At 42.1% G+C, this 144,179-nt stretch overlaps 1 long non-coding RNA gene and 1 pseudogene across 3 annotated transcripts; both read left to right on the forward strand.

Annotated features, from left to right (window-relative positions):
• The first annotated feature begins 6,526 nt into the window (after nt 1–6,526).
• On the forward strand, nt 6,527–85,936 carry LOC119806189. 3 transcript variants are annotated; one of them, XR_006020751.1, is made up of 5 exons: nt 6,527–6,706; nt 23,271–23,478; nt 77,922–79,372; nt 81,245–81,377; nt 83,117–85,936. It is a non-coding gene; the product is annotated as an uncharacterized LOC119806189 (long non-coding RNA). The 3 variants fall into 3 exon arrangements; XR_006020750.1 differs by having other exon boundaries at nt 6,572–6,706; nt 77,922–78,231; nt 81,022–81,377; XR_005284176.1 differs by lacking the exons at nt 77,922–79,372; nt 81,245–81,377; nt 83,117–85,936 and adding an exon at nt 25,758–26,558 and having other exon boundaries at nt 6,572–6,706.
• Nucleotides 85,937–130,272: 44,336 nt separating this feature from the next.
• LOC119807463 lies at nt 130,273–131,302 on the forward strand (annotated as a pseudogene).
• Nucleotides 131,303–144,179: the final 12,877 nt, after the last annotated feature.

The raw sequence follows: 144,179 nt of genomic DNA on the forward strand, positions 1-144,179 counted from the left end.
GATGATCTTGAACTCCTGATGGCCCTGTCTGATCCTCCTGAGCGCTGGGATTACAGATGTCCAGCCCTTTGCTGAAGTGTTTGCAGTGCTAAGGACTGAACCAGGGCCTCTTGCATGCTAGGCACATACTCTATCACAGGTTATATCTCTAGCCCCGAGAAGCCACTTCTGAATTGTGGTGAGATGGGTCACTTTCAAGGAGTGAATGGGAGAAGGTGATGCTGTCATAGGGGAAACTCAGTTCAGGCAATTGTAGAACACTGAGAAGGCAAGGGCAGGGTTCAGCCAACCTTAAAGAGAACAGCATTGGCCTGGGACCAGGTTGAAAGTGGACTAGACACACAGGCAGGAAGGAATTCCTTAACTTTTTTTTTGCAGCATGGGAGTTATGCCAAGACATGCAGCTTGGTCTAGAGGCTGCAATTAAGGGCAAACTTTAAAGGGGGAAATGAAATAGCAGAGAGTTTGATCCTCTTTTGAAGTTCTAATGATATAATTTGCATGTTCAGCTCTTAAGCTTCCACCATGCCACAGGAAAATTATGTCCTTTCCGACGTGAAGAAAGTGGATGGAGCTCTGCAAGAGAAAAGCAGAAGACAGGCTCCCTGGGCCACAGGGTAGACAGGGACACAAAGGCCACCTCACGGCCCGAACAGTTCAGTGAAGGAGCCTCCCTTCCTGATTTGTTTGTGGGCTTTTCTCTCCATAGACCCCGAACTGGAAGGGGGCATGCTAATGCCAAGATGTCTGAGAACTCCCTGAGATTCAGTGGCTTTTGGTAGCCCACCACTAGAAGACTACACTCGGGCCTGGAGAGGGAGCTTAGTGATTCCGGGTCCTTATTGCTCTAGGAGAGGAATCTGAGTTCAATTCATAGCATCCATAATAGTGGATCAAACTGCCTGGAACTCCAGCTTCAGGTGATCTTAGCTCTTTTCTGGACCCACGGGCCCCTGCTCTCAAATGTGCACATTCTCACACGCAGATACTCACATATGCACATAACTTAAAAACATATTAGAAAAGAATAGTCTGATTTATTTCCACCATAAGTATGTTTTTTGAAAGTGAGAGGTTTTTTTGATTATCAATTGACTGAGGGTACAGCTGACATTTCCTGAGCAAGTGTCAGGATAACAACAGTATACACATTTGGGCTTAAACTTTGGAAAGAAAAGTTGGTCTGCACCAGAAGTGACTCTCACATGCCCGACTAGGAAATTACGAATTTGGAGAAAACTCTATCTAATTATCCAAACCCCAAATCTCACCACGTTTTACATGTACCTTTGTTTACTGCATAGTTTAATGTACCCTAGCTTTCCTAGGGGTAAGGCTTTGCGGTTTAGTTTTGTTCAGAACCCTTGTTGTTTTGAGACATAGTCTTTCTTTGCAGCTTAGGCTGGATTCAAACCCACAATTCTCTGAGTTTTAAAATTGCAGGCATGTGCCGCCATGCCCATCCAGAACTTTTAAAAAGTTGTTCATTGCCTGAGTGGTGGTGGCACATGCCTTTAATCCTAGCACTTGGGAGGCAGAGGCAGGCCAATCTCTGTGCGTTCAAGGCCAGCCTGGTCTACAAGAACTAGTTCCAGGATAGGCTCCAAAGCTACAGAGAAACCCTGTCTCAAAAAAAAGTCGTTCATTGGAAGCCCCTTGAGAGGTGGGTGCCACTGCGATGAACAGGTATGTGGAGAGGTAGGGAAGATAGAACAGTGGAGCAGAATATGTCTGTTGAGAGAGGCGGAGCTGGACACAAGACGGTAGTGACAGGTAGCTGATGTGGACATAGAACATGCCATTGCCCCACAGTGGGGCAGTGTGCAGCAGCCTGGAGCTTAAGCAGACAGATTCAGTCCCCGGACATGCTGCCCCAGCTACGTGCAACAGTGCAGACCTGACATGAGGAACTGCTCACTTCCTGAACTGGACCTCCTTGAAGGACCACCACACTCAGTGATGCTACCAGAGGCCAAGTTGGTGTATATGGTTCCTGCTGATGCCCCAGGCCACGATGAAGCCCAAGATCCATGGATGTTCACAGCCTGTGCCGCCGACAGAAGCCATGATGGTGTCGTCTGTGGTCTGGGCTGCCGCCCAGCGCCTTGTCTGGAGCTGTGGTCCTACTGCAGCAGGGGCTGTGCTGACGGTCTGTGTTGTCCCCAGAAACCACGTGGAAGCTGCTGCTGGCTATAGAGAGCCAGGAAACCACTTTTGCAGTGATTCCAATGACTGTAGACACACTGTTGGGAAGGAGGTACATGGACAATCCCTACTCCCACCTCAACACCCCACCACCACAGTAACAGCTGAAACAAGAAGACGGCATGAAGAAATCTTCCAAAGTGCAATAGGGATGCTGAAGTTAGCTCTCCACAACTGATGGTGGGTACAGGAGGGGAGGGACTCAGTTCTGTGTAAGGGGCAGGCCACGGAGAGTTTGACCATGCCCCATGGAATGTATAGATGAAACAAATATGGCTTGTTTTTTTTCTTTATTTTTCTATGATTTTTATTATTTTTATTTTTGGAGGGGTGTCACAAGGCTGGGGGGAATGGACACAGAAGAACTGAGAAGTGAATGTGATTGGAGTGTGTGATGCGAAATTCCCAAAGAATCAATATTATTTTTAAAATTTTTTTATGTTTTATATATTTTTATTGTTTTATCCCAGTGGGAGTGTAAGAGAAGGATAATTACAGATAAAGAATAAAATATAGCTATGTAAGAAATTTCTTTTCTATGTTATTTTTAAAAATATTGCTCATTATTTTGGAAGGTATACTGTGCCAACACTGCTCAGAAGCCTTTCCTGTCTACGTGGCATAGTCATCTTGGTTTGTGTTCCAGTGCAAATGCGTGCTTAAATACAGAGCTGGGAAATGCATGCTTTAAAAAGGCCTGGGAAATGCGTGCTTAAATACAGGCCTGGCTGTTTCCCTCCATCTTCTAATGTTCTGATTCCCAAGTGTTTAGCGATTGGAATACATATTGTTTTGTACCAACCATTCCATTTGCATTTCTAGTTTATAGCATTCTCGAGGTATGTGCATGTTGTGTACATACATATTTGTGTATACATAGGTATAAATGTGTGTGTGTAGGCTAGCATCTCATATTAGGTATACATACATGTTTGTGTATACGTAGATATGAATGCGTGTGTGGAGGCTAGTATCTGATATTAGGTGTACATACATGTTTTATGTATACGCAGGTGTGAATGTGTGTGTGGAGTCTAGTGTCTGATATTAGGTGCTCCCCTCTGTCACTCTCCATTTTATTTTTGAGACACGGTCTCTCACAAAGCCTGAGTCTCACTGATTCATCAAGACTAGTTGTCCAGGAAGTCTGGGAAGCAATCCTCTCTTTTCCACCTGCCCAGTGCAGGAATGATGGGTGTGTGGTACCATGGTTGGCTTTTGACATGGAGCCTGGGAAGCCAAACCAGTATGTCAGGCTTGTTCAGCAAGAACTTTACTCAGTTTCTCTTCAGACCCTCTAGTTCATATTACTTAAAAAAATTGATTAAAATTAAAATACCTTTGTTATACCACCATCATCGTTTTGTTTGTGGAATATGTGTGTGTGTATGCACATTTGACAGTGCACGCACATGCCACAGAATACTTGTGCCTTCAGGAGGTCAGAGGACAATTTGTGGGGGGTCAGATCACTCTACCATGCATGTTCTGGGGATCTAATTCAGGTCATCAGGCTTCGGCATCAGTGCCTTTAATCCTCTGAACTATTTTGTGAGTTCTAATTTATATTTCTCTTAAGAAATTATCTCAGTCGGGCAGTGATGGCACATGCCTTTAATTCCAGCACTTGGGAGGCAGAAGCAGGCAGATGGAGGCCAGCCTGGTCTACAAAGAGAGTTCTAGGATAGCAAGGACTGTTACGCAGAGAATCCATGTCTTTAAAAAAATAAAAGAAAAATTATTTTGTCTTAAGAAAGTTAATGGAGTATGTATATTTATTCTATCGACTCTAAATAACAGTTTAGGATTTGATGAAATGTTACTGGAACAGGGTCTGGGACCCGAGGGTTAGTGAAGCTCTGCTCAAAGGTCCCAGAGAAGGCAGGGGTCGGAAGTGTGGGAGGTAGTAGATACCCATCGCCGCATGTTGTTGTTCTCCCTGATTTGAGTGAAGGAAAACTAGAACCAATATTCAGGCCAAGGAGGGTTTAAGAAGGGTGTGGGATCTTCTGGTGCTGACCACAAAGCCTTGATCTAAGAGGTTTTGTCTTCAGTTTTTGAAACAGAAGCTTTGAATTCATAATACCAGATCATCTGAAAGAAAATTCCAAACAAAAATACAGAACCTCTTGGGCCTCTCAGGCAACAGGGAAGGACTCTCATGAGCAGAGGAGGAGTATCAGGGGAGATCAGAGACGGTGCTCTTCTTTCCTCTGCAGCCTTAAACAGTAGACACAAAGCTGCACACATGAAGGTCACGGGCCCACACTTGTGTCTCTGCATGCAAAGGCTTGATTCGTCATGAAATTGTCCTGCTTACAACAACCTAAATGGACTTGAAAAACCATACACTTTGTGAACTAGACCAGATACAAAGGGTAAATGCTGAGTGAGTGAAAAGGGCAGAGTTCTGGGGAAAGGAAATGGAAGATAGGCTGCCAGGGCCTGGCCAAGGAAGAGGTGCAGCTTACTGTTTTTATTAGATTAATGGAAAGTTTAGGGTGTGTAACGGTGACGGCTGCACCGGATGGTGAGCATGCTCAGTGCTGCCGCACTTGGCACTTCAGATTCTGCTCGATGCTCTAGTGTGTACATCTCATCAGAACACGTTAAATCAATCTTAATCTTCCCACAAAAAAAGGAATTTAACTTCTTAATATGTTGTGAGTCATGTGACTTCTTCAGGGGACAAGGCCTGAATACCACGAACAAGTTTTCCTTTTTAAAATTAATAATAGCTCAACTGAAATCTTTAACATATTAAAGGAGATTCTAGCCCTGAATCCCGAAGAGTTCTGAGATGTTCGCAGACTTTAAATCTTTCTTCCGCGTCCTCCCCAGACTCAGCTCTTGCTGACTCTGAGGACTTTGCCATGGACACCTTTTTTCTCTTTCTTTCTTTCTTTCTTTCTTTCTTTCTTTCTTTCTTTCTTTCTTTCTTTCTTTTTTGATTTTTTTGAGACAGGGTTTCTCTGTAACTTTGGAGCCTGTCCTGGAACTAGCTCTTGTAGACCAGGCTGGCCTGAAACTCACAGAGCTCCACCTGCCTTTGCCTCCCGAGTGCTGGAATTAAAGGCGTGCGCTGCCACCAGCTAAGAAACATTTTCATGGAGAGACACTCAGATCTTCAAATGTTCTTTTCAAAATGAAGCAAAAAGACTAATTCCACATACGTGGAAGTTTATTAGTCTCTAAACACATTTAAGTGACGAGAACAGCTTTAATCTCTTTTCCTGCCTCTGCTACTTTTCAGAAGCAGGTTGATTTCCTTGTATAGTCAGAGGCTGTGGCAATGCTCACGGACCCAGGTATGCACAAGGCTTCTTTCTTGACTTCTAGATTTATTTTTTAAAAGGAGCAATTTTCAAAAATCTTGTCACTTTCTGGACCCATTTTGCTTGCCAACTCTTCTTCCAGGCAGATGTGCACCAGGTACAAATGGATCAAGAAGGTATAAATTGGTGCTGAGTAGATGGCTCAGTGGTTAGGAGCACTTGCTGTTGTTACAGATGACCCGAGTTTTGGTTCTAGGCACCAACATGGTGGCTCACAGCTGTCTATAACTTCAGTTCCAGGGGATCTGGCTGCTCTTCTGACCTCTGAGGGCTCTTGCACACTCATGATGCACCTACACATACTAAATCACACCAGCATATACGGTTCATTTTCCCTATAATCTCTTTACCAAGCCTGACTCTACCTGAGGCTCTAGCTCATCAGCCCTACCTGCAACTTAAAGGCAGGGCTGTTGAGAGCTCTTGCAATATTCTTTTCCTTTTTTTCTTTTCCATATATAAGCCTTTTTTGCCTGCTTGCTTGTTTGTGTACTGTACGTGTGCAGTGCCTGCAGAGGCCAAAGAGGGAGTCAGATCCCCTAGAACTGGAGTTACAGATGGTTGTGAACTGCCATGTGGGTGCTGACGATGGAACCCCAGTACTCTAGAAGCCCGGCCGGTGCTCTTAACTGCTGGCCCATTTCTCCAACCCCCCGTGCAATGTTCTTAAGTCTCTTATGTTTTTGGTTGAGAGACTGTTTGAAATGAAATTTTCTTTCTTTGAAGTTTAGTCACTGTGTGAATGAAAGATGGAGCCCTCAGTATACTTGGGCAAGAAAATGGATTTGTACCTGCCAGGTATGACAAGAACTTCTACTAAGACATTCCCATGCCAGGTCAGGGACCAGCAGCAGCTACCGCCATCTCTTGAGCGCCCCGGTAAAGCTACAGAAACTTAAAAAAAACACCTTCCCTCTCAGGGGTATCAAAGTTGTACTTTTTTCTTTCTTAATTTTAGGGATAAGGCAAATAATAGTCTTTGTGCTTTATCAGAAAAGTTAATGAGGTTTACCTCTTCGGAAGTTGGAGAGAATAGTAAACAGTCATGCTGTCACTGGTGCTGGAGTCTGTGGAGAACTGTCACACTAAGCAAACATTTCTTCTCTCAGGAACAGGATGCTTGACGGCTTGGGCAGACAGAAGCAGCCAGGGGAAAGAATAACATGGTGAGTTTGGAACCACGTGTGATTGGAAGGATGAGCAGAATCAAGTTTTTTAAGGGTTGCAGTTTTAAGAACTGTAGGAAAACCAATGTGTGGCCACCCAGGTGCCAGTGGGGACGTCGTTCTGAAGTATTTGTGGGGTGGATTAGCCCTCACAGTCTTTCTGGAGTCGAGGTAGAGATAGGCATTTGCGAAGGCCCAGATTCAGCACCGCCCTGGGAGACGTGTGAAGATCTGAGTTGACTCTGAGTGGGGCGGATTGGACCGAGAAGTCTTACCAAAGTCAGGGCAGAAAGAAACGGAGCCGCAGAAACACTTTGTTTTCTTCCAACCAGTTGGCGCTGCTACACATGTCTGTGCACAGAACCTAGCGCCCAGTGTCATTGATCATGACCAGCTGCCAAGATGGGGAAGAAGTGTAGACCGACCTGGCTGAAGGTCAAACCCAGGGTTTGGAAGTTGTCGCTAAGATGGCGACAGGCTCTTGGAAGTAAACAAATCAGCTCATTTGGAGAGAGGAGTCTTTGCTCCAACATGACAGGTAGAAAACCCTGAGCCAAGGAACTCCATAACTCTGAGAACAAGCAGGACAGTTAGTTACCCACCAGCCCAACTGCTGTCTCTCTGTTGTGGTCACTGGTATGGGAGGGTTGTGCAACTTTCACTTTGCCCTTAGTAAAGCTGTCCTGGACTCAGGCTGGCATCTTGTTGGACAGACACCTCTGACTCCATCTGAAGAAGCATGTGAGCCATAGTTAGCAGAACTGGGCTGTCTTGTGGTCAAGGAGGATTCAAAAGAGCAGCAGGGGTGGCCACGTCAAGTCCTGGCTTGTGCAGGGGACCTTCCCTCACCAGGGACCGTGGGAGGCCTGACCCCGGTACAAGGCCACATGGAAAAAGCTGGCAAAATACCCTGCCATTGGCAGAGTACAGGAAGCGGTTTACACGGTGACCACAATGCCCATGTGTTACACAATACGATACGATGAGGGAGAAGTGGCTTTCTTCCTCTTCCAAATTAAAATAGCCTTTCCTTAACAAATTAATTTTTAAAAAATCAATTTTTTTCCAAGTATGAAGAATGATCTAGAGAAATTTGCCTGTTGGCTGATGAAGTAAACGACTTGTGAAGGTTGGGAGAAGAAAGGCTGGTTGGCATTTCTTTCCCTCAGTGCTGAGGGAACACAGAGACAGACAGCTTGTTTCAAACTGGTCAAAAGCATGTGGCTTACTGGTCAGGGGACAGGCCAGGGAGTCAGAAAGTCTGAGCTGAATTCGCAGCTTTGGCACTGACTCACTGGGTAGCCTTGACCAGTGGCTGCACCCTCAGCGCCTGTATCCAGAAAACAGGGCTTTAATGACAACCCCCAGAAAGAAATGTTTGAGCAGTTTCTAGGTGTATGAGGCTCAATACTTTGAGGTCTCAGGCAAGCAAAGATGATAAGAATTCCAAGATGAATTTTCTTGCACAGGGAAGCATGGTCGAGAGCTTTTAGAAATGATTACGGCAGAGAGCATGATAAATTCTCAGGACTGTGAGAGCCAATTTTTGATATATGGTTTAAAAACTCCCACGTCTCTGAAGCCACCTTGTCACCTTTCAAATTTTTATACTGTTGGATCCTTTGAGTTTACTTGAAAACAATTTAAAATTAAATTCCATGGCAGTGAGTCATCTCCTGCCAGCCACTAAATATTAAGGTGAAAACCTCTTGTGACATTTAACACAATGGCTTCGCTGAGGGCTTGCATTAGGTATTTTAAAGACTTATAATTTGATATGTTGTCTCTTGTGAAAACCTGAAGAAGCCAAAATGAAGATATTTTTCAACTGGAAAAGGAATGGTTTGGATTTGAGACGAGAGCATTTGTTGTGTACCAGGTCTAACCTTTTATTTGCCCTACAGGCATTGTGTGTGTGTGTGTGCATGTGTGTATGTGTGTGTATATGTGTGTGTCTGTGTGTGTATGTGTGTGTTGATGTGTGTGTATGTGTGTGTGTGTCTCTGTGTATGTGTGTGTATGTGTGTGTGTGTGTGTGTGTGTATGTGTGTGTATGTGTGTGTGTGTGTGTGTGTGTGTATGTATGTGTGTATGTGTGTGTGTATATGTGTGTATGTGTGTTGATGTGTATGTGTGTGTATGTGTGTTGATGTGTGTGTATGTATGTGTGTATGTGTGTATATGTGTGTATGTGTGTGTGTATGTGTGTATATGTGTGTATGTGTGTTGATGTGTGTGTGTATGTGTGTGTCTGTGTGTATGTGTGTGTATGTGTGTGTCTGTGTGTGTTTGTGTGTTGATGTGTGTGTATGTATGTGTGTATGTGTGTATGTGTGTGTGTGTATATGTGTGTGTCTGTGTGTATGTGTGTGTTGATGTGTGTGTGTGTCTGTGTGTATGTGTGTGTTGATGTGTGTGTATGTATGTGTGTATGTGTGTGTATATGTGTGTATGTGTGTGTATGTGTGTGTGTCTCTGTGTGTGTGTCTGTGTGTGTGTGTGTCTCTCTGTGTGTATGTATGTGTGTATGTGTGTGTATGTGTGTGTATGTGTGTGTCTCTCTCTCTGTGTGTGTGTGTGTGTGTGTGTGTGTGTGAAGATATGGATGAAGCCATAAAAACGATAAGTAGGCTGGTGAGATGGCTCAGCAGGCTACTGGCACCAAGCCTGACAATCTGAATTCAATTACCAGGACTCATATGGTGGAAGGAGAGAACTGGCTTCCTCGAAACTGTCCTTTGACCTCCCCATGATGCACACCATGGCTTGTCCGCATCCCATATGCATTACTCCTGCACACCCACCCACTCTCACACACACACCATAAATGAAATGCAATAATAAGAAAATTAAAAACCACAGCTGATGGAACAAAGTCAGGAATGGAATTCTGATGCTGGCACGTCCACTTTAGTAAGAACTTTTGGCTGTGCCAATCAGCTTTTGTATCTGAAGGTGGTATCTAACTTTCTTTCCTGTCACCTATATATCTAGCTATCATCTGGCTATATCATCTATCTACAAATCTAGTATTTTCACGGGTGAGAGTCTGTGGGTGAGCGGGGAGGCAGGACTGGGATGTATTTCCAGCCAAGCCGTGTGGGCGAGTGTCACTGTGCTGGGTTGAGGGATGTCTATTTTAAGTTTTGATCCAGTCATTAAGAAAAAAGAAGGCTTTCAAAGTTTGTGTGAGTTTTCTTTGATGTGCCCTTGCTCTGTCCCTAAACACACTCTAGACACCCAGTCAACTAACTCAAACACTCCGTTCCTTAGTCTTTCTTCCTACTTAAACTTTACTATATGTTATCATAGATTTTTTTTCTTCATATAAGTAGGTTCATTTGAAGAAAACAAAACCTGCTAAAAATAGTTTCTATAGTTCAGAGTTACTTTTTCCTGAGTATAAATAGCTTTTAAAACTCTGGGGGAAAAATGCATTCTTACTAAAAAACATAACATAACATTCAAAGGATAAGGAATGCTTCATCGGTGATTCTAGCTATGATATGATAGTAGACATATATTTATAATTATCTTTAACATTTTGATGTGTTTCTATGGAAGTTCCTTTTATCTGTACATTTTCTTAAACATATCAAACATTGTTTTTTGAAAGGGGGCACATTCATTTAAAAATGGGTTCCTAGTGTCTGTATGAAATATATGTATCGTGAACACACACACACACACAACACATACACACACACCTTACTATTTACATAGATTTTTGCAATTTTCAGTTGTTACACTTTATTTCACAGTCATGAAAGCAATGCTTTTTTTTAATTGATGGACATTAAATTTTCTGGGTCCTCACTTTTATAAATAGCAACATTTCAAATATCTCTGTATATGAAAATAATCCATAAAGTTGAACACCTTAGTCTAGTTGTATATATATACTAACATTTTTAAATATTGGTATAATCTGTATTAGGCAAAACAAAGCTATTGAGTGTTGTGGGATTCCCCTCTGTATGCTGTGAATATCCTTGGTTAATAAAGGAACTGCTTTGGACATATAGCAGAGCTATAGGGGAACAGAGCTAGCCAGGGAAAACTAAATAGAATGCTGGGAGAAAGGAGGTGGAATCAGAGAGAAGTCATGTAGCCCTGCCCAAGCCAGATGGAAGTTTAGACAGTAAGCCACAGCCACGTGGCAATACACAGATTAATAGAAATGGGTTAAATTAATATGAAAGAGTTAGTCAATAAGAAGCTAGAGCTAATGGGCTAAGCAGTGATTTAATTTAATACAGTTTCTGTGTTGATTATTTCTGGGCTAAGCGGCCAGGAACCAACAAGAGGCTCCCTCCTTACGACAACTGAGAGGTTTTGGTTTCTTCCAGAAAACAAAGTAGTGTACGTCTTGTGTTTGTTCATGGGCTTCAGACTGCATGGTCTTTGTTAATGAGGCTCCAGACTGAGTAATCTGAAAGGAATACTAACCAACCAAAGAAAAATGGATACCTAAATGGAGTGGTGGCTAAGGTCCATGACTATTTTATTAATTAGCTAATTTTATTTATTTATTTTTTCAACTTTTATTTATTTATTTTTTGGAGACGGGATCATGCTATGTATCCCAGACTGGCTTGAAATTCACTATATAGCCAGGCTGGCATTGAAATCTCAATCCACCTGCATCAGCTTTTTGGAAAAATATAAACCTGTTACTCAACTTCACTGAGAACTATTCTTTTCCTCCTTCCATTTTAAGTTTTCAGAACATCCACGTAACACTTGTTTTTAAATAATGATGAGACACAGACAAAAGTAGAACAAATTGTTATAGTAGTAAATGGCTAACCCGAGAAGCAATTAGATAGAGCCTAGCCTAATTTTAAAAGACTTGTCCCTGAAGAGTGAAATTAAGTTGTTCAAGACCAGCGCTTTGATTTTACTCAATCAGTTAGGGAAGAAGTCCTATTGTTTTTGCAGAATGAATTGATCTCTCGCACTACACAGTGCTGGCCTGTCACTCATGGTGACGGCACAGAGAAGGGCCCTTTGATCTCCAGAAGGCTGCAGCGGCAGACAGGAATCACTATGAGAGCATTCCTATCCCAGGCTCTGGCGCAGACAATGTAGCCCATAAGAATGGAGAGACAAGAACAAGGGTTTCTCATTCTGAAAAACCTGCAGTCATTTCCTCACGATTCCACATCCCTCCAGAAACTGGAAACACAAACAAGAGAATATAATTCAGCTTGATTGTGTGATTCTTTTTAATAAAGGGGGTCTGTACAGGTATATAATAGCCCACCTACAAAGAATCAAATCATTCTCTATGAAAGAAAGAGAGGAGACAAGAGATCGAGCCCACGAAGCTGCCTCGTGACTGCTATGTGTTGTATCACTGTGACCTATGTCATGGGCCAGCCTCGACAAAAATACCCTTTCCACAGTGGAGGCATGGAAATTTAGAAATATAGTAAAGAATACACAGACACAAATGAAAATAAATAAAATGCAGAAACATGTAGGATAGTATCGGGAGGGAATTTCAGTGAGTACTGAAAATTCGTACATGCTTAATTTCCATCAGCTTAATATACCCCTGATTTCAAAAGGTAGGAGTAGAACAAAAGGACTGTATTAACATACAAATTGAAAGACACGGGGTACATTCATTGCTCATGCCCTGACTCATGCCCTAGACCAAACACTCTGTAGGCAAACCACTCCCTGGGTGGAATCCCAAGTTATTTCCATAAAGGAAACTGGAACTTAGTTGGATCCTTAGATTTTTGTTTTAGGTAGGAACCAACTACTTCCCTATTTCAGGATGTCTGTCAACTAGCCACACCTGTTGACAATAGCCTTGAGCGAGCAGAATTCTGGTTTACAACGAGGTGGGACCTTTGAGTTAGAAGCACAATAACCTTGAAAGAACTCAAAACAAGTCCAAAACTTCCTGACCTTTGGCCTCTTTGGGCCTCTGCAGACCTATTACATGCTTAGGGAAAAGCTGAACAGACCAGGGCTCACTATTCTAAGGACTATCTTGATAATGGTTGCTTCCCGTCTCTACTCCATCTCCTTCTACCCTCTCCCCATACTAGGACACAGGTTTCCATAGAGCTTAAATTACCCTCGAAGTCTATGTTGCTGGGGAAAGACAACACTACCCCATTGAGCTACTTTCTTGGCTCTTGGTAGTTTTTTCCAGATTAATATATTTCAACTACCAAGATATGGCTAAGAAAGAATGTATAAACTCAGTTTACCTAGAATGAAGAAGAATTTGAGGCATGGTCTTATAGTCAAGTTTAGTCTTGAACTTGTGAGTTTCCAGCTACATTTCTCAAGTACTGAGATTGGAGATGTGTACCACCATGCCCAGCCTGTAAGGCAGATTTTTCTTGCATTTTAAATTTGTTTACTTTAAAATTAATATACGAAGTATTAGATACTCATTACAACATTTTCCAACAAAGTGTGGTTTGGTATATTGTCTCCCCACGCTGCTGCCCCAGTGACCCATCTCTCTTTGTTTCTTGTTCCTCAAGTCTTTGACAATCATTTGAGGTTGGTTTGACATGAAGAGAATGAAAGGCTCTTAAACATTTGCAAACTTTGAATCTGAGGTTGTAGTTGGGCATGGCTTCATTTGAGTGTCAGGACACACTGAGGTGAATTCTGTCATGCTTTACATAATCTGTTAATGGTGAGTACACATGAACCAGATTTTTATTTCCCCCAATTTCCCTAATCTGTATAGAGAGGTATCTTATCTTTCTAAAATTATTTTCTCTTCCTCATGGTATGTGTGGTATACTCAATTTTAAAGACCAGATTGTACATACAGATTATACATTTTATACATTCATCAACAATGGAAAGTTTTGGGCGTGTGTTTATGTGTGTACATGACATGTATGTGTATGTTTATAACATGCGTGCATGTACATGTGTGAGTACGAATACCTGTGGAAATCAGAACAGAGGACAATATTTAGCATTGATTACCACCTTCCACCAGTCTTGAGGCAGGGTCTCTCTTTGGTTGTTGTCTGCTGCTGCCCATGCAGGACCAGTTGACGTGTGAACTTCTGGGGATTCTGCTGTCTCTGCCTCCCATCTCTGCTGAGGAGCACCAAAACTATGGTTGTGCAGTGCCACGCACCACCTTCCACGGATCTGGGCTTTCACACTCACGTCGTCATGCTTTTGTGCAAGCACTGTACCCGCTAAGTCATCTTCCCACCCCGGGAAGGGAAATTTTGAAATTGTATATTAATATAAAATAATCATGTCTAGTGAAATTCAAGCTTTCTTTGTTCTCTGGCCAGATGGTCAGACCCTACCATTTACATGGATAGAAAATACAGCTGCTGACTCTGTTGGCTGGTTGAGGGCCACACATTCTTTTTTTTTTAAATTGATTTTTATTGAGCTCTACATTTTTCTCTTGCTCCCTCCCTGCCTCTCCCCTCCCCCCTTCAACCCTTCCTCAAGGTCCCCATGCTCCCAATTTACTCAGGAGGTCCTGTCTTTTTCTACTTCCCATGTAGATTAGATATCCTCCAATTATCCATTTGGAAATCACTAAAACTTTTGGTATTAGAATCATACTTTGCTTTTTGTTGTTGTTATTTGTTTTAACACAGAGTTCGGCATATCCCCCCTAAACTGGCCAGTAACCCCCAATCTTCTGGCTTCATTCAGTCTTCTAAGGGTTGGGATTACAGGTATACACAACTATTTTTTGCCAGTTCTAAGGATTCTAGGATTTGAGTTTACATGGGAGAAGAAACCCAGTTTGAAGTTAAAATACAGCCTGGTTCTTTTACACCGAGAGCCTCACATCCTATTTACTTCTCAGCAGAGAATGGAGACTAAGAAACAAAAGGAAGCTGATAAAATCTAGGAAACAGGTGCCAGCCTACACCCAGTTATAGAAGCCCCACCAATGACTTGTGGGTGTAGGTTCTCACAGTGCTGGGTGACAAAAAAAGGAACGGATGTATGGTGGCAAGGTGTGAAGTGAAGGGTTCAGTAACGCTGTTCCTAACCATGGAAGTCAGCTCACAGATTGGAGTGGCTTGGGTGTATGGGGAGTAAACTTTAAAACGTTTTAAAGAGAGCAATCCCTCAAAGTCCTCTTCCTGCTCATTGGGCACTGTCAGCCATATTTTTCTCACTGCCATTACTTGGAATGCAGCCAATGAATTCAGTATTTGTCCAGCAGACGGCGCTGTTGCCAGGCTGGTTAGGCCATCCTTCCTCACAGTGGTTCATCCTAGGTTTTCATAAGGACTACAGACATTTGGGAAATACTTTTTTCTTCAATTAGATGCAAAAATATCTATCGGGCCCACCTCTCTTTTCAAAGCAGCATAGTAAAATGAAAACAAAAAGCAGCATTAACATTTTCCCTGTTCTAGAATCAAAACAACCTCAGGATAGGATTCTGACAGCTTTGGCTAAATGAAGCATCCAGTATATGTGTGTGTGTGTGTGTGTGTGTGTGTGTGTGTGTGTGTGTGTGTGTGTATGTGTGTGTAAAATGATGGTCAAGTATCTCTGACATCTAACCACTATCCTGTTTTGGTCACAAACTTGGTGGGAGGCCTGGGCCGAACAGGGAGGAACAGTAGACCTTTGTGGAGCAAGCCATAGGGGCTGCTGCTGGATGGCTGAGGCATAGCTGTCCCCAGATGCCCACTACCAAAGACTCTACAGGGCAGCACGGGCTTTGACCTCAAAGGGTCTGAGGCAGATGCCACCCTGGCCTGGGGTCAGGGAAAAGAATGTAGACTTTGGCCGACTGAAGAGAGGAAGTCTGGGCACCTAGGGAAGGCCACTGCCAGGCAGCAGTGTAGGAAGTGCCAGGCTGACAGCTGCCTGGGAGGTCTTAGAACATTTATAAAAGTAAAGAGCATCCAGAAACTACAGCAATGCAGAAGGTGAGGGCCCCACCTGGTGAGAATGCTTATCTTCAGTTGAGAGTGGTGGCGATCAAGTTGGATTAGGGATGGGAACACATCAGCGTGAGCCTAGATCTTTCCATATCCCAGTTATGATAGACTTTAGAACGTCACACTATTTAACTGAGTCTTTTCATTACATGAGAAACAGGACATTTTCCCCTGCCTGCCTCTCTCACTAGGTTGATGTGACAGCCACACACAGAAAGTTTGTCAGTTCTGAAATTCCAGAAAGGTGCGGAAGTTTGCACTAGTTAAGACACAGTGTCCCCTTTCTTTCTCATCAAAAGGTTCCCACACTGTAGCACAGAATTCAGAAATTTTACATGTAGTTAAATACTAAAATCAAACCAAAACAAACAAACGTTCCAGACAATCAACAACAAAAACCAATGACAAATGCAAGTCATCACTGAACAAACATCTCAGCAGAATGGCTGTGTTGCAGTGAACGGCGACACACGTGCATTTGCTGCCTTCTCTTCCTATAGACAGGATAGACCTCTCCCTTGATAGAATAAAGATCTTCACTCAAAATTCTCCAACTCTTAGTGCTCATTGCTGTTGCTTTCTACTCGATTAATACAGTCAGATGCAATGTAGAAAAAGTCTGGTTTGTGGACCTCAGGGAGCTTGGGGAAGCAAGCCTCACCAGGTTATAATTAGACAAGAGATAGAACAAGATAAAATTGAAGTGTTTGTAATAAGCCGAGAGTACTGAGATGAATGGGGTGCATGTCAACTGATTTCTACATAAACAAGAGAGAAAGGAGTTAAAAAAAGTAGCTGCAATAAGAAATAGGACTTTGAGGAAATAAAAGGGAACTCCCCGACCAACTGAAATCTCCTAAGAATAGAACAATTAAACAGCAAGCAAGTGGTTGGCCAGACACTGAAATCCTTCAGAACTCACATAAGTGAGCCACCTTTAACCTTTTCTATAACCCAACATACCCAAAACAGACACTGAGTAACGTAGGAATCTCTGTTTGCAGATATTTTTAGACTGTGCCCTCTAACAACAGGAATGCAGAATTCGAAAAGTAGTTGATGAAACGAATCCAAAAGACAGCGTCGGATAGTCTGAGTCCATGAACTGAGGCTGTGTGTTAGAAAGCCTCTGTGAGGCTCGGCTCTGGCCTCCCCTCCCCCGCAGGGCCAGCTGCAGCTCTTCTCTCCAGTGGCTCTGTTTTGCTGATCTGTTTTATGCTTCATACAAAAGGAACAGCCACTAAGGTTGGGGTATGGGGAATTCGGAAGTGAAAACTATCGGTGTCATTAAACCAATAAAGAGATAAACCTCCTTACCAAATTTAACTCGCGTTCCAAATGTCTAGGGCCAGGGCAGGAGTTAGTTACATAAGGACTCAATAGCATGATAAAATATTTTGCAGTCATTTAAATGGACAGAAAATGTTTACCACACCACGAGAGAGAGTAGAGTTCAAAGGCGATTGGACATTGTCTGAAGCCAGTGTGGGAACAAATGCAGAAGGATGTGGGGCCGTGGTTGCGTCTTCTTGACGGGCATTACTCTCAATACTGCTGTAAACTGGATTTTAAATAGTTACATTCGTTTTTAAAATATTTTGCTTTTTGAGACAGGGCTTCTCTGTGTAGCCCTGCTATTCTGGAACTCTCTCTGTAAATCAGGCTCAAACGCAGAGATCTTCCTGCCTTTGAGTGTGGGGATTAAAGGTGTATGCTACCACTGCCTGGCTCATGTTGCTTTTTCCCCCTGGTTAAAAATATCAATGTTCAGTCAGGTAGTGGTAGGGCATGTCTTTAATCTCAGCACTTGGGAAGCAGAGGAATGAGGATCCCTGTGAGTTTGAGGCTCATCTGGTCTATAGAGTAAGTTTCAGGATAGCCAGGCCTATGCAGAGAAACTCTGTCTCGGAAAGCCAAAATAAATAAGTAAATAAAATAAAAATAAATTAAAAAAATATTTGTTCAGGCTGCCATTTTGAGTTCAGATAAAAGGAAAATGTATAAGTAAGTAAATACCCCCAAACCTCTTTAATATTTGATTTCAGTTCAAGTTGGTTTTGTTTATTTTATGTTTCTTACTCCCCCCTCTTTTATCTTCTAGAAGCTGTTGAAATTCTCACCTCATGCTGTTCAGTGCTTTTCTCTGGAGGAAGTCCCAGGTTCTGCTACTGCTCCTCCTAAGTGCACCATTGCTCATACTGAACACATATTTAATGTACTTCCCTTAACTGAATGCTGTAATAAGATTTTAAAAGGCGCAGATATAATCAGTAAGACAAAATAGCCTATGATATCCCTTCCGTTACGTCTGGCTCATAAACTGGTTTGGCTGCAGAACGTATTGCAGTCAGTGCCGACCTGTATAAGAAAGGAAGACTGGGGAGAAGTGGACGGAGTGATGAGAGTCCTCAGGTGACTGGTGACACACAGACCTCAGCCAGGACTCTTCAGCTCCCTCTGTGCTATAGTGTTGTTAGCACTACAAATATACACCGAGACTCCCAGAAGCTTAGCCGTGGGCAACATCACTGCCAGAGCAGATGAGAGCTTGGTTTGAACCCTAATCTTCTTGGTTCATATCTAGGGCTTTTAAAATTCTAACTTGTCTCAGTAAATTTAATTTAATTGGTTTATCTTGCAAAAAATAAATAATAGTTTATTTTTTGACATGATCTTATTATGCAATTCAGGCTTGCTTTGAACTTGTGATTCTCCTGCCTCAGCCTCTTGAGGGCTGTGATTCTAGGCATGTGCCAGTGTGACTGGAGTCTTTTTTTTTTTTTTTAACAAAAGACTGTCTGTGTGTTCTTTCAGATTTAACAATATAGTATAAAATGTTCATGTCTTATAACAAATAGATATGAGATAAAAGGAATAGAAGCAAAAAGAAAGCAGAAAATCAAAAGTAGAAAGTCAGAGTGGAAAAGGTGATGCCATCCTGTTGGGGTCCAGCCTCAATGGGGTTCACATGTTCCAGGGTAGGGACATGTGGATTAAAAACGCCAGGCAGACAGAACAGAGATACAAAGGAAATGGACAGAGACACAGAATAGAACCAAACTGGGAGGGTAATCCATTGAATACTGAATTTGCCCCCTGTTTATTTTCCATATGCTTATATACCCCAATCCAAAAATGGGGGAGAAGGCAAAGATTGCTTTAACATGATACAAGGAATAAACAGGGCAATTACCTCTTCAATACCTGAAGCATCAAGCAACTATACCCCAAGTTAAGTTTTATTTGTTCAGGCAGGAATCACAGTGACCACAGCTTCCACCAAGCATCCTGTAGGCAGCTACTCTCTGGGTCAAACCTTTTGTCATGTCCTTGAAGGAGCAGGAATAGGCCTGAAATCTCTAACGTTTGGTCAAGGTGGGATGGACCTACTTCTGTGGCTCCCACACCATCCCTCTGTAGGAGATGGGGACCAACACAGAGACCAAAGAGTGGCCAACTGCACAGACTGAGAGACCTTGGAGCACTCAGTCCTAAAAGGGCATCCCCATCAAACCCCTCCCCTGAGGACTCTGATAACCCTGCAGAACAGACAGGAAGATTGGCAGAGCCAGAACTGATGGAGGCCACCGAGGAAACAGGGTCTTCCAGACACAGGAGGACCGACACACTTGAAGTCCCAGGTGTGGCAGTGGCACAGGGCCTGCACAGCTCCAAATCAGGTGGGGTCCCAGTGCTGAGAGGGAACTAGGAGAAGAGGACATGACTCCCATCCCTAGCCCAGAAGCTATACCCAACAGTCAACTGCTCACAAAGGAAAAAGTAGCTTTCTCCAACAGAGTCTCACTGGTGTACAAACCACCCTGAGGGGCAGGCCCCATGCTCAGCAGTTGATGAGCAACACAAAAAGAACTCTTGTATTTTTGGAGATTTTTTTGCTTTTTGTCTCATATTGTGTTGCTTGGACATTCTTTTTTTTTTTTTTTAACCTTTCTATCTCATTGGCTTCATTTTTCCTTTTTCTCTTTTTTAATTGAAAATAAATTTTTCCTATAATATATTCTGATGTTTCCTCTCTCATCTCCTCCAAGATTACCCCCATCCATCTGACTCCACGACTTCTTTTGCTCTCATTTTAGAAAGCAAACAGGTGAGAAATAGAAAAACAACCAAACCAGAATAAAACAAAACAAACAGAAAAAGAAAAAGCATGAGAAACACACACACACACACACACCATAAAAACACAAACATGAAAATCTCCAGGGATTCCAGTGAACGGTTTGGCATGTGATGATCAGTTTACACGCTGGCAAACACAATGACCTCACCTACAAGCAGCACACCAGTCCCAGCCGGACTGCTGTAACTCTAGGTGTGATCTCTTAGTTCCACCAGGTATCAAAGGATTCCGGGCTGACAGATTTATGGGCTTTCCTGAGTAGAAGAGCTGTGCTTGCAAGGGAGCCAGACGTGTTCCTTCTCTTTTGATGATGGCCTCGTGGAGCCATAGTGATTGACACATCACTCAGAGAGGTCCCGTGCTCCGGACGGGTCTGAAAGCAGGAGAGATGGCAAATAAAAGTAATTTAGTAAAAGCTAGGAACTAAAGCATCAGCTTCTTTTCAGTCTAGGTAGTTTATTCGGGGTAATGAAGGTCAAATGAATGCTATCTCAGAGGTCTGGGAGGGATACATGGGTCCTTTACTGAGGAGCCGGGTAAGTCTGGGCAGGCAACACTGCACTGCTAGTATTAACCTAATTTATAGATAAAAATGAGGAAACAGAATTTTATAGTCTGATGCTCGCTCTGATTCTCATCTCTCTTGTGAAGGTGTTTTAACTGGAAAGTTGATCCGGAGACTCGGGACATCTGGTAACTTGAGCAGGTCAAGGCTGGAAATATCTTCTTCCCCAAGTAACAACTCACTTTTCCTCATCTGTGACAATCCTCGCCAGGGATAGTGTTGAAAGAACTGAAGACTTATTAACTTTTCAGAATGGCAGGCTCAAGAAATACTTAAGGGAATGTTAGAACTCTGGAGAAATAATGAAAGGGTACAGGTGAGATAAGACCTTGGAGAGAAGGGCAGGCAGGGATTCTCTCGGGAGACAGATGGTTCCTTCCTTCCTTCCTTCCTTCCTTCCTTCCTTCCTTCCTTCCTTCCTCCCTCCCTCCCTCCCCCCTCCCTCCCTCCCTCCCTCCCTCCCTCCCTCCCTCCCTTCCTTCCTTCCTTCCTTCCTTCCTTCCTTCCTTCCTTCCTTCCTTCCTTTCTTCTGATGTGGGAGAGTCTTCTGTTTGAGTTGATTTCATTCGTTAATAAAGAAACTGTCTGGCCCATTTAATGGGCCAGACCTTAGGTGGGTGGAGTAGACAGAACAGGAAGAAGGAAGTGAGGTAGATGGCTCAGTCAAATGCCACGCCTCTCCTAAGTTAGTCAGACCATTGTACCTTTCCTCAGGGAGACAGACATGATGAAGCTCCAGCTCAAGATGGACATACGCTAGAATCTTCCCAGTAAGGCACCACTTCGTGGTGTTACACAGATTATTAGATATGGGTTAATCAAGATGTGATTAAGAGGCTGAAACTAATGGGCCAGGCAGTGTTTAAATGAATGCAGTTTATATGGTATTATTTCGGGTTTTAAGCTAGCCGTGAGGGAGCCAGGTGGCCAGGAGTGCGGCATGCCACAGCTCATCACTACATTCTTCCTTTTTGGTTTTTTGAGACAGGGTTTCTCTGTGCAACAATCCCGACTACCTTGAAACTCACTCTAGATCAGGCTGGCCTTGAACTCAGAAATCCACCTGCCTCTGCCTCCCAAGTGCTAGAATTAAATGTGTGCGCCACCGCTGCTGGTCTGAAGATTTCTCACTTAATATACCATCCAAACGGTTACTTAGTTCAGGACTTAAGTTTAGATGTATCATTCGGTTACAGCTTTTTGTCGTCAAAGGCCTCTTAAGTTCATAGGTGATATAAAAATACATATGTACGAGAATACAATGTAGGAAATGGATACTTTACTAGAAACTGAGGGAGAAGTTAAAGAATCCCTTTGACCACAAAGGTAAAGTACAACAACTATTTCTAAGGACCAGAATGTCAGGACATAGGCCTAGGAGTTGGCTCAGTGGGTAGGTGCTGAGTGCTTGCTTTGCAGGCTCATACTGAGTTTGATCCTCAGACCCCATAGAGAAGCACTAGGTTGGTGGTATGCTCTTGCAATGCCACAACTGAGGAGACAGAAACTGGGGAGTCCCTGGGATTCCAGAACGATGAGAGGTCATCTCAAAGGAGGTGGGTGACTGGGGCCTGGGGATGAAAACTGAGGTTTTTCTCTGACCTTCACATGTGTGACCTCACACCACAAACATGCACACACATGTTTAAAAATATGTCAGGAAGGAGCATGTGAATCGAAAGTGGCACCAAAGTTTTAGAAACAGGCAAGCTGAAGGCAGTGGCGGCCTCCTCTGTGAACTGATGGAGGTGCTAATGCTGACTATGCGCCCAGCCCAGGATGCATAGTTTAAGGACCCTGTGATCTCTGAGACCTCTTAGCGCTATGTGGCATCCTTCAGTCCTGACTTGTTCTGTGGGCAAAAGTAGAGTTTTTGTTTTTTGTTTCTGGAGGTCATCTGATTGTTTTGTCATGTGATCAAACGGTGTATGGCAGATTGTCAAATCATGGTTTTAATGATATAATGAAGTGATGAGAAGTTTAGAGTCAGATTTTAACTGACCTCAGAAATACATCTGAAGAAAAGGTATTTTTCCCAAGGTGGAGTCCACAGACAGGAGAAGGTCACAGCGAGAGTCAGGATTTGTGGTCTGGCCCACACTGAGCTTCTGAGCTCATTCCCATGAAGATCTGACGTATCTCTCACCATTCTGAGCATCAGCTTCCTTAGCTCTAGGATGCCATCTACTTTCTCTAAGCTCTAAGCTTGCTCTGCTTTCCCAGATTCTTACAAGGACCAGATGAAGTAATGGCTTATTAAGTTAGTGCTTTGCTCTTCTCTAACAGCAGAGATGTCTTGTGCATCTTTAGTCCTTCAACCTCTAGCCTCTAACACTGTTTATAGTAGGCAGTTGATAAACTATGTTATACTACACAGTGCTTGCCCATGATGCACAAGGCCTGAGTTGGATCCCATCTCCGTGTAAATCTGTATAGTGGCACATGCCTGTAATGCCGACACGTTTGTGATGGAGGCAGGAGGATCAGAAGGTCAAGATCATCTTTGGTTATATAGCAAATTTCAGGCCAGACTGAACGATATGAAACATTGTTTCCAGTAAGAAAAAAATGTGAAATTGTGTTGCTCTTTAAGCAAGCCATTCTCTGTGCTGCTTGAGCATCTTTAATGGAAGCTCGACTGTCCCAGAGGGCGCTTATTCCTTTGGCCCATCATAGCCTATCAAGCTGCATTTCGCTGATGAAGTACAGTGTTGTCTTCCTCAGCTGCAACCATTGATGGTTCCTTCATATCACGTGGCTTTCCTTTGGCCCCATTCATTAATATCTACACAGTGTCATCTGTCGTATGGAGGGATTTGCCACCTCAGATCATACATATGGTCTGTTCTGTGTTAGTTAACAACTACCCACAGTGGGCAGCTTAGCACACTACTCGGCAGGAAATAACATTGGAAATGATTTGTTTTATTTTAGTCTTGTCATCCTGGGCAGCTCTGCGTTGCTTTATCTGAGCTTGTGAAACCGTTCTGAACGTGAGTGGTCAGAATCAAGTCATGTTCTCGCCCGTCATCACACTTGGCACGTTTGCCTTCCGGACAAACCCAGTGGACATTGTGCAGACATTCTCCAGGTAATCTCAGGAAGACTGAAGTCTTTAGAAGGCCACTCTTCACATTTAGGGGTAAGTGGCAAGAGCAGGAAATGCTTACTTCTGTTTGGGTTGTGTTTTCTTAGCTTGGAGAAGAATTATAACTTAATGGGATTGATTAATGACCCCCACAGGAGACATAGCCCTGTGGCTGGGACCGAATGGGCTGAGTGCATAGTTTGCTTTTCAATCTCCCAAGATCTTTAGCAGTTGTAAAGCATTTACTTTCCCAGTTTACTTTGGGGAATACATTCTGTAATTAAAAAATGTGCTCTGACTGGAAGACCCAGTGCTCTCTGTGGAGGCTTCTGGAGACTGTCACATCCAAAAGAAAACGATCATGTCTCTCATGTTGTAGAGAACATTTACGTTGATCTGAAGTCGCCTTCAGAAATGTTATCATTTGATTTGCTGATGCAGAAATATTCATTTGGAATAGGGATCACGTCCGACTGGCTTGGTGAAGATGCCAACGCCTTAGTCAGAAGATGAAAGTCAAATTAGGAGTACCCAGAGCTTAACCCCTCTCAGTCCTTGGCATACTGGGTCATGCTGGGTTGGGTGGGCTTCTGTGAGTCTTTCCAAAGCTCCTGGCCAGATAAAGTGCAAGCCCCTGGTGAGTAGAAACTAGAACTTATCCCTAGTTGATCTCTTCTTGAGAGTGATTCAATATATTCGATGTGGTTGTCCATGAGTATTTTACTCATTAACAGATACATTAATGCAACAAGCCATTGACTGTGTTCTTCAGGAAAAAAAAAGTGTGAGCTAAAGCAAACTCCAGCCCTCATAAAACATTCTTTCTGGTAGCAGAGAAAGTAACCCACAAGTAATCAAATGAAAAGACAGAACTCTATGTGATTGCTTCACCTGCAAGGGTGCTGGGCTGGAACCTAGCTATTCACAACAACAGAGAGGACAGAGACTCTGCCTTGGATTGGGCAGCCAGGAGAAGTCATGCTGGAGAATAGCTGAGGAGGCTTGACTGGAGAAAGGAAGGGAGATTGTGAACGGATCAACCTGGGAAAAGCAGTTCAGACCGATGGACGATAAAAGACAGAAGTGTGGGGACTATGGTAGAGAACTTGTTCTCTGTGGTTTAGCGGTTCTGTTGAAATACTAGATCTGAGCCTTGATTAGCTTTCATTGTCAATTTGACACAACCTAGATCTGCCTGGGAACAAGGAACTGCTTATTGAGGAAGTGTCTAGATCAAATTAGCACATTGGTATGTCTGTGAGGCTTTGTCTTTATTGATGTTGGATATAAGCGGCCCTAGCCCACTGTGGGTGGCACCATCCCTATGCAAGGGTTCCTGGCCAGTATGAAAACGCATTAGTAGGAGTGAGCTGGAGATGGACCAGTGAGCAGCATTCCTTCACAGTTTCTGAACAACCAAAACCAAAACCAGCCCATTGCTTGCCTTCTCATCAACAGTTTAGAACTCACTCCTCTAGAAACTAGATCAATTCTAACAATTCTGACCTTCAGAACTGAAGCTGTGACTCTGAAATTTCTACCAAATATATTTACTTTACTGTAGAGAATAATCTTAGCCAGAAATCTAGGTGTAATGAGAGTTTTGGTTTCATTTTAGTTTCAATATGGGATTTTACTACATTGCTCAGCCTGGCCTCGAACTCACAATCCCCCTGTCTCAGCCTTCCAAGTACTGAGATTATAGCTATGCATCACTAAGCCCAGCTACAAATTGGGATTAAACTAATTTCAGTCTAACTATAAAGTATAAAATAAATGAGAAAGCCATCTCTCTTTATACTCTGTAGCAAATACTTTTGAAGTATCAGTTTACAGCCCAGTGTGGTTTGCCAACTCTCTGTGTGAGCATGAGTCTATGCACATGTGTGCAGGTGTAGATATTTTATGTATGTCAGACTGGCTATTCTGAGCATCTCTGCTAAAGCCAGTGTGCCATTCAGTGCAAACACCCACGCACAGGAAATAAGTGAGTTAAAGATGAACAGACTCAAGGAGCAGTGAGGACCCCATCACACAGGAAACTGAGGTTCAAAGCTCTGCATTGCATACGGGCTCAGGGTTGACATCAGTTCCCTGGGGGTGGAACCCTGGCCAGGTTACTCAGCTCTGAGATGTTGGAGAATTTACTCTTTCTTTGAATCCCTCATTTTTTATTGGCAAAAAGAAGGTAGTAACAAGATCCACCTCTCAGAGTGTTCTAGCAAAGGTCGGGTTGGATGTGTATTTTCACTGTGACAAGTGCTTAGGATGTCTAACATACTCCCTCTCACTAACTCTATGAAACAGGAACCATTATTATTCTTATTCCACAGGTGAGAAATCTGAGTAGACACAGAAATCAAATTGTCTGAGGCCACTCAACGAGGACCAAGTCAGCTAACCACCCATCCTGTATCTGCATATGTTCCAAATCCAGACTCCAAATCATCATCATGAACTTCTCTAGACTTAGGAGGATTTCTCTGTCCCACCTGCCAGCTCCCAAATAAGACTTATTATTAATTATAAAAGATCGGCTGATAACTTAGGCTCGTTACTAACTAGCTCTTTCATCTTAAATTAACCCATTTTAACAGCCTACTTTTTGTCTCATGGTTTTATTACTTTATTCTGTTCTGCCCATGCTACTTTGTCTTCATCTGGCTGGTGACTCTACTCTTCTTTCCAGTGTACTCTATGCCTGGAAATCCCCCTTAGCTATTGAACATTCAGCTTTTTATTAAACCAAACAGAGTGACACATCTTTAAACAGTGTAATCATATTTCTTAAAACACCAGACTTGTTCCTGTCCACAGCCTTTCTCTGCCTTTACCTACCTTCTTTGTTATCTTGTTATCTTTGCCTTCTTTTCTCCTCTCAGTACACTTTTTCCACGGCACACTTCCCAAATCCAGCTTCAATGAGTAGTAACCATAAGCGGACTGGGACTGTACTGGACGGTCAACACAAGGACTGGTCGCTTGCCTCCGACTAATTCAGTGTCTAAGAATTACATTAGTGATAATGCTGTTTTCACAAAATCACATGTTAGCAGTGGCCTCAAATGCATCATGTCATAATTCATAATTCTTTTGTTTCCAGCTTAATAAAGCCATCCTAAGATTTACCTTGAGGGGTTTTGTTCTGTTTGGCTTTGGAAAACATGATCTTGGAAGCATTTGTTTTCGGCTAATGTGCTCTCTTTAGAATGTCTTCTTCCTCAAGTCCTGAGAAAACTGAATGGGGTTTAGGGTGATCACTTGTACCTGGGAGCATATTGACTCTGCTGTCTGTAGGATTTGACCTCCTTCTCCGAAGATATGGTCTAGAAAGGTGGCCCCACCAAGTCTGCCTTTCCCCGTAATGGCAGTGGGATATGACTGCATTCTAAAGAGAAGGGGAAAAATTGCTTTTCCATCCAAAAGTATAAGACTATGACTCATGCTGGAATTGGTTCAGAGTACTGGTCAAAAAATCCAGATTGACACCAAAAGCTGTGGGATCCTGGGAAGACAAGGCAGCAGGGTGGCATTCAGTGGCCCGCATCTGGGAAGTCTAGGTTCACTGGAAAGATGCGAGGGAGTAAGGTAGAGATAATTTTTTAAAAAGCACAGTTATGAACATAAATAAAACAAGCAAAGATGTACCTTCCACTCTATTATTATTATATCTATAATATATATATATATATAATATCTATTATTATCTCTAGATAATAGGAGGAACTCCAAAGCTCCAAACGCAGCAAGTGAATGGGAAATCCAAAGAAAACCAACCTAGCCTCCTAAACAACGTGGAAATTTCCGTTTGCCCCAAAGGGCCCCAACCCCAGCCACAGAGGAAGCAAAGGGCGAAAACACAGCTCTGCCTGAAATGACCTCCTATTTTAAGAAAAATCAACAGCCCCAAAAGAAGAAAAGGAAAAATAAAGTTCCACCCAGAAGGAAATTGTATGTAAACAGCCCGAAGGGAGCCAGAGGTCTGAGGGCCAGCGCACAAATGGAGCAAGCAGGGAAAAGGCCCCCTTAGCCCCCGACCATGTCAGCTAGGATCTTAGGAGCACTGCTTTGTGATTGACAAGAAGGCTTGGGGGTGGGAGGCACCAGACAAAAGCGAGCTGACTGAAAAGTCCCCTCTGCAGCAGGCAAACTTTGATCTTTGGAGTTTGCTATTCTTACCCCGAGGACTTTGCTAGTGTGTAACCCAGGGAAGAACAGTAACCACAAAATGTTTGCTATAATTTTCTGCAATTTGTCAATGCCCTCTTAGAGCCCTGGTGAGACGGTTCTCGTTTGTTTTTAAGCGGCATCCTGTATGCCAGCAAAGAGAGTTCAGAAAAGATAAGAGGAAACTGGAATCTTCCTTCCAGTTTGGTACTACTTGAACCCACAGTCGTGTGTGTGTGTGTGTGTGTGTGTGTGTGTGTGTGTAGGATAAAGTTGTGCCTCAGGCACCATCTACCTTCCACCTTTTTTTTTTTAAAAAATTATTTTTAGACAGGGTCTCTAGCCAGCCTGGAACTCACCAATTAGGGTAGTAGTCTGTCTGGCCAGTGAGCCCCAGGGACATCCCAGTCACGAGTCTAGGACAAGTGTGGGATGCCACACCCTGGCCTTTATTTTATTCCATTATATTTATTATTATTATTATTATTAATTATTTAATGTGAGTTCTGGGGAATCAAACTCAGGCCCGCCTGCTTACAAAGAGATGATTTTGCCAACTGAGTCATTGTCTCCCCCCCAGCCCATTTTAGCCTGATTTCTCAGCATGAACAACAGTCGGGCCTACATGGCCAATCATAGCTATCTTCAGATCTAATACTTAAAAGTGAAGAGGTTCTAAGTAAAATTTTAATTTTATTTGCTGTTGACAGCACAGGTCTCAGGCTGAAGAGGGTGAGACCTGGAGCATGTTGCCTACTGCCTATGCAGGTTGATAACGACATTCCATCAGTCCCTTCACTTCTGTCACTTCTTGCTGGCCCCGCCCACGGGAATTTGGAATTCGTATGGCTTTCCAATTGGTCCATAGACATCATTAGGGACACCTCCTGTTTAGGCCTGGGTGGCAAAGACTGCTGGGGACGTTATGGCAGAGTTGTGACCACTGCTGGTGTTTTCTCTGGTACAGAGGGAATGGTGTCACCTATGCCTGTCCCATATTGTCACTAGGATTTCTGCTCTGGTCTTTAAAATGGGTCCAGAGAGATTCCACTCTTCTCTGACACATGCCCAAATCTGGTAATATTCACTTCATCTCTAAACCTCTTTACAAAACCTACAGTATAGAACTTATGAATTGCATGGCAACCTCACTCTACAGTGACCTTCTCGTCATAGACACGTTACAAACAGCAAGCATCTGGGATAGTTCAAACACAGCCCAAAGTGAGGGAAAGAGAACAGCCTAGTGAATTGTGCTCCAGGGCTTAATAGAAGCCTCTGTAGCAATGTCCACCGGCGTGGTTCTTCTTTAACACTCATCATTCATCCGTCTATCCCACCCACCTACCTACCCATTCCTTCATCATGCATTCTTTTAGCTATATTCTGAGACTTCCAGGTGCCTCCCTTAGGAAGCAGGCTTGCAGGTATTCTGTCCACCTGTCCACTTCAACTGGCTTTTACAGTCTCATCATGGTTCTTTACCTATGGCCCCTTGGCCATTTCTGCAATTCAGAGATCAGTACATAACCAACACTTTCACACAAAATGGCCTGCCAGAAGCCCTGCGGTGAGCTGCTTTTCAAAGGTCTCCTACCCTCAAATGAACCCCTTTTCATGCTTTCAGTTATTCTGTTGTTGGAGTCACAAGTACCCTTAAAAGAAGTTCTTAGAGGCAGCTGGCCTCTGCTGTCATTGAGACATGAAGGAGGAGCTCCAGGACTCGGGGAGGGGGGGGGCTGCTCCCTAGATGACATGAGTTTGCTTGTATTTCAAATGAATCTAGCTTACCACCTCTGTGGCTTTTAGCCTCTCTAATAAAGCAGTTTTTAGAAAGCTAAAAACGTGATCTGCCTTTTAAATCTGCTGTTCCTGCTGAGTCTAAATGGGGTTGCAGCAAAATGCCTGGCCAGCATTAGAGTTCCCTGAAGTCAATCAGCTGAGCTGGGGTTGCTTGGGGGACTGAAATATATTTGAAAACACTCTGGGGGTGGTGCAAAACAGCTGAACAAAGGAGAACCATGTGAAAGGAAAGAAGCAGGCAGAGGCTGCCAAAGCTAAAGGGTCACTTCTGTGTTTTAAAAAGAGTGGGAACTAAAGTAGGGGTGCTGATCTTAACTGTTGCTCGGTCTGATCAGAATGATCAGTGTTTTCTTTTTTCGGCGTTGGAAATGTCATAATGAACATGGCTTCATATACACAGCACAGGGTAGCCAGGGATGCACCAGGTGGTTGAATGAATTCCCAAGAACACTAAGAGGATGGGCTGAAAACAACGGTAAGGTAGAAATGGGCATGGCTCTTACGTCTTCTCACACATTTTCCTGATCCCATCAGAAGAGCAGAAAAGTTCTCAATGACTCAGTTCTTTATTAAGGCAAACTCTAGTTTTCTGTGTTTCCCATTGAAAAAAAATCAACACAAAGAACACTGAGAAGAAAATCTATTGTCGATAAACTAGATTTTAAAAATGAAGACAAGGTTAAAAATGGGACTTCCAACCAGGCAGTGGAGGCACAGACCTTTAATCCTAGCACTCAGGCAGAGGCAGAGGCAGAGGCAGAGGCAGAGGCAGAGGCAGAGGCAGAGGCAGAGGCAGAAACCGTCTTGGAAAGCAAACAAACAAACAAACAAGGAAAACAAAAACAATAAAAAGATTAGGGGGTACAAAGGATTGTGTTCTTACCAATTCTCTGAATGGTAATGATACATGGATGGATGTGATTAAGGAAAAGGTCGATCTATGGTGAAATAGAAGCCAATTTTGGGTCACCCAACAAAAACGTAACTTTTTGATAGGATTAGCTTGTTCTATCCCCAACAGATATCTCAGGAGATACAAAGAGGAGGAGCAGAATCCACTTCTTCTATTAGCCTTAGATTTACATGAGTTGCCTTCAGGTTATATGAGACAAACTGAACTTTATGCTTAGATATATGGCAAGATGAGCATTGGCACGGCAGGAGGATGTTTGAGGGGCCTCTCTTCTACTTTCACTCTACACAAGATACATTGACTGGACCATGTTGCCAGAAAGTTCTTTTTCTTTGTTGGATAATCCTGTGGAGGTAGAAGCTTGAATGCGCTCCTTCTGCCAGTGTGCAGTTTCTTGCTATCCTTATAAGGCCAACGTGAGAGCTGAATGCAGTGCCTCAGAACACTTGAGAAGGTGGATGCATTTGAGCAAATTGCAAGGAATTGAAGCCTTGGTTTGGGTAAGAATGGAAAAATCCAGATGCTTCGCCAAGGCGCTTCAGAAGGACTTTGATCTGGATATCTCAGGAGAATGAGCTTGTGTCCTTCCAGCCTTCTCTGGTTTTGGACAGGCAAGAAATATAGTAAAGAAATAAATAAAACCCAAAGTTTGTAATGGGTTTTAGAACTTCCACTTCTGGCTTCAAGTGGGAGACAAAAGGCAAATAGATATTGTCCTGAAAACGCTAAGCCAGGATTTTTTTTCTAACCTCAAAAAAACATTGGGGTTTGATGAGGTTCAGCTTTGGGGCAAGTTTCAGGGCAGTGTTTGTTCTAGCGACTTCCTCTGTTCTCTGTGGAAAGTCTGCTGGAGTCTGTGGTGGTTCTGGAAGCCAAGCTCTGAGCGCTCTAGGCTTCAGTGTCATGAGACAGGCTCCAATCTGTCATTTGTGTCTCTGCCCACATTTTCTTCAGTGTGTTCTTTGGATCTTGGCCTTCCCAGACAAGTCCCTACATGAAGGAGAGCCCAGACCTTTCTCATCCAGTTCTTTCTGGTGGAGCTTCTTTGTTTATGCCCCACGTCCCAGCATCTCCAGAATGCACCAGTTCCTGCCCCATTAGAAGGGTGATGCCCATTTCTGCCTCAATTCTGCCTAATTCTATCATTCAAGAAGTGCTTTGGATCTGGGAACTTTTCTTATATGTTTTCTCAGGGAACCGAGTCACGTGATTCATTCCCTATTGTCTAGGTCCTGGTCTCCAGGCTTTATGCTCCCCCCTCCAACAGGAAAAATGATGATATCTGTTGTAAATGACAAACAAAAGGAAGTGGATGCAGGAACAACTCAGGAGTGCAGCGCCTGATTTTGTGGGTGCAAAGTTTCATTCTCAAAGCCAAAAATAAAGGAAATTTTTGAAAAGAGGATGGGGGAAAAACCAATATTTTGTGAAACTCTAGCATGCGGTAAAACTCTGTACTGGAATCATCATGTGGGACCTCGTTCAGATTTCACGTCCACGGAGCAGTATACAATTCAAACAGTCACAAAGATTGTTGGTACAAAGCATACTGCCCATCTCCGTCCACTGCATCTGTTCCCGTCATAATTACTGCATACATATTTGCCTAAATTCTATTAAACACACAGTAACACATTTTGTAAGATACATTATAGAATTCTGTTTGCCTTAATAAATAAAATATAAAATTTAGAAGTTTTTAGAACTATTGTTACACTAGTTCTGAATTTATCCTCAGGAGATGCAGTGCCAGGGATTGGAACTTTTTAATCTTTAATTTATTTTTTCACTAGAAAACTAACAGTTTTATGTACTGACATTTAAAGTTTGAATGGTACATTAGTGTAATTTTCAAGATTTCAACATGAACATCTATTTCATATTTTTTTTAAAGACTGCAAAATTACTTCTCTTTTTGGGTATGATAAACTCTCATTGCAGCACAGAGTTCTTGTTAAAAATCTTTTGTAGAATTCATATGCTAAATATCAAACCAACTAAATGTCAAGCTTTGTAAAAACATAAGGAGATTAGCGCCTGCAGTATCATTAGCATATAGAAGAAGTTTTGTGGCATACATCTGAATACTAAAAGTTTCACCGTGCTGCTAAATGCAAGAGACATCCAGCAGCTCTCCTGAATGTGAAATCATCAAGCAGGGTCCTGCGAGAGACTCCCTCTCTCTAGATGTCTAGTATCATTTAGTAGACCAGGAGCCAGCAGCACTTTCTGTAAAGGGGCAGTTGGTGAAATTTTTGGTTTTGCAGGTTTCATGGCTCAGCACTTAACCTTGTTCTTACAGAACGAAAGTTATCATAAACACTATAAAAAAGGATGCTGGTGGCAATGCTTTAAATAAAATTTTATGAATGAACACTAAAGTTTTGTAATTGTTACCTTACAAACATAAAAATGACATTCCCAGCTGATAGACCATTTACAAGTAGGAGGTGGGTCAAATCTGCTATTCTCTCTATATGTGAATACAATATACACAATGCATATATATAAAAGAAGAGATTAATATTGCTATCATATATGTGATTGGCATATAGGGAATATGAAATTGAGTTTGGAATTTCATAAGTCCCCAATGAAGTAGAAGTTCAACTATACCAGAGTCTCAGGTAGTTTGACAACAAGCAAGCACTCTGAGTGTGCCCTTCTATTGTCCAAACTGCTTCCAAGAATGAATAATACACTTTAAATAAGAAAAAACCGGATTAATGGAATATAATATATAGTAGTCCTTTCAAATACAGCCATACCTCATTTTGATTGTGTTTCATTATATAATACTTGGCAGGCACTGTATTGTGTATTTTTTTTAAACATTGAAGGTTTGAGGCAACTCTGCTATAAGTAAATCTGCAGGTGTCATTTTCCCTAGTAGCATGTGTTCACACGCGTGTCTGTGTCATACCCTTTGTTGTCTGGTAATTGACTGGGCTGGTGAGGGGAAGAAGACAGTGCAGATATGCAGCAGAAAAGCTGGGGTCTGGTGGGCTGTGCTTGGGTGGGAGGTATGTCAGCTACACAACAACCTGGACCTCAGCTCCCTTCCTCCCAGGGAGGAAGAGTCCATCTCACAGGAGAGTTTGGAGGGGAGCAGTCTCAGCCTGCAGTCATCCAGTGTGAGGACGCTCCAGGATGGGGAAAGTGGAGCTACAGCTAATTCTTGTACACACTGCTCAGTTATTCATAAAGAACATAGTTGCACACTGTTAACATTGCGTGCAGACCAGAGAAAGGTATTTTTTTTTTTTTGCTACTCCCATGGGTTTGAGGCACTGGAGTCTTTGACATGGCTGTGCCTATGTCAAGCAATATACATTCACTCAGGAATTGATCCTGTCTTGCACATTCATTCCTTGGATCTCCATACTTGGTAGGAATTGCAATATTTCAAATGCTTTCATGGTTATTCAGTTGTGGTGATTTGTGGCCAGTGATTTGAGAATGCCATGAGTTGTATCCATGTAAGATTAATTTAATAAAGTCATATTGTGTTCTGACTGCTTCACCAACTGTCTGTTCTCTGCCTCTCTCGCTTTTCTTGAGATGCCCTTTTCCCTAGAACACAATAATAATGGAAATTAGATCAAGGAACCCTGAAGTAGCCTATAGGTGTTCAGTGCAAGGAAGAGATGCACATTTTTCCTTTAAATCCAGGCTAGACATGACTAAGCCTGGTGAGGAAAGCGTGTCCATAGCGGAGACGGGCCCAAATCCACACCGTTCGCATCAGCGAGGTCACAATCAGTGAAAGCCAAAGAGATGGACTTGAACGGAAGGAAAAGTGAGATTGCACTTCCTACACTGGAGGGCGAAGCAGCCTGATTGCCGAGGTAGAGAGTCTCAGTGGACTAGAAAGACGCCGCCATAATATCCCCCAAGTCAAAGCCTAGTACAGAGCAAGGCCCCAACTTATTCCACTTCTGAAAGGTCTAAGAGGCGAGAAAACTGCAGAAGAAAAGTATAAGGTAACACAGACTGCTTCATGAGTTTTAGGGAAAGAAGCCACCTTGATAACACAGAAGTGTAGGGTAAGGCAGTGAGAGCTGATTTAGAACTCATGCGTTTAAGGAAGATCTAGCGAAGATAAAGGAAAGTGGCTGTCTACACTAAACAACCACCCCCAGCTTTCCAATGTGGTTAAAACAGTCAGCCTTCCATCGGAAGAAAACACCAGCTAGGGCTTTCATGAGTAGGGAGAAGTCAAAGCTGCTTTTAAAGCTTCAAAGGTCAAGATGATTCTCTTGTAGTGGTTAATGTAGCTAGCGACTTTCAGGTAAGGCCAGGGCTCTTCCATTTTGAAAGTCCTGGGGCCCTTGAGAATTATTACTTGCTTATTCTCTACATATGAACAGCAAAGCCTGCACAACCACTTACAGGGATGACTGAAGATTTTAATCCCTGGATTGGGCCCCTCTGCTTAGAAGAAGGATTCTTTGCAAGTGGTGACTGAAAGCTGAAGATGTGAGACCGGTGCCCTCACCCCACTAACACAACCCTCCACTCCTGCTCATGAAGAATCCTGACCTTTCAAGTCCCGGTATTTAAGAGATCCATCTCACTGTAGACAGTGATCTTGTTGATGGACCTGGTGAAGGGAAGGGAGCTGAACGTCTTCTGGAAAGTGTGCTAGGTGCTACTGAAGACTTCGTGATTCATAGGAAAAGGTGAAAATATCAGTTCTGAAGAGGATTTGGAAGAAGTCAGTTCTAACTTTCATGGATGACTTAGAAGCACTGAAGGCATTAGTGGAGGAAGTGACTACAGATGTTGACTACAGATGTGGTGGAAACACACAGAACCAGAAGTGGAGCCTGGACTCGAGCTAGAAGAGATGCCAAGTTGCTGCAAAATATGATAAAAGCTGAGTAGAGAGAGTGTTGCTTCTTACAGCTGAGCAAATAAAATGTTTTCCCACACTCAGTATCCATCATGCTGGGATTTGGGTAGCTTTCCAATCTTTCCTTCTCAATTACATTTATGAATGTCTATTTTTTTAAAAAAATCAATTTTAAAAATAGCCTTTTGCACTTCAAACTATGTGTGCTGTTTTTTGTTGCTGTTGTCTTCCCCATCAGTATTAGCTATTGAAATGCTGTGCTAGGTCCTTTCGTTTTCAGAGACAACAGTACACATAGTAGAGGTAACATTTGTTAGATTTTTATGTGTTTGCTTCTTTCCAGAATGACTTATTTTAATTGTTGTTTTCAAACAACAGGCATCATTTGTAGATTGATGCATGTGGATTTGGTGTTTAACAAAAGAAAAGAAGAAAAATGGCTTCTTGAGTTGGAATCTTCTCCCGCTGAAGATGCTGCAGTATTATTGAAATGACCATAAAGGGTTTAGAATATCACTTAAGCTTATTGCTAAAGCAGATGTAGAGTTTGAGCAAGGACTCCACAATCACTGAGACTACAACTTCATCCTCTCCCTCTCTCTCCCCCCCCTCTCTTTTTTCAAGACAGGGTTTCTCTGTGTATCCCTGGCTGTTCTGGAACTGGCTCTGTAGACCAGGCTACAGAATTGTCTTTTTTCATGTGTCTTCAATACTTAAACTCCAGTTTATTTTCTAAGTCTTCTTTGACCTTCCAACAAAAATTCTTTCCAATGACTTTGATGACATGCTCTCTCTTCAAAAGTGCATTTGATGCCATTTGGATGACCAGGTGTAGATTTTCTCTCTCTTGCTGGTCTCCTTAAAGCACGAATCTCCTTCTAACCTTGTGTATCCTTTACCACATCCAGTTTAGTGCTCTCTAGAAATGTGAACAGATGCAGTATTGAAAACACCAGTGTTCAGTTCTCACGAGGGAGAATTGTCAGTGAAGTTTAAGATAATAAGTGGTTACAGTCATGTAATTGGGAGGAATTATATTTTCATAAAAGTTTGTAGAATGTGCACTCTCATTCACTCATTAATTCATTCGGCAGCTGCATGTTGAATATGAAAAAAACCAGCAAATTTCTGCTTTGGATTTCATAATTGTGAAGTAATATAGATCTTATAATTCTTTTCTGTGTATGTGTACGAAAGAGAGAGAGAGAGAGAAGCAACGTATACTATATTAGTTAGCAGTAAGTGCTTGAGAAATGAAGCAAGGTTAGATGTTTAGGGATGAACGGCACAGACTGAACAGGAACATCTTTTTAGACAAGAAGGCATTTGAACAGAGATCAAAAGGATTGGAGAGACTGGAGTCCAGGGGTCTGAGGTAAGGGTATTTTAGATAAGGATGGGTCAACAGCCTGAGACAGAAAACCTGGGACTACTGAAGGAGTGGAGGAGAAGGTTTAAAAAGATGTGGGCATTTTACAAGTCACAGTAACAACTTTGAAGTTTTCTACAATAAGAATGAAGCGGTGGATATTTTTGAACATAAAACGACACGACTCCCCGGATGTTCAAAGCTTGTGTAGGCTGACCTCTCTTGTGTGGGGATGACGCTCTCTTCTGACAGTATCTTCTCATAAGCAGACGATGTGTCTTCTTTACCCCGCGAATTCTTCCCTCATCGTGAGGGTGGGCAGGCTCCTACTCAGTATCCAGTGAGTAAGTGGTGTTTACCCTGCATACTGACTTAAAAATAGAAAAGTTCCCCAAGTTATCACGACTTCAATAATACAATTTACCTGCAGAACATTCTGAGATTTTTCTATTTATTCAGTGGAGAACTGTTTTGTTTTTTTCTTTTTTCCTCTACATTAATCCAGAAACTGAGGCTTTTGTTGCAACAAATGAAAAAGTTACGGCCTTTCTTCCCAAGCCTCTTGTCTGAGTATCACGCTACAAAGGTTTTGAAACACAGGTCACAGGAAAGACATGGGATTTTCATTTCGGGTCTGTCATTCATTAGCTGTGTGATCTTTGGAAGTGAAAAACTCACACACCCATTTCTTTGTGGAACATTTACTGTGATCAGCACCTGCTTGCTGTCTCTGAAATCAAGACTTTCACAGTCTGACAAAGAAGAACAGACATGAAAACCCAGCCAAGGGATACAGTGGGTGAGGTGGCTACCGAGGAAATGAACAGAGGACTTTGAGAGTAACCATGCCATCTCGAGTTCCCCAGGCAGGGGAAAAGGGCCCTCTAAGACTGAGGCCAAGTGGAGAGTCCTGATCTGCACCATAGACGTCTCATATGTTCAAGGAATTGTGAGGTTTCTAGGAATGTGCTGGGGTACAGTTGTCAAGCACACATTGCTTTGTTTGCCACAGCTTATCTTTGGGGAAGTCATCCCTTACCTGCTGTGTGTGGTTTCCCTGGTTTGTCTGGTGTTGTCTGCCTTGCACACAGTAAGGTCAGGTAAGTCATCAAGCCTGATCCTTACCAGTGACTTCTCCAGCTGGACCATGCAAATGAGTTAAGTAGAAGACTCCTGTGGAATTCCCTGAAGTACATCTCTTCCTTAAAATCAGGAGATGTAAGACTTTGGGTTTGGATGTGACAATGGTCATGTTTCCTGCCAACCAAAGAGAACCTGCCTGAGAAGGAAGTAGGCTGACAGAGCTCACATTTGAGCAGAGGAGACATGTATAATAGTGAGCCATCTCACTTGAAGACAGCGTTTATGATACCCCAGGAGCACAGGATAGTGGTGGACCTTCAACACGTGGGAATTCAGCAGGACTCAAAGAAAGTACAAGATGACGTGTGCCAGCCACACCTGGGTAACAAAGGAAGGGTGGGAGAACAGATGTTAACAACTCCAAAGGATCACACTTCCTGTTCAAACTGGAATTCGTTACATGACCAGGGAATCCTATCACCTTTTCAGCTATTTCATTAATTCTGTATTAGTCATTTATGCTAAAAGTGTTGATGGGGTGGGGTGGAGTCAGGAAAACACAGGTATTTCATCCTTGCAACCTTCACTGCTAGACTGTTGGGAGAATATGTGCATAGTGAGAAGTAAAATGAAAACCATCAAGTTAGTTTGTGCAAAAATTCTACTGCTGTGGTGAGAATACATGTATATATGAGCTACTTAAACAGCTAAAAGTGTCTTTATAATTAGCATGGGCTTTTGTTTACTTGAGTGGATATCTTGAAGTGTTTTAAAATGAGTGGTTTCTCCTGGGAATCAAAATAGTCTCTTGAAAATTTTATTGACACTAATAATTAGCCTCCTAGGTTCTTTGTGTATTGACAACGAAAAAGTTAATTGCTCTAATTTTTAAATTAATGAAGTTTAATTCTGATTTTATTGTACTCAATTTCTTAATGAATCAGAGAGAATATAACCATGCAGAAGTCTTGCCTTTGTGGGGAACATCTGTTAGGAGGGAATTCTACCTGGAAAGCTTCTCTGTGCTATTGTCCCCCATCCTTACTGCTCCCGCGGAATAAGAAGGGCTTCATTTTTATTATTGTTATTAATTAAGCTTATTTATTTTACAAATTGACTGCAGTTTCCCCACCCACTTCTCCTCCTATTCCCTCCCCTGTCTACCCCACTTGCTCCCCAATTTACTCCTCCTCTGTTTCTGTTCAGAAAGGGGCAAGCCTCCTGTGGTTGTCAACAAAGCCTGGCACATGAAGGTGAGGTAGAAGGAGGGGCTTAACTTATCACTGAGTTTGAAGGAGAAGCGGAGTCTGTGAGCCCACTAGTGCCTCTTGCCCATGTTCTGCTCATTGCACTGGTTCACAAGGGCACAAGGGTTCCCATCCACTCCAAATCTTCTGGATCTCTCACTTGGTTCAGAAGTCAGGAGGGGAGAAGAAAGAAAGATGCTGTTTGTTTAGACCCTTTGTCTTTAAAAAGGTCAACCTTGTTACCCTACTGTTGTTGACAACCAAACTCGGGGCTAAGATCAAATTAGTTGCCCCCTTTCCATTTTTGTTTTGTTCTCTTTTCATCCTTTTTTGCGACTCTGATGGATTAGGTTTAGAGACATTTCTTCCATTTCCACAGTGTAAAAATGGAGAAGAGCGGAGTAAAGGTCTGCAGTTGCATGAGGCGGCTGTCATGGCTGCTCTGCCAGGCTGCAGGCACAGCCTTTCCTGTCACAGCCACTCCGAGCAACGGGGAGACACCGAGAGCAGTGGGCCGGGTGAGTCTTGTTCTGGAGTGTAGATTCTGCACAGGTTATGCTGCGAAAGGCAGGTGCTCAGAATGGATGGCCAGATTACCCTTTGGTGGGTTCGTTGAGGAATTTGGAGTTTTATTTTCCAAGATCTTTTTTATGAAAAACAATTCCTACCCTAAACTTACTTTCCTGGGAGCAAGTTGGTGGCTGCAAACGAGTGAACTTATTCCATTGCTTTTGTTTGGTTTGTGTTTTTGAGACAAGGTCTTTCTGTGTAGCCCTGGTTGGCCTTGTGCTCAAAGAGTCTCTTGCCAGGCCTCTCAAGTGCCAGGCGGGCAGGTGAGCGACACCACAGCGCGAGTGTTTTTCAAAGACAGTGGAGAAAGAACTGAAGAACCTGTCTCAGAATCATCCTTTCTTGTTGGGTTAAAGCAAATTCTCAGACGAAACAGGCTTGACACATACTGCTTAAAATCTGCACCGCAGCCTTCCTCTGGTCAGGATGGCTTGGCGGGCTAATGAACTCCAGAGAGCCTGGTGGCCGCAGGCTCCACGGATTCTGTCTTACCCTACCTTGGGCTTCCTCTTTTAATGATGTCCAGAATAGATCTATTCATCTATTTTTAAACTTTCTAAACTTAGCAAGAGGAAAACAGAGCGGTGAGTTTAAGCTATAGGCTACTTTGTTAGCCCAGTTATTAGCTTGACAGAATAAGTGATTTTCCATTAAACAGCAGTGACAGAGGAGGCGGAAGGTCTAGAGGTCAATAGCTCCTGTGATACAGATCCCCTAAATGTAGCATCTCTCCAGGGACCATCGTCGGAATGAACCACTGACAAGCTAATTGCTCTCATTCCCTAATTAAGCAAGCCTTGCTTCATTAATAGTTTGTCACAATTGGACAACATTTTCAAGACTCTAAATATCTACCCAATGATAATGAGTAAACAGTTGAAATAAAACCAGCCATGGCTTGTTGATGAGATTAATGAGATTAATTGAGTAATTATTGTTTCACTTAAAATAAAAAAATAAAGAAATGTAGCTGTGGATTTACTTCCAGTCTTTTCTTGGGCAAAATCTCCTCAGAGAAACACAAAAGCTTTCTATTAAGAAGAGTCCATGAATTTGATCTGTTTATAAGAAATTCCAACATGGAATTTAATATTGAACTTATAATTTACTTAGCTTTTAACTATTTTAATAAAATATACTTTATATATATATATACATATATATATTTAACATCTGTATATATCATTTAAAAGACTAGCCATGTGGATAGAGTTTGCGTAGGCATCTGACAGAATGCTCCACACATACATAACTTTGTAAAACTAATTGTTTCAGCAAAGTAAAGTATATTTTGAAACTTTTGGCAAACATATCAGAACACTGTGTTTGGTTTAGTTTGACTTAATAGCTGTGATTTTTGAAATTGTTCAACTGGCTTCTTTAGTACTGAGTGGAAAAGACAAAAATTCATTTCAAACTTGCACGAAAAATCTTTTTCTGTTTGTCATAATTAAGCACTAGTGTAGGTTTTGAAGTTTGAAAATTGGTCACTATTGGTCTATGATTTCATTGTACTTAAGCCTGCTTTTTTCTTGTCAAAGATGATATCAACTACACAACTCAAACTGTCAGTGGAGATAGATCCCAACTGTCTCAGATGTGAGGGTCGTGGTGCAGACTTGATAGACAGCTAGTGCAGGTCCGGGTATTTGCTGACCCTTCTATCAGCGGGAAATAAGATCACACCTTCTGGGGTGTCAGCTCTCTGGAGAGGACGAGGAGGCGAGTTTATCCTTCTTCTAAACAGGGCTGGCATTACTGATTAAGTCTATACAAGGAGAAAAACTCTGTGCAAAGAGTTCAGAATTGGGGTGCTTGGTTTCCTCCTGCTGACATGGTTATTTCCTGCATTTTACCTAATTATGCAAGGCGAGGAGATAGCAACACTGCAGTGGCACCGTTCCCTGAGTACTGGCTGATGCCAAGTACTCAGTGTCCTGCAGCACAGGGTTCTCACCAGGGTCCTTGCAGGGGAGGAGGTCTATTCTTGATGAGCCACGGATACTTCACAAACCTTCCTTGGTGGTAGAAGAGTCTAAGCCAGGATCCTCTGATTGCACAGCCAGGATCATCGATGGTGATTCTGGCCTTTAGACTTTAGATGATCCAAATAAATAATGGTGAGAATAAATAAAATAAATCCAAACAAATGGTGAACGGGTGGAAAGTCACTCCAGGGGAAGCTGCACTGATCATAGAATCCCTGGGACATTATCTTTCTGGGAATTAACATTTACTCTGTGTGGAAGAGCCTTTATGGCACCTATGAGGGAAGCAGTAATGGAAGGGACAAGGCAACGTCACGGAGCAGAAGCTAACTTTGATTAGTAGAGATCACACCATTAAATCAAGCTCAAGATGGGTGAGGGAAGAGAAAACAATTGCATTTGGCAGAAAAATCTACTCAGTGGCCAGCAGAGAGCTCTCAGTAGTCAGTCTCTGGCAAGTGACTCTGTGCCTGCCATTGACAATGTGGACGAGGCAGAGTCATTCTCCAGAGTTGATTTGGGGCAGTACAAAGTGTAGGAGGGGATTCCAGCTCTTAGGTGGAGGTGGCAAGGCTACAGGACCAACACAGGAAGCGCCTGCTGTGTGCTAAGACAGCGTGTGGCCTCCAGCGCCTCCAATTTCTCCAAGCAAAGTCTGAAGGCGCATGGCCTCTAGATCCTCCACCTGCTCCCGGAGGAGCCCTTCTAACTGTGGTGTCTCACTGAGAGGGGTAGACAGGGCACCGCGGCAGGTGGTCAGCAGGCCTCCTCCTTCAGGACCAGATACACCCAAACGCCTCTGTTTTACATTCTATTTTTCTTGGGTAAGTCTTAGTTGAGAGGAAGGGTTCCTTTATTAAAACAGAACAAAACAAAGCATAACAACTTTAGAAACCAGTGGATTAGAAGACCCCTTTGAGCCTTTTTCTTATTCCGGCCATTTGTTAGTAGAGGAAAATTGAGAGCCAGAGATAGGAATGTTCTAAGAGCCAAGCTTGATAAGATCTTCCAGCAAATGGCCAGCTGCGCATGGACTCTCTGATTGGTCAGTGACCCCAGTGGGTCACAGCTGTAGAAGGATCTGACGTCATTCATTCATATGCAGATATAATCCAGCTGGATTAGTGGCCAGGGCTGTAAAAGTCCCTTTGAGGCTTCTTTTGCCACAATCCTCAGAGGAGGATCTTCCTTTAGGCTTGGGCTTTCTAATTGCTGTTTTTTTACAGGTTTGCAGTATGGGGTTAATATTTTTTTTGAAAAAAGTGTTTTGAAATGCAAATGTGCTGCCAGTTATGGTCTGTGCAGCCTAGCTGCAAATCTCCATCCTGCTGGAGGAGAGATTCTAGTAAGTACACTGTTGTTACAAAGAGCTTCAGGCAAACCAAAACCAAAACACTTGCAAAACACAATATGCCTATAGCAATTCTCTCTTGGAGAGTTGAAAGTCTTCCCTGAAAGGAGATAATTACTGCTTACTGCCTCATCTGTTTGTATTGTGTTCTCTTAATGTGGCAGATGACCACATTACCTGTAGAAGTGGTGCACTGTTGGCTTACCCTTTGAATGAGTCATTCCCAACGGACCATCTCAAGGGAAATATTTCTGAAGAAAAAAAATATGCAACTTCAGAAAGGGGAGAATCAGAAAGTAGTCTTAGAAACAGATAAATACCAAAGTGAGGAAAAATGATATTTATCTACTGTGTATTCTGTCCTGATGTCTGTATTATACTTTTCAGTGCAGGCCATAAATGATCATAAAGTCCCCAAATGACAACCATATGTGTACTGTCTCTTGGCACTTTCTATCAGGACTGGGAAAGAATAATTCTACAGACAAGCACCAAAGAGAATCAGTGCCATTAGCTCTATTATTTTCTATTTAAAGACAGTGTCTGGCTATGCAGTCCTGGCTTGCCTAAACTCTCAGAAATCTACCTATATCAGCTATTTGACTACTGGGAGAGTTGGTGTTTCAGTTTTTGGGTTTTTTTAAGACAGGATTTCTCTGTACCGCTCTGGCTGTCCTGGCACTCACTCTGTAGTGATGGAGGAGTGTCTATTTGTTAATTCCATTGGTTAATAAAGAAACTGCCTCGGCCATTTAATAGAACAGAAAATTAGGTAGGCGGAGTAAACAGAACAGAATGCTGGGTAGAAGGCAGTGAGGCAGACACTTTAGGCAGACACTTCAGGCAGTCGCCATGCTTCTTCTCTCCATGACAGACGCAGGTAAAGATCTCTCCTGGTAAGACACCACCTCGTGCTGCTACACAGATTACTAAATATGGGTTAAAGGAAGATGTGAGAATTAACCAATAAGAGGCTGAAACAAATGGGACAGGCAGTGTTTAAAAGAATACAGTTTCCATGCAATTATTTTGGGTAAAGCTAGCCGGGTGGAGGGATGCAGCCCCGCCATTCATTCTACACTGTAGACCAGGTTGGCCCCAACCTCAGAGATTCATCGACCTCTGCCACCTGAGTGCTGGAATTAAAGGCATGCACCACCATCATCCAGTGAGAGTTGGTGTCTTTAAAGAGCACCATTCACGGTGCTCTGTGAGGAATGCGCAGTATGTTGTCCCTTTTTACTATCGTAATGGGATATAGGATGTGGCACAGAGAAGGAACTGGAAGCAACCTACAGAACATTTCATGCAGCATTTACTGAAGAGCATGATAAGCCCAAAAGTAATTCTGTCAACGTAGCTTAGGCGTGTCCACAATTGAATCTAGGGTTAGTCATGGTGAGTTTGGAAGATATAGTCCCATGGCAGAGAGCAGGCTAAAAACAGAACACATAGTTGCATAGATGCTGGCCTCTACAGATTACCTTCTCACGTTCAGGTCCTTCGTTCCCAGGCTCTGAGACTATGGACTGACAACTAGTTCCCTCAAGATTCCCACATGTTCAGCCCTCCAGAGTGCAATGCTGAGGGCATCAACTCCGCCCAATTGTCTTCCTGTCTGTACAGACTCAGGCTCCTTTGGTTTGTGGGCTAACTGTGACATGATCAGGTAGGGACATGTGAGGGACTGCTAGATTATTCCAAGTTTCAGCCTCTCCAGTTGCTTCAAAGTTTGGCTTTTCAGAACCTAACATTGGTGTATTGAAGAGCTGAGTTGCTTACTAATATTCTAATTGTTTATGAAGAATCAGGACAGTATGCATACCCTTCTATCTGGGCCATATCCTTTGTCCAGGGAACCTTGGAATAAGGTCAGTAGCTGAATGTTTGAGGCGGGTAGGGAAGCTACTCTGCCACTTTCCCTCCCTTCAGGCTTCTGAGAAGGGAAGCCCTCCTTTCCAGCACAGGAAGCCCATGTTGCTACATTCTAGCACCACAGCCTAAAGCAGCTTGGGGAAGTGATCACAAATCCTAACAAAGAGAGAATGCGTGAGACTTGGCTCTGCTGTGATGATATATTCTCATTTCTACCTCAGCAAACATGACACTCTTTCTTGTGAAAGCAGCTGTCCTCCTGATTGCCTGCCTCTCTGGTCTCTGTCTGTCCCTCACACACAAACATGCTCACTTTAACTTTTGCTTATGGGCCACTCAGCACATGGATACAGGCTCTTGTCATCTGGACCCACAGTGTCCTCCCTTGAGTTCAGGAGGAAGGGAGTCAAAAGGTAAAAGGTGGTTTTGGCCTTCAGGTGAGAGGCCCAAGCTGCCTCCTACATTCTAGCGTGGAACATGTGTTCTGGAATCCTAAGATGAGGAGTGGGTTGGAAATCATGAAGAGAAGTTGAAGCATAGGGACTCTAAATGAACATTTTAAACTGATCACTATGTTTCAAGGTTTATTTATGTGACATTTTTTAGAAAATTATATTTATACTACTAATTACATGGAAACATTTATATGACTTAAGAATTCAGTTGATTTGGTTTAAATGGAATACACAGCCCTATATCCTGGGGAAACTGTTTTCTCAGTAGGAGTATGGTTGAAATATAGTTCCAAAGTATCAGCTCACAGCTCATATCAGAGGATGTTAAATATATTAAGTGTGTGTGTGTGTGTGTGTGTGTTAATGGTTAAAATTTTCTCCTAACACACTCAGTTACTACGGTAGATAGATGCACACACAGACCACATTCACCCACTGGGTTAATTTGCCTTACTTAGATTGTGCTTTTTCACCATTTCTTGCTGCCACTGTTAGGTAGGTTCCTGGAACCCGAGCGAGCCCCATTAGCTGCGCTCCCATCGCTTCCACACAGCAGGACACTCTATTATTTTATCAGCCACATTCAACTTTACAAAAAGATCTGTTTCTACGTGGGCTGATACTCAGAGTACTGATTTCAGACCAAACCCTGCTGCTCCCTCAGCCTTTTCTTTCCTTCTGCCTGAATACAGAACCCCAGAAAGCAGCGCATGAATGGAAATGCAAGAAGCCCCTCAGCTCAGTAGATGCAACAATTGCTTCACAAACCTCATATGTATGGAGGTCAGAAAGAACTGGGGAAAGTTGGTCCCTGGTCTAGAAAATGAACGTGTTGTAGCAGACGCTCTTTCTATGATGCAGGAGCTGGACTGAGGCTGCTGGGGGAAGCTTGCCTGCTCAGCTACTCCAGTGTTTACCCCTCTAAAGACCTAGCATGAGTGTGTGGAGAAGTTGAGATCTTTACTAATACCCTAATTTTTTATGCAGGGATCAGAGGAACATACATAGTTCTCCATCCTCCCAGTCTTTCACTGTTTGAGTTTGCACACTGTCAGACAGCAGCAAGTATTTAGCTAAATCATGCTTTCTAATACACCTGTGCTTTAGAATTAATTAGTAAATTAGTTAAAAAGTTTTAGAGATAGATTATTATGCATCCCATGATAGCTTCAACTCCTATGTAGCTTGAAGATGATCATTTTGTGTCACCTCCCAAGCATTGGGATCAGAGCTGTGTACCACCGTATCTCGTTTATGTGAGAGACGAGAACAAACCCAGGGCTTTGCACATGCTAGGCAAGTGCTCTACCAACTAAGTTATGTCCCCAGCCCTTAAATAATTTGAATGATTCAATGAAAAACCTCTGCTTACTGCTTCTCAGTTGCCTGATGTCTTTTTGTTGGAAATTCTAATTGGATATTATGGGTCCTAGTAACTGGAGCTCACAGAGTAGATCTGAACTGTGTGCATCTTTAATTATCTAAGTCAGTTTTGTTCTCCCTATCCCATCAGATAAGCCAAACCTGGAGATGAAGGGATCTGGGCTGAGAGTGGAGGAACCTTTCTGTTTTCTTCAGTTTCCTCTATGCTCTGGGGTCTGTGGGTGGAGGGCAGTTGGGCTAGTTCAGTCTCTTCTTGTAAGCCCAAACATGGGGCATTGCCTGAAGGTTTGGAATGTAGGTATCTGTCCGTTTTGATTTCAGTCCATTTAAAACTTAACAATATTTTAAATGAATTAAAAATATTTGCTACTGTGAGTTTTGTTAGAACCTGCCTTCATCAGTTTTCAGTTTCATCTTGTGCATTTTAGGAAGGACGAGCTTATTCTTGGCCTTTTTTCTTTTTCATTTTGTAGTTGTTAATGCATTTGTTATCTTTAAAAGCCATTCTTTGATTTTCATTGATGTAAACTTTACAATGTGGTACAAATGTCAAGATCTAAAGTATGTATGCAGTTGATGTTTTCACATATGTCTAAACATGCATGACCATCAAGTAGAACAAGAAATAGACATTTCCCTTTTACCAGTCAATTCCGACATTCTCATTTCCAAAGCTACAATTATTCAGCAGCTCTGCTGTTTAGTCTGTTCCAGAGTTCTGTGGATGGAGCTATACAGCATGCATTCATTTGTACCTAGAGGTTTTTTGCCCAATAGGATTCTGAGATTCATCAGTTGGTGTGGAAAAAAAAACTTTTTTAGCAAATACATCAAAAATTATTGAGTGTGTTATCTATCTATCAGACCTAAGGACAACACTTGAGAAAATTACAACCAAAATGAAATTTACTGGAGAATTCAAGATACGATTAAGGAAGAAAAGGGGCTAGAATGGTGGCTGACTTGGTAAAGTGTTTGTCCCATAAGTATGAGGACTTGAATTTGATTTTTAAAAAAATTAGGCTAGGTGGTGTGTGTGTGCGGTGAAGCTGTCTGTCTGAAGAGTCTAGGTAAGTCTATTAACTGTAGGTTCAATGTCTCAATAACAAGATGAGGTCCTAAGACAAGGACACCTGTTGTGCGATAGTGCTTATAGGCATATCAGGGTGCGGTACCCCTGAAATATCAATAGTATGGTTTTCTAAACAAAACCTGAATAATAATACCAACAGTCAACATGCCAATACAGATGTGGGAAATTTCACAGGGCTCCACTCCTTTGATGAAGAGCTACGGATAACCAATGACTGCCAAGAGAGGGAGATATTCAGTTTTCTCCAGGAACGAGCCCCCAGATATGCTATCCAGTCTCCAGCAGTCATCCCTAAACACACGGACATAAGTGCAACACTAAATGAACTCAGTAGGATGTGCATGTGTAGTAATAGTATTTACACAAGAGGTCATAGGTTTGAGAGGGAACTGGGGAAGCAGGATTTGGAGAGAGGTGCAGAAAAGATGCAAATACAGTACGCATGTATAAAACTCTCAAAATTCTAAAGGAGAGTACCATAAATAAGTAACATGGAAAATGATTGGATTAGATACCCAAGATGCGCCTATGGCTTCCATTCACATGCACATATATGTGCACGCACTTGCATGCACACACATGCTCATGCAACAACATGAATATACACACAAAAGAAAAAGGAACAAAGGTGGTTCCTACCTCATCACACGCACAACCATGCTCTGAAGCATACAGGGCCTGGCCTCACACAACAAATCTGGAGTATAGGACACATGCAGAAGTATCCTGTGGCAGTGTTGCTCAAAATTTACTGTGCACATGAGTCGCCTGAGGATCTTTTAGCTTTAACTGTTTAAAAAATTATTTTCTATATTGTAAAAACAGTTAAAATGTGATCTACCTCTCCAACAAACTTATAAGTGGTGTTTAAACTACCAACTTCTAGTCGGCATCAGTTTGACACAGACTAGAGTCACCTGAGGGCGTTTCAGTTGAGGGATTTCCCTAGTCAGACTGTCTGCGACTGTGTCTATAAGGGATTGTTCTTATTACTAATAAATGTGGGAGATCCCAGCCTACTGTTGCAGGGCAGTCGTGGGCTGTATATGGAAGCTGGCTCGATAAGAGCCCGAGAAGGCAAGTCAGAGAATGAGCCAGCAATCAGGGTCCCTCTGCGGTTCCTTACCTGCTTTCCTCCACGACAGATTGCTTTGGCCTGAGTGTTTTCTGAAGGCAACAGGAATGAAGCCGAACATAAGCTAACGTGAGCTGCAGATCTCTGGAGCACAGTCTAGGGCAGACGGCTGCTTCTTAGCTTTCAGATCCGAATCAGTGATCTGATCACCACTATTACAGTTCACCATTTATATTTGCCTACTCATGTATCCACTGAGAAGTTTTAGAATTTCTTAAGTCATCAAAGCTACTGTTTTGAGTCCTTTTTCAGCCTCCAGACATTCCTTTTCCGTGTTCACTCATTTTCTTATGAGGTTTAGCTAGTCATGATGCATTTCTTTGTGTTTTATTTGTCTTTTTCCCTGAAGACATTTTTTATTTTATTTTATTGATATTTATTGAGCTCTACTTATTTCTCTGCTCCCCTCCCTGCCTCTCCCCTTTCTCTTTAATCCTCCCCCAATGTCCCCATGCTCCCAATTTACTCAGGAGAGCTTGTCTTTTTCTACTTTCTACTTGTCTAGAAAAAAATCTTTACCTTACCTTCTTTCTTTCTTTTTCTTTCCTTTCTTTCTTTCTTTCTTTCTTTCTTTCTTTCTTTCTTTCTTTCTTTCTTTCTTTTTCTTTGAGACAGGGTTTCTCTGTGTAGGTTTGGCTGTCCTAGAACTCCCTCTGTAGACCTCGCCGTCCTCAAACTCAGAGAGATCCATCTGCCTCTGCCTCCTGATGCTGGGATTATAAGCATGCACCAGTATCTCCCAGCTTCTCACTTTCATTCTTAAATAACAGTTTTGTCCCACGTTCCTCCCACAAAAAAAAGGACTCAATAATCTTTACACAGAGACCAACTTTAAATGAACTTATATATATGAGGTTAAGAAAAAGAGCAGTTTTGCCGGGTATAGTATTTGGGTTTTTCTTCTTTTTTCTAACACCTAAGATATACGATCGCCTTGCCTTAGGGTCTGTAAGATCTCTCCTGAGAAATCTGTTCTTTTTATGTCCTCTTCTATCCCTCTGCCTGGCTCTCTGTGTCTGTCTGTCTGCTCCCCTGCTTCACTTTCAGAGTCCCCCAATACATATATTTGTTCTAGTGGATGGTGTCCAATAAACTTTTCAAGCTTTCTTTTAGTTTTCAAAAGCCATTTTTGAACTGAATATTAACCAATACTGGCTTTGAGTTCCCTGGACTTTTTGATCTAGTTTGAGCTAGTCTGTTATTGAATGCTTCTAGTGGGGTTTTCATTTCAGTTAATGTATTTTTTGGCTAAATCATTTCTGTTTGGTACTATTAAAATACATTTTTAAAAATTGATTCTTTGGTAATTTCACCTCATGCACCCCAATTCTATTCATTTCCCAGTCTTTGCAACATCCCTACCCCAAAGACATCTTTAAAAAATGAGTTAAACAAATCAAAAACAAAAACAGGGGCTGGGGAGATGGCTCAGCAGTAAGAGCACTGGCTGCTCCTCCAGAGGACCCAAGTTCAATTCCCAGCTCCCAAATGGCAGCTCATAGCTCTGAAATGTAAGGACTGGTTCCACTCCCTGTGCGTAGGTCTCCTTGGCATATATCGCACGGTATCTTGACGTTTCCAACACAGCTCAGGCTCTGCTTTGCCAGCTTCACACAGTGGTCTCTCAGGGCCTCTAGGTAGGAACTCCCTGGCCACCTGCCTGGCCTCAGCTACCCTCTTGATCCTTGCAGGAAAATTCCATGACCCCTTTACTCTTTGTATTCTTCATGGCTCTAGAGCACCGTGTGGAAGGCACCGCTAAGTCTCTGCCCACGTGGGATGAACCCTGACGCCCTGGAATCACTTTTGCAGTAACTGTTGGGTTTTGTTCCTTTCTAGGAGCAGAACATTCCTTAGGCTCCTTCCTTCACAAGCTGGAAGCTTAGCTGGGTGAGGTCTTGCCTGAGGGCACTTTCCCTTGATCCAAATTAGGCCTCAGTTTAACCTCAAGCTTTTAGCTTGAGACTTGGCTGCAGCACTAAGTTTCCTGATGCTATCTTTCTTTCAAAACGTATATTTAGTACTTTTTTCTTGCCCCACTTTTTCTTTTTCGCTGTAGACTTACATAATAACGATCACCAATAACTATGCAATGGAGTCAGTATAAGACTGTCTTGAAATCTCCTCTGCCTATTATTTACTTTTTTAGATTTATTTTACTTTATGCTAATCAATGTTTTGATTGCATGCATGTGTATGTACACCATGTGTATTCCTTTTGGAGCTTGTTCCAGATCTCAAAGGGCTGAAAGACACTTACGGAAATGTTCAACATCCTTAGCCATTAGAGAAATGCAAATCAAAACAACACTGAGATTTCATCTTTTTTTGTTTTATTTATTTATTTATTTTTAATAAAAATTTCCACCTCCTCCCATTTCCCTTCCCCTCCCTCTCCAGTCCAAAGAGCAGTCAGGATTCCCTGCCCTGTGGGAAGTCCAAGGTCTTCCCCCCACCATCCAGGTCTAGGAAGGTGAGCATCCAAACAGACTAGGTTCCCACAAAGCCAGTACATGCAGTAGAATCAAAACCCAGTGCCATTGTCCTTGGCTTCTCAATCAGCCCTCCTTGTCAGCCACGTTCAGAGAGTCTGGTTTGATCACATGCTCCATCAGATACAGTCCAGCTGGCCTTGGTGAGCTCCCATTAGATCAGCCCCACTGTCTCAGTGGGTGGACGCACCCCTCGCGGTCCTGACTTCCTTGCTCATGTTCTCTCTCCTTCTGCTCCTCATTTGGACCTTGGGAGCTCAGTCCAGTGCTCCAATGTGGGTCTCCGTCTCTAGCTTCATCTTATACCTGTTAGAATGGCCAAGATCAAAAGTCCTGATGGTAGCTTATGATGGAGAGGATGTGGGGTAAAGGAAGCACTCCTGCATTGCTGGTGGGAGTGCTTTGGAAACCAGTATGACAATTTCTCAGAAAATTAAGAAGCAATCTACTTCAAGACCCAGCAATACCGCTGTTGAGTATGGTCGAGGCCCTCGACAAAATCACCTCTTACCAGGGTAGGGGTGTGGGAATTGAAGAAATATAAGTAAAGGATATGAAGACACATCGAATAACAAGACAGAAACCATAAGACAGTACTGGGAGGTACTGCAGGGATTACTGAAAGCCTGAAATCCACCCATGTTTATTTTTTCCACACTTTTTATAACTGGGGGAGAAAGTAACAAAAACTTTATTAACATGATACAAAAGGATAACATACACAGTCAACTCTGAGACATCAAACCAATAGCATTCTGTCGCTTGGTAGCTAAGGTGTTCTAAGTCATGAACTCTGAAGACCACCCTTCCCTAGGTGACCTCATAGTAACAAAAGAAAGGAGCAGAAGCACATCTACATATCCTGACCACCCATCAAAATGGCACCGAGCTATTTGGACTTCAAAAGAGCCAGGCAACCACCTCCTGAGTTAGAAGGTGCAATTAAGCCTGTTAGTTTCCAAACTCTCTGACCATCAGACAAGGTGGAAAGGGGCCTGCATTTTTCTGCCTCACAGAGCATATACCTCAAAGATGCTAAATTATATCACAAGGATCTTTTTGGAACTGGGGTTATAGATGGTTGGGAGCAACCATTTGGGTGCTGGGAATTGAACCCAGATCTTTTGCAAGAGCAATAAGTGCTTTTACCACTGAACCATCTCTCCTTCCTTCTTTCCTTCCTTCCTTCCTTCCTTCCTTCCTTCCTTCCTTCCTTCCTTCCTTCCTCCCTCCCTCCCTCCCTCCCTCCCTCCCTCCTTTCCTTCCTTTTTTCTGGTCTTCTACATAGCCCTGACTGTCCTGATCTCCCTGTGTAGACCAGTTCTCCTTAGACAGAGATCTGCTTGCCTCTTCCTTGAATGCTGGGATTAAAGATGTGCAACATCATGCCTGGCTCTGTCCATTATTTTGAAACTTTTTTCTCAGATAAATTCTTACACAACTCAAACACTTTATTTTTTAATTTTTTTCAAAACATTATAGAAACGGTCTGTAGCCCCATTGCTAATATTGTTCCCTTGTGAAATTGTTTGCTCTAGGTCTTCAGCCTGCATAGCTGCCAACACTACTGTCTTCCAAGTTCCTACTAGGTATATATGAGGGAGTACTAAAGAAACTGCTACCATCACCACTCCATGATATGGCCGAGGTCTTTATTGTGTATCTATAATACACAATATCCATATCTGGGAGAGAGAAAACCATCAGAGGCACCGTGAAGGGTCCACAGAAGAGAGAGAGAAAGATACAAGGAGATTGAAACTGAACATGACCAGCAGACTGGGCGTGACAAGGGCTATCTGTGAGAGAAGGGACATATGCAGAGATAGATAATAGACACCGTAGTGAGAGAGCAGCAGGGTGAACTGTCCTGCAAACTGGTATCTGGGAAGAAGGCAGCCTGGACAGGTAAGAAAGGCTGGGTGCTAGGGTGGAACTTGAAATGTATAACTGGCACTTGGGATACCATGGGAGCCTGAAGTCTGGCATGTGCTTCCATATGCAGCCAAAGGTTTCTGACAGTGGGAGCTCTTATGTCCCTTCCACCAGAGGTAAGGAAAAATCTTCCTTTTGGTTGATGGGGACCGGATTCACAAGTTCCTGAAGAATGCTGCCTTCTGTCTAACCACCAGCATCAGTCTGGGTTGAACTCTTTTCTGAACTGCCCTTTGGAGTTGGGGGAACTGGAGTTTCCTTTGGACCTGATGGCCCGTAAAGCCCTGGTTACAATGTTCAAACACATCCTCCCCAGAACAAGATGGGCAGGCCTGTACCAGGCTACTCCCTGGTACAAAGGCAACGTTAGAGGAAGGGTTTATCATCGACCTCCAGGTAAGAGTCCATCACCATCCTGGTAGGGAGGCATGGCAGCAGGTAGGCACGGCAGAAGGAACAACTGAGATATGAGAGCTCATATCTCAACTTGCAAGCAACAATCAAAGAGAATGAATTCAAAATGGTGGGAAGTCTTTAAGCTCTCAAAACACATCTCCAGTGACATATTTCCTCCAGCAAGACCACACCTACTAAACCTCCCCTCCAGGGTCATCAACAGGAGACCAAGCTCAACAATATGGAAGCCATTTCATTCAAACCACCACACCTTTCCAGGAAGAACCTGGAAGCTGGGAGATTTTGTTTTTCTGGTCACAGGGTACCGCGTTCTGGTAGGGATTGAGTCATGAAACTGTTTCAGATTTCCATATTGGTTCTGATGAGGTTTGAATTCTCATAAATCACTGTTGACTTCTTGTATTTATAAGAGGAAGAACAATGAGTGTCCATGGTCTTCTGTTCCTTTATCCTGTTCATTAGCCTGGGCATAAGTCAATTTATGTTGGACACTTGATGGAAAAAATGTAAATATGGCCTCTTCTTGCTCAAGGAGATCAGCTAAGTTCCAGGCAAGAAGGACATCGTCTATCTTTTGAACAATGGGGAATGCAGTACGTTTAGAAGGTATCTAGGATACATGAGAGGAAACTGATATTGACGACCACAGAGCAGAGAGAAGGAAATGTTGGGTCCTGAGGCATCATTGTTCAGATAGTCTTTAGGCTGAACCTACCTTCGGTGTTCTAATTGTATGAGGTCACTAGGCGGGATGGGTGGGTATATATTGACACACATCTGATGCTCGTACCTCTTCTTAATGATTGCCACATCCTCTGCAACTCACAAATGCTCTTTTCCCATCAGCTGACTAATATGTAAGTAGCAAGTTATTATTTCTCATACAAGGCCTTAACTGCATGAAAATGGTATACCATTGTTCTTTAGCCATGAAAATGGCACTTATGAGAATTAGATGGGAGAGGCATTAGATCCACACCTCATTTCTTGGAGCTTTCATAGTAAAACTTTGCAGAAGAGCTGACTAAAATTGTCTTCTACATTCCTCAGATTCAAGCCTCTCTCTTGGCCCACTACAGTCACCATTCAGGTCTCTTATTAAGGTTGCCCATGACTTCCCCATGACTGAGTGCAGCTGACTCCTCTGGGTTCTCATTGGTTTCTTTCAACTCTACCAAGAATCCCTTTGTTCCTAACACGTTTTTCTCTTGGCTCTTGCACATTTCCCAGAATCCTCCTCCCCTGCCTTTGTTGATTGCTCTTCTGATGGACTTCCCTTCTAAGACTGTGAATGTAGGGATGTCCCAAAACAAAGTGGTGCCCTTCTTCTTTTTTGCTTTCTATGACCTCTTTGTAGGATGCTTCATTTGGGCTCAAGGCTTTACCTGCCCTAGCTTCGAATTTCCTGTTGCTAACATGTCTTCAGTTCTCTCCTAGGTCTCCTCCTTCCCTGCTGTAGAGCTAACTTCCTGGTTGACCTCTCCATCTAGTTACCTGTTCGTATCTTCATACCGCCACCACAGTGCAGCCGTCCTTCTCCTATACATATTAGCTATTAAATTGGTGTCTGCGATGCAATTTTGCCCATTCTCCTTAGTCGGTTTTCCCACACAGCAGCTAGAGTGTAGTCTTCTCACAGTATGATTCAGAAGACTTCTGTTCAGTGCCTAACCCCTCCAGTGACTTCCTTGAGCTCTGAGGATAAGGTCCAAATTCTGGCACCAGGAACAAGGCTGGCCCTCCATATAAGGAACTAGTGTTCCCCATGCCTCAACTTGTACTACTTCCCCGTCCCTATCTTCCATTCCTGGTGGGTGCCTCTTCTCTTCACATGGGGCTAGCTTAGGCTCACTGCATTTGCTCCTCATCTGGAAATATACTTCCAGTAGCCAGCCTTCATTATCATTTAATTAATTAATTTAGTTTCCAACTAAATGTTATGCTTCTGGGGGTCTTTCCCTAAAAGTCCCAAAGTCTTTGTCACAATATCCACTTTGGATTTCTCACAGCACTTGTTACTCTCTGTTCACCTAGCGCCCTGCCTAGCTAGGAGCTACAGTAGAGCAGAAACCCAAAATATTACTGTCGATCACTCTACTCCTTTCATGGGAGCAGGGCATGATGCCTTGGAGGGGCACAAAGTTGTTTTTCTTCTAAACAGCAATGAATGAATGAACAGGTTAAGGAAGTGTGGTTGTAATTAGCTAACACACCATCGACTTTGGTTTGGTGACCTTTCACTTGCATTACCTGATTTCCCTCCTGTGATAACTTCTGAGGTAAATATTACTTTTACATTCATCTACAGATGAACTAAATAATTTAGTACCCTTCCACTATACACACCAAAGGGAAAAGAAGTGCACTTTGCAAGTCTCAATAGGAAAGGAGAGTAGAGGAACGTTAGTGAAATTGTTTAATAGACTGAGCTGACCATCTGTGAAGTTTTGCTTTTTGTTCTCAACCAAATGTTAGAAATTGAACTACATGTGTTTCTACCCCAAACACTACAAACCATTCAGACAAAATACTCTCTATTATCCTGGGTCCAGATGCAAGAGGTCCATGGTAGTCAATGCTCTGTAATTAAATGAGATTTGGGGCCGAGCTTCTAATCCCCTGAGACATGGAACGGGCAGCTGTACTAATAACCCGGCTGATTATGTGGAAGGCCAGCAGCGTCCTTGTTTCTTTATGTTCGTACACACATACACATGCACACATGCGTTCCCATTTATGTTTTTAGAGCCAACAACAATTGAAACACAAGGTTCTCATTCTATCTTTAAATATGGGAAATAATATTAGATTAAGTTAATGTAATCGCTAACATCATGTTCCGTAAATTGAAAACTAATGCGGCTTTGTCCCCCAGACTGCTGGAGAAGCCGTCTTTGCAAAGCACCCAGATCTATACTTTTGGTGATAAAATATATGGAGCCCATTTAGAACAAGGTGCATGATTTACGATTTTATTGTGTTTGATTTATAGGCTTCTTCTATCCTTATTAAATTTAAGATTTTACAATTGAGGAAAGGCCTTAACAAAAACATATTCTGTGGTTAAAGATGCATCCCACATGTGCTGGCTTGGCAATTTAACAGGCAGCAATGCCCCTCTCTGTGCCTTCAGCGCTGACATACGTTCTGGTCTCAGGGCTGCGGTTGGCAGGGCTGGAGTGAAGGCACCAGCAGTTGGAACAGAAGCTGAGGGCAATGCTAAGAGTTTGAAGTCTGATGTCAGTGTCTATATCTATTCCAGGACAAAACTCTGATACAGAAAAGCTTTGAAGCATTGTTTGAAAGTCTGTCTTTTACCTTGCTTTGGAGGCACTGAGGGTTCAACCCAGGGCCTCACACAAGTTGAATACTCTAGCTTTTGTCATTTTTATTTTTTAAAAATATTAAGGGACTGGGAATGATTTGCTTCTTATCATGGCAAGGTCTTCATTAAGAATATTTTCAGGGAAACAATGCCCAAACCGATGGGCAGAACTCAGAGGCCTGCAGCTGGCAAAGGAGGAGGAGGGTCACAGACCTTGTTAGTCCTGGTCCTGCTTTGTCCACTGTGGGATGCAAACACCTCTTCAGCCTGTCCAGGAATCCTTAGAAATCTTCACCAAGTTCAAGGGCCTGTGTACTTGGGTGGTGCTTCTGGGGACCTAAGGGATTATTCTTTTGCATTTCTGCATCTTTATGTGTCGGTTACATCAGTGATCTCGTTCTTTCCTGCTTCCTACACTACACGGTCAGGATCAGATAGTTCTGCGTTCGCTTTTGTATGTTTGTTTGTTTTTGTCTTTTCTCTCATCTGAAGTTGTCTTTGGTTCTTTCTTCTCCACCCATGTAACCCCAATTACTAGTCCTTACTGAGTCTTCTCAGGGTCTCTTGAAACCATTTGTTCCTTTATATTTCCATGATCTTCTCCAAGTCCAGGTAAAATTCAGGTCTTGTCAGTTGAATTGTTTTTTTCTGACTCAAATCTCATCCCACTTTCTCCTACTTTATCTGGTCCTTACTCTGCAGTCAGAGGGATGGTTTTACAATGTCAATCACCTTCAGTACCTTCTCATTTCTAAGCCGCTTAGAAAGGCTGGCAGTGTTCTCTGAGCATCTTTTCCATTCTATCTGCTCTTGTACCATGTTCTACAGCTCCGGCATCATTCCTATTTCTTTCTTCATGGAAGCATCTTGGGGATTTTGTGTATGCTTCCTAGTATTCTGCCTGGACCCTCCCCTCATTAATTCCTCCAGATACTGTGTTCAACTTTGATACCGTTTTCACCTGGACCTTTTCCTCTTTGCATTTCACCTTTAAATTTTACCCCTCTCTCATACAGTCCTTAGACATCACTATAACTAATTCCTCCCATCCTCCTCCCACTTTAAGATTAGAAACTCCTCAAGAACAAAAACTATTCTTACCTCCTCTTTTTAAAATCTTTATCACCTACTTCAGTGGCTGACTCATCAAAGGCCACTTAATAGCTATTGAGTAACCCTTCATCCTCGTGTCTTCTGCACATCTTGACTCAGTGTCTTGCAGACAGTAGATGCTGAGCACCATTCAGATGAATCTGACTCAATTGATGCATTGCTCAAACTGTCTCTGAGTGACCATAACAGAGTTAGCTGGCTTGTGGACTACTAGAAGGATTATTTGCTTAAAATAGTTTTGATTGGTTGGTCAATGACATTTGACCACGAAGATGTAAGACTAAACAGATCACGTTATGCTGCTATAATCATTTTTCAGGCAATGGTGTTGAACTTCTATGTAGCATCTTCACTTATTGCTTCAAAATTGGCTACTAACGAATAAAAGTGACCATAATGTTAATGATATTAATAGCAACTATTAAAAATGGAGGCCGCATTATTTATGCTGTCAGTCATTTTGTCCTTACCATGGCCCTATGAAGGAGCTACTGCGCCTCCAGTTTCAGGCGAGGAAGCGGAAGCAGAGACAGGCTGAATAATGCTCACAGTCACAGGGCTGGAGCGCTGGCAGAACAGGGCCAACCTCTGCAGACTTCCTTTGACTTTTGCTTTCAAACATGGCTGTTTCACCACAACTTTGCTGTAGAGATTGTGAGTTTCTGAGCTGGGCAAGCCTTGGAAGTCTTGCAAGGGCAGCGTGTATAGTGCTGCAGAAACAAGGTCAGCCTCTTGTCATACCTGCTGGGCTTGATTTTAATAAAGCGCTGTGAGCAAGGCATAAGAGAAATGGGAGCAATTTGGAAATAAATTACTTCCATTATGTTGCAGGGTCTCCTATGTACTGTGGCATTTAGGAATTATTCACAGATGTATGTTTACAGTTAAAAAATCAACTATACTGTGCTCAATTATATGAAGGGAAAACTCTAGTAAACAGTTTATAATTGGATTGAAATTAAGATAAATTTAGGATAATGAAGGAAAATGTCTTAACAGCAAGATTTATAGACTGTGTGCAGAACTCCCATTGGAAGTGAAAGAAACCCAGTATTTTGAGATGCAAAATTTACATGTGCATGAGGAAAATAGATTATGTGTTCAATCAATTTCCATGTAGTCATGAAATTCTTCTGAAATCACTTAGGGTTATTCAGGAGACAGATATGAACATTTGCTCTTATAATGTCCTAAACTAGTTGCTTTAAGAGATTTAAAATTCTCTGAAATCTAGTTAAAGGCTTGAGTAGTTTATAGTCTACTTGACTGTAGGTCAGACCTGTCAAAGGACTAGAAGGGGAGGGCATACTATGTTCATAAATTGAGAGGATTGGGTTACAAGTGTTCTTCTAGGAAGATAATACTCTTAGGAAAAGGAGACATGGGGTTCCAGAACCTTACAGATCCTCAGAGAAAAGAGAAATGGTTTGTTTTCTCCTCCTGCAATCCTATGTTTTAAATGTAATCCCACATTTATGGAACATACTATATAAAACTTTAATTTAGAGTAGGTTTGCCTTTTTCTTTTATATTTTAAATTGAAATAGATTTTTTCATACAATATATTCTGATTATGATTTCTCTTTCCCTATTTCCTTCTCTCTTCCCCTCCCATCAGTATCTATACCCTTTTTTTCTCTTTCATTAGAAAACAAGCAGGAAACTAAAAAAATAAGATAATATGTAATTTGAAAATATTAACCTAGAATTCTCAGGAATCCACAAGGATGACCTCAGCTAAGACTCTAAGCAATAGTGGAGAGCATGTCTAAACTGACCTTCCCCTGTAATCAGACTGATAACTACCTTAATTATCATCATAGAAGCTTCATCCAACAATTGATGGAAGCAGATGCAGAGATCCACAGAGAAGCACTGGGCCAAGCTTCTGGAGACCAGTTCAAGAGAGGGAGGAGTGATAATAAGAACAAAAAGGCCATGATCATGATGGTGATACCCAAAGAAACAGCTGACCTGAGGTAGTGAGAACTCAATGACTCTGGACTGATAGTGGGGGAACCTGCATAGGACCAAAGTAGGTGCGCTGAATATGAGGGACAGTTGTGAAGCTTGGGTAGTCTGTGGGGCCATTAGCAGTAGGATCAGGATTTATCCTTTTACTTGAATTGGCATTTTGGAACACATTATTTTTGGAGGGAGGGCCTTGGTCCTGCCTTGAAGTGATATGTCAGACTTTTTCTTGACTCCCCATAGGAAGCCTTACCATTTCTGAGGGGTGGATGGAAAGTGGTGGGGTGGGGTGGGGAGAAGGATGAAACAGGAAGAGGGGAGAGAGTGCAAACAGGAATAGCTATGTAAATGAGAAAAGATTGTATTAAAATTGTCTTACATCAAAAAATATTAACCTACTATTTAAAGATATTTAAATGCTATTTGAAAATATTAACAAGATAGAATAGATATGTTCTTAAACTGCATACCTTTAAAAACCACACAAGTGATTTGGGGCAGACCTTGACATGGCCCCAGTCCTTGTTTTTCTGTGTGGCATGTGAAGTACCGGGATTGCTTACAGGTGGAACTCTATTGGAAATGCACTTAAATAAAAGACCTCTAAAACATAATAAAGCAAGAATATATTATTAAATGATGGAATTTGGTGGGTATTAATCCCAAAACCCAGGAGACAGAGGCAGGAGCTTCACCTCAAGTTCAAGGTTAGCATGGTTTACATCTAGTTTAAAACATCCTGGACTGCCTTGACTCAGAAAAGCAAAATAAAACAAACAAAAAAGTATCAATATTGTACTGAAAATTAGATACACAATAGAATAAACATTAGATTAAGGAAAATGTATTAAACAAAGGGTAATTGGGAAGATGCAGAGGTTGGTTAGAGATATGGAAGCCATGAAGTTCTCACACGTGCTTACTGGGTATTTAGACAGACAAGAGAAGGACAAGGGCTGAAGGATCATCACCAGAACTGTGGGACAGAACATGTGGAAAGTCATATAAACCCCACGCGGTATCGATAATGAAAAAGTTCTATACTGAGGCATGCTTGTGTGAACTGTGGAAACCAAAGCAGAGTGAACAAAGCAGAAAGACTTGAGATAGCACAGGTTCAAAGCTAGGTGGGATAGTTAGTGATCCTGTTACTGGAATGTGATTATTTATAAAAAGAGAATGATGACAAGACCCCCTACTTATTATATGTGAGAGTATTAAAGTATTAAAGTACTTCTTATATATGATAGCACACATAAATACAGTCAAAAGCAGTCCCTTGTATATTATAGAACTGAAGTTCTTAAATATTTTCAATCATTATTGCTATTACACAGACCAATCTCTCAAGAGTAACAGTGAGGCCAGAGTGTGAAATATTATCTGCAAACTTCTGAAAGAAAATAAGTACACACCAAGTGAAATTATCTTTCAAGAAGAAAGTCAAAATCATCTTTCAAGTAGAAAATAACTATATACTCAAAAAACTTATCTTTCTTGAGAGATTGAATTAAGTGTATTTTGAAACAACAACAACAAAGTTTACCATTGACAGTTGTACTAAGTAAATTACTAGCATAAATATTAGGACCCACGAGATGGCCCAGTGCTTGCTGCCAAGCCTCACAACCTGAATTTGATTCCTAGAATGAACTTGGGAGAAAGAACCAACTCCTTCAATTTGCCCTCTGACACACATCCATGCACTGTGGCAAAGGCAACACACCCATCCCAGCAAAATAAAATCAAGTCAAGAAGCTATATCCAGTTGGCATGAGTATTCCACAAATAAGCCCCTAATTATAATACAACACGGTAAAATAATCAAGTAAATCTTAAAGAATGCCAGCCATAGTTGTAGCAGGATTTTTCTTTGGGTTACTAGCTCACAAAAAATGACACAGAGACTTATAATTAATTATAAAATCTTGGCCTATAGCTTAGGCTTGTTTCTAACTAGCTCTTATAACACCTTGTTCTCTGTCTCCTCCATGCCTAGATTCTTCTTCCTACCTCCCCTTTCTCTGCCTGGAAGTTCTGTCAATACCTCCTGTCTAGCTGTTGGTCATTTAGCCTTATTAAAACCAATCACAACAATATATTTTCACACAATATCCGAAAACAACATAGGCTAGAGCCAATCAATGCAGCTTGTGGGATTTCCTGAAAAGAATATCTCCTCACACCAGATATGGCACCAATGACACACCAAAGTAATGATTTTATTAGCTAGAGACAGACTTGGAAAAGCAATGAGTTTGTTGGGCTTATTTGTAGATTATGGGCGACTCAAAGGCAGCTACGCCATGGAAAGCCCACTCTAGTATGGGTGACAACCAGCAAAAACTGCACGCTTGTAGCTCCCTACACAGCTTGCAAGCAGCTAGACTGTGGAACTTCTCTCTAGCGATGGTGTAGCCCGGGGGAGAGGCCTTGGGAACCCTGTAAGCTAAGGCTCTCTGGGACCAAGCTTTGGTTACTTCCTGATCTTTAGGAGTCTCCAGGAGGGAATTTTCAAGGTGGATAAAATTGCTACATAATAATGTTTGGCATGTAGATCTAAAGACATAAAAAAATAAGCAATGATATATTAGCATATTATCTGTCTGTAGCATTTCTTTGGAATTAGAGAATTATGAGGTCTTTTTATTCCAAGGTAAAGATATTAAGTTTAACACAAGTGATATATTAATTTATAGAAACTAATTAAAATAGAAATCATGATTTTTTTATGATAATAGAAAAGTTAAAATGGAGTTTATCTTTATCTTTCTTATTTATTTATTTATTTATTTATTTATTTATTTATTGAAACTGGTTATCTCTATGTAGTCCTGTCTTTCCAGGAACTCAGTATGTAGACCAGGCTGGCCTAGAACTCACAACGATACGCCTTCGTCTACCTCTCAAGTACTGGGATTAAAGGTATAAGCCACCATCCTGGCTATTTATTTTTCAGAGATTAATTTTATTATTTATTCATGTGTTTAATCCCTTAGAACTGTATATATATATAGAGAGAGTTTTGAGCTACTCTGGGTGCTGAGAATTGAACCTAGTTCTTTGGAAAGAGTAGCCTCAAAACATCTTTCCAGCCCCTAAATTATTTTTAATTAAGGCAGGAAAGAAGACATCACAACCAGGAAAAAGAACATCTAAACCTAAATTAAAAGATGGAAGAAATAATGGCACCGACTAAAAATATTAAAATTTGCAACAAAGAGTGGATAAGCTGACTTTGTAATGTTTGCTGAGAAGACTCCAAGATGGCACTTCACAGAGATAGCTGCCCATCAATGTCTTTGCAGTACTGTCAAAGTAGCTGTGCTGTGGACACCAGTAGAGGACTGGGTACAGAAAGTGTGGTTTATAGACACGAGGAGTACTTTCAGTAATGAAGAATGATGTTAGTTATTTACAGGAAAACTGGTACAATGGAAGACAGTTATATTAAGCTAACTGTCAGTCTCAGGAAGACATATCACATGTTTCCTATCATTTGAAGGCCTTAGAGATAACAGATATAAAAACCTCTTATCTAATGATGATATGAAAATAGAAACTGGGAAAAAGGGGGCTAATGGGAAGGTGGAAAGATATAAACCATCACCAGTTAGAGTAGATATATTCAAAGTGCACGATATACTCACATGAAAATGGCCTTAGGTATCTACATATAACAGAAAAATAATTAAAAGAATAAAAGAAAAATAGGTTAGATTTCCTGGTTAAAATACAATGCAAACCATATGAATTAAGAAAGAACATATAGACAGAGTATTATTTTTCCAAAAAGCACAGCTAAAATATGGAGCTCTTCCACCAGAAATGTTGGACAGTAATAAGGCTAAAAGATAGAACTTCAGAGAAAGCCAATGCAGTGACATTATTACTATCCATGGCCAGGCAGCAAAATTGTTAAAAAGTAGCCATTTTCCAAGACATAGAGAGGTCTGCTATCATGTGTTCTTCAGCCTTTGCTTACCTTGCAAGGATATTCAAAATAATTCATAGAACACAAAATTCATATAATAATATGTGGAAGATCCTTGGAACATAACAATATGTAGAGAATGTGTAGAGAGAAATATGTTGCTTTAAGTGCTCATACTGCCAATGATTAGTGAACCAATCATCAAAAGAACAATATAATAAACCTACAGAAAAATAGTTGAAAGGAAATAAAAAATAAGAGTGAAATGTTAATAAAATAGAACATGCTGGCCAACAGTGCTAATGCTTGTGTTCTGACAAAACCGTGAAAATGGGCAAACCCATGGGGGATATTGCTAAGAAATGGAACAAGAATTACTAGGCCTCAGCCCTACACAAAAACTGCAGACAACAAGGAACCCTGAGAGTGGAAGCAATAGTCTTCCTCAGGGACAATCATAACAATTTGTTATCTAATACTAAATGGTCAGCCCTGAAAACATATATACAAGTAACATTCAGATGCAACAGTGTAGGTGGTGGCTGCTTATTCGTTTCCTGGTCATCCAGACCCAAAATAATCACACAGAAACTATATTAATTGCAACATTGCTTGGCCAACAACTCCAGCATATTCCTAGCTAACTCTTACATCTTAAATTAACCCATTTCTATTATTCTGGTATCACCACAAGGTTGTGGCTTACTAGGTAAAGTTCTGGTGTCTGTCTCCTTTGGCAGCTACATGGTGTCTCTTTGACTTTGCCTACTCCTTCTATATATCAGATTTCCCACCTGGCTATATTGTGCCCTGCTATAAACCAATTATTAACCAATGGTAATAAAACATTCACAGCTTACAGAGGGGAATCCCACATCAGAACAGGTTGTACTTATGTATTTAGGAGTCTATATATATTTTTGTGTGTATAACAACAATTAATTATATTACATTTGAAAAAAAGAAAAGAAATAGTTTATAAAAAGGAAAGAAAAAGAACAAGAGACTGATGTTAAAAATGAAAATGAGAACTTTTGCTGGAGTAGGCCAAGGCAGTGACCTCCACAGGCTCTGGCTGAAGCCAGTGACCTCAGCCAGAGCATGCCTGTGGCAGTGACATCCAAAGGAACAGGTCCAAGGGAGCAACCTCTGAGAGAGCAGGCCTAAGCCAGAGGCCTCTGTGGGACTGGGCACAAGTCAGGGACCTCTGAGGGAGCAGGCCCAAGCCAGGGACGTTTATGGGAAAAGGCCTGAGCCAGCAACCTCAGCCAGAGCAGGCTTGAGCCAACAACTTCAGCCTCGAGCAGGCCCAAGGCAGCGACCTCCACAGGAGCAGGTACAAAGGAGCCACCGCTGAGGGAACAAGCCCAAGTGAGAGAGCTTTGTGAAACTGGGCAAAAGTTGGTGACTTCTAAAAAAACAGCCCCAAGCTAGTAGACTCCACTGAAGCAGGCCTGAGCCAGTGACCTCTACCAGAGCAGGCAGGAGCCAGCGACCACTGCTGGAGCAGGCCCAAGGCAGTGACCTCAACGGGAGCAGCCCCAAGCAAGCAAGCTCTATGGAAGCAGAGCTGAATGACACCTTGGGATTGCAGAGTGACCCCCAAGAGCACTGAGGAACCCCCATGGTCCTGACAGAACACCTAAAACTCTAGAACAAAAAAAAATAAAAAGCAAACTCATCCAGGAGGACTAGAGATCAGGAAATAATCAAATTGAGTTGAAATCAACAAAATAGAAACAAAGGAAAGAATACAAAGAATCAATGTGACAAAGAGTTGGTTCTTTGAGAAAATCAATAAAATAAACCTTTATCCAAACTTGATGTGGGATTTCCAAATGTATGCTGTGATTTCCATTAATGAATAAAGAAACTGCCTTGGCCTATTAATGGGGCAGAACTTAGGTAGGTGGGGAAAACTAAATGGCATGCTAAGAAAAAGGAGGCAGAATCAGAGAGAAGCCATACAGCCCCCCTCCCAAGCCGGACAGAACTTTAGCTGGTAAGCCACAGGTATGTGGTGATACACAGATTAATAGAAATGGGTTAAATTAAGATGTAAGAGCTAGCCAATAAGAAGCTAGAGCTAGTGGGCCAAACAGTGTTTTAAATAATATAGTTTTTGTGTGAATGTTTTGGGGCTAAGCAGCCGGGAACCAACAAGTGGCTCTCTCTTACTATACAACCTAACCAAAAGACAGGGAGAGAATATCCAAATTATCAAGATCAGAAATGAAAAGGGGAACATAACAACAGACATGGAAGAAATCCAGAGAACCATTAGGTCATATTTTGAAAACCTGTACTCGACAAAATTGGAATACTTAAAGTAAATGGGCAAATTCCTGGATAAATGTCACTTACCAGAATTAAATAAAGGCCAGATAAGCAAATTAAATAGACCTATAACTGTCAAAGAAATAGAAAAAGTCATCAAAAGTCTCCCAACAAAAAAAGAGACCAGGGCCATATGGTTTCAGTGTGGAATTCAATGAGATATTCAAAGAGGAACTAATACCAATACTCCTCAAATGGTTTCACACAATAGAAACATTGCCAAACTCTTTTTATGAGGTACAATTACCCTGATATTTAAACCACACAAAGACATTACAAAGAAAGAGTATGACAGACCAATCTCACTCATGAACATTGATGCAAAAATACTCACTGGTGTCTTCTTCAATTTCTTTCTTCAAAGACTTAAAGTTCTTGTTGAATAGGTGTTTCACTTCTTTGGTTAGTGTTACCCCAAGATATTTTATGTTATTTATGGTTATTGGTAAAGGTGATATTCCTCTGATTTTTTTCTCAGCCCATTTATCGTCAGTGTACAGGAGGGCTGCTAATTTTTTTGATTTAATCTTCTATCCTGCTACATTACTGAAGGTGTTTATGAGCTGTATAAGTTCGTTAGTAGAATTTTTGGGGTTGTTTATGTAAACTATCATATCATCAACCAATAGTGAGAATTTGACTTCTTCATTTCTGATCTGTGTCCCGTATTTACAGCAAGTCAACAGCCAACATCAAACTAAATGGAGCAAAACTCAAAAGGGATCCCACTGAAATCAGAAAAACACAAGGTTGTCCACTCTCTCCATATCGATTCCATATACTTCTTGAGGGTTCTAGCAGAGAAAGAAGCACAAACAAGTGGAGATCAAGGGATACAAATCAGAAAAGAAGAACTCAAACTATCACTATTTGATGATGATATAATTGTTTACATAAGTGACCCTGAGTAAATTGGGAGCACGGGGACTATGGGAGAGGGTAGGAGGGGATTAAAGAGGACAGTAGGGGAGCAGAGAAAACTATATAAGACAATAAAAACAAAAGAAACAATGAAAATGAGACACAAGCAGTTATATGTAAGAGATAGTTCCAGAGTCAAAGGGATTTGGCTTTAGATTCGAGGTTTGCTGTGCTCCAGCAGTGTAAGCTTGTGCCAGTCCCGACCTCAGTGAACAAGATGCATTGTAAATATACAATGAGACAGGAAGTAAAGTACTGGGCACATAATGCAGGAAAAATGAGCCACAGATTTCCTGGTGATTTTCATTATTAGCATCAGAGGGCTGTTCACTGGGTTTTGATGTACAAATGGGATGGTGAAAGCAAAGTTCTCAGAGGGATAAAAAGTACAGCACATTTTGTGAGAACAAAGGTCTACGCAAAGACACAGGGTGCCGAGGGCCAGAAAATCACATATGTGAGAAAGTCTGAGTACATTTGGCAATATCAAGGACTTAGAAGAAGCCGGCTGAAGTGGCACATACCTTTAATCCCAGCACTTGGATGGCAGAGGAAGGTGGATTTTATGAGATTGAGGCTAGCCTGGTCTACACAGCAGGTTCCAGACCAGCAAGGATATATTGTGAGAGTCTTTCTCAAGTAAACAAATAAACAAAGAAAAAATCCGAAACAATAGCAAGCTCCTCAGAACCAGTCCATGTGTGGGAAGACATGCTTGTAATCTCTATACTTGGGATGCTGAGGCAGGAGAATTGTGATCTTAAGCCCAGCCTGAGTTACATAGTGAGACTGCCCTAACAAGATCAAAAGCCCGCGAAACAGCCTTGGGCCGTGCAGAAGCGGGTGGGAGAGTTGTGTTTCGCTGAAACGGACCGGAAAGATGCCGTGGTCACTCACAGGTGCGGACGCCTACTCCCTCTGTCTGTGGGCTTCTGAGCCAGGACTGCTGTGACAGAGGGTTAAACGGTCATGCTAGGAACACAACCAGGCCAGACCACACTTCCGTATGAACCCTACCATCTTACATTAGTGGGCTCAATAGGCTGGGCCTGAGAGTATAAGGCCAATCTCAATTGTACACTGATCCATCCAGAGGAGAACCTGCATGGGTCCAGACACATCTAAAGAAGCTCAAGTCTTAAAAAAAAAAAAAAAAGAAGCTCAAGTCTTGTGAATATCGGGACTATTCACACCCGTTGTTTAGCCCTCCGGCACCACTTCTTGTAAAAAAGCGCTGGTAAGAAGGGCAGCAATGGGCACTGTTAACAACCATGGCGGCAGTACCTGGACACTCTATGAATTTATATGTATGACATGAGTAGAGTATGCCAGGCTCTCCAAATGTGTAGTAGGTATGAGGTATGACTCTCCAGTCCCAAAGGTCATTTCTCTACTGTCAGTCACACAAGGTACATTTTGTCCGGGTTTCAAATGCGAGTCTAGTTAAGGTGTACTCTAATCAGAAACCCGATTTCTTTCTGGGAGGCCATCCCCAGAGGCTCTGTTGCAGGAGAGACAAACCCTCAGGCCTGTCCCATCTTCAGTAGCGAGCCTGTTGAGGCTCAGCACAATAAAAAGGGGACTCAGCTTCCAGAGAATCCCCACTGCCTGTAGCTCAGGGCTCCGGCTGCCCGGTTATCCTGACCACATGGTGCTCATAGCATCCTTCCGTTGCTGGATCTCCATCTGAGTACCATGGCCAGAAACTCTCAGCCTTAAACCCAGCCCAAACCTGGGCGGCTGAAGCCCCTGTTATTATGTAGCCCGGGGATCCCACAGATAGCTGGAGCCTGGTGTTTGAGGCATGGCTGGCAAGCTCTGCTCCTGCTGGTCCTGGCAGCCGCTATGGCTGGAGATTGCAGTGTGATGCAAAAGGAGCCATTTGACAGCGTTTGCACCTTATCATTTCCAAGGAATCTCTGCTCTTGAGACAATCAGTGCTCTCAGCTGTCTGTCAAGTTCAAGCACTCTTTACGGTAAACATACCAAAGCACTGAGCTGAGGAAACTCACCACAGATGATATTATTGGTGGAGCTCAATTTCTCCATCTCTGTAGCATTCAGTGTGGGGACATCATTGACCCAGAAGAACTGGCTCTTTAAAACACTTTATAATTCTGCTTTGGAGGCAGCCTCTGTCTTCCTGAATCTACTGTTTGATGGTGAATCAGTCCCTTCCTCAGGACTGTCACCTTCCTGTCCTGCTCTGAGGTCCAGAGAAGGAACAACCATCTGAAGACAGTCCACCTTGCATATACCTGTGTGTTGTCTGGCATAGTAGATTGGAAGGACACTCCATGACCGAACCGTCCTGAGAGGATTAATGAAGGTTCTTCTATGTATTACAAACTGGGGTATAAAATAGACTATATGGCTGGGAGTGTGGCTCAGTGAAAAGGTACCCGCCTAGCATGAGGTAGGCTGGGGTTTGGCCCCTGTACTGCAAAACAGAGTCAAATGATTCTCTATGATACTGATACCCTTATAATAATAGCAAGAGCAAAAGATGCATGTAAAGCTATGGTTTCTTTGTGCTTTCAGTTTAGTGAGAGACCCTGTTTCATGGGGGGAAAGCCAAATAATAGAGCAGGAATCCTACTCTGGCCTCCCTGTACACATACATGCACATGTGCATGTGTGCACACGCACGCGCATGCACATGCACACGCACAAACAGAAAGATAATTGGTATTGAAGTACAGATATAGTAATATACATATATGCAAATTTAGAGGAATAACCTGAAATGCTAAAATTGCAAAATGTTCCCAGGCATTCTTAATGACTTTTCTGACTACTGTACTAGTTGGGATACACAGGAACCAGGGATAAGCACAGGAAAGGAGTCTTAGTGTTATTGAGAGATGATGTGTTGTTATAAGGGAATCAACCTATTGCATTCCTAGTATTTTAAAGGATGACTTTGACCAGTTTGTCTCTTCGTTGACCCAACATGCTGCCCTCACATCCTGCAAGCCTCCCAAAGCAATGCCATACCCACTGTCTTTCTCAACTTTCAAATGAGTTAAACCTTTTTTCCAAGACACCTTTTTCACAGCGCAGGAACAAGAAGTCTCATAATCTTGGCTGGCTTATCTCTGAATGCCAGATCCTGAGGAAAAGTTATACAACTTTTCAGTAAATTTACTTGCGTGTTTAGGATGTGTGGAGTCTTCTGAGGGATCTTTTGCATAGCTCTCCAGAAGGCATTGAACCTACCACCCAGCACCATGACTTCCAGGAGAATCAGAAGCTCATTTGAGTGGGATGTGTCAATTTAGATTCTCTACACCTTGTGAGGTGATGTGAATAAGTATGGCCACCATAGGCTCCTACGTTTACATACATAGTCCCCAGTTGTTGGAACTGTTTGGAAGGATCAGGAGGTGTGGCTTTGTGAAAGGAAATGTGTCATTCAGGGCAAGCTTTGATGTTTCTTTTTTCTTTTTTTCCCCTAGAACTTTGCTTTTATTCTTTTTAAAAATTGTTTTTATTGAGCGATATATTTTCTCCACTCCTCTTACATCCTGTCCTCTCCTCTTCTACCCTCTCCCATGGTCCCTATGCTCCCAATTTATTCAGATGATCTTGTCTTTTTCTACTTCCCATGTAGATTAGATCCATGTATGTCTCTCTTAGGGTCCTCATCTTTTGTATCTCTTTATGTTTGCTTGTTACCTGATATGTGGTCAATTTTTGAGAAGGTTCCATGGGGTGCTGTGAAGAAGGTATATTCTTTTATGTTTGGATAGAATGTTCTATAGATGTCTGTTAAGTCCATTTGAGTCATAACATCTGTTAGTTTCCTTATTTCTCTGTTAATTTTCTGTCTGATAGACCTGTTCAGTTGTGAGTGGGGTATTGAAGTCTCTCACTATTAGTGTGTGGGGGTTTAATGTGTGATTTAAGCTTTAGAAGTGCTTCTTTTACATATGAGGGGGGTACTTGTATTTGGAACATAGATGTTCAGTATTGAGCTTTTCTCTTAACAGATTTTCCCTGTGACTAATATGAAATGTCCTTCTTTGTCTCTCTTGATTGATTTTAGTTTGAAGTCTATTTTGTTAGATATTAGAATAGCTACATCCACTTGATTCTTAGGTCCATTTGATTAAAAAAAAATTCCTAGCCCTTTACTCTGAGGCGATGTCTGTCTTTGAGATTGAGATGTGTTTCCTGTATGTAGCAGAAGGATGGATTCTGTTTTTGTATCTAGTCTGTTAGCCTGCATCTTTTTATAGGTGAGTTGAGTCCATTTATATTAAGGGATATTAATAACCAGTGATTTCCAGTTCCTGTTATTTTAGTTTTCATTATTGGTGATGTTATTGTGTGTGTTTTTACCTTCTTTGGGATTTGCTGCTATGAGACCATCAATTGTCTGTGTTTTTGTGGATGTAGCTAACTTCCTTGGGTTGGCGTTTTCCTTCTAGTACTTTGCATTGGGCTGGGTTTGTGGCTAGGTACTGGTTGAATCTGGTTCCGTCATGGAATATCTTGCTTTCTCTGCCTATGGTGATTGATGGCATCTCTGGGTATCATCGTCTGGGCTGGCATTCGTGCTTTCTTAGTGTCTGCACCTCTCTTCTCCTTAAAGTGTTTTTGTTACAATGAAGTAATGCATACACATGAAGAATCTTTCAAACAAATAAGCTCTTGAACTTCATACTGAACAAAAACAAATTCAATAACTGGCATCCTGCACCTTAAACCCTGGAAAAGACCATCGGTCTTCACCGCAACAGTGACTGGAGACAAATCTACAGAAACCTCCGCTTGGGATTATCATTCTTCTATGCAGATACGTGGCTCAACAGTGAATTCATATGGAAAGGTACACTCCCCTAGAAATAACACGTTTCCTGAAGCCTGGGGTCACATGAGCCCTTGGCCTTCAGGAAATCATGTTCTCCTTCTAGCACTGAGTTCCAAAGTGTAGAGTTGAAATACATGCCTCGTTCCAAGTAAAGCACACCCTATCCCTAACCCCCCTCCAGGACTTAGGCTCTCATCTTCCACTACCGTGCACCTTGCTGTGAGGAAATTCAGGGACCCCCCAGAGGTTGAGCAGACCCTGCAGTTGGGCTGCTACTCACAGGTCCTTCTCTCTGCCCCTAAAACAGCTCTGGATGCAATCCAGAAGAAATGTTTTTCCTTTTTAAAGTGTACCTAAAAAAAAAAAAAAAAACGATGGTTTCTCCTCCACAACTAGTACAGAGTTAAAAGAAACGCAAATTAGCTACAGTTTATTCCAGAAGCAGCACTGCGGCAAGAGTCACACACAGCGTTGGTCTTGGTTTTCCCCTCGCTCTGTTAAGGCTGTGGTTTCCACGGGTCAGTCTGGAGATAAACGTGGTTCATGGCATTGTGTTTTGCAACTCCAATTTGTACTCTGGGAATATCTCACTTAATTCCATGCAATTGGTGCTTTTGGTTCTGAGCTCTGGAGGCTGGGCTGGAGCTGGGATCTCTTCCTAGCATGGCATGGTACCGCCCAGGTCCTTGCTTTGCGTAGAAACAACGGTACACTTCCTTTTCTCAGGCTTTTACTCAGAAGTCATCGAGTTTGGAGGAACCTGTTGCTTGCTTCTCTGGCAGGCCACACACTTGATGTTTCAGAAGCCCATGCAACTCCCAGTTAGCGCTTTGCCTCGTAATTGCCAATAAAGATGTAAGTTCTCGGCTTCCGCTCCAGCAGCACACCTGGCTGTCTGATGCCATGCTCCCTGACATGATGGTCATAGGTTCTACCCCTGGGGACTATAAGCCCCCAATAAACTCTTTCTTCCATAGGTTGCCTTGGTCACGTTGTCTCTTTACATCAGTAGAGCACTAACTAAAACACCTTATTTTCACATACGTGAATAAGCCTTATACATACTAAACCCATCCTGCTTTGTTGATAATGTTACATATGAAAAGACACCTCAAATGATTTTTTAGCCAGTACAGGCAAAGGCGTGTCAGCTTTAGAAAGCAGCTTTCTTTAAATATTCAAGGGCATATATGGCCCAGTCATGGAAGGTCCCACCACCACTGAGATTAGGAAGGGTCAGGCAGAACAAAGTGCATTTGCAATCAAGTCGGCTGAAGACATATCGGCACAGAACTATATTCAAGGCACATGGTTAGAAGTCAGAGATGAAAATGAGGATGAGAAAGCCCGGCGGTGGTGGCGCACGCCTTTAATCCCAGCACTCGGGAGGCAGAGGCAGGCGGATCTCTGAGTTCGAGGCCAGCCTGGTCTACAAGAGCTAGTTCCAGGACAGGCTCTAGAAACTACAGGGAAACCCTGTCTCAAAAAAAAAAAAAAAAACCAAAGAAAAAGAAAAAAGAAAGAAAATGAGAATGAGAAAGACAGACTTATTGGCCTCCTAGGACCTGCTTGCCTGGACCAGCCTGGATTTGTTCTGAATAAACAAATGACTGATGATTAAACATTTAGCAAGAAAGGGTGATCGGCCCTTGGAATGGATTGCCCTTCTTCTAAGCGTAGGTCCAAGCTTACAGTGAAAGTTTTAGAGCTAACTAAGTGCTCCTCGATGCTGCTGCAGAGGGTGTCAGGCACATTTTGGTGAGCTTTCCTCAGGCTGTTCAGTGGGATTTACTGGGAACATTGTGGACTAAAAGAAGCTCTGCATAGTTGCTATTTCCTTTGAAATTTGAATTGAGGTTTGTTTTAGATTTAAATGATCGTTATCTTATTATTTCACTTGATCAATTTCTTCATGAGGAGTGTACTATTTACTTGAATTTTTTTACATTTGCATGTGGTCCTGGGGATTGAATCTAGTCTCTTGTGCCTATTCTGGAAGTCCCAGACCACTGAGCTACACCCCAGCCCTGTTCCTGATTTGAACAGTGGGAAGTGGAGCTCGGAGAGGTCAGCTAACATGGGAAGAACTGATAGCAACATGACCACCTCCACTTACGAAGTCGCTGTTGTTGCAGGCTGTCCTGACAGGTTGAACTCTGCTCGTCATCACTAAGGAGTAGAGTGAGTCAATTGCCAGGGAGCCAGAGATGATCATACACACCAGGACAGGCGAGACCCTGCTGCAGGAACAGCAGCCTGTCAAATTTAAGATTAAAATCCATCATTTCTAGAAGGGATGTCCTGCGTGGGCACTAGGGATGGTAACACGAGCAATCAGGTTGGGGAGGGAGAAAGGAAGAGAGTACTGAAAGACACTGCTGGAAAGGGGGTCAAGTAGAAACCTGGCACAAGAGAATCTCCCAGAAATCTCCCGGGATGACCCCAGCTAAGACTCTTGGCAATAGCAGATATGTAACCTGAACTGGCTATCTCCTGTGACCAGGAACAACTTCAAGAGAAGGGGTTGGGATACCAATCCAGTCACATGACCTTTGACCTGCCTATACCAACACAGTCACATAACCTTTGACCTATAATGGGGTAAGGATGGCTTAGACATTGAAGGAGTGGCCAAACAATGACTGGTCTAGCCCAATACCCATGCCAGGAGAGTGAGCCCACCCCGGCACTTCCTAGAGCACCAGGGCCCACCGGCTGGATGACCCAGAGACCTAGGATAGAATCAAACATGCGTAGAGGAAACAATGTCATTATAATGATGCTTAATGTTATTCTGCTATACACATAGAATGGTGCCTAAGCCCAGCTGTCATCAGAGAGGCTTCACCCAGCAACTATGGAAACAGATGCAGACTCCTAGCCAATCATTAGGTGGAGTTCAGGGAATCCTGCAGAAGAGGGGAAGAAAGAATTATAGGAGCCAGAGGGGTCAAGGACACCACAAGAAAATCCACAGAATCAACCAACATGAGCTCATAGCGGCTCACAGGGACTAAACCAACAACTGGGGAGCCTGAATGGGACTGACCTAGGCTCTCCACATATATGTTATAGTTGTGTAGCTTGGTCCTCTTGTGAGACTCCTTATAGTGGGAACAGGGGCTGTCTTTGACTCTTTTACTGGTTTTCAGGACCCTGCTCCTCATACTGGGTCACTTTGCCCAGTCTCAATACATGGGGAGGTACTTAGTCTTACTGCAACTTGATATGCCATGTTTTGTTTATACTCAGGGACACCTGCCCTTTCTTAACCAGAAACAGAGATAGATTGAAGGGGTGGGGACAGGGTGGGAGGGACTGGGAGAAGAGGGAGAGGAAACTGTCACCAAGATGTAAATTAAATAAATAAAGTTCATACTCTCCCCACTTATTTTGGATGTTTATTTTTCATATACTAAATTTACACTTATTTACATAGCTCTAGTTTCATTGATCTCTTTGGCTGTTCTTGTATTGGTACAAAATTATTGTAATAACTGTGGCTTTCTGATGTATTTTGATATCTGATAGAACAAATTTTTTCTTTTGCCATGGCTATTTCTGTAGTTTTTTATTCATGATCAATTATAGAATCCACGTTAAATTCTACAATCATTACTATCTGCAGTTTAATCAAAAATATACTTAATTATTACAGTAATTTGATCATAATGACAGTTTTACAGGAGTGAGTTTTTCTATGGATAGATATTCTATACCTTGAGTCATTAGTTATTCCTTTTAGGACCTTGCTTAAAATGTCTTAATAGATATTTTAATATGGCCTATAAAGGTTATTTAAGGTTTAAATGTTTGATTATATTTCTTCCTAAGTATGTTTTCCTCTTATGAATGAGATCCTTTTCCTGTAACATTTTAAAGTTGGTTACTTATTTTATTCATGAAAGAAACAATTCCCATGGTCCTGATGTTGTTTGGCCCTGTGGATTAAAAATAAAAAACTTAATTGGAAAAAATAAAACAGAAACACATTCATTTCTCGTTCACCCTGTGTCTTCATCTTGTACCAGCTAGAGACACCCTTGAAGTTTGTCTTCACTATGCGACCAAGATAATTGTCCTGAGTGCACCACCGCAGCCAGCTAGAGGCACCGACCTGGGCACTGCCTCGCAGGCAGACCAATACACTCTTCGTGTTCAGCCCGAACAAGCTTTGAGATCCTTCAAATATGCAGCAAAATTAATTATTTTTGCCAGTTTTAAATACTTTGAATTGGATTACCTGTAGGGTAAGATTATTGTTTGTCCTAAGAACAATTTAAAAATATCAGAATGACCCGCTATTCCACTGTGTGAGGCTTTCGTTGTTGTTTTATTTCTCGACAGGGTTTCTCTTTGGTAGCCCCAACTGTGTTGGAACTCACTCTGTAGACCAGGCTGGCCTCAAACTCAGAGATCCACCTACCTCTGCCTCCCAGTTGCTGGGAATAAAGGTGTGTGCCACCATCACCTGGCGATTATAGAGCTTTGTATCAATGCTATAACAGGTGACTGTAACCCCCCTGACTTAAAACAGGGCCAATGTGTTCTTTTCCAGTGCCAATTCTTAGGATCAGCAGGGCACTTTTCTGCTCAAGCCTGCTGGAAAAATTTGTTTCCTTGACTTCTTCAACTTCTCGCGGCTCCTTTATCATTTCTCTTCCCATCTCCACCCCTGCCTGTCTTCATAGCACCCTGGTCCCCTGGTGATCTCCTCAAATTCCTATTGGGACAACACGGGACCCCTTAGCTAAGTTAAGCCAATTTCCCCGTCTCCACACTCACAACATAAGTACATTCCCCCAAATCCCTTTCGACGCAGAGGGCAGCATGTTCCCAGTTCCCACGGGTTATGATGGGGCTCCTCTTTTCTTAATGGAGGAAATTATTATTCACTCATTATTTGTTTTTAAATTTGTCATACGTGACACTTTACTCTTAAAATAATCATTGCATAAAGTCCCGAAAGGCATTGCACAAAACAAACAGAAAAGCAAAATACTAAATGTAATTGTAAAAGTCACAGTAGAGACATCACTTTTTTTTGTTCTGTATTTTTGGTACCTATAGCAAGGATCAGAGTGTCAATTTCTTCCTACTCCATTTTGAGGGGGCTGGCTTCTTCCTGCTGGAAGATTTAAGTTCAGTCAGTCACAATTTTGGCATTTACATGATCCTTTGCTGATCTGGGTGTGTGCACTGATGGCTCCAGAGTCCCATGGGTCCTGGAATGGGTCGTTCCTGGTTTTGCCATTCTTCCCCCTGGCTTTGTCTCCCCTGCATAGCAAAGGATCCTGTTACAGAAGCCGAAGGTACTGCTCCAGAACTTACAGGTTGTCAAGAGTATAAAGGGTGAGCCTGTGGTGTGGGTTATTCCTGTCTTTTATTTCTAGTTTAACACTGTCTTTTTAAGTGGTAGCACTTAAAGAGGACCACAGTTAGACTTACCCCACCACCTTCTCTCTAGCCCCTTAGTTATCAGTCACATCTTGGTTGTGGCTCTCCAGTCCTGGTGTCATCTAGTCTTGCCTCTGTCTCGTGTGATGCTGAGCTGGACTCTAGTATGTACTAGCAGCTCCTGAAACAGAGCGCTGTGAAGGCAGTGCACATATGCAAACTCCTCGGAAGGGGTGAGGAGCTCTAGTAGTTGTTCTTCCCCAGAGAGGAGAGTTGGAATGGTTCCAACAGCATTTTCCTAACACAGCTCTTCCGAGCCCCAGAAGGGTGGCCGCCAAGAGAACTGTGAACGCAATGTTTGCCCACTGTTCTACTTTATCTTTCATTAGTTTACTCAGATTATTTGTAATCATTTGTGGGATATGATATTATAACTGGATATAAATATATGTTGGTTAATGATCAAAGCAGTGCAATTACCGTTTTCCATCTCCTCTAATGACGATTGTACATGTCGGGAACCTTCAGCCTTCCCCCTTTTTCTGTTTGTAGATGCTTAGATATTTGTGGCCGCCTGCAGCAACTCTACTGTCCTGTCGAAAAGAACCCCAAAGGCAGGCCAGTACAGATGCCAGAGTACTAACACTGCCAAGGTCAGAAAGCCACTGCTAAAAGCTGGAGAAGTCTTCATCTGAAGTTGTGAAGAGAGACAGGCTCCAGTCAGGGCTGACATTTCACATTCTGACTGTTGTTGAACAACTTTTCACAAGCCAACCCTGACTTTCTGCAAAGGAAACGTGAACGTCAGAATGATCAGCATAGAGATGCACAGTTTTCAGGAAAGGAATTACTGCATTTCCAGGTAATGCCATCTCAGTGATGTCACAGAAAAGTAGACTGCCCGAGTGTCAGCAAAGGTAATTGTAACAGGTCAGGTTTGGCAGGTGTCCAGTTTTATGGAAGTTTGTTGTTGGTAACACAGAAGGAGGACATAGAAGTGACATTTCTGTTTTCCCACACCACAAGGGGGGTTTGTGCTACAGTGACTGAACCCAGGGTGAACGTCCTGGGTTCCAAGAAGAATTTTTCAAAATTAGCTGGGAAAGATATTTTCCCCACATCAATCCAGCTCGGCACACGTTTTGTTAGTGACATGTACCTTCCCACACAAAGCAATGACGTGCTCCTAATGCTAACAACATAGCTTAAAATAAGTAAAATAAAATTATGCACTTTCATAAAACTTGGTAAAAAAATGGCATTCAAGAGCAGGGTGGTGGTGGTGCACACCTTTAATCCTAGCACTCAGGAGGCAGAGGCAGGTGGATCTCTGTGAGTTCGAGGCCAGCCTGGTCTACAAGAGCTAGTTCTAGGACAGGCTGCAAAAGCTACAGAGAAACCCTGTCTCTATAAAACAAAAACAAACAAACAAACAAAAATAATTCAAATTATATAGCACACACTTTGACAGGTCTCTTCAGACCCTCAGCCTTCTATGTCTGGTCTGTTTTCTCAACTTTGTTATGATCTGCTGTCCTTCCTAGTCTGTCACCTGGGTACCCTGTCCCTTTAAGAGACAAACTCTGTCCACTCCCAACCCCCACCTCCTTCTGCCCAGGCTAGTGGATCTCCTACCTCCTCTTTAGCGTCCCCCTTCTTCTGGAGAGGCAGCTTCTGCCTCTCTCCTCCCTCCCCTTCCCCTCTTCCATTTCCCTTTCCCCTCCATAACCGACTAAATAAACTCTATACCCAAACTCTCACTGTTTCTTGCTGAGGCCTCAGGTCACTTGCCAGGGGACCCATCGAGGTCTTAGGTGACCTGCTGCTGCCCCTCGTGGGACTGGTCTCCCACCATCTCTTTATAAATGATAACATTGGTGTGTGACTCAGCCAGGCTCTCTCCACGTTCCTTCCCACCCACAGGCAGGCTGGTTGAAGACACATGGGGACCCTGAACTCGGACCACTTTCCAACATCCCAAGCCTGCTCCATCGCTTCAAATGGTAAGGTCCCCTTCTCTAAGTCAGCTTTCGCTGGCATTCATCTCTGATTATTTCCCACTGCTAAGAAGTAAAATTTGGCTCTTTGCCACTCTGATTTTTGTCCTCTCTTGGGCCATTCTGAGTGGTGCTATCCAGTCCCAATTTCTGTATCAATGGTTCTCAAATTGGTCTGGCCTAGCCTTCGGTCCTTGCACTATTCCAAAGACGTTCGTGATTAGTTCCCTTGAGTCCTTACCTTTCTCACGCTCTTGCCTTGGGAAATATACATAAAACTATCTGTCTGACCTCCCTGCTGGTATGTCTTTTACAGACCCTAAAACCTAGGCCTTATTACAGATTCCTAACCTTATCCGCCTGTGCACTAACAAATGGCCTACGTACCCCTCAAATAGCAACCTAAAGAGGTAGTTTTCTAATTTCTACCAAACAGGCAGATTAAAAAGTTTCTATCCTACCATGATCTGTATTATCGTTGTCTCCCTGGCATCTAGTGCAGGTCCACTTTCCTTTCACTGGGCAGCCCCACTCCCACCCACGCTCTTTTTCTCACTTCTGTTCCTTTTCTTGCTCCTATTCTGTCTCTGCCACTGCTACAGCTGCTGGTCCCACAGTAATGGGCAAAACCTGTTGGATCCGAGGCAGCCGTTCCACTCTTAGTCCTTACTCCCTGCGGCAACTGGTTGCGGCTAGCACCCGACTGTTGGCAGCACTGAGTAATTTTCCTGTCTACTTCATGTATGAAAGAATGTGTGAATGATGTGGCCACACGGATGTAATTCTGTTTTAAATGTATGTTCTATACAGCCTCTATGTCTCTCTTGTTATTTGTATCTGTTTAAAATTCCCCTTGTGGCCCTGAAAATGCGGATTCTCTGTGAAACACATGACTGCTGCCATTTTGACTAAGGGTAGGTCAGATGACCTCACCACCATCTTGACTAAGGGCAGCTTAGGTAACCAAGTCGCTATCTTTACTGAGGTATTTGTTGCCTAGACTCATTGTTTACTTACATTTTTGTCTTTAAATTCTTCTTACAGACTTTGTTACATGTGTGTTTTGTGCAATGGCATGCTTTCAGTAGGGCCCACCATAGAACCCACTCCACCCAACTGTTGTTTTATGTGTGTGTGTATGTGTGTGTTTATACATTGACTTCTGAGTTAACTCTATAAGTGAACATAAGTTAGCTTTAACTCTGTGTGTATATGTGTATAAAACTTAAATCTAACTGGGTATAAATGTATGTATACTTACTGTTAAATGTTATCATTGTCTGTTCATTGTATATCACTCCAGACTAAGAAAACAATAAGTCTCATATTTTAAATTGGTATGTTCTTTTAAATATCTTACAAAAATATTGTATATGTGATCAACCCTGCTTTAAAATATATTAAGCTGTTTTCCACTATTGTCAGTTCTGCCATTAAGCTTCTATTGCAAACAGTTTTTTCTTCTTTATCTTTCACAAGAACAATCTTACCTGTTAAATTAAAATCCAGTGCAGTCAAGCTTGGATCCTGCTCTTCAGGCAGATCCTATGCTGTAGTTATAACTCATCTATGCCCGACAAACAGCCCTCAAGTGCTCAGAGATCTGGGGAACATAGCATTTAAATGTTTAATTATTAAAGGACTTTTCATGACAGAAAGACAGGTTGGCTCCTAGCGGCAGCACTCTATTTCCTCCAAAGAAGGCAGAAGTCAAATGGGAACAAAACAGCCCCATCCACAATTCTCTTCATCAAGTAAAAGTGCTAACGACTGGGTAAACTGCCTTTCATCTAAACCATTAAAGATCCCCTGGACAAAGAATCACATGAAATCGACTTGCCTAGATGCTCAGGCCAAGGTAGGCTTGTCTTCCTACAGATTTCTTAACCAAAAGGATCTTCTGGAAACTGGCAGACCCTGCTTCTAACAGCAGAAGACAAATACAGTCCAGATGCCCTTGCCTTCAATGACCACCGAGGAACTTGAGGAGGAGCTCTAGGTAGCCAATAGAGTAAGTCCTCTGTCATCTTATAAATCAGTAACTCAAGTAAAATTTTATCCTTCTCAAAGATCTCTGATACAGTTTGACAGCTGAGAGGTTTTGTCAGTTTAAAAGAACAACCTCACCAAACAAATTTATGTTCTAAATATGTTCTAAATAAGAGGTGTTTTAATATATACAAATGCAAGTTATTAAGGTATATATGTGCAAGTTATAAAGGTGTGAGGGAAAATGTACATTATTAAATTTCTATACTTTTCATTGTTCAAAAACATCTGTCATAGTCATTCTGACAAAACTATGCTACTGTTTGTGCAATGTATATTTCTAAAACTTATGTTTTACAAACTCAAAAAAATTATTATGAGTTCCAGGGAGCCAAATTGAAGGATTCACCTTCAACAGGTCAGATATACTCCTCTCAGTTCCCTGGTTCTGAGATTTTTTTTCTCTTCCTAATCTTAACTTTATCCTCTGTTCTGCCAACACCTTGCAAGGTCCAAGAGACACCAGACAGTTCCATACCACAAATCCTGGATAGGAGTAAAGAGACCAGCTATCCCAGGATGTGACCAGCATCCCACTATCTCAGGCCCTCCCAAGAAAGACTTCGATGCCCACAATTAAGCAGGAAACAAGTCTTGAGAATCCATAATCCCAATTCCCTCAACCTACTATGCCTGTCTCTCCACCTTTTAATTATAAGAAAGAGATGGGAATGTTGTAATCTGCTGGCCTGGTCTATCACCTGGGTACCTTATCCCTTTAAGAGACAAGCCTTACCCACTCCCAACCACCCTCTCCCCTTCTGCCAAGGCAAGTGGGTCTCTTGCCTCCTCTCTAGTCCCCCCTTGCCCTTCTGGAGAGACAGCTTCTGCCTCTCTCTCTTCTACTTCCCTCTCCCCTTCTCCCCTTGCTCTTTCCTTTCCCCTCCATAACCCACTAAATAAACTCTATACCCAAACTCTCTCTACCTAGTGTCTTGTATCTGTCTGTCTCCTGCTGAAGCCTCAGGCCACCTGCCAGGGGACCCACCAAAGTCTTGGGTGACCCATTACCACCCCTTGTGGGACTGGTCCCCCATCACCTCTATATAAATGATAATCTTCATTTTCTACAGAGTTGTCCCTATCTGTGCCAGCATCAGCTTTTTCCTTTTGCCCTCTGGGTACCGTCTTGCTTAGGATTTTTTTTTTTTTTTTTTGCTGTGATAAAGACCATGACCAAAAGCTACTTAGCGAGGAAAGGGTGAATTTGGCATGTGCTATCACATCTTGACCAGATATTTCCTTCATTGGCTGCATGTTAGAGTATTACTTTGTCTCAGCTAATTAAAAAATAACCAACCACAGGCCTGCCTGGTGGTGAAGGACTTCAGTCCCTGTCTCCCAGGGAAAGAGGCAACAGGATCCCAGATTCACATCCTGCTTAGACTGCAGGATGAGTTCAAGACCTGAGCAAAGAACTTTCTAATAGTCTTTCTCAAAATGAGGGACAGTAGCAGAATGCAGGGGTACAATACTTGCATGGTAAGTGTGAGATGCAAATCAGTCCATGCGGAAGCAGGGCCTAAACCACAAGATTGGGAACGTCTATTGGGAATTGGAAGGTAAAGTTGCTGTTCTATTGGATAGTCTTCTCTGAGGAATCCTGGTTCTTGAGGGCACCATGTACTCCAAGAAGAGGGACTAGAGCCTCAGGGGCAAGAGTAACTTTGCTGATGCTTCTGAGTTCACTCTTTCATCTAGGGCATTTTTAACATGGATCACACATGAGGAAGACATCAGCATTGCTGAGGTGTAATGTTACAGTCATGGTGACTTCTAACATGGATCACACACGAGAAAAACATCATCAGCATTGCTGAGGTGTAATGTTACAGACACGGTGACTTCTAACATGGATCACACACGAGGAAGACATCAGCATTGCTGAGGTGTAATGTTACAGTCATGGTGACTTACGGGGTAGACATTACCTCAAGTCCTCCAGGTCTCAGGAAGGTGGAACTGCACATGTGGTCACAATGGAAACCCCTAGAAAAGAGTATTGTTTAGTGCTTCCAGAAAAGGTTTGCTGCCTGAGGGCAGATGCACAGAAAATTCAAACAATGAACCTGCAATTCTTAAACCATTTATCTCTGAAAGGAAAATAAAAGCTAATAGTTTCTTTGCTACCAAGTGTTAGTCATGTGGCCTTCACCAAAGTTCCGCCCCCCATCCTTAGTGGTTTACTGTAGTCATTCAAATGTAGATTTATTATGGCAAGGGGCTGAATTCCATACCAAATAAAATGTACTGGTCTGTTTTATTATTTGGAGTATGGGGAAAGAAAAGGCAGTTCTCTGACTGTTACAGTAAAAAGGCGTTGGCCCCAGTGACATTTCGGAGCTTGAGTGTTCATATTGCCCTTGATTTCTGCCCCCTGGTATGGGGTAAAGATGTCAATTCCATGTTGAACCTGGGTGGTCCGGTATCCTGGTAGCAATGGTGTGAGGGCCGCTTCTGCAAGTTTGCAAACAACATGGCTTCAATAACACCTATCAGCATGGGTGTGAAGCATTTTTCCTGCCTCTCCATCCTCTTCCTCTTCTTCCTTGGCAGGTCTCACTCTGTTGTCCAGGTTGCCTTTGAACTCTGAGTTCAGCTGATCTTCCTGCCTCAGCCTCCCTAGCTGTAGGATAGGTAATGAGATTTCAGCAGCACAGCTTAGGTAATGAGATTTCAGCAAGCATAGCTTCAGTATTGTTCAGGAGAGCATACAAATTACTCTTCTCTTGTTTTCTATAACATTCCTGATCCTTGCTTTTCTTCATTCCTATTGGTTTACAGTAGGATCAACCTTATTAATTAGAGAAGCCAATGTTTAAGCATTTATGGTGTTATTTAGAGTTACCTGGAGCCTGTTAGACTACTGGGTCTTTACCCTAGTGTTTAGAATCTGAGAAGTCTGAGTTGGGTGTACAATGTGAAACCTGAGAGCCATCTGAGATGCTTTCAATAATACTGATGCCCATGCTCAGCCAAGACTAATTAAACAAGCAGTCTGGAAGTGAGGTGTATATCCATGTCCTAGGCTGTTACAGCAGAGTGGCACAATCAAGGTGGCCTATACAGTAGAATGCATCTTTCCATACTGTAAAGTCAGAAGTCTTAAATCAAGGTGTCCGTGGGCTCATGAGTCATCCAAGGCCTCAGGGAACGTAGTGCTTCTAGCTCGGAGCTATTGCCACCAGTCTTTGGCATTATTTGATTTCATAAACATCTAACTCCTATATCTAGCCTCACATGTCTCTCCTGTCCATTTGATGCTATGTCTGTGTGTCTTCTTTTCATAAGGACATTGAATTAGATTTATCTTCTTATTTCACTATGGCCTCCTCCTTGACTCTCAGCTTCATATGTAAAACCTTTTCCTGGCTGACATCACATTCTGCGATTCCAGGTGGACGTGAACTTGGTCAGAGGCAGAAAGGGAAAGTCTTCCAGCAGCGCCTGCCTCCCACCCGCCATGGCAGAATTCCTGTGTTGTGCAGCTTCCATGAAGAATCTGGCACGGAACACCAAAGGGCAAGCCCTGTGTCTTCGGCTGCCTCATAGTCTTCCCAGCAGACAGAGAAGCACACCCCCAACCATCTTAAAAGCTTGTTAAAGCTAAGTGCAGATCCCAGGATTTTAAAGTGTTTATCTGTGAGGCTCATTCAGTCCTAAATTAAAGACCTTGTCCTCAAGCAACTGTAGATACTGAAGGTATTTCTTCGTAGGAAGACCCGATTTCTGTTCCCTAGAGCTTTTTATAGGGAACATACCTATAAAGAGGCCAGATTATACACTACAGAAAGCTTTCAGTGATAAGAAACAATGTTTTTGAATGTCCCATTATGAACTAGAAATAATATTTTCACTGAAACAAAAATGCTAAATTACGAAAGTACCTCCCTAGGGTTTTGAATCTCGAGCAGTCTAAATGACTGTTTCCGTGAATGAAGACCACAGAGGCATCTCTTTACAATGCCTTTGATACAAAGCAGGAGGCAGGATGCCCACTGTCTGTCTAGACTTGGAGCTGGAGAGGCTTCTATTGATGGGGTCCCGGGGCGAGGGGGAACTGACCAGTAGACAATAGGGCCAAGAACGTGGTCACAGATGGGACCCTGTGACCCAGATTACAAGTCAATCAGAATTCAGAGGAAGTGAGGTTCCCTTTGGACATGGTGGGTTTTGAGGCTCACAATCAGAATTGTCTAATGGGTTTATTCTGACTCTGTTAGGCTTATATTGGGTGTTGAGGTTAGCATTAGTGGGGTTCTATGACTGATCTGTGACCCCTGTAGTAGAACTGCATGTAGAGATGTGTATACTCATCTCAGAAATAGGAGTCCTGGATTCTGTTCTCAACTCCACTTGAAGTGACCTTGGAGTTTCCTTGCAGTTTTTAATTGTGCTGACAGAAAAGTTATTGATGCAGTTAGTGAAGGGGAGAACGGGGGGAGCTCGGAGGAATGGGGTGCTTGGGATATAGGAAGGGTGGATATGGGAGCAGGGAAGCATATATCTTAATTTAAGGAGCTACCTAAGGGTTGTCAAGAGACTTGACCCTAGAGGGGTTCCCAGGTTTCCAGGGAGACGCCCCCAGTTAGTTCCTTGGGCAGCTGAGGAGAGGGAGCCTGAAAAGGCCAGTTCCTATAGCCATACTGATGAATTTCTTGCATATCACCATAGAACCTCCACCTGACGATAGATGAAGAAAATGACAGAGCCCCACATTGGAGCACCAGACTGAGATCCCAAGGTCCTGATGAGGAGCAGAAGGAGAGAGAACATGAGAAAGAAAGTCAGGACCGTGAGGGAACCTCCAGCTGGCGACAGATGGGGAAGGTGACTGAGCCCCACATTGGAGCACTGGACTGAGCTCCCAAGGTCCTGATGAGGAGAAGAAGGAGCGAGAACATGAGGAAGAAAGTCAGGAACGAGAGGGGTGCGTTCACTCATGGAGACGGTAGGACAGAACTAATGGGAGATCACCAACTCCAGTTGGAATGGGACTGATGGATCATGCGACCAAACCCGTCTCTCTGAATGTGGCCAACAGCGGGGGCTGACTGAGAAGCAAAGGACAATGGCTCTGGGCTCTGATTCTTCTGCATGGACGGGCTCTGTGGGAGCCTTCTCAGCTTGGTCGATCATCTTCCTGGACCTGGGGGGAGTTGGGAGGACCTTGGTCTTAGCATAGAGTGGGGAACCCTGATGGCTCCTTGGCCTTGAGAGGGAGGGAGGGGAGGTATGGGTGGAGGGGAGGGGAGGGAAAGGGGAGAAGGAGGGGAGGGAAGGGGGAGGAGGAGGAGAGGGAGGGGGGGAGGAGGGAAGGAGATGGAAATTTTTAAATATAAAAAAAATAAACCATGAGGAAAAAAAAAAAGAAAAATTGTAAAAATAAATAAATAAATAAATAAATAAATAAATAAATAAATAAATAAATAAAGCTGAGATCTTTTCCATTAGTGTAGTTCTGGTTTTGATAAACATTATGGTAGGCGATTCTTTCTCACATAAATCAGGAATTATCATTAGTTAGCAAAATGCTAAGTGTTTTTGCGGCACTTATGATGATCTTGAGATCTTTCTAATTACATGCTCAACAATTCTCATAATTTCTAGTCTTCTTTTTAAACTAGTGTCAGTGACAGGTTTCCCCCTGGCAGTTTCTCAATCCCCCCTTCAAGTGTCTTCACTGCTAACGAAGTGCTGAGAGATTGAAATGCTCTGCCTATTTCTGTGTGTGTGTGTGCACTTCTTCATATGCAAGCGTGTGTGCATGTGTGAGTGTGTTGGGTATGTGTACATGCATGTGGAGCACACAGGACAATCTTAGTCGTTATTCAGGCACTGTCTACCTCAGTTTTTTGGGGGGGTCTCTCACTGGCCAGAATTCTCCAAGTAGGCTAGACAAGCTGGCCAGCAAGTCAACGGTCCTCTTGTCTCCGACTCCCCAGCACTGGGATTGCAAGCATGTGCCACTATGCCTGGCTTTCTTCTGTTGGTTTAGGGATCAAACATGGGTCCTCCTGCTAACAAGACAAGCACTTTACAGATCGAGCCATCCCCTGCAACCTTCGGCTGCTCATATCTGACTAAACACACTCAGCTTCAAAGCCGGAAGTCCTGCTTTCTCTTTCACACCTTTAGTTATAAAAGCTCATTAAGGGAAAAGTCAAACTCAATCTAGCATATGTGACAGAAGTTTCTGGAATTACACCGGGAGGCCAAGGCAGAGATGTCAGTCAAAGGTAGCCTTGTGGTTAAGGCTGTGTTTTCCTTTTCTGTCTGAACCCGGAGAGAGGCGCTTCCTGGCTGACCTACCTTCCTTTGTTCCCCACTCTTTGAAGATCTGTGCAGCATGAGTGAGGCACACAGGTACTTGAGGTCTAATTCTGTGGAGGGAAGAAGTTCAGAGAATGATTTCTTAACTGAGAGATACTCACATTTCTGTAGAATTAATAGAAGCCAAAGAATTTAATGTCAGTTCTTCTAATGCTCATTATTGTCCCTGGTTACATACAGATGCGCTAGCAAGCGGCCAAGTCTAAGATGACCCAGGCATACAGGTTTCATTTGTCTGGTTGAAACATTTCTTTGATTTGCTCTCTGTGTTTATGCATAGTTTCCCTTTGATATTCAATCTTCCCCAGTGCGCAGACTGGGTGCACAGTACTGCATACTGCAGACAAGAGCTCTACCGCTAAGCTAACACCCAGGGCAAAACACTTAAAAATCGGTAACATACACAGCATAAAACTCACTATCTTCACTGTCTTAAACATACAGATCAGCAAGCATGTTATTCACACCCCTGTGCAGTCACGGGGCTCCATCCCCAGACTGTGTGTCATTACACAAGCTGTATCTTTTAAACCAGTTCCACGGGTGTCTACTGTCCTATGTATCTTTATGACTTTTACTATTGTGAGTACCACAAAGAAGAGAAATCGTATGACATTTGTCTTTGTGTGTCTGGCTTATTGAATTTGTGGTTCTGGGAATTAAATCCAGGTCTTAACACGCTAGACAAGCCTTGTACTACTGAGTTCCACCCTAGCCCACTGTTTCACTAAATTTAATGTCCTCAAGACTTATCTTTGTTCTATGACTTGTCAGAGCATCATTTCTTTCTGAGAATGAATAGTTTTTTCATTTTGATATCACAATATACTTACATGTCCTCCTTTCCTTTCCTCCCTCTAAACCCTCCCATACCCCCTTCCCTGCTCACCTTCAAATGCGAGGTGACCTCCTTTTCCTTTAATTGTTATCACATGCATATACATATGTTTCTAAATGTAACCTATTAACAGTATTTCACTATATATAGACTCACATTTAGTTCATTCACTAGTTTGTTGATAGATTTGGGTTTCTACCCTTTGACCCTATGACAATGTTCAGGTCCCTACTTTCAGTTCTTTGGAGGTATATCTCTAGAAGTATACACTGTGGACTATTACAGTTTCATTTAAGTTTTTAGACTTAGTTTGTGTGCGCGTGTGTGCACATGTGTGTGCTTGTGCACATGCCTGTGTGCACACTTGTGCCATGGCATAGATATAGAGATCACAGAACAACTTTGAGGACTGAGTTCTCTTCATCCATTTTTAAATGGGTCCCAAGGATTGGCAAAAAGTGTTTTTATTTGCTGAGACATCTCCCTGGTCCGGAATGTTTGATTTTTAAATATAAGCACACTGATACAATTGAACACATTCCTTTGTGTTTCTTTAGCCAAGCACACAAGAGGAAATTAAAAACAAATTTTATTGTTCATATATCTTTGACAGTTTTTGTGAATTCTGTTTACTCTTACCTCCAGCCTCCCTTTAAAAAGTGTCTTTTCTGCCCACACATCTAATGCCCTCACGTCTCCTGTGCCATCATCCATCAGCAGTTTCCTAAGTCTAAGGTCACCGTGCCTCTTTGGACTCATTGCCACTCATTTCCTGCATCTAGTTTGCCATATACCATTGTTTATTTCCTCAGAGATGAGGTTCCTTTCATTAGCTGTCAGGAACTGAGTGCAGGTCTGGTCACTGCTGCTCACTCCAACAGCTCCCCAGTGCACTGCAGGCCTGGTCACTGCAGCACTCCAACAGCTCCCCAGTGCACTGCAGGCCTGGTCACTGCAGCACTCCAACAGCTCCCCAGTGCACTGCAGTCCTGGTCACTGCAGCACTCCAACAGCTCCCCAGTGCACTGCAGGCTTGGTCACTGCGGCTCACTTCAACAGCTTCCCAGTACACGGCAGGCCCGGTCACTGTGGCTCACTTCAAAAGCTCCCCAGTGCACTGCTGGCCTGGTCTCTGTGGCTCACTCCAACAGCTCCCCAGTACACTGCAGGCCTGGTCACTGTGGCTCACTTCAAATGCTCCCCAGTTCACTGCAGGCCTGGTCACTGTGGCTCACTCCAACAGCTTCCCAGTACACTGCAGGCCTGGTCACTGCGGCTCACTTCAACAGCTCCCCAGTGCACTGCAGGCCTGGTCACTACAGCACTCCAACAGCTCTCCAGTGCAGTGCAGGTCTGGTCACTGTTGCTTGATGGCGTAAATCACAAACAATCCCACACCAGTTTGGAATTATGATTAATAGAATGGTTATTTATTTAAAGGGGAAAAACTTACAGATCACCGTCCCAGACAACAGACAACAGCCCTCTGCGCAATCAGGAAGGGAGCCTAGTCTTCAGAAGCGGACCGGAAGCCAGAGAGTGAGCGGAGGGAAGTGGCCGCATTTTTAAAAAGAGAGACCACACCCCAATGGGCTGGTATCTCAGCGGCTATTGGCTGAAGGAGCAGAAGGAGCTCCCACAACACCTCCCCCTTTTGTTTAAGTAAGAGAGTTCTAAACCTACTATGAAATTATATACAATAAGCACAAATATCCTATTCCAACTAGCTTAAGTCTTAGATAATAAATAACTTGGCCAAGTCATGAGAGGAAAGTAACTACATTCATATAGTCTTCAACCCCATGGAAGATCTGAGAAGGAAAATAATGTTACCTGAGTAATTAGGAAGTGCATTCAAACAACTTCTAAAACATACAACAAATCACAGAGACAATTAGCTACCTGGACAATCACCCAAAGTCATGTTTGCAGCGTTGAAGCAACCAACTTTGGCTAAGGCCTAACGTAACTGACATACCATTTTCAAAGGCAAGAAACTTTTCAGAACTATCTTACCCTGTCTTGGCAGGATATGACAGTCCTGTTTTATCCATTTATGGATACTCTGTATCTGTCAGTGGTTGAGGTATGGACATTTCTTTGCCCAAAGGCCAGTTCTGCCAAGAAGAAAGGCTCCACGTGGAGTGTCTTTGGTGCTCAACATTCTCTTGGGAATAGATTGGTGTTGCCAGGAGCAATTGTGTCTCACTACCAAATTATTTGTCTACCATGGAACTCTGAGTTAAATTAAAGGCCATTTTCTACAGCTCTTTGAAGAGGTTGAAGATTATCTATCTATTCTGAGTATAATCTCTATTTATCTAACGAACCTGATTAGTCTAATTATAAATGACAAACAGATGACTACTGATCTATATAATTCTCAATACCTATCTAACTTAAAGACTAAGACAATAAACAACTGTGCAATAAATGAGGACAATATGACCTCCAAATATAAACAATGTACAAATATACAATGCAATATGGTAAATACATACTATATATATATATATATATCAATACAATATATATCAATACATAAATGTTTTAAACAGAGGTAGAAACATGCATGCATACAATAGTCAATATAATTTAACTTGTATCAATATACAAGAATTGATACCAAATTATTTATCTAAAAACAGTAACTCACAATTACAAATCTATTATCCCATCATCCAATTATCCTTCTTTTTTTAAAAAAAGATCCCTGAGCTTATAAAATTCCTCCACAAACCCCCCAACCCTCAACCATATACTAATTATAATCAACCCTTAAATAATGTTCCTAAACCCAAGGACAAACTTTACGGGGAGAGGGGACGTCGTCCTCTAGAATTACTTCTAGCTGTCATGGGGGTGACGTCTTTCTGGGGGATCCTGTGAAAGTAAAATGATGGTTAAATTCCAAGATCAATATCTTTTAAAATTGCAAATAGTTTCTGAGTATTTTGTGTAGGTCTGGCCAGAATGTTGTACAAGATGTGCACCACGAGGGGTGGCTTACCAGGAGAGGTCTTAACCTGCGTCCATCTCAGAGAGGAGAAGCATGGCGACCGCATATGGCGACTGCCTGAATTGTCTCCCCACTGCCTGCTACCCAGCATTCTGTTCTGTCTACTCCACCTACCTAATTTTCTGTTCTCTTAAAGGGCCAAGGCAGTTTTTTTATTAATAAAAGTAACACATAGATACTCCTCCATCAGCTGCTCACTCCAACAGCTCCCCAGTGCAGTGCAGGCCTGGTCACTGCAGCTCACTTCAACAGCTCTCAAGTTCTCTTTGAGATGTTCCCATCAAGTCTCCAATACTACTGTCAGAACGCTTTTCCTAACACATCAGTTTAAAACACATTTATTTCTAAAGCCTCCATACAGTGTATATTGTGTGATGAGCACAGTTCTGCCCATTTACCTTCCTGCTCCTTGTCCCTCCCAGTTCCTGCTAGTCCTGACGGTTCTCATAGACATTTCATTTTACTTCCATGTTTATACGTGTGTGTGTATATGTGTGTGTGTGTGGTTTTATGTATCTATTTAAAATCTAGGAATCATAAATCAGAGAAAGCTTCTTAAAGGCTGAAAACTCTCCTCTGTAAAACACCAACCCTACTGAGGAGCTGTCAAGAATACACAGTGTCTGTGGTCGAGGACTCTTGCCTGCCTTCGAAGGTAACAGCCTCCTGAGTCTCACACAGAGGCACTGCTATTTTATGTTTGCCACTTGCATTTTTCTTTATTCCAGAAATATTCCAATCTTTCCCAACCAGATCTTTGACGTCGTTGGTCACTCACTTAATTCCCACGCAAACCATTTCGCATCATGCTTCACAACAGTAGATGGTCTCCATTTATCTCCTATGTGTGCTAGTTTTGCTTCTTCCATCCACACACTCCTTCAGTCTTGGGGATGGGGACTCTGTCTATGACTCTGGAAAACTACTAGAGGGTGATTCACGAAAAGAGACAGAGTAACCCGAATCCACAAATTTCAAAATGTGGAGAAAGAATTTTATCAGAGCCCTTAAGAAAAAACCAATTTCCAGCTAGGAAGAAATCTCTCACGGTGTCTGTCAAACACCAGAGCAGCAAGAACACAGCCTTTAAACCAGTTCCTTATGCATCTTCTTACATCGCGATGTGCAAACTCTGGCCAGGGAATTTTTAAGGTGAAATGCTACCCAGGTGAGTCTGCTTCTCATCTGAAGTAATTCTCCAAGTATGTGAAACATTCTGTAAATGGGCCCACACTTCTGAGGGTCCAGCTGATGTCCGCACTGAAATGTAGCCCTCTATGGGGCAGGAAACCTCTTGCTAAGTTTGGGAACTGTTTTCAGAGCAAGCTTTAGGACAGCTTTTGAAGTTAGGTTAATAAGCAGAAAATGTCCCCCTTTAGCAGAGTTTAGGAAGGATAGTTTCATGGCTTTTAATAGTTTTGTACATGGATAATTTGACACAAAGTTGGGAATGCAAATCACTCTGCCATGGGCAGTTGTGCCCCCCAGAGCTTGAGCTCCAGGATCAGGCATGGCAGGCAGCTTAGGAGCTGGAGGCTAGAACTGCAGCGCGGATGGATGCAAGGGAGGTCACATCAAGGAAAGGTACAGAAATGAAAACTGTGAGGGAGATGGAGGGGGGAGGAGAGGGGAGGAGAGGAGAGGAGGAAAGGGGAGGAGAGGAGAGACTCATTTGATGCCATAGGGATATTGTGAAATTTTATAAATATGTATATTAATTAGAGGCAGCTGGGTTATAAGTAATAAATATTAAAGTATACATCCAAATAAGATCATTTCCAGTTCCTGTTCATACACACTGTATTAGATAGCTTTCAACAAACATTCCAAGTGTGACATCAGTGGGACCAAGTGCATCCTATATCCCATTCTCTTCATTTTTCTCTCTCTTAGTTGATTCCCATAGATATTCAGGACTTTGATTTAAAGCTATATTCTTTTATTTCCAGCTACTACAGTGCGTTGGAGAGTCACACCAATGACTAAAATGCCATGGAGCCACTACTGCAATTATAAAAATTAAAACACGAGAGTGCCAGCCGTTGTACCGATGTTTAATTAGCAGTGCCGCAACACTGTCAGCACCAGGACACCCTGAATAAACTATTATTGTGGCTTCACTGACAGACAGCTTGTCAGGAAATGACCAGGATTGGCCATGATTTTGGGCTAATTTCATGGATGTTTTCCAGTTTCCGTGATCTTCCTTTCCCATTTTCCAAACAAAAGTGCTTCTGAAAATTTCTGTTTAACATCTTTCACTTTGAATAAAGAGAACACAAAACATTCCCCTCGCAGCTGGTATTGGTGAAATTACTTCTCTGGAGGGAGCAGCAGATGAAGGGTCTTGTTAGGGAAGCACCAGGCAGAAGAGTTCATTCTGCATCAAACCCACACTGAGAACTGCAACCTGAGCTCTGTCCCTCGCCGCCCTCTCCAGCTACACACACACACACACACTCACACTCATGCACATACACGCATGTGCGCGCGCGCACACGCACACAAGCACACAGACACACACATGCACATACACACACAGAGACACACACGCACACGCACGCACGCACGCACACACACATATACACACAGACACACACACCCTGTCTAAATGAATACAGATGGCTGGCACACAGTCTAGGCATCAGGAAAATAGCCGCAGGCCGCTCTGGTTGCTATCCTTTCATCCCACAAGTAGAATGGCTTTGAGATGCCGGTGTCTCTTAATCTAAGATCAGTCTGGAGTGGCCATTTAGCCACTTCCTGTTGGGACAATCCGAAGAAGCAACAGAAAGTTACACAGACCTTAATTCAACTAAAATCAAACATTTCCTTAGCTGACAAGTTTACTGTCGTATTTAATGGAAACCACACTATGATAAAATTCACGGCAAGTCCTCATGGCCATCTTTGTTTGCTTGCTTGTTTGTTTGTTTTTTCCCTGAAGAGCTGACAGCATTATCTGATCTATTGGCTTCTCTGGGTGAAATAAATTAGCCTAAATGTAATATAAAAGAGATAAAACCAAATTTCACAAATGTTGAAATCCAACTGAAACCTTTAGACTCTCATCCAATCATGCAGAACATATGTCTCCCCACGTTTATTTTTATATAAAACATGCAAACAATTACCTGGATTTGGGGGCATAATTATGGAGAGGTTGATATCTAAAAGGTTATTATTGATTTATAGACTTCTTTGGTTTAATAGAAGACAGATTTAGGAATAAGAAATAATATGGTTTTCTGCAGGAACAATAAATGTCTCAATGGGGAAATGTAAGATTTAAGAATAATTTTATGCACACACATTATAATTTGTGGGTCCAGGAACTATTTCTCATTTGATCAGCTCCTATGCGAGGTCAGTTTCTTTCCACATTGCACTACATATTGCATACCTCAAAATGCAGTGATTAAATTCCAAGAAGAATTTTTGTTAAGTCTTAGTTCCTCAGTTTCCCAATCATGGATTTTCACTTCTCTATCTGTAGAAAAAATACTGTATTTATTTAAGCAAAAGGTTTGGTGTGGTTCACACTCATCATTCATGTGTACATAGCTTTTCTGTGTCTTTCACAGACACGTATCTCCTATGAGCTCACTGAGTGCTGAGCAACATGATCACGATTAATATAAACATGGAGCTGTACAAAAATTTAAACCTCGCTTGGACCACTTCACAAGCAGATGAAATTATTCTTGCAATGCCATCATAAAAGAGAACTTACAACTTTCCACATTCAAGGGATTGCATGGTGTTAATATTCAGAGAACAACAACAACAAAAATTAAATTCTCATTTTTTAGGAAAACTTTTAATTGATTAAGTCATTCACAAAAGACATAACTATATCTTATCTAGAATTTTAAATCATATAAATGCTTCCAAACTCATGGCTTTTTACACAAAATTGGCTCAGCGCCAAGAATCCAAAAGCTAAATGTTCTCAGAAGGGAAACAAAAGGAGAAAACTAACCCAGTGCTTGCCTAGATCGGTGAGTGTGTTTAATAACATTCTGTAACTACACACGAGCCAGCATGTTCTGTAATATATTGCATTTGTTATTTCTTTAAATTTGACTTCAGATGTGTAAGAGTTTGTACCTAAAGCTGGATTTTGGGAAAAAAAAATAGCTGAAAACTTCAACTTCTGAAAAGGATGGGACAAGAAAGAATGGATTTGCTCTCCCACCTTGAGCAGCTAGACGGCTGTCGTCTCCTGAGGGAAAGGAAGCAGAGAGCCAGGCCTGTGATTACAACAGCTTAATGGCTGCAGTGTCTCGGGGGCCGAATGTGCAGAGGAGCAGCCTAGCATCGCGGGCCAGCTGAGAAAGGCAGAATTGGTGTTCACGGAGGCCAAAACGCTGAGAATTTGATGGACAGAATTTTGGAAAGAAAGCTTTACTGGCAGAGAAAGAGGAGAAGTGTGGAAAAGACTGAGAGACAGACAGAGAAAGAGACAGAGACACACAGGGAAAGAGACAGAGGGGAAGCAAGGAAGAGATGGGATGTGAGAGAGAAGAGGAAAGAGAAAAGGCGAAAGACAAGAGAAAGCGATGTTCTTCTTAAAAGCTGGATGTAGTCTATACAAATTTGTATCCCCTTCCCATTTATTTCTGTATCAGGTGTATTGGAAACTGTTACTTGTATTTAAAGGGCATTATTATGAAGAAGTAGGTATTAGGAAGTTGGAGATTTGAGGGGTGCCCACAAGTTTTTGGCTGAGAAGTGATTTGCATACGCATGCGCGTAAATGACTGGTATATGTGGGAAAGGACTACTAGAAAGAACTGGGAGACCACAGAAGGGAACAGCTGCTGTTCCTACTAGTCACAGCGGAAAAACTCAGCACAAAAGACCTTAGGCAAATCCTCAACAAAGATAGACTAAATTAGCTACAACCCAAAGCCTCTCTGAATATACCTGAGCTTCAAAGTGTCTAAATTTATTCCAGGTAACTCAAATGTGTAGCAAATAAAAATCCAACACCAATTAAAGGAAATTCAAAATACCCAGAAACTAATAACCAAGTTTATAATGGAAAAATGTAATGTGTGTATGAGTCCACTTCTGTTGCTTTGTCTAAATGTTTGGAGGTGCACATTTTATGTCATTTAACTCGTAGTTTTGAAACTAAATATTCAGGAACAAGAAGTTCCATTGGTCTAGTTTCTGGTGTTGGCTCTCTTGATATATTTCAACATGGCAAAGATCTCACAACAGGTGTGTTTGTGGCCCTCCTGCTATGGACAAATCACAGGCTGGGGCCCAAGCTGCAGGATGGGCAGGCACGTTTTTGTTAATTGTATAAGAACTCACTGGTGTCCTGCAAGAACCATCTTACTCTATTCTGAGGGCGAGACTTCAAATGCCTTCGGTAGCTTCCATTTGGTCCCACTTCTAAAAATATCTCCAAATGAGAATCAAGCTTCTAGCAACTGAATCTTTGAGGAATACTTCAAACTACATCTAAACCATAGCACCAGGTATGCAAAAAGGCAATCCAATATGAGCCAGAGGTAGGAGAATATCAGTTAGTAAAAAGAGAATAGGGAACGACAAAGAAGACAGAATTAACGAAGACTGTAGACAACTACAGTATTCTTCACATGTTCCGAGACGGAGAGGAATGCACAGCATTGCGAGCAAAGAGCAGTAAAGACTCAGATGAAACTCTAGAGATAAAAAGCACACCTACAGCCCAGGATGATAGCTACAGCTTAATGAGCATTTACAAGGCGCCAGATGCTGGACTGAGCATTTCATATGCTGCCTGTCAATTTAACCCTCACGGCTTTCCCAAAAAGCCGCCTTCACAGACGAAACGACATGGAGGAAGGATGAATAATTGAACAAAACAGAGCTGGAACTGGAAAGCGAGCAGTCTGCCTTCAAGGCCCAGGCTTTTAAGCGACATTCCATACTGCTTATACTTCTGTTTGCAATCAAATATAAGTCAGCTTAAAGAAGGAAGCCTTGCTGGAGGATGCTTTCTGGAATTTTTAAAGGATCTTGTAAAAATTGACAGTCAGCGCGAGTGTCCGCCCGTGTGTGTAGTGTACGGTCTAGATGTAGATGTGGGGGGGATCAGATAGGATTGTCTGAGATTGTTGTGAGGGTTGAGATGAAGAATGATTGAACTTATTTATGTCCTGCTGTTCTCTCAGAAAGCCATGATGGAGATGAATTGAAGGGAAGTTGCAACTTAATGGTGGAAAGAAATGATGTGAGATTGTTGTCTTTTCCCGGCTACTGACGTGCTCTACACCTCTGCTTCAAGTGCGCAGTAATAAGAGCGACATTAATTGGGCAAAGTCACTGTCACGTGTCATGCCTGGTGCTAGAACATGTTGGCATATTTAATTCTTTTTTCTTTTCTTTTCTTTTTTTTTTTTTGGTTTTTCGAGACAGGGTTTCTCTGCAGCTTTTTTTAGAGCCTGTCCTGGAACTAGCTCTTGTAGACCAGGCTGGCCTCGAACTCACAGAGATCCGCCTGCCTCTGCCTCCCGAGTGCTGGGATTAAAGGTGTGAGCCACCACCACCTGGCGCATATTTAATTCTTACAGTGACTCTTGGAGGTGGCTTTTACTCTCTGCAGAGTTGAGCAGGGGACATTTGTGCCTGAAGTTACATGAACAAATGTACAAAAATACTTCTTACATGGTATTCTCATGGTAAATAAAGTTGATATTTTTCTCTCCCATTGTAAGCTTTGCATATATTCGTTTTGAAGTTTTTCCAATATATGAATTTGCAAGAAAATTATTTAATGAAAGTTTTAACTACAATTATACATAAAGAATAAAAGCACATAGATTAAAAATGTCTGAAATGTGAGTATGAAGGCGAGCAATGTAGTAATCACAGTTATTCTGAAGAGTGCCCTCACTTCTGTTTATGCTAAGATGAAAATGTTTTACCTCCATAATTCCCAGAGCACATAATTATGTTAAAGACAGTTTTCCTAAAGAGCCCACACACTTGCTGTCTTTAAACAAAGACTCGTAGGCAAGAAGAGCAGTGAGCTTTTCACTCCTTGCAAGGAGTAGGAAAAGTCCAGTTGAGTGACCACGTCACTTAGAGAGTAAGTTGGGAATAAAATCAAATAGATGAGTGCTATCATATTCCCCCTTTTATAAAAGCGGGTACCCCTTTGCATAGGTGAGGAGCCTTCTACTGGGTGCAGCTGGCTGACTGACTCAAGGCAGGAGGGAACTGTGTGAGAAGCCAAGCCAATTCTCTCTCAGTGAGCCTTTGCTTCATGTGCGGTGGGGCACATCACGGTTAAAGATGGAACCGCAAAGTCCCACAGGCCACCCTCACTGTCTAAGCCAGGTGCCCAGTAACAAATCAACATACAAGGCTACTGTACCTACTTAGTTCCAATGCCACACTGGAAAGGTCAGTGATGTGAGTAGCCACGAGGCATGGAGAACAAGGCGTTTCTGACTGGCTTCTTGCTACGTTCACCTGTCAGCTACACGCACTACTATTGAGTTCACAATTTTGATTTCACAGGCTTGAGAAGGCTTTCTGAGAATGGAGAGCCACTATAGCTCAAGCAGAATTAGAAACAAAGGACAAGCTGCCATTGAGCATCACCATTACGATATAAGGACATTTTCAATGATACACAACTAGGAAGACAATAACCTTTTGTCTTTAAAGGTATTTAAACTGAGTAATTCTAGTTTTATGAATGAAAACTCATCATATTTTTCTTGTGCCGTAGAAACCTTGTTAGGTGGGGAGCCCTTTGCAATCAGAAATCTGAAAGCTGCTTCCCAGGATACGTTTTAGTATCTGTGGTAAACAACAGAAGATTAAGAATGGAGAGGCGGTGGCCAGAATGGAAGGATTCTATGTTGGCAAGGGGGACGTTGAGCCTGCAGGTCAGGCTTCTGTGTCTTTGCTAAGTCATGTCCTCAAAGCACATAGTTCTTATGGTTAGTTGAGTCCTCTTTCGATACAAATGGTTGTAACATGCTACATGCTTTGGTTTAATGATACGCTATTAGTATTTTTGTGATGTTAAAATGATAGGTAAATGTACCTCTTCAACGTGAATTCCAAATTATCAAGTGGCTGTGCTGTAATTTGGATAGAAAGCTACTTTGAGAATCAAATAAAAGACGATTCCCCTAACCCACTCCCCAAAAATTGCATATACGGGCACCTATACAAATACCTTTCTTTTATTCCAGGGTGAACGCTGAGACCTATAAACAAATCCCAGAATAGAGACATCTACTTTAGTGTACCATGAAACTTGTAATATAAACCATTACTAGTCCAAGGCATCCAACCCCCCTAAATTGTCTTTGGTTTCTATATGATATTCAGGAAGTTCTTGGTTATTAATTTTGTGGTGGTCTTCTCTCAGATCCCCTAATTCCTAGTCCCAGACTGAAGGTTAGCGATTCATCTGGGCTGATTTCATTCCCAGCTCCTTGCCATGTCTGGACTGCATTTGGCTATGATCCTGAAACCCCACCTAACTCTTACCGTGTTTTCCTGGGGCTCCTCTTTGCCATCCACTCGCCAAAGGTTTCTCTTTAGTTCAAATGGATGATACAAAACAACAGCTTTTCTCTTACTATAAGACCCCGAAGGATCAGCCTGCCACCGTCTGTTGACCTTTATAGACTGCTGCTGCCTACAGATGTTGGCATGCTGCTTCTATTGTGAGGTCAGACTTCACGGATCGCATTGCAAGTGAGAGTAACACTGGGTATTCTAAGTTTAAGTATGGTTCGTGAAAGAGCTGATATGTCCTCCCTGGTCTCTCCATTCTGCCTCATGTCTACATTGTCTCACGATGTCTGAGAGACAGAACAAGCTAGAGTTGATATTAGATTTTTCTACATGCATGGAAGGGAATGACAGAGGCAGGTGTTAAAATGTCCACTGACCAGTTGTTTGGTAATGTTAATTTCCAGTCCGCATGGATGCAATCCAAGCCACATTTGGTTAGCCATCTTCATCTCCCTTACCCAAAACAGCTTCATCATGTATAGAACTTGGAAAGAAAGAATTGTTTTTTCAAGTTAACTGTTAGTTGATATTAAACATTATTCTAAAAAGTCTTTGAATCAATCATGGTAACTATGGTGACTATAGTCTCTGTTGTTAGAGAAGATTAAAACCCATACAAATGTGGTAGATATTGAGCACACCAAGCTATTTTAATTAGAATTTATTAGATGTTTAGTAAGTACATAGCAAATACTCAATAAATGTCAATTATTATCATTATCCTTATCATTACCATGTGTACCAAACACACTAAAAGCTTTAGTTAATCCTCTGAAACCCTCTCTGAGGCAAGGAGTATTACCTTCAGTTTAATGTCAGCTTAGAGAGGTTGAGTATTCTTCTCAGAGCCACTGGTAAGACATGTATGATGCAAAAAAAAATTCTGATTCCAGGACCAGTGCTTTGTAAGTCGCTGTACACTGTTGCTGCCATGAAACAACTTTACAAGATACATGCATGTATGTTTTAAAACAAGGCTTTTGTTTGCAGTCCTTGTTCAAAAGGCAATGGTTTGGAAAAATAATTAAGACTACAGATCCTGGAATGAAAAATCCTGGGTTTGAACACAGGGTCTATCACTTATAAGCCATAAGACTTTGAATATATAACTTACATTCTCTGGGTCTCAGCTCCTAACTTGTGAAGTGGATTGTAGCAGTCATCTCATTGGGTTGCTAAGGGAATGAATATGTGCAAGGTATTTAGACTACCGCTGATGTATGCTGAGTGCTCAGTGAACATGTATGTTACTTGAGTTGAGTCAGCCTCGTGCTCTCCACTTCTTATTCCAAGGAAAGAATAAACTCCAGGTCAGCAGAGAAGCTCTCTAGCCAATGATTTCAGCTCAAATCCATTGCTATACTGTGGCCACTCAACAGACTCTTGAGTTCCTCCTATGTGTAAGGCATGTGCTCAGATGTGGCCATCTTTGGTTGGGGAAGGGTTTTGGGGACCCATAGTGGTGAGCCTGTTCCACCTTGACTGGAGGACAGAGAGTTTGAGCTTATTTTTGCTTTCTCAAAGTTGTTGACAACAGGTGTGGTCAGAAGAGATTCTGACCTAGGGTGTGGTTAATTAGTATTTTGGATGTAGAGGTGGATCCGCTCCACCTGGACCAAAGATCAGAGAGTTCAAGTCTATTCCTTATATCATGTTAATGAAGTCTGTTGTAGCCCACCTTTTCTTTTGAAGTGAAATATATAAGCTTGTGAAAAATAGACGGGCAGATTCAGTATTCACTGAATGTCCCTCCCAAAGCTGTTCTGTGTTTCTGTTTTTTAATTCTCTCACTTCTCTGTTCCTTTTGTTTAATAATTCTACTCCTCACACTCCCACCCTGCAATGTACGAGTCATGCCGAAGCTGATCTCTGATATAAGGGCCAAGTGAATGCAGACTCGCTATATAACCTCAGCACAGGAGGCTTTCCTTACTGAGTGTCTCATTCTGATGTAGACTTGGAAATGGCTTCTATTTCTCACTTTCTCCTGTGTCCTCTACTGGTTTAGGACCCAGTAACAAGAGCCCCTTACTAATGGATTGGCAAGGTCGTCTAACCACAAGCATTGCCCACACGCTGAATAAAACAAGCCTGCACAGTCAGCAATAGAGTATGCTGGACATTATTTCTGCAGCATAATTTTATCTTTAGATAAGAAGGGCTCTAAACTGGCTCTTATCAGACTACTTGTTAGAGATGTTCCTACAGAGTGAAACACTTCCATCCCCAGTACAACCTCCAAGGACCAACCAAGCAACACGCTTTTCCAATGCCCTAATGGACTCTGTGTCCATTTGAACATAATAAATAGCACAGACTTGACATTAGAAACCCATCTTCTCTTCTGAAAGTTCTTGTTGGTTGCCAGAATCACTACCACCATTCCTCGCTCAGAAAGCAAAGAGCTCTGCTTACTGCTTGCAAGAGGAAAAAAAAGGATTAGTCTAGGAAGCATAGCATGTCTGTTTTTATCTTGAAAGCTGAGTGTTATGGATTGCGTGACTCAGTGAGACTGATCCATCCTTGAGATGGTCCAGCCAAAGCAAATATCCAATGAAGCCTCTGTTTCATCTTTGAGATATCTGGTGTGCTAAAATAGCACAATGTTTCCTAAACTCCTGTTAGCCCCATTTTTAAGCATCTGGGGGAACATTACAGACCAGGGCCTTCATGATGGATTAGAAAATTCCAACCCAGTGGATATTCTACACCAAATACGCTTACATTAGAATTCCCTCAACTGCGCTGTTCTGGCTGTGGGAACCCTAATGGCAGTGGTTGCTAAGGTGTGTGGGGTCAGGGTTCACTGTAACTGCTTCTTTAGCGAGACGGGCAAGAAGGTCAAGAGATCGGTTACAAACACAACCCAGACACTGTGGTGCTGTCCGAGTATCAGATTCTCAGCGGTCCTGCGCTGCCCACAACTGCTCACTTCCTGTTGGGTTTTCTGTGGACCCCGCCAGCACATGCTCTCAGTTTTCCTTATTTTCCCCTTACAGCAGAAGTTTTTCAAAGTTTCAGGGAAAGGGAATTCTTTGTATGGCTTTGTTGGAGCCATGCACTTTGTCCTCGGAAATACACACATACAAAGGCTAAATACAACCTTGGGAATGTGAAGGTTTTCTCAAGTCCATGTTGGCACATCGGAGAGCCAAGCATCACCAGTGTATGGTTGGGATAGTACAGATCCTGGGCTTTATTTTAATGGCTTTCAAGTCACATGCTTTTCTAAACTGACTCATTTTCTGCTTGAATCCGCAACTCCCATCTTCAAACACTGCAAGCAGAGCCCTTGCACAGAGTACTATCTGGATTTCACCCTGGTCCCTCATCTTTTTATTTTTTTTCCCACAGAATATTTTAAGCACGTAGAAAGAAAAATGGTTCAGCAACCCACGTACAATGCGCCTGAGAACTAGGGCAACAAGATCAGGGCCAGTCTGGTTTCATTTATGCCAAACTCAAATGCTGGAGGACAGTCCAACTTGATAATTTATTATGGTAATGGATCTCATTTGTGATTCACATGAAACATTGACTGTCGCTAATGATATGAAGAATCACATCTTCAGCAATTCTCCAGGTCAAGTGGATCCTACCCATGTTGGAGGGGAAGGGTTGTCAAGTGATGTGGAAGCTCTTGCTTACTTTCTTTGAACTGGTCCAAATATTTAAAAAAACTTGCAAAATATGTTGCATATAGAAAACATTTAAGAAAAATTCATATTAAATGAATCAGTGGATTTTTATTGGAAAGGAACAAACAAAATCAATTCTTATTTAGACATAATTTCCAAAGGAATTCACTGTTTTTAAAGTACTTTGCAGTGTTATATATTGGTTCAGGACACATGCACTGTTAACACACAAGGCCTGAACAGGAAGGGCTTCCATTCATTTCAGAAGGCTGACTTCCTCTCAGAAAGAGGAATACTGGGCAATGACAAAAATTTCAGGGGCACCTTTTATGCTTTCTTAAAAGAAAAAATAATAGAAAAGACCAAACAAAAAGATAGAAATCTGTGAGTATACAGATCACAGGAAGCCGCTTAACTTATCCTATTTGCTCTGTGGCAAAGAGGTCAAAAATTTTATGCTTCAGCCTGCCTGCCCCATTTTTTAAAGTAGAGATTATGTACATACACACACACATGGATGTGTGCAGATGTGTGTGTATTTGCACAACTGAGACTACTAAACTGCCCAGTGTCTCAAAAAACATTGGATCTTAAATTTATTATCAAAAGCACACTGTGTTTTGGAGCACTATTCAGGTCAAGGAAGCATGGATCTTTATTTTTGCCAACAGTATTTTATTGCTGCAAACATTACAGAGTGCTAACTGTGCCCTCAGTCACTCCATGGATAACTATTGGAACCTGAAAGGAACAAAAAATATAATTCCAAACAGCACATTTTGGTCAAAGTAACTATTCTCCAGTGTATTCCTCTGCTTGTTTGCCAATATGACCTAAGAAAACACCAAGCTTTGTCTAAGCAGTAAGGCTGTTCTTAGCTCTTTTATAGGCCAGTGCTGGGCCTCTTCAGTGACCTGCTCTTTACAAAGTAAAGGATGGTGACTACATGGCCCTGCACTCTTGGCAATTCTAGTTGTAGATTCCCCTTCTCTGTTCCCCAGGGTGATTTTCCTAGTGGTTTAGATGAGCCGAAAGAGCACTGCAGTGGACTGGACTCTCTTTGCCATGAAGACTACCATCATGGGGATCCAGAAGCATTTCATTATCAAGGAAGCTCCTGGATCAGGATTATGTTGCTGTCTAACCCCTTTTTGTGGGGTAGGAAGAACTGAGAGCAGGTCTCAGTTCATTGAAATCCTATCCTGAGATACCTGCGTCCCTTCCAGCCTTCTCATCTGTGTCTTTGTTTGCTTTTGTGTTCTACAGCACAGTTACATGTTTCTCTGTTTGTCATCGCGTAGCTCAGAGGATTGTTGTTTGAGGAAAGACGTAAAGTGTAACTCAAGTTGGTGAAACTACGGTAAAGAAAAGGAATGAGACTCGGCAGAAAAATAAGTGGAATAAAAAGATGGAAAGAGAAACGCGACTAGTGATAAGAGGGGAGATTTGTGGAAATGGGAGCATGATAATCAACATTTATTCTCTGTTAAAAATTGTGAAAATGTATTTATGCATTGGCCATATGATAAAAATGTACCGCCATTTCCTAAAAAACAGGGAAGACAAAAAACAAGAAAAAAAAAACCAGAGGGAAAAAGAGGTGAGGCAATGGTGTCATGACTGAACATAGTAATGTACTTTTAGTGGCAGGAGGAAGCAGTTTAGGGTCAAGAAGAACAATGCAATTACAAAATACTACATTCATGCGTACACGGCCTAAGTGATAAATCCAGAAATAAAATCCAGATTTCCTGATTTCTGGCCCTGGGCCTTAGGTATTAAATCACATTGCCTCTGCCGTGAGATAATCAGCTTGCATCTGGAACATAAATACAGCCAATTCAAATCTGCATCTTGATCTTATCATGTGGTCGGCAATCCATTCTGCTGTTGCTGTCAGTGAGACTGCATCCCATTAACAACATGCCCGGATTTTGGCACAGATCTGGTGGCAGATCTAAGGTGGGTAAATAGGTTATAGAAGGTAACCAGAGAAAATCTGCCCCATGCAGTACCACAAGGCTGAGGGAAGCGCCCAGGTAGTGCTGCCGTAAAGAGCTTCAGGGAGCTAAAGGAATGTTGGGAATATTTTCTTTTCTGTGAAGATGCATTCAGTCTTTTTTTCTGTGAAGATGCATGCAATCATGATTTAATTAGAAACTTATTCTTAAATGAAACGCTAATCCTTATTATAAGAGATTACAATCTCTACTATATACGCTGAAGTGAGATTTCTACAGTGTCTCTTTACATTGTTCAGATTCCCTTTTCCTAGTAACGAGCATGCTGTGTTACAGAGACTGGAGAAATGATGACCAGAATCCACTTACCTGAAGTTTGTTGAATGTTCAACATGATGCCATTTCCGCCATCCAATCAACAGAGTAAGCCATCTAAAGCTTGGGTCTCCCTAACAGATGCTCCGACTTCATGTTCACAGTGCTGTTGGGGAAACCCCGAATTATAATTTAAATGTCTGTGTTCGCAGCCGCATTCACGATAGAGGGATAGGGGAAAGAACCCAAGTGTCCATAGAAGGGTAAATAGAGAAACAGGACATGGAGCATACAATTTAGTGTTGTTCAGCTTTACATGGGAGGGAAGTTCCAATGCATGCTGTAACATGGATGGACCTGGAAGACATGGCTTCATGAGCTAAGTCAGATGGAAAATGATAGACATTACAAGCATTGTTGCATCTACACATATGGGAGGATTCCACTCATGTGAAATGCCTAGCATAGGCAAATGCATGGAGACATACAGTAGAACAATGGTTGTGGGCTGGGGAATGGGGAGGTAGTATCTAATCTATACGAAGCTTCCATCGGGAGAGATGGGAATGTTTGGAGATTGATGTAGGCGATAGTTGTGCAAAACTGCGAATGTGCATAATCCTACTGTGCAGAAAACCTCAAGACAGCCCAGGGAGTTTTTATGTTATCTATAGATGCCACAATGAAAAAAAAAACAAATTGCCATTCTAGCAAGTTACACAAGGAGGATGAGATGATGTTCATTTAGTGACTACCAGGCATGCCTACTCAGCTGGAGTACCCAGTGTGAACTGGAGGCATGCCTACTCAGCTGGAGTACCCAGTGTGAACTGGAGGCATGCCTACTCAGCTGGAGTACCCAGTGTGAACTGGAGGCATGCCTACTCAGCTGGAGTACCCAGTGTGAACTGGAGGCATGCCTACTCAGCTGGAGTACCCAGTGTGAACTGGGGGCATGCCTACTCAGCTGGTGTATCCAGTGTGAACTGGAGGCATGCCTACTCAGCTGGTGTATCCAGTGTGAACTGGAGGCATGCCTACTCAGCTGGAGTACCCATTGCAAACTGGAGAAGGAAACTGGCTAGAAACTTAGGTTGGGTAGATTATAGAGAATGTAGCTTTGAAAGTTTGTGGGTCATGCATAGAATCTGTAGAAAAAGGAGGCGTTACAAGCAGAGCATAGCCAGGCTTTTATACCTACGAACAAACATAGAAGAGGGATTGCAGATCAAGGGAAGCAGGAGCCAGGAGTTAAAAGGTCATTCCTCTCTCTGTGTATCTTCTCTACAGGTCCCACACCCTGTTTCCTGATGTGCAAGTCACAGAAGCTGAACTTGAATTCACAACATTTCCTTTAAAATAGAGATTCTCAAAAATCAAGAGGACATTCAAGACACTCAGGGAACTTGCTAAATTCCAGATTTGGATTTGGTGTGGCCCTCGATCCTACATCTCCAAAGCTCTGAGACACTGCCGTGTTCCTGGAAGGGCTCTGAAGTCCTAAGTTCTCAGCAAACATCGGGGCTGTTTGCACATAATTCATTAGAAATTGTTGAAAAGACATGACTGGTGGAGACGGAGTTCCCAGGGCAAGCAATCATTCCCACTGCACCCACAACCGAACCCCTGCCTCCCAGTCCACGATCACCATTGTTTAGGGTCCCATATCAAAAAAATGAGTTTGGCTTTATTGGAATAGATTACAGTGTGGGGAGCCGGAGGGCAAAGGCTAGCACACAGGACAGTACAACAAAGGCCTCTTGATAAACATACATAGCGCCGTGTACTTGGGCTAAGTGAGACATACCTGACATGTGGTATGATCCATCTGAGATCTGGATCAATTTTAAAAACCAAATTAGCTAGTGCACATGGAGTATTAAGTTAATGAGCCTCTACCACCTGCTTATTCCACCTTAGGCCACAGGTAGCCTGTGAGCAGGCTTGGATCAATTAGTCAATGTAATTGAAGCCAAATGTAATTAATTATATAATTTGGGGCTGTTTGAGCTTAATTTCACTAAATCACATTATGAAACAGAGGCATTATGAGGGATTAGTGGAAAAGAAAAGCAGGCTCAAGCGAGGCTTCCATAGGAGCTGTAATGTGTGTGTGTGTGTGTGTGTGTGTGTGTGTGTGTGTGTGAGAGAGAGAGAGAGAGAGAGAGAGAGAGAGAGAGAGAGAGATTTCTTGACCTTTCAAAGAGCGAGCAGATGCCCTCAACTGTCTACCACTGTTGACAGAAGTCCACACATCCTGTTTATTCCTGAGATTGTGACCAAGTAAAAATTCACAGGAAGCCTGACAAGGCATGCTAGGATGGGCAGATAAGGAGGAAAAGATGTGAGTCCAGAAGGCTCCTCACATTCTGGTATTTAATAAGCAAGAAGCCTGTAATGGAAGCATAACCGGTAAGTAAAAAAGTCTACCCCATTAACTGCCGGGCTGTTTGATTAGCACTGTTAGGTGAAGTCCTAATAAATTTATTAATATGGTCATCTTTGGAAAGAGATGATTTTACTTGATCACCTAATCAAGTATAGATGAAATCATTAGGATGAACTCCAAGTCAGTATGGCTCTGTTTTTACACAAGTAAAAAAATTAGACATGGAGAAGGAAAATGATGTGAGGATCCTGAGTGAGTAACACACACCCAATAATCTCTGCCTGCAAAGCTCAGAGAGACAGTCTCCATTGCGTGAACAAATAAACATCTAAGAATGGTGCAGCCACATGGTGAAGTAGTAGCCAACATTAAAAAAAAGATCTACCAAGTCATTGAGTCCTTGGAGTTAAGGACTCAATGCAATGGCCTCTACAGACATTATGTGCTCCTGTGCTTAATATCAGCATGTGGGTTGGCCATTATTATTATTGTTGTGACAGAAAGTAGAGAGAAGGGTAGCCAGTGACAGAGAAGATCAAGCATTTCATAATTATCAAAATATGAAAACTGTCCACATGCTTTTCATGAACGGAAAATAGTTCTTGATCCCACCTGGCTTGGTGATATATAGGCAGTTTTAAAAGAACTAACCAAATGTGGTTGAGTAACAACTTCCTATATCTGAGAGACACAATCTTGGGCCTTTTCCCTCTATAAATGGTCACTTAGTTCTAAAGATACCATAATCAATTGGCATGGTGGATAGTACAGAGGAACGTATTTACAAGTAGAGGCAAATCGGGTTTTGGAGTTATTTTATGTAAAAATCATTAGTGATTGGTGAAGACAAAAAAATGAACAATCTGGAAGCCTATAAAGGAAGGTAAGATACATTGATAAAAAGAACATTAATGATTCCTGTAGAAGGAATGGCGGGGCTGTGTCCCGCCACCCGGCCGCCGGCTAGCTTTACACCCGAAATAATTACACAGAAACTGTATTCTTTTAAACACTGCCTGGCCCATTATCTGTAGCCTCTTATTGGTTAATTATCACATCTTCCTTTAACCCATATTTAGTAATCCGTGTAGCACCACGAGGTTGGCTTACAAGGAGAGATCTTAACCTGTGTCCATCTCAGAGAGGAGAAGCAAGGAGACTCACTATGGCGACCGCCTGAAGCGACTCCCCAATTTTGCTTCATTTTTCCCACAATTCTGTTCTGTCTACTCCGCCTACCTAATTTTCTGTCTCTTAAAGGGCCAAGGCAGTATCTTTATTAATAATGAAAGTAACACATAGACACTCCTCCATCAGATTCCATAAAGTATTTTTGAGTGATTATTGCTTGAAGCACTTGGAATATATTAGCCAGCAATAAAAACTTAACTCAGTCCATCTTAGAAACTAATTCTAGAAGGAAGAGATAAGTAATGAACAAGAGACACACCAAATAAGTAAGTTATGTAGTATTTTAGGTAGTACATGCTATAGGCAGAGGAATTGTAGAACAATATTAGGGGGACCAGCCATGGGGTGACAGTAGCTCAGGCTACAGGCAGAGGAATGGTGGAGCAATGTGGGGGGGCAGCCATGGAGGGATGGTGCATAGGCATGAGTTTTAAACAGGCTGGTGATGGGGATGAGAGCTAATTAAAATATGGAGTGAGCAGTCAAGGAGATGAGGGAATGAGCCCGCTGAGTATTCTAGGCAAGAGCTGTCATTCAAGACCCTCTATGCATCTGAGATAGTTGTAAAGATTCCAGTACTCATGAGAAAACTGTGTCCTGAAAATATCTCCCAAACCCTTTCTTTTTACATACATCAATCATGATTTCTTTATTGAGTCTTTGGGAATTTCACATCATGTACCCCAATTATGCTCACCTCCCAGTACCTCCATATACTCCCCTCCCCCCTGCACACCCCCACACGAAAATTAAAAAAGAATTAAAACAAGTAAACAAATAAATACAAACAAAAAACCCACAAAAGAACAAGAACAAAACAAAACAAAAACATCAACAAAGAAAGGGGGGAAGAAAACCTTTTGCTCTTCCATCTTTTCTGCCTCTCCAAGACCTCTTCATTTGTTCTGGTGGCATTGGGAGTCCAGGCGTGTCACACAGTGTATCCTTTTGTCCAGTCTGCTTTACTTGCAAATGTTCATTGCCCGTGAGTCACTGCTCTGGTTCAGTGCTTCTGGTTTCTGGTACAGCATCTTTACTGGATCCCGAGAATTCCTCTGGGATATCCCGCAGCCACTCAGAGTCATCCACAGGACAATTCCTTCACAGTCTCTAGCAATTCCTAGATGGGGTAGATGTTAGGGTGGGCCAACCCCAGACTCAACTATGGTTCTGGGTGGTAGCACAGTTAGCCAGTCCAGGCTCCCAGCGCCATTCCCTCAGGTGAGGGATGACACCAGCTTCCCTACACCCATGCCATCAGAGCCAGTTCTCCCTGCCTGTGGGGAAAGGTAAGACCACCTCTCCCAAAGGTTAGACCACTTTTTTACTTACCGGTTATGCTTCCATTACAGGCTCCTTGCTTATTAAATACCAGAATGTGAGGAGCCTTCTGGACTCACATCTTTTCCTCCTTATCTGCCCATCCTAGCATGCCTTGTCAGGCTTCCTGTGAATTTTTACTTGGTCACAATCTCAGGAATAAACAGGATGTGTGGACTTCTGTCAAGTGGGAGAGGTGCCAGCTCTCCCACGAGGGCTGGGCTCAGCTACCTTGCTGCTGCATCCAGTGAGGGGCAGTGTCAGCTGTCTCAGGGCCAGTGAAGAGTAGAGCAGGCTCAGTATGGCCCTCCGATTCCATCACACATGGTTCCCAAGGCTCTGTGAGGTGACAGGGACTACATACATCAACACAGACCCCAGTCACAGCAGTATGACAGACCTAGACATGGCCCTCGGCAGCAGCTTGGGCCTGGATAACATCTTAGGGCCACTTAGATCAGGATGGCTCTGGTGGCAGTATGGCCCCTGGACACCAACAAGACCATAAGTTGAGGCCCTAATCCCAGGCTACCATGTAACCTTTGGTGGCAACACAGACCCTGGCTGCTGCAGTGGAACCACCGTCTGGATGTCACCATCACCCCAGTGGCAGTGAGGGTCACTCAGATTGTCACAGCCCCAGAGGCAGTGCGGCCTTCAGACACAAACATGGCCCCAGGTTGCAGCCCAGACCCAGGGGATCCACATGGCCCTCCTGGCAATGGAAGCCATGGCCATCAACTCAGACCCTGGCTGCAGTAGGGGCCCAGACATGGCCCTCAGCTGCAGTTCTGATCCAGACATCATGATGGCTGATGAGATCCATATGGCCCGGATACAGCATGGCCCCTGGGCAACCACATGGCCCTTGGTTGCAACAGGAGCCACAGACATCAACTCAGACCCTGGCTGCTGCAGGGTCACAGACCCAACAGCACAGGCCACTAAGATCCGTGTGGCTCTGGTGGCCAAACACCTCTTGGACATTGACATGTCCACTAATGGCAGTCCCGGACACTGGTGATCCTTATGGCCTTTGGTGGTGACATGGAATATGGATGGCCACACACCCCCTGGCTGTGGCACAACTACGGACCCAGACATGGCCCTGGGTAGCAAGGCCTCCCCTATGAGTCTCTCCTCACCGCCTTCACTTCTTCTGTCCTGCCTCTTCCCACAGCACATCAACCGTTCTGCTTCTCCTCCTCTCCCATTTCTCCAACACACATTTGCTCATCATAGAGAGACCCACCTGCCTGGGCCATGGATGTCTTCCTGCCAGCCCGGGTCTTTTCTATGCTGGCTGAACGTAGATGCTGCATACAGTTCTTCCCTAGCCACAGGTCACAGGCAGAGACCAAAAAAGGCAAGCTTTTTTTGTCCTTGGTGGAAAGCAAAATGGACTGCCTTTCAGCTGTGTGCTTGCAGGGAAAACAGACGGGGGAAGAAGAAATCTTTTGATGGGCTTTGTAAACATCTGCTTGGCTTCCATCTGATGTGAGCTGAAACCCACTCCTATCCCGACTGTGCTGGTAAAAAGATCCTGTTAAGAAAGACTTTGATGCTTTCCAAGGCGTGGAACTTGAGGGAGGCAGAAGAAAAATGCTACAATGCTCTTATTGGAGAAAAGCATAGCTGAAGGAGGAGTCAGAGATGGATGAGTAGATGAAGTCAGAGGAAGGGCCATTCATCATTCCATAATCTTTTGTACAACAGGACTGGATGGAATGGTAACTCCCCTAGATCAAGCCTGACACCCTCCCCCGCCCACTCCCATGACTTCTGATGGGATACAGAGTCAGCTGGAGCCTCAGGTTCTTCACCTGTGGTCTTGGGAGTGAACTGATTTCATTGAGCTTCTGCGACAATCAAATGAGCTAAGGGCGGAACTTGCTCTGTAGCAGTCAAACTCTATCCAAACAGGAGGCTTAGTATTGACGCTTTTCTTCTCACCAAATAGCTGATCTAAAAGTTGCCTCCTTTTGTTTCACACCTGGAAATAATCTGCATGTTCAAGACCAAAGAATCTTCAGTCATGTGGCTCACTACCCCTTTGCCTCCCACAAAGGCTGAAATGGCCAAAAGAAAGGAGAAGGCTCAGGGAAAAGATGTAGTCCGGTGGCAAGGGCTAGGGAAGAACAAAGAAGAACACCCGGTCTGTAACCATGACTCTGGACAGAAGTACGAGAATACCATATCTACACTCATGGGTAGGTTTTCTGTGCATACTTCAGGATGCTGGGCTCACTGGTGCCCCAGCTCTCCACCAGCTTCTTGGCAGTTCTGACCTTGGCCAGCTGATGTAAGGTGGAATCTTGCTTCTCTCCCCTGCTTATTTTCCTGTGAGCCCCCTAGTTCCCCAGGTTCGACCTTTCCAGGCAACGCCGAAGCCTGCAAATCCAGCCTTTCAGCCAAACAAGCTATTTTGCTGTAAAACCTCACAAAACAAAGGGAGGGACATGTCCCTTGGCTTAAAATTTTAAACTACTTTGAGTCCACGCTCACAGAGCATGCCAATAATTTTCTTCTAGATTGTCTGAGGCCAAAAGAGGAGGGCTTACTGTCTCTTGCTGAATATGTCCACCCTCATGCAGACCTCTCAAAACTCTTCCCCAGCTTTTACCAGCTTCAACCTGGCACCAGCATGCGCTGTGTGAAAGCACGGAGGTTGCTCTCCCGTGCCCCGGGCACATCCTGTTAAGATGAAAAACGCAAGCTTGACACTTAAAGGGCAACTGTCAGTTCAAGGTCAAGACCATGGTACAAGCCACACCACAACGCCCAGTCTGGGTGTGGGACAAGTGTCTGGTTAGTGTCTCCATTTGGAAGACACGGGGAACAGTATTTCCTCCAAATACCAGATCAATCATTTAGGGGCAATTCGTCTTCTGCAAAAAAATGATCTCGAGCTCACAACTAAGAAGACCACAGCTGCCTCTTTATGACAGTTCCCCACACACAGCTCAGTGCCACATTCTAGGTCAGGTCACAACTGCGTAACAGGCCCCAGACTTGGCAGTTTCATGTTCTCCTGTCTTTTCCTTGCCCAACCCACAATGGATTACATGCTGACCAAGGCTCCCCCAGCGTCACATGGAATGAACATTTGGCTCCACATATCCAAATGTGCAGCCCCAAACGGAGGCCTCTCTGGGCAGGCTACGTTTCTCCATTTCACTGCCATGCCTTTCCCAGAGTGCTGTGCAGAATCAGGCTGCACGTCTCTGCTGATGGTCCAGAAACATAGATAGGAGAGCTTCAAGGGATGTGTCCAGATGGCCCGTTGACTATAGAGTTACCCAAAGTTCAAGAACAAAATGAGACTCAGTTGTTTATATCACCAACTTGAACTGTAGAGATACAGAGGGGAAACAGATCTTAGGAAGGAGAAGAAAGAAATAAATAAAACATGGTCTTTGTTTCCCCTCTTTTCAAAATCAATTTTACCAAATTGTTAATTATCCCTGAAAGGATGTAGAGCACAGTAAGTAGGAAGTGGATGTTAGCATTTCAGCTTTCCTGGCATATGTCCTGTGTAGTGTCTGGGACATCCAAGATGACAGAGACTGACATGCTGCCCCAGGCACATGCTCCACATTACCACGATATTTGTGTAACTGATCCACTCCTGGCTTATAAATCCCTGACCTCTGGGTACTGAGGGATTAAAATATCAGTCACGGTGTTCAGACTGTTGTCCTAATGTAGGTGGATATCGATTTCTCCTGCTTGGCTTTCCGTGTGCTCTGACCAGTCAATGCTTCATTCACCTAGTGGGCTCTGCTCTGAGCACCATGTTTTTGGAATTCCCGGATCATGCCTGCTTTTTCCCTCGGTGTTCCTATTAGCATTCCACCTTAACATTATTGCCAGGACTGCACACATACACAGAGCTGAGCCCAGTGCCTTGTGCAAAAAACAAACAAACAAACAACAAAACAAAAAACCAAACCCAAACCAAAACAACAACAACAAAAGGCCCACAGGGTGAATGATGTTGAAACGTTCACTCCATTCCTCTTGTCTCATTTTTATCTTGTGCCCATCCTAACATTGTTCGGACTTCCTTTGGGTAATGATATGGCTCAGCTTTGTGAGATTGCCCTAAGATGCCTTTGTTTACATTTTTGACTAAAAATAATGAAGAAGTAGATGGGGAGGTTTGAGCTATGTCATGTTTTACTGTCTTCAGGGTTTCCTTACTCTTGTGGGCCCAGTCTTTGTACTTGGGCATATAAGAATATTAACCTTAATTTGACATAAATTTCTTGAAACTTGGAAATTGGAAAAAAGAAGAATGAATTATTCTATCCATCAAAGAGCTCTCTATGTGATTAAGATACGGGCATGTTTGTCTCCTTGATGGAGTAGGTGGCACTGGAGGGACCTGAGGGACCTATTTGAAGAAAGGTTGTTTGGATATATAGTCTAAAGCCAAAAGCTTTCACCAAAGAAGGGATAAGACATCACAGATGTATTTTTCTGAGGAAGTCCAAGGTTCCTTCATGAAGCAGTACATCTCTTCTTTTTCCAAAACACTGTGGTCAGAATTTCCTTCCTCCGTGTCTTATTGTGGAATTCTAATCCTCAGACTCTGTCAGTTTTTACCTTTTCTGACCATGGTCATCTTTCAGCTCCTGGCCTTGAACGTCTGTCCTGTGACTGTCCTCTTCATCTTTGTTACCAGCTCTCATTGTCAAGAAGTCAGTAATGATATTAATATTCTGTTAGCTCCACTCTCACTGCCAGCTCCGAATCATCTGCCCACTGATGTAGTCAGACCTTGGCTTTCCTTTCTGCCTGAAGTGGGTCCACTTCATGTTGGAGGCCATGCCTGAATACCTGGCTTTGGTCTGAGGTGGGAGCATTGTAAGCTCGATGCCATTCTGTCTCAGTGAGCCCTTGTCTCAGAAGGAGTGAAGAACGGGAAGGGAAGAGAAGAGGCCGTTCTCCTTCAACACTGCAACCCTCTACATTTTCCTGTTGGGCCTCAACTTCTTCACTTTAGTAAACAACAGTTCTTTGTCTCACTGTGATCTTCATTTTGTGCGGTGTCCTTTACAGTCTGCTATGCCCAGTGCCATTTTCACTTTAGTAGTCTTCTGCCCTAATCCAAGAGAAGATCTCACCCCTGAATTTGTTGAAAGTGCAAACCAAGGCTATTCAATAGAGTTTCTGTGAGCATGCCAATGGTCTCTATCTATGGAGTGAGATGCGTTATCCACCAGGCGGGCACATCAATTAAAGCCTTAAATGTAGCTATGGAGACAGATGCTTCTTATAATTTAAAGAATTCTAGTTGATTAAAATTAGGTAGCAACATGCATCTGCTTTATTGGATACTGCTCATATACACCCTGATTTCCAATAGGAACATGGCTGTTACAGGTCATTTCAAGTTCTCTAGTAGGCACATTACCAAGTAAAAAGAAATTATTTCTATACAGTTAATCACATTAAATTTTATAGAAGTAATATATTTAAATAACCTTATCAAAACTATTTCAACATTGTGTGTATGTCTATGTTTGTGTGTGGTGCTGAGTATAGAACCCAGGGTCTCAGACACACAAGGAAAGACATTTTCCATTGAGCTACAGCTCCAACCATTCACAGTGGCATCAATCTTTCATGGTTCAGGCAATCTTCAACTTGAGATCTTCCTGACTCAGCCTTGTGAGTAGTTGGGGTCATAGACCTGCACCAACAGTCTCGACATATTTGAGAACCTTTGATGAGCTATTAGAATCTGTTTTACACTAGTTTTTTGAGACAAAGCTTATATAGCCTTAACTGTCATCAAATGAAAATGAAGTCTTCCTGCCTCAGTTTATTGAGTGCTGGGATTACAAGTATGTGCCACCATGACCTGCTCATGCTAACATTTTAATATCTGTCATGTAGATATCATAGGAAATATATGATCTGTATTAAAATTGTGTAAAATTTATAGTTGATGCTATACCATGTGTTTTCCCATTCTTGAAGTTTTCTTCTAATTAGATCAAGTACCAGTTTTCTATTTTAATTACAATTAAAGTTTAAGGTGTATGTCCTCAGTCATGATGACCACATTCCGAGTGCTCAAAAGTTCCTGCAGGTTATCTTGAACCAGCTGTTTTCTTTGTTAGTTGGCCTAGAGAGCACAACCCTCATGTACGACCTTTGCTAACCACAGTACGGTTGTTTAGCTCATTACCCAGCCTCTTTTTTCTTTTTGGTCTCCTTGTCCTGGTTCTACTCTTCCATTTCAGCAGTCTTATTTTCCTTTGGGAACTTGCTAGAAAAGTGACTCTCTGATCCAAGTTCAAGTCTGCTGAGTCAGATGTCCTGATTTAATGAATTACTGGATATGATCTTGATGCCTGCTAGAATTCGAGAACCTCTGGCCTATAGAAAATTGCACTCGAGAGAGCGAGATAACACCAGGAAGAGTGTTCCTTCCAGACATGGGGAGGGCACAAGGTTTGTGGAGAAAAGAGTAGAAGTGAAGCTTTTTATCAGGGGAATCCCAGTGAGTCTTCTTCACGTCAGGTCCTAAAGAAACCCTGAACAAGGCTCCTCCCAGCACGTCTCACCCAACTCCCTACCCTAAACCTCTCCAACCCAAGGGCTTGGCTTCTCATTCTATATAAATCTGCTATTTTATCTATGTGCTTTCTTGATCTCTGCTCCCTTCTTAGTTTGTTTGTGTTCTCTCTCTCTCTCTCTCTCTCTCTCTCTCTCTCTCTCTCTCTCTCTCTCTCTCTCTCCTCTCTTGCTCCCTCTTCCCCACCTCTCCTCTCATGGCCAAGTTCAGTCTGGACTCTTCCAGATGCCTCTGGTTGTTCTCTCCATCATATCTATAAATTCCTTCTCCACAGCCATACCTTGAAAGGGTCACATCCTCATTTTCATTCACTTACTGGTTTAATTGTTCAATGAGTATTTAAGAAGGAAGGGACTTTAGAATATGCTGATAGCCTACTCTCTGCCTGCTCATGTAGTCCTGAGTGGGGTTTAGATGCTAGCAAAATGCTGAAGCTCTCCTGGTGATCCAAGGAAACACACAATTCAAAAGATTTTAGTAATATTTGGAGTTTCATAGCCAATGATTTAAAATAAATGATTTTAAATCATTTTCATTATCCTTCCCTTGAAACACACCTCATGCTATTAGCGGTCCTTCCTTGCCAGTCAATTTTATTTTATTTTATTTTATCACTTCACAATGAATGTTTTAGTTCTCGTAACTTAGAAAATATATCACTAAGCACTATATATTCCGGTAAAACATGTTCTGCAAATATTCATATTAATTTTGATAATACTAAAGGACTTCTCTGAGTTATAGGTCTCCCCATGTGACCAAAATGTTATTTTGAAGGTTTTATAAAAATACATACAGTATGCAAACTTTTTTTTTCCTTACAGACAATAGCTAAAACTGATCTTGATTGGGAGGTGAAACATATTCTCAGTGTAAAAAAGAAAAAATGATCTCTTCTTGTGCATGGCTACCAATAAAAGACTCTGAATTCATGCAGGGGGCAGAGATCCATGGGGCTAATATACCCCAGTGAAAACCTTCACCTAAATCAGATCAGGAAGAAAAGCAATGGGGTCCAGAGCAGCCCTGGCTCAGCCCATTCAGCAGTGTGTCCTCGCAGAAGACAAGGAGGGAAGCTCCTGGGACACACAAAACACCAAATGCTTAACTCACCCTTGAGGGCAACTCTCCAAACACAGCCTCCCTTGAGCTCCTAGGGCCAGAGGATGATAAAATGGTTTGTGGGCTCTGGTTGGTGCCACCGGGATGAGAGGCTGCACACACTGCCACCCCCACTTCTTTTAACTGCCAGCTTTGTTCTTCACAGCCCTGGGGGCGTGCATGCTGTGGGAGGCTGGAGAAGTTATTGTTATCAGATAGACTTATCAGTTTCAGGGACAATCACCTGGGGGGGGGGAGAGAGAGAGAGAGAGAGAGAGAGAGAGAGAGAGAGAGAGAGAGAGAGAGAGCGCCTTGACTCTAAAACTTAAAGATTTAAGGGAAAGGAAGGAGACGTGGGTAAGAGGGAGACAAGAATGGATCAACCTTTCTCAATGACGCCTTGGCTTTGTTCCCGGAACTGGCACATAAAAAAAATGTATTTGCCCTGAGTGTACAAGAAAGTCAGCACAGAATGCCACTTAGTCTTGAGAGAAAAGATATAATAGATATTTGGGGGTAGGGAGAGGGAAGCCACAAACAAATGAAATAAAAAGTGGGGGAAGACTATCCCTAACTAATATCATTCCCCTGCCCAACACAGGGACACACACACGGCTTTAGGAAGCCAGTGAGTTCTGAGTCTCATGTAAAAGTTAAAAAAATAAATAAATAAAACAACCCTCGATGGCAAAGGCCCCTGGGTAAACGATGTCATTTCCAATTTCTCCCATTCCCTTGATTTAGAGCAGGCCCCGGGTCTGAAATTCACACCAGCTCTTTGTGCACAGGGATCCAGGCTGCGAAGGCCCAGGCCTGGGGAACAGGGACATGCGCTTCCTGTGTGATTTCAGCAAAGCTGCCCTGTTTTGTCTCATGTTTAAAATAATTTGCCAGGTAAAAATAAACTTCGCCGACTCACAGAGTGAAAAATGTGCTTACCAATCCAATCTGGGTAAGTTTGGGATTGACAGAGAAAGTGCAGCCAGGGCTAATTAAATTATTCCGCATGTGTCTGAATGGGGGTTTCACTAGCAAGTTTATTAATTCGAATCATTATCATCATTATTCCCACTACTGGTAAATTATGCTTTCCATGAGATAGCAGAATGGACTGAGCTGTGATTCAGTTATGTCTTGCTTAGCTTTTGGTTCCCATGCCTAGAAAGCAGGCTTCATTTGCAGTCAGTTATACATCCCTAAGCAGCCTCTCCGAGTTGCTTCTGTTACTCTTTGGAAACAATTAAAATCTATGAGGGTTTGAGTTTTTCTTCTGCATCTGCCAATGATTCTCACAAATGAATCTGCACAGTTCACACACCACTTCTTGGTAGGGTGATTTTTCTGCAATCCCAGAACTCTGCAGGCTGAGGCAGGAGAATTGTGAGTTTGGCATAAGTCTGGCCTGAGTCAATCCAAACCAGAAACCAAACCAAACACATCTCAAAAAACAAAACAAAACAAAAGCTTCAACTAAAACAAGAAGTGAATGCAGAATGTCAGGTCCATCAAAGGCCACGCTAGAGCTGAAGGAGGAAAAGGTGGTCTCATTCAACTCCCGCTCCAGCCTGGAACCTGCCACCTGGAACTTCTGCGGAAAACCTTCAAACACACAACTGACAAGTTTAGAAACTATACACTAACACATATTCCCATACTGAAGAAATTTAATATGGGTGTCCAATGTCTAAAAATATTCAAGAAAATAAATTAAGCATCTTTTTCCATGCCTGGTGTTGCAGTTCATCTGGGTTTGGAGGAAAAAAAGATGTGTGGTGAACCAATTAGGTAACTGACGTCACCTGACATGACACCATTACCCATGCTTTTGAATCTGATGATAAAGTTCCAGAAATGAATCTTTAGGCTGTAGCAAGCAGATGTTTCTGCCTTTCCCCCATTTGTGGGGGAATAGGGGAGACAGAAAGAAAAAAAGGTGAATGATTATAGGAAATAATTTTTAAAAATTAAAATGTCATTTATAAACAAAATGCCAATCTGGAATCTACCTTCTTCCATATAACGAAGGCTTTTTTAAAGATTTCATTCACTGTCAAAGGAGCATAGATCAGCAACACCTACATATAACTGTCTAATGGATGTAGGTACAAAAAGACATTTCTCTTCAATTTTTTGAGGATTATTTCTGGAGTGAGGACCAGGGTCTGGTTATGTATCCACGCTGGAACTTCTGGATGGTCATCCTCCCTCTATCACCCGAGTTAGGATTGTAGGTATGGACCACTACACTATATGCCACGTGGCATGTGTTAGGATTATACGTGTATGATATTGTAACTGTAATTCTTGCTTGATACCTGTTTTGTTCTATGTAATTTCACTATGTTAAAGTTAAAACCTTCCTTTTCATTTAGGCAAAAAAGAGGAGATGATGTGGAATTCCCCTCTATATGCTATGAATATGTTTTATTACCATTGGTTCATAAATAAGCTGCTTTGACCTATGGCAGGGAAGAATATAACAAGGTGGGAAATCCAAGCAGAGACAGAGGAGGAAAGAAGGCAGAGTCAGGACATGCTGTGGAGCTGCCGAAGGAGAAAGATGAAGGAACATTACCAGTAGTCCACAGCCTAATGGCAATACATAGACTAATAGAAATGGGTTGATTTGAGATATTGTAATAGCTAGCTATAAATATGCTGAACTGGTCAAACAGTTTTATAATTAATATAGTTTCTGTGTGATTATTCAGGACTGGGCAGCTGAGAAATGAACACACAGTCTCTGTTTACAGGTGTAGGTCACTGCTCCAGACTCGTGTGTATAATCAAGTGTTAGGATACAGGTGTGAACCACTGATCCAGTCTCGTGTGTCTGTGACAAGTGTTAGAACTACAGGTGTGAACCACTGATCCAGACTCATGCATCTGTGACAAGTGTTAGGATTACAGGTGTGAACCACTCATCTAGACTCATGCATCTGTGACAAGTGTTAGGATTAAAGGTGTGAACCACTCATCCAGACTCATGTATATGAGACAAGTGTTAGGATACAGATGTGAACCACTGATCCAGACTCATGTATATGAGACAAGTGTTAGGACTACAGTGTGAACCACTGCTCCAGACTCGTGTGTCTGTGACAAGTGTTAGGACTACAGTGTGAACCACTGCTCCAGACTCGTGTGTCTGTGACAAGTGTTAGGACTACAGTGTGAACCACTGCTCCAGACTTGTGTGTCTGTGACAAGTGTTAGGACTACAGTGTGAACCACTGCTCCAGACTTGTGTGCCTGTGACAAGTGTTAGGATTACAGTGTGAACCACTGCTCCAGACTTGTGTGTCTGTGACAAGTGTTAGGATTACAGTGTGAACCACTGATCCAGACTCATGTATATGAGACAAGTGTAGGATACAGGTGTGAACCTCTGATCAAGACTCATGTGTCTGTGACAAGTGTTAGGATTACAGGTGTGAACCACTCATCCAGACTCGTGTGTCTGTGACAAGTGTTAGGATTACATTGTGAACCACTGCTCCAGACTCGTGTGTCTGTGACAAGTGTTAGGATTACATTGTGAACCACTGCTCCAGACTCGTGTGTCTGTGACAAGTGTTAGGACTACAGTGTGAACCACTGCTCCAGACTCGTGTGTCTGTGACAAGTGTTAGGATTACAGTGTGAACCACTGCTCCAGACTTGTGTGTCTGTGACAAGTGTTAGGATTACAGTGTGAACCACTGCTCCAGACTAGTGTGTCTGTGACAAGTGTTAGGATTACAGTATGAACCACTGCTCCAGACTCATGTGTCTGTGACAAGTGTTAAGATTACAAGTGTGAACCATTGCTCCATAGTCTTGTGTATGAGACAAGTGTTAGGATACAGGTGTGAACCACGCTCCAGACTCATGTGTCTGTGACAAGTGTTAGGATCACAGGTGTGAATCACTGCTCCAGACTTGTGTGTCCATGACTTGAATGCACGTATGCCTACATTCCCACGTGGAAGCCGGAAGTCACTGTTAAGCCTTTCCATCACGCTCCCCTTTGTCTTCTTAGCCTTTCTCTGAACCTGAATCTCAGTCACTCAGCTAGAATGACAGGTAAGCAAGCCCTAGGGAATCTTCCTGTCTTTGCCTCCTTTTCATTGGGTTCACAAAGTCTGGACTGACGGCACACATTCATCATGCATGTGTGTATATGTAGGATGGTGGGTGTCTTCCTATACTGCTCCACCATTTTGTTTAGCTTTGAGACAAGGTGTGTTACTGAACCTGAGACTGTTTCCATTAAGCTGGTTGTCTGAGAACTCCCAGGGTCTGCCCTCTCACAGCGGAGCTACAGGAAAGTGCAATCATGTTTAGTTTATAACTGATTACTGAGGTCTCAGAGTCAGATTGCATTGCAAGCCGTCTTACCACTGAGTTATCTGCCCAGCTGTCACGCCGAGGTTTAATATGCAGTGATGGAAGTCCAGACTTCATGTTTGCACAGTAAGCACCCCAGCTACCCTCTTCTTCTAAAAAATCACCAGTTGTCTCCCTTACCCAAGGTATGAGTGAAAGTAAGTAGACTTTCAAAAACTACTAGTATGACCAGGTTCTTAGTACCGGGAAAAGTGCAAGGCCTTACATGGCTGATGCTTTTGATAAAGCAGAAGTTGAGGTTCTTGGGAAGAAGTTTTCTCAGCTGGAATTATTTTGAGCATGGAAAATATAACATTTCTAAAAAGGACCATTATTTTACAGAAATAGTTTTCCGGGTGTTTTACACTCACTTCAACCATCTTTGGGAAGATACAAATAAGATATTTTCGTATATAGTAACTGTGATCCTTTCTAAAAACAAACACACACTTCAGGTTTAAAAACTCCCCCGTGAGGTATGCAGGAAGTACCTTATCTGTGGCACTAGTGCATTCTGAATTACTGCAGAGGAGCACCATGGAGCCCTTACCCAGCATAAAGACAGTTTTCCTGCTTCCTTCCCAACACTTCCCAGAAGAGTGTCCTTAACTAATGCAAAAAACAAAACAAAACAAACACAAACACAAAAAAACAAGCCAAACCAAAGCAAAACAAAAAAACTCTCCTGCATAGCTCTGGCTATGGGAGGATGTCACAATTGCATTTGTTTTAGGGTGGTTGCTCTTCCAGGCTGTAGCTAGTTTTGTGGGTGCAGCCTGACCGAGAAGAGAGACTTGGATCATCAAGAGGTAAGCCTCTCTCTGGAGCTGAGGAAGAGCAAGAGGGGGAGGAAAGGCCAGAGCCTATCTAGACAAGGCAATGATGAAAGAAGACAGGAAATCAGCAGGAATCAAGGGTATATGAGGGTATATATAGGAAGGCTGATTTTCCTGCTTAAGGTTGGGAGAAGAAGTGATACAAAGCAGTACCTGGAGTAACACACCTTGTCCACATCCTACACAGGCGTAGCACCGATAAAGTTTTGTCTGAAGGACTCAAGCATTGAAGCCAGATGAATGAAACACAATAATCACCAGGGATCCAAGCAGCAGTTCTGAGATTTCTTCTCTGAAGTCAGAAGAGTTTGTCCTTGAGGCCTGACGGGTATATGAGGGGGCAAAACTGTAAAAGAGGTTGCTTGGGAGTCATGAGCCACATCGTTGTAGTGTCAGGGTCCTAATGGGGGGCAAAAATATAAATGATCTCCATTCTCAGTATCCTTTTTTTGATAGTTAGCAATCTAGCTTGGTATTCATGAGTATATGGCACCCTCTTGGATTTGACTGACAAATGTGATGAATCTGAAGAGAAATCAGCACATCACAGCCCACATTTAGGTCTAGAAGAGACTCAAAAAATTAAGAGCAGTAGACAAGAACAATGAGAAGAGTTAATGCTATGCTATATGAGAGAGAGCAATGCAAAAGGGGTAGAGTGGAGAAAAATGGGTTTTCGTTCTGCTAAGTTGAGCTGGGTCCTAAAGAGCATGGCACACATGAAAGGAAGGGCAAGAGGAATCTTTATTTAGTACTTGGTTTAATCCTTAGGTATGGCATTAGAAGTTTACAATAAGCACACGGTAGCATCAGTTGGAACTCTATCATTTAGTTAGCGGCAAGAGGAAGAGGGCCTGTCTTTCCTAGAAAGTCCTACATTTGGGAGTTAAAAGATATGTTGGCTGGGCATGGTGGCACACGCCTTTAATCCCAACACTAGGAAGGTAGAGGCAGGTGGATCTCTGTGAGTTCTAGGGCAACGTCATCTACAAAGGAATTCCAGGACAGTCAGGGCTACACAGAGAAACCCTGTCTCACAAAACAAAACAACAACAAAAAAGACATGTTGGATTCTCAAACAGTTCCACACAATTGAAAGAGAGGAAATTCTTCTATTCTACTAGGCCAGCATTGTTTTGCTACCAAACAAAGACAAACAATAAAACACTGGATTAATATTCATGATGAACATGATTGTAAAAAACCCTCAAAATACTTGCAAATTGAATTCAATAGTACATTAAAAATTCTCATACACCATGAGTGTGATATGCATTCACTGCAGAGATGGAGAGTTCAAAATGCCAAAGTCAGGAAACACACAGGGAGTTAAAGACAAAATCACATGATAAAGAAACGGAGTTTATTAAAATTCTTCAACATCTATTCATGATAAAGGCCACAACAGGACTAGGTATAAAAAGATCATACACCAATATAATAAAGACTATCAATGAGAAGCTCTCAGAGAGCATACTGAGTCAAGAAAAAACCTGAGAAGGCTGCAAAGATAACATGCATGTGCTTACTCTTGCTCAGTATAGTAATAGAAACTTAGGAAAGAGAAGTTAAAAAAGAAAAAAAAGGCACACAAACGAGAAAGGAGGAAATAAAATTATCATTAATCACATAGGCTATGACTATATACAGAAAAACATATAGTCTGCCAAAAGGCTATTAAACTAATTCAGTAAACTAACAGGACATAAAAATCAATATACAAAATTCAACAGCTTCTGTATACCAATAATTTATTCACTAAGAAAGAAATCATGGCAACCCCATGCATAATAGTCACAATCCATACCTAATATATAATATAAGATATTATATAGGGAAATGAAAACTATCGACAAAAAATTACAGAGCACAATAAATAAATAAAAAAGACATGTATGTTAATGGATTGAGAGAATTAATGGTAAGTGCCCATGCTGCCAAAGGCAATCGGCAGTCAATGACGGTCTCTATCAAACACCAGTGATGCTCTTTGAGGAACTAAAAACCCTAACATTCTTAAAGTTCTTATTGAAGTACAAAGAACCCCAAATCACCAAAGCAACTGAACAAAAACACAAGCCTGGAACCATCACAAAGCTTGATTTCAAAACACACTACTGAGCTGTGCTAACTAACACAGCATTGCATTGACATAAAACCAGACATGGAGACCAACAGAGCAAACTAGAGGATCCAGAAAGAGAAGGACATATTTTTATCCAACTGATCATCACTAAATATGTCAAAACCTTATTTGCAAGAGTTAGCTTCTTCAATAAATGATGTTGGGGGGATCTGTGTATGCAGAAGGTTGAAGTTTTATGGTAATTCTCATCCTCCCTCTAAAAGATTTACATAAAAATAAACTCAAAATTGATGGAAGATGTAAGACCTGAGACTCTGAAGCTGTTAGAGGAAAACATGGTGAAATACTTTATAATACTGGCATAGAAAATGGATTCCTACATGGGGCTCGCTTTCTTTCTCTCTCTCTCTCTCTCTGTCTCTGTCTGTCTGTCTCTCTCTCTCTCTCTCTCTCTCTCTCTCTCACACACACACACACACACACAGAGACATACACACACATGTGCAAGGCCTTAAATATTCTTTCTGAACACAATAGAGATCCTTAAAGAGGAAATAAATTCCTTTTAAAAATCTGTGGAAACACAAACAGTGGAAGGAAAAGGATAAAAGAATAATGATGAATGAATTTCAAGACCTAAAAGTGGAAATAGGATCAATTTTTAAAAACCCAAAATGGGGGAAAACTGTAAAATAAAAGTTTAGGAACTCTACCAGGAACCTCAGAGGTAAACCTCACAACAGAATATAAGAGATGGAAGAAAGAATCTCAAACATTGACAACATAGTAAAAGAATTGGATACTTTGGTCAGCAAAAATGTTAAATATAAAAAAAAATTCTGGCACATAATATCCAGGAAACTAAATGCTCAATTAAAAGACCAAATATAAGAACAATAGGAATGGAGGAGAGAGAAGAAACCCAGGTCAAAACTTACAAAAAATATTTTCAATAAAATCATAGAAGAAAATTTTTCTAACCCAAAGAAGGAAACACCTGTCAAGGTCCAAGAAGCATACAGAGCACCAAATAGATTGGCACATAATAATCCAAACATGAAACATACAGAATGAAGAATATATAATAATATGCTGCCAGAGGAGAAGATCAAATAGCCAGGATTTGCTGTACACATCTGGACACATGTGCTGTAGATGCTAAGAGACCACAAATACCAGTTCAAACTACGATGCCCAGGAAAACTTTCAATTACCATAGATGGAGGAAATAAGACATTCCATGATAAAATCAAACTAAGCAATATCTATCTCCAGAAAGGGGTTAGAGGACAAACTAGAACCTAAGGAGGTTAACTATACCTTCCAAAAGACAGGAAATAATCAAAAGAGGGAGCCACACACACACCACCACTACATTAGTAACAAAGTAATGGGAATAAAAAAAAACACCGCTCATTTATATCTTTGAACACCAGTGGTCTCAAGTTCCAAACAAAAAGGCACAGACTAACAGAGTGGATACAAAACCAGAATCCATCCTGCTGCATTCAGGAAACACACCTTACCATCAAGGATAGATACCACCTCAGGCTAAAAGGATGGGAAAAGTTATTCCCAGGAAGTAGACCAAAGAACCAAAATTGTGTAGCCATTTTAAGATCTGACAAAACAGGCTTCCAACCAAAACCATTTAGAAGGGATAGGGAGGGACACTACATACTCATCAAGTAAAAAATCCAAAGACGACATTGCAATGCTTAATGTATGTACACCAAATACAAGGGCAACCAAGCTTGTGAAAAAATATGATTACAGCTTAAATCAGTTATTGACCCTCACACACTGAGGTAGGAGACTTCAATATGCCCCTCTTGCCAACAGACAGGTTATCCAGACAAAAACTAAAGAGAGAAATGTTGGAGGTAACTGAAGCTATAAACCAAATGGACTTAAGAGGTATTTACAGAAAAATTCACCCAAATACAAAATAAAATAACTTCTTTGCAGCACTTCATGTAACTTTCTCCAAAACTGACCACATACTCAGACACAAAGCAAGTCTCAACAGATACAAGAAAATAGATGTAACTCCCTGAATCCTATCAGACTATCAAAGATTAAAGCTGTATATAAACAGCAACAGAAACAGCAGAAAGCCTACAATTACACAGAAACTGAACAACTCACTATTGAATGAAAAATGGTAAAGAAAAAAATTGAAGACTATAGAATTGAATGAAAATGGAAATACAACATATACAATCTCATGAGACACAGTGAAGAGAGTTCTACGAGGCAAGTTCACAGTATCAAGTGCTTACATAAAAAAGAATTACTTATTCTAGTAATTTAACAGCATATGTAGACTATCTGGCACAAAAAGAAGAAATCACAGCTCAGAGAGCAGAAGGCAAGAAATAACCTCACTGTTGAAATCAATACAATAGAAACCACAACAAATACAACGAAATCAATAAAACATAGAGTTGGTTCTCTGAGAAAATAAATTAGATTAACAAACCCTTACTGAAATTAACTAAAAGAGATAGACTATTCAAATTAACAAAATCAGAAATAAAAAGGGGCACATAACAACAGACACCAAGGAAATCCAGAGAATCATAAGGACATATTTTAAAAGCCTGTATTCTATCAAACTGGAAAATCTAAAATAAATGTATATAATTTTCTCCATAGATATTACTTGCCAAAGCTAAATCAGTGTTAGAAAAGCAATTTAAACAGACCTGTTACAACCAGTGAAATAACAGTCATTAAATGTCTTCCTCCCCCCCAAAAAAAATCTAAGGCCAGATGGTTTTAGTATAGAATTCTACCAGATTTTCAAAGAAGAGTTAATGTCAATACACCACAAATTATTCCCCAAAACAGAAATAGAGGGAACACTGCCCAATTAGTTTTATAGGGCCACAATTACCCTGATGCCCAAACCACATAAAGTCCCAACAAAAAACGAGAATTGCAGACCAATTTCTCTTATGATCCTAGATGCAAAATTACCCAATAAAATACTTGTAAAGTGAGTCTAAGCACACATCAAAACGGTCATTCACTGTGATCAAGTAAGCTTCATCCCAGAGATACAGAAATGGTTCAACATATGTAAATTGATAAATATAATCTACCATAACAACAAACTAAAAAACAAAAACTACACAATCACTTTATTAGGTGCAGAAAGGGTTCTTGTCAAAATCCAACATACCTTCATGATAAAAAGTTCTGGAGAGATTAGGAATATAAGAGACATACCTCAACATAATAAAGGCAGTATACAGCCAACATCACTTTAAATTTAGAGAAACTCAAAGCAATCCCATTAAAATCAGAAACAAGGAAAGGTTGCCCACTCTCTCCATACCTACTCAATACTGTGCTTGAAGTCTTAGCTAGAGAAATAAGAGAACTGAAGAGGACCAAGGGGATACAAATTGTAAAGGAAGAAGTCAAAGTATCTTATTTTCAGTTGATATGTTAGTATATATAAGTGATCCTAAAAGATCCACTAGGAAACTCCTATAGTTGATAAACCTTTTTTCTTTTATTATTATTATTATTGTTGTTGTTGTTATTATTATTACTATTATTATAAATTTTCACCTCCTTCCCTCCTCCCATTTCCATTTCCCTCCCCCTCCCCCCAACTCTCCCTTCCCCTCCCTCTGCAGTCCAAAGAGAAGTCAGGGTTCCCTGCCCCGTGGGAAGTCTAAGGTCCTCCCCGCTCCATCCAGGTCTAGGAAGGTGAGCATCCAGACAGACTAGGCTCCCTCAAAGCCAGTACATGCAGTAGAATCAAATCCCAGTGCCATTGTCCTTGGCTTCTCAGTCAGCCCCCCATGTAAGCCACGTTCAGAGAGTCTGGTTTGATCACATGCTCCAACAGTCCCAGTCCAGCTGGCCTTGGTGAGCTCCCATTAGATCAGCCCCACCGTCTCAGTGGGTAGATGCACCCCTCACGGTCCTGACTTCCTTGCTCATGTTCTCTCTCCTTCTGCTCCTCATTTGGACCTTGGGATCTCAGTCCAGTGCTCCAATGTGGGTCTCTGTCTCTATCTCCACCCATTGCCAGATGAAGGTTCTATGGTGGTATACAAGATATTCATCTGAGTGATAAACCTTTTAAGTAGCTGGATACAAAATTAACTCACACAAATCTGTACCCCTTCCATATATAAATGACAAATGGACTGAGAAAGAAATCAAGGAAACACCACCTTTCACAATAACCTCTAATAATATAAAATATCTTGGGGATAGCTCTAAGCAAGTGAATGACTTGTATGGTAAAATTTCAAGAAAGAAAGAAAACTGAAAAGATATTAGAAGATGGAAAGAGAGACTTGGGTGAAGATGGTGGCAGCAGGGGTGGTGAACTGCATCATGGGGGTTTCCTGTGGCCAACCAGAAAGCAGTGAGAAGCCCAATGCTGAGGACATGACAACCAAAGACTGCTACTTTGACTGCTATGCCCACTTTGGCATCCATGAGGAGATGCTGAAGGATGAGCATCCTTACATACCTTACATACCGCTACTCCATCTTTCACAATCGACCTCTTCACGGACAGGGTGGTGCCAGACGTGGGTTCAGGCACTGACAGGAATCCTCTGCATGTTTGAGGCCAAGACAGGAGCCCGCAAGGTCATTGGGATCGAATGTTCAAGCATCTCTGATTATGCTGTGAAGACTGTCAAAGCCAACAAGTTAGCCCACGTCATCATCAAAGGCAAGGTGAGGAGGCGGAGCTGCCTGTGGAGAAAATGGGCATCATCATCAGAGAGTGGATGGGCTACTGTTCTTCTACGAGTCCATGCTCAACAGCGTGCTGCATGCCCATGACAAGTGGTTGGCATCCGATGGTCTCATCTTCCCACCCTTTACATGACAGCCATTGAGGACCGACAGTACAAAGACTACAAGATCCACTGCTGGGAGAAATATATGGTTTCCATATGTCCTGCATCAAAGACATGGCCATCAAGAAGCCCTTGGTGGATGTGGTGGACCCAAAGCAGCTGGTCACTAATGCCTACCTCATAAAGGAGATGGACATTTATACAGTCAAGGTAGAGGACCTGACCTTCACCTTCCCTTCTGCCTACAAAGTGAAGCAGAAGGATTTCCTACATGCGTTGGTGGCCTACTTCAACATCGAATTCACCCAATGCCACAAGAGGACGGGCTTTTCTATCAGTCCTGAGTCCCCATATACACACTGGAAGCAGACTGTGTTCTACATGGAGGAATACCTAACAGGAAAGACTGGCAAGGAGATTTTTGACACCTTTGGCATCAAGCCCAAGGCCAAAAACAGTCACGACTTGGACTTCACTATTGACCTGGACAGCTATGTGAGCTCTACTGTTCCACCGACTACTGAATGCACTGAGGTGGTGCCAGGCTGGCCCTTCCGCAGAAGGGGGCTCAGGGGCTGAGCTTGGGAGATGGAAGAGTACATCATGACTGTATTTTGCATAACTTAAGTTTTTATATGGTTGCGTTTATGCCAATAAATCCTCAGCTGACAAAAAAGAAGATGAAAAGAGCTTTCATACTATGAGCTAGAAGAATTAATATAACAAAAATGGCCATCCTACTAAGAGCAATCTACAAATTCATTGCAACGCAAATTAAAATTCCAAAACAATTCTTCACAGAGCTTGAAAGGACAATTCTCAGCTTCATTTGGAAGCACAAAAACCCAGAACAGCTAAAACAATCCTTAACAAAACAATAACAACAAAAACCAAGAACAAACAAACAAACAACTGCATTACTATTCCTGATTTCAACCTGTACTATAGAGCTATAGTAATTAAAACAGAATGCTATTGGCACATAACAGACACATTGACCAATGACATTGGATGGACAACATAGACACAAATCTGTTGTGGAATATTAGTTTAAGGTGTGTTACATTCATTTATACTGTGGATTATTTTTAAAAGATATATGTATGTGTCGCATTCTTTTATGTTGCATTTGTTTAACTCTATGAAGCTGTGTGACTGTGCCTGTCTAAGACACCTGAATGGTCTAATAAAGAGCTGAATGACCAATAGGTAGGCAGGATAGAGGGATAGGTAGGGCTGCCAGCAGAGAGAATAAATAGGAGAAAAGGAGAGAAGAGGGAGGAACAAGAAAAGGAGGAAAGGAAGACACCAGTGGCCAGCCATCCTGCTACACAGCCAGCCACAGAGTAAGAAGGGAAGACCTATAGAATAAATAAAGGTAAAAAAGTCCAGAGGCAAAGTGCAGTGAAAGAGAATCGAGATAATTCAAGTTAGAAAATCTGGCAAGAAAGAAGCCAAGGTAAGACTGGGCATTCATAAGTAAGAAAAGTCTCTGTGTATTTATTTGGGAGCTGGGTGGTGGGCCCTGAAAGATGCAAAAAATGACATGTATGAACATCTGATTTTTGATAAGGAAGCCAGAAATACACACAGGAAAAAAAAGATAGTACTTCAACAAATGGTTCTGGTCAAACTGGATGCTGCATGTAAAAGAATTCAAATAGATGTTTATCGACCTCCACAAAACTCAAGTCCAGATGGATCCAAGACCCAACATAGAACCAGGCACACTGAACCTGATGAAGAAATAGTGGGAAATAGCCTTTAGCTTATTAGAGCAGGAATAGACTTTCTGAACAGAACACCTTTAGCTCAAGAACTAAGACCAACAATAAAAGGGACCTCATAAAACTGAGAGCTCTGCATGGCAGATGATATCATCATATTATCATACATGTAAAGCTGGAAAAGATTTTACTCACTACACATCAAATAGAGGGCTAATCTCCATCATACTTAAGGAACTCTGAAAACTAGAAATCAGGAAAACAAATAATTCAATTAAAAATGGGATGCAGATCTAAACAGAGAATTCTCAAAAGAATAAATTAAATGGCCAAGAAATACGTAAAGGAATTTTCAACACCATTAGTCATTAGGGAAATGCAAAGCAAAACTACTTTAAGATATCCTTCTAAAGCAGTCAGAATGGCTAAGATAAATAAAACAATTGACAGGTCAGGCTGGGGAGCATGTGTAGTAAGGAGAGCACTTATTCATTGCTGATGGAAGTGCAAACTTGTACAGCAACCATGGAAATCTGTGGGGCTGTTCCTCAGGAAGATGGGAATTGATCTACCCCAAGATCCAGCTATAACCACTCTTGGGCAGACACCCAAAGGAGGCTTCAGCCTACCACAGAGATTCTTACACAGCCACGTTCACTGTTATTCTAGTCGCAATAGCCACAAACTAGATGTCCCGCTACAGTAGAACAGATGAAAAAATGTTGTTTACGCAATAGAGTATCGCTTAGCCTTTGAGAAAAGTGAAGTTTGCTGGTAAACAGATGGAACTTGAAAAATCATCTTGAGTGAGGTATACCAAACCCAGAAAGACAAATTGTAGGTAATTGTTTATATATGAACATTAACTCTTAAGTCAATGATAACAAAGCTAAAATCTGTAGAACCACAGAGACTAGGTATAGATTATGGGATTATGGAGGTAGTAGATATCATTAGAAAAGGGAAATAAAACAGTTATGGATGGATTGGGGCCAGAAAGGGATGATCAAATAGTGAGGATTAGGGGAGTTGGGGACAAGGAAAGGAATATGGGGAGAGACAGCTAAAGTTAAGTGACAATTGAAGAATATTATGGAAATCTAATACAGTAGAAGCTTCCTAAGATAGACAGATATATGAGGGGATATAAATGAAATTGCAAAATGGGAGACACAGTCCCTACTGGCCATCCTTTGTCCTCAAGTGAAACTTCCAGTCCTACGGTTGGATTGCATCTAATTGAGTTTTTAGGTATGGTGGTCCCCGCAGGATTCCCGAACAACCCAGGCTGTTGCCAAGACTGTAGGTCACTCTCCACAAATGGACTGGAAGCCTCTGGGATATTCTGCTGACTTGCAGATCAGTGCTTTGCTCAGTCGCCGTCGGGCAAGGCTCCCCTGCAAAAAGAGAGAACAAACATAACGATCCACAGCAAGACTTCATGCAGAGAGTGACAGCTTCAGAACACTCATCCCTAAATGGAAAGTCTCCATTGAATCACTCCCATCAGGGTGGCTCAGGGAACCCCGGGGAAGAGGATGCTGAAAGAGTCTAAGAGCCAGAGGGCATGGACGACACCAAGAAAGCTGGACCTGACTCAGTGCTTAAGAGCACTTGCTGCTCTTTCAGAGGACCTGGGCTCAGTTCCCAGCACCCACATGGCAGCTCACAACCATCTGTAACTCCAGTTCCCAGGGATCTGACACCTTCACAGCAATACACACAAAAAAATTAAAATAAATTATTAAAAAAAAATAAAATAAGACCTTCTAAATCAACTTGAGCAGAGCTCATATGCCCACACAGAGACTGAGGCAGCTTCACAGGGTGTGCACAGATCTGCACCAGGTCCTCTGCAGATACATTCGAGTTTCCAGTTTAGTGTTTTTATGGGATTCCTGAGTGTCCAAAGGAGTGGGTCTCTGATTTTTGTGCCTTCTCTTGAATTATTTTTCTTTTGTTTGTGTGTCTTTGTTTTTATTGTATTATATTTTATCTTGTTTATTATTTTTCCCTTAGAAACCTGATTGTTCTCCTTCTAATGAGAGACAGAAAGGGAGTGGATTTGGGTAGGAGGGGATGTGGCGAGAAACCGGGAGGAGTGGGGGGGGGCAATCAGGATGTATTGTGTGAGAAAAAATATTTTTAATAAAAGGAAAAAATTTAAAAGCTTATATACTTAGAAAATATATCAACTTAGAAAATAGTCAGCAAAGTGAAGAGAAAAAAATCTTTTGAATGGAAGAAAATCTTCAGTAGAATTGCTAGATTCTAGGTGGATAATATCCTGAGTATAGAAAAACCTCAATATAATAATGGTTACATTCTATAAACCTATAGTCAACATTCTGTTGAATTGAGAACACCCAAACAATGTCAGAAGCAAGATGGGCATTGTATTCCCATTGTTCTACTCGGTGTAATAATAGAGAGTTGAGCCAGAAGAAAGAGACCAAGCAACCGAGCTGTAAAATGATCTAAGCGGACAGTTTCAAACGTGTAATGACTGGTACAGAGATGAAGAGTACTTGGCATGCATAGCTAACATCAGGCAAATGCAAATGAAAGCTACAGTGGAATTTCATCTTTTCCAAGTGAGAATAACTACTATATATGCATACATATATGCAGATGTAGGCAAGGGTGTGGAGCAAAAAGAGCCCTTGGGCACGGCTGGTAGGGATGTCAATCAATACAGCACCATGGGAGACAGTGGAATTCACTGGAGAGCTGACACTAGAACCTTCATCCAATCTGGCTTTCCCACTCCTGCGTATGAACTAAGGGATATGGTGTGCACATGCACAAGGATACCTGCATATGTATGCTCACTGCAGCACTTAGGATGTGGAGTGAGCCTGCACGTCCATCAACAGATAAATGGATAAAGACGTATGATATATCCCATATGTAAACACTATTCTTATTGAACCGCAAACATACAGTTGAGTCATATGTAGCCCAAAAGAAAAGTAAAGTAGTATCCACTGCAGGCAAGGGAGAGAATTAGAGGACATCAAATGTGAAATAAGCCAGACAGGAAGACAAATATCAACACTTTTTCTCAGCTGTGAAGACTAAACAAAATAAAGCAGTTCATTCAAAAGCAAAAGCGGAATGATCAGGGTGTGGAAGGGAGGAGCATGGCAGTAGGAAAGAGGCTGGAGGAAGGTTCACAGACACTGCCAACTCAGCTGTATGGTGTGTTGTGAAAATATCAGTTTCAATGCCCCACCCACGCAATGACTATGTGTATATAAAGACAATGAAAGGCTTGCTGGAGATAAAGATGGGATTGTCATAAGGTCTAAAAAAATGAACAAATAAAACAAAGTCATTTTGAAAGTCTCTACATGTCATATACTTGGCAATTCATCTCTCATAGGAAAATATGAATGAAGATTCTTTGCATGTCATCTGAGCCAATGGTTTTTGCAATAAAAATACACAAGAATTGTTTATATGTCTATCAGTCTTGGAATGCAAACTTCCAGAAACAAGAAAATATGACAAGACTCAAAACACCTTGCAAGTCCCCAGATGTATAGTGAACCTGAACCAATTCTAGTCTATGGTGATCATTTGGAATTTTTCTTTGATATAATTAGAACAATCCACATTTGCATATTAAGGTTATTTCATTCTCAATATCTCAATTCAGTCAAGTGTAGACAAGTTTCTTCAGGGTTATCATCTGTTTACAATGGTGATTGAGGTCATTTAGTCTCCTCATTGATCTCCCTATAGGATAAGGTTCAAAGACCCCTGAGCATCACTGGGGATCCTCTAGAACCTATAAAGGTATACCATTGAATCAAAATATTTTTAAAATAATTTTAAATAATTTACTTTTATTTTATGCACATCAGTGTTTTGCCTGAAGGTATGTGTGTATTGGATCCCCTGGAACAAAGTTACAGACAGTTGTGAGCTGCCATGTGGGTGCTGGGAATTGAACTGGGGTTCTCTAGTTAAGAGCCAGTACTCTTAACTACTGAGCCATCTCTCCAGTCCTGGGTCAAAAATATTTTGATAAAATACTAGGGTATTATCTGCCGTTTTCTTGGTTGACATGCGAACTCATGGTTGGAAAGCCATGGTGGAAGAATATTGTGATCTTATTGAGCCAGTAGCATCAGAATAGGCCAATAGACATATTTTTTAGACCACTGTGCACTCACAAGAGAAAAAGGCCAATGTCACTTAAGAATGTCTTGGATTAAGGAGTAATAATTACTGATTTGGATAAATCTAGATTCTTGAGTGTGTCAAAATGGGAGGTCTAAGTACCCACAGCTGTGCTGTACTCTGAGGTGTAATATGGCTCTGTACAGATGCTTGAGAGCAGAGCTAGCTAGATTTCTTTTCCTTTTCATTGAAAGTCATTCTTACTTGAAAGAATGACTGACAAACTATGGTTATTCATACTTAGGTGTGTGGCAGACATTTGTCAAAAAATGAACAAAGTGAACTTGTCACTTCAAGGAAAACAACTGACAGTATTTGTTGCCAACAATAAAATTTAAGCTATCAAGCAAAAATCAGAATTTTGGAAAATTCCTATCTGCCACTGTGAGCTTGACAGCTTCCCAATGTTGAAGGGCTTTTCTGCTAAGACTGGTGTGATAGTAATGACTGTGATGTCGTGTTGGGAAATGTGTCAACTTTGGGAAAGTCTTGTGATCGGGAGGGCAATGCTTCCCAAATGACCAATGCACGGTGTTAGAAAAGCACCGATGAGTAACAGCCTCATTCAACGTGCAAAATCGGCCAGGTGGCTGGGCTATGTTGATACAGGAGCAGGGCAAGTTCACGGACACACTTGCAGATTTCATACTGCAAGGATTCTTTGAAAAACTGCCTCTGACTGAGTTTGGGTGTGATCTCACAGAATAACCACAAGCATTCAAACAGCAATAAAAACCATATTTCTTTTTCAAACTACGTATCTGTATGAAGCTAGATTTTCTTCGTATATAGAATAACAATTGACAATCAGCTACTGAAGGATATGTGAGAATTCATTATGCTAAGCCAGACACTGAAGAGACTTGCAAAAGTGAAATGCCACTTTTACCAAATTCTTTTGATTTTGAAAATGATTACTTGGCATTCAAATGCGCTATGTTAAAATATTGGAGCTTATTGCTGTTACTTAAGAAAATGAATAAACAATCACCTTTAAAACTTCTTAAGTTTCTAACATCCTAAGTACCAGTAAATATAATCCATACAAATATAAAGTTCTTTAGGGTTATAAATACTTTAAAGAGTCCAAATGAATACTAAAACCACAAAGTTTAAGGACTTCTATGTTGCATCATGATTTGGATAGAAAATTATCAGGGCTGTTGTTGAAGCTGTGTTGAAGCTTTGCCATCTGCGTGCATTATCTTGTGGGAGCTTCTTTCAAGCGTGGCTAATATACTAGGTGTTTGGGGAAACCATATGGAAGTAGATTTGTTTGTTATATTTCCAGCCATTTTTCTATTATTGATTTCTATTGTGATATGAGACTACATTTTGTATGATTTCATGTTCTCTCTGGCCCCAAACCTGTTTCTGTTGTGAAGTTCTTCATGAGCTTGAGAGGAATTCTGCCACGGCTGATGGTGTAGTCTGCAGGTACCAACGAGATCAGGCAGATACCTATGAGCTTCAGGGCGTGGAATGCTGCCATTTTCTTGTTGCTTTGTCTGGAATTCACTCACAGGAGTCTCAACTATAATAATAAAATTGTCTGCTTCTATTAGGTTCAGGTCATGTGTTTTGACTCCTTCATTGAATATATCTTCATTAAGGATTATGTGTTTGAGGGAAAGGACCTTTTCGTGATGTAACATTCTTCTTTATTTCTTCTGACCTTCCTGACTTTGAAGTCATCTTAATCTGAAGTTCACAAGGCTGCTCCTGCCTCCTATAGACAGTTTGTCTATGTATGGAATGCTATTCTCCATATTTTCCTATTTACATCCATGTAAATCTTTGTTTAAAATTAATTTCTTATAAACAAAGTAGTTAGATCTTGCTTTTAAACCATTCTAACAGTCTCTGTCTTTAATCATACTTTTAACCTAATCATACCTAAGGTGACTATCAATAAAATTGATTCTAAATCTACTGTAATTGTTACTTTTTTACTATTTTTATTTTTGTTTATGTTCTCTATTTTCTGACTCCCTTGGTTTTAATTTTGAAGCATAATTACATTTTATTTAATCAATTAATATATAATTTCTATCTATTCTCAAAGACTCATAAAATTTTAAAATTATTTTAGTTAAGTATATTATAGTATATGTGTGTTTACTCATAAGTGTAGATGGTCAAAGAGGCCAGAGGTGGCAGATTCCTTGGAGCAGAAGTTACAGAGGGCTGTGGTGCTGGGAAGGGAACTCGGACCCTCGGGAAGAGCAACACAGGGTCTTCACTGCTGAGTCATCTCTCCAGCCCTATATAACTTACACCTTTAACTAGTACAAGCTACTTTATAAGAACACCACAGTAGAAGGTCAGCTCGGGTGCCTGTGACAGGACCAGTCCCATTTTTTCTCCATCTCTTCTGACACCGATGTCCTTCATTTTTTACAACAACGCATTTTTTTTTTTTTTTTTTTTTTTTTTTTTTTTTTTGGTTTTTCGAGACAGGGTTTCTCTGTGGCTTTGGAGCCTGTCCTGGAACTAGCTCTTGTAGACCAGGCTGGCCTCGAACTCACAGAGATCCATCTGCCTCTGCCTCCCGAGTGCTGGGATTAAAGGCGTGTGCCACCACCGCCCCGCACAACAAAGCATTTTTAACCTTGCAGATTGTGGTGGTTTGATAAATGTCCCCATAGGCTCAGGATTTAAGCACTTGGGCACTTGGTCCCTAGATGGTGGGTGGGCATTGTTTAGGGAAGTGGGTCAGCCTTGCTGGAAGAAGCACCTCCCTGGGGTGGCCTTTAACAGTTCTTAGTCTAGCCTTACCACCCTGCTGCTACCACCCTGCCCTCAGCATCATGAATGTCCACTCTAAAACAATAAGTCTGAGCAATCTCTTTCTTCTTTAAGTTACCATGGCAATCCAAAAGTAGCTAAAACACTAACTCAAACATGTTCATTTAAACCACTCACAAACACACCAGCTAACTTTCATTGCTTGCTCCGTTGGCAGCCTGCCTTTCTTCATCTATATCTGACCTCCCAGCTACACAGGCGACCTTACTCCAGAAGAGTCTTTAAAATGCTTCTTGTGAGTTTATCCTCTGAGGTTGACTCTCTCAGTTCTTGTTTACCAGAGAAAGCACTTCACTCTATTTTTGGAAGATAATGTTTCTGGGCATAGAAACACATTGATAGCTAATTGATAGGGAAATAGCATTGATTGCTATTTCCTTTTTAAAAAGCTTGAATATTCAGTTACATTATGCTGGTTAGAGTGTGCGGCTATGTTTGATGTTCACACCTGTGGCCACAAAGCCTCGTTTTCTATCTCCACATCTGTCTGAGGGTCTCTGTCAGCACTGTTTGCTCCTCGGAAACCACCTGGGTCTAGCAGTTCCTTTAGCTCCCATGTACTTCCATCCTGGGGTCTTGTTGACTGGAAGTGAGATGAGGCAGAGGGAACGTTCTGGCGAGTCATATTTACTCCCATCCGCAGGCATGACTCTCTGAGTTGTGAACTTGACAAGAGCAGGGTTTCACCCATCATTTTGGTGAGGTGCAAAGTTTGGAGGAACCTGGGGTGGAGAAAATGGCTTTCCTTTACCTGGGACACAGTTCTCTCACACAAGGCCTTTCACGCTAGAAAGCCGTTCCTTGCTGTGGCTAACACACTGGTCATGAAAGAAAGTTCTTAGAGTTTTACCTGGTAGTATTCTTAGAAAAAAAAAAAAAACACAATCCCCTGACATCTAAGACTGTGGTTTCCTAATACTGGCAGACTATCTTTTTTTTTTTTTTTTTTTTTTTGCTTTATTTATTAAAGCTAGCAGATTTGTGGAGATTCCCTGTGGGCAGTACTGAGGGTCACATCCAGCCAGCAGCTCTCAGGGAAATGAATCCTGCCTGCAGCCCTGTGGAGTAGCTAGGAGGCTAAGCTTTCCACCAGGGGAACCATCATCAGAACACAGAACTGAGTAACCAATTTGAGAGGAAACACATTTGAAAAAGCCTGAAGAAGATTCAGATAGACCATGAGAAACTGTGAAATACTAGTTGTTTTAAGCTGTTTCTCAGATAATTTAGTGTGCAGTGATAGATAACTAATGAAAAGAAAAAATATATATTGGAAAAAAATCCACCTTTAAATATTTGACCAAAATGTGAATTGATACATTGATACATATTGATGTACGAGGCACTTGAGAAGTCATGCTAAAGCAGACACCTACTATAAAATTCTAGTTAGCTCCAGCTAGAAAGAAGGAACTCATCTGCATCTGCTTCCGTCAGTTACTGGGTGAAGGTTCTATGATGACAATTAGGGTGGACACCAATCTGATTACAGGGGATGGCCAATTTAGGCACCATCTCCGCTACTGCTAGGAGTCTTAGCAGGGGCCATCCTTGTGGATTCCTGGGAGTTTCTCTGGCACCAGGTTTCTCCCTAACCCCAAAATGCTCCCCACCATCAAAATGTCTCTTTTGCTTCACCTTTATCTTAAAACTCGAAAGAACTGATGATTCAAAATTGAAGACATGGAAATAGAGAAAAAGCAAATGATTAATCTCAGTACCAATATAAAACATGCTAAATAATGATAGAAGTATTTTACCTCTGAAATTAGCAAAATTGGGAAAAACCACATGGAAATGCTTTTCAGCATCATGGTGGAATCATCAGTGAAGGCATGGCAGTTGCACACTCATAAATGGTTTGTTGGAGCTGAAATCTGCATGAACGTTTGTAGAACACAAGTAATGGTCATCAGTATCTTCATGAAATCAGAGGTTCTTTGGCTAAGTCAGGAAATTTGTGAGGACAAAGACATGGGCAGAGATGTTCAGTCACATGTTGTGACAACAAACCCAATAAATAAAATAATGCCAAAATAGCCCTGCCACTAAAACTTCTAGGAGCATGGGAATAATTGAATAATTTGTTGAATAATTTTGTAACCTCTGAGAGTAGTGATTTTAATGTTGACAGAAAATGCTTGCAATATACAATGTTCCGATGGAAGAAAGGAAAGGAATAGATAGTTCAAACTATATATGTTAAATACATTCTTGACAAATTTATGAATTTAATTTAATATTGGTAATGGTGATTTGATTTTATTAAAACAATTTAACACTTCATTAGGAACATATATTTACAACTCATATATATGTAGATTAGATAGATAGATAGATAGATACAAATTTAAAACACTTTTAAACATTGTAAATCTGTAGTAACCCAAAGAGTGGCACTAGTACAAAGAAGTCAGCATGTATCTAACAGATATCTATCTATCTATCTATCTATCTATCTATCTATCTATCTATCTATCTATCTATCTATCTGTTTGTCTGTCTATCTATCTATCCATCTTCTATCTATTCATCCATCAATCTACCTATTACCATGTACATATGCCTCCCCACAAGCCCAGAGGCAATAGTGAAGAAATATTTTAAAGCCAAAGGCTCTCATGATCTTTGTTCTTGTTGTGGATGTATAGGTTTGTGTGTGTGTGTGTGTGTGTGAGAGAGAGAGAGAGAGAGAGAGAGAGAGAGAGAGAGAGAGAGAGAGAGAGAGAGAGAGAGAACCTGTATGTACACGGTATATAATGTAATATACATGCTACCGATAGACCATCGTGTGCCGTTGAAGGAAGAAGGAAGACTCCGGAGTTGAGGAAGCCCCTCCCTTATCTCAGACTTTATCATGTTTATGCTAGTGTCCTCCATTACACTCTCCCCACCCCAGCTCTGTTTTGGAAAAGGTTGAGTGTGTGTGTGTGTGTGTGTGTGTGTGTGTAGAACAGTAAGCAACTAAAGAAATTTTAAAGCACTGTACTCTTGAGATCCGCTAGAGAAGATGTTACTATTATTTATCCTATAACATAAAAATGACTGAAGAGTGAAAGGGAAGCCAGGAGCTTCACTATGGAGAGACTCTCAGTGGGAAAATCCAGCATGGTGGCTTCTCGCCCAGTTGATTTGTCGGATGTTGATAGAATTACCCCTTCTCTCTCTCTCCCGTCTCTGCTGGATGTCATAGCACCTGTTTTAATGATGTTTCCTATCAATCTCTGTCTATCTGCCACCTTGCTACCTTCTATTTGTTCTTTTGCTTTTACCCAAACATGCTGGTTTACCCCTCGCTTCTATATTTCAGATCCATCATGTTTAATCCTCCACAGTGACAGTCTCTTATATTAACAAAGGCCTCTAGAAAGCATAGTCTTATGGTTGTCTTTACTAGCCTGTGCTTTTATTTCACAATTTCTTGTATAACAAGTCTTCTACATGTTTAACACAAACACTTCAGTTCCACAACCATATTTTTCTTGCAGTATCAGAGCAGGATGCACGAGTTGCTGTAAATACCTACTGTGTTTCAGGCTGACTAAAGTTTGTTGATATCTTGCCTGCAATTTTATCAATAACATAAACACCATTTTCATGAGGTCCTAAATGCCCCCATTTCACCAAATACTTGGGATAAAAATAAATAATACACATACCTTCACAAACTCAAATGTTCTTTGATCAAGAGAGGCCAACACACATGGACCAGATAGATTATCATCTATGTTTTCACTATAGATGCTTAATGAGTCATTTGAAAATAGTATCATGTACAGTTTTAATTAGTAAACTGTATCTACTTTTCAATGTTAGTGAGCATATGCGATAATGAACTTATTCCTAATTTTTGCCCTTTTCCCCATAAAATCACAACGATTCACCATCACTAAAGAGGTTACTTAGGAATGCCACAAAGCCAGCCTCTAGTTCCCTTACTGTGTGGGTTCTCTGCTTGTTCACCACTCTGAAATCAATTTTGTTATTCCCAGCACTTGGCTTTCCTTACTCCCAGATTCTTAACGAATTTGATTGCCATGCTACCATGCTTACTGTGTGGCATACTGTCTCCATGGAAGGCAAATATTCACTTCACTGTGTTTTATTCTTTTTGGGTTTTACCACACTGAGGATGGAAGCCGGAACCTTGCATGTTCTCCACCACTGACCCACATCTCCCACTGCACACTCAGAAGAGTCAGTGCTCTGCTTCTCTCCTCTCCTTCTCCATGCTCCAATCCCCTCCTTTGCCTTACCCTGCTCAACTATGCTCCCGCTGTCTTTTCAATGGCTACTCACACGGTCTACATTTTGAGAAATAAATTCAGTTTTTGGAAATATTATACTTTTACACTTTCTTAGAACCCATCTTAAGGTAACATAAAACACATCTAAAATTCATAAAACAAACACCTTTAAAGTAAAGAGAAAAGAAAGAGGGAGGGTGGAGGGATGACTCCGTGATTTAGAGCACTGGCTGCTATTCCAGGAGATCTAGGTTCGATTCCTGTCTCTGCTGTCCGTAACTCCAGCTCTGGGAGAGCTCAATGCCCTCTTCTGGCAGCATTGGGCATTGCATGCACAAGGCACACAGACACATATGTGGGCAAAATACCCCAAAACACGTAATGATAATGAAATAAACTTTTTTTTAATAGGAGGGGACTCATTAAGATGG

This window comes from Arvicola amphibius, chromosome 2, assembly GCF_903992535.2.
Source record: "Arvicola amphibius chromosome 2, mArvAmp1.2, whole genome shotgun sequence".
NCBI classification, from domain to species: domain Eukaryota; kingdom Metazoa; phylum Chordata; class Mammalia; order Rodentia; family Cricetidae; genus Arvicola; species Arvicola amphibius.